General features: G+C 41.1%; 3 protein-coding genes across 12 annotated transcripts; 1 reads left to right on the top strand and 2 right to left on the bottom strand.

Annotated features, from left to right (window-relative positions):
• Positions 1-12,983: 12,983 nt before the first annotated feature.
• Positions 12,984-92,663, top strand: SEMA4D (semaphorin 4D). 6 transcript variants are annotated; one of them, XM_027670965.1, is made up of 21 exons: positions 12,984-13,096; positions 18,704-18,790; positions 52,089-52,153; positions 58,169-58,550; positions 60,801-60,946; positions 62,147-62,209; positions 64,639-64,737; positions 65,938-66,031; positions 66,964-67,077; positions 68,005-68,156; positions 69,903-70,078; positions 70,207-70,363; positions 71,145-71,367; positions 71,806-71,921; positions 75,380-75,552; positions 75,782-75,825; positions 76,739-77,065; positions 79,562-79,768; positions 90,012-90,221; positions 91,601-91,698; positions 92,265-92,663. In XM_027670965.1, exons 4-21 carry the CDS (start codon positions 58,457-58,459, stop codon positions 92,292-92,294), a joined length of 2,523 nt encoding a protein of 840 aa, XP_027526766.1. In that variant the 5' UTR covers positions 12,984-13,096; positions 18,704-18,790; positions 52,089-52,153; positions 58,169-58,456; the 3' UTR covers positions 92,295-92,663. The 6 variants fall into 6 exon arrangements, with proteins under 6 accessions (XP_027526766.1, XP_027526769.1, XP_027526768.1 ...); XM_027670968.1 differs by lacking the exon at positions 76,739-77,065 and having other exon boundaries at positions 12,985-13,096; XM_027670967.1 differs by lacking the exons at positions 90,012-90,221; positions 91,601-91,698; positions 92,265-92,663 and adding an exon at positions 80,739-81,038 and having other exon boundaries at positions 12,986-13,096.
• Positions 92,664-94,797: 2,134 nt separating this feature from the next.
• SECISBP2 (SECIS binding protein 2) lies at positions 94,798-119,491 on the bottom strand. Of its 5 annotated transcripts, none has more exons than XM_027670970.1 (18): positions 119,438-119,491; positions 118,231-118,376; positions 116,104-116,296; positions 113,984-114,113; positions 113,451-113,605; positions 112,253-112,340; positions 110,350-110,474; positions 109,645-109,803; positions 106,836-106,937; positions 105,868-105,987; positions 104,572-104,704; positions 101,881-102,050; positions 100,965-101,103; positions 100,377-100,506; positions 98,443-98,663; positions 97,579-97,733; positions 96,946-97,147; positions 94,798-96,286 (listed from the first exon to the last, which is right to left on the bottom strand). In XM_027670970.1, the coding sequence occupies exons 1-18, from the start codon at positions 119,477-119,479 to the stop codon at positions 96,177-96,179; spliced, it is 2,520 nt and encodes an 839-aa protein (XP_027526771.1). In that variant the 5' UTR covers positions 119,480-119,491; the 3' UTR covers positions 94,798-96,176. The 5 variants fall into 5 exon arrangements, with proteins under 5 accessions (XP_027526771.1, XP_027526773.1, XP_027526772.1 ...); XM_027670972.1 differs by having other exon boundaries at positions 109,645-109,800; XM_027670971.1 differs by having other exon boundaries at positions 113,984-114,110.
• A 908-nt stretch (positions 119,492-120,399) lies between these two features.
• Positions 120,400-122,854, bottom strand: CKS2 (CDC28 protein kinase regulatory subunit 2). The gene is made up of 3 exons (XM_027670986.1): positions 122,685-122,854; positions 121,791-121,918; positions 120,400-120,841 (listed from the first exon to the last, which is right to left on the bottom strand). Exons 1-3 carry the CDS (start codon positions 122,741-122,743, stop codon positions 120,789-120,791), a joined length of 240 nt encoding a protein of 79 aa, XP_027526787.1. The 5' UTR covers positions 122,744-122,854; the 3' UTR covers positions 120,400-120,788.
• Positions 122,855-134,488: the final 11,634 nt, after the last annotated feature.

Raw genomic sequence — 134,488 nt, 5'->3', positions numbered from 1 at the left:
CCCCCCCCCCCCCCCCGAAGCAATTACTTTATGTACCCTTTGTGATGCTCAGGGATTGCTGCAGAGTCTGCTGACAAAAGCTGCTTGCATTCATACCTATTGAAATAGGTCTACAGCTAGTTTTTTAATTCTTTTTTTTTTGAAACGAAAGCCATTATAGGGTGGTCACTAGTTCCACAGCAAATGAAGCGTTTGATGTGAATGGATCTATTTCAAAACTGTAACACTGATTCATGGGTTTTTCTGGACACTGTAAGTAGAGGTGTGCCCACAGACTTCATTTAATATGCTGTGTTGCCATCTCTTTGCTGGTATAATATGATTCAGTCCCTTCTCCTCCTCCTGTCCCTGTATAAACCTGATAACCTTTTGTTAACCTGCTCTCATGGGTACAGCAGTACCGTGCCAAAGTGTGTGTCTTTATACCACTTAGAGGTCCTGCAAGGAGGGGAGTTGTTCTGTATGCCCTGATGCTTCCCTTGTTGGCCTCTCTCCTGGGCAGCTGAGCTTGAGAGTTATCTGCTTCTGCAGCCTCTTACTGGGAGGAGCTGGACAGGATCTGTCATCTGCCCAGGGCCACTTGGCTGGAGTTGGAGACTGCACTGTGCTCTCTCTTGGGTGACTCTCACCCCCTCTGCCAGCTGGCTTGGGGGATGTGTGTCGAATGAACATTCTGTTGTTAAAACACATTGTCTTAGATGTTTTCTTACAGTGAAGTAAGTGGCAGGTCTCTTTCAGTCATGTCAAAATTAACTCCTGGGTCTGGGCTGCTAGCATTAGATGTAATGCTTGCACATGCCACCTGGTTTGCAGAGGGTGTTGGATAAGTCAGTAGGTAGTTGTGCCATACTCTGATTTTAAGGATGACTTTCCCAAGTGGGACCCTGAATCAACGGAAATAAAATCTTGGAGCATTTCTGTCATAGTTATGCAGTTTTGGAACTCTGCCAGTTTTTTTGCTTTAGTTATGGTTTTCTCCAGGAAAATGGAATCTCAAGCTGCAGTTGTTGCAATAGGGATTTTGTAGATAATAAGAAAATCAAGTATTTATGCTGAATGTTCAGAGGTGAAGTTTTTTATCCCAGTTTTTGCTGTGCAATGGTAACTTGAAATAATTGGCAAGGTTGATTAACATTTCTTACAAACCTTCAGTGCTTCGAAATGTTGGGTCTTGTTGGATTCATATTCTGTGATTTAAATGAGTTGAAAAGTAGTTTCTGAAGGTACATTACCATGAAAGTGTTTTTCACGAGTGGTTGCTGATCTACTGTGCTACTTAGTAAACTGAGGTGTAATTGACTGTAGACATGACTGAGAGAATTTTTCACAATGTTTTAGTTTCAGAAAAAATCATTAAATTTTTTCTGGGTGGCACGTGACAATGAGGTTGGGGATTTTAAGATGGCAACACAAAGAAGCAAAGCAGGTCTTTAGCTTCCCTGAGTTATCCATTAGAAGTTCCTCTTTTTTGTTTTTCCCCCACACATGTATATAAATTACTGTGTTGGGAATTTAAAGTGGGAATTCAGATTTTCATTATTACGTTAACATTAAACACTTCGGGGAGGTTGTTTTTTGTTGTGCCTTGTACTTAGCTGCTGTGTGCCATGTTTAGTCAGCTGAAGAAAGGTATGGGAAGTTGCATAATAAACAAGGAGGTGGGAAGTGCTTTTGGCTTTTTATTTGATTCTTCTTTCTCTGAAGCTTTTGCCCTCCTTCTGTCTGACTAGTCATTTCTCTGATGATGTAGCAGCCTTTTATAAGGCCTTCTTCATCTGGCTTTGCATAGTCCTGTGCTTGAGTGTCTAGGTAGATAGGTTGAAGAAATGCATTGAAAAGAATGAGGAAAGTCCCACTTATGTTACTTGTGTCTCAAGTTTTGGGAAATTGAAATGGCTGTAGAGTTGCTGTAGCAGGAGGAGCTTTTGAATGCCAAACGGCTGCTCCTGCAGCTTCCATTTGGAGAGTTGACTCACCTGTGAGGTGTGGAAAGTGTTTTAATTGTTTTCCTTGTGATATGAGGGCTTTGTGTCTTGGATGAATTAGTGAAAGGAACAGAAATGACTTTTTCTTCTACCACAACTCTTCAGCTACAAAGAGTAGCACCTCATATTTCAGACTGATGTGTGCCATCATCTTGGATGATGGGGAAGTTACAGATCTTGCTATCCAGAACTGGATTAATGAGGTCTTGCATTAATTGTGTTCTGGCCAAAAAGCTTTTATGCTCTGTCTTTTATCTGCCTCTAAAATACCAGGAGTGCAAAGGGCTGTTTAGCTTTCTAGGGGTGCTGCTGCAGCCTGCCCTTCACTATGAGGAAGCTTAGTGCCTGCAGTAGGAAGTGTGTTGTGCTCCATGTCTCTGAAAACGGCATGAATAAATAAGGAAAAACTTATTTTTGGTACAGTTAGTGGTTTTTTGTTTGTTTTTTTTGTTTGTTTGTTTTAAATAATGGGGTGGAGGAGAATAAAAGACTTTTTTTTGAATGAGAGGCGTGCATGTTGTTTGTAGTACTGTAACTCTGAGATTTTTGACAAGTGTCTTAAAGCACTGAACTGCAGCCTTTACTTCAAGAGAATGTTCTTACATGCCAGTTTTTGTGGCCTGAGAGGGAAACAAAATAGACGGCAAAATAATAAAAACCTGGACTATAGATGTAAGCAGATAAGGAACTTTTCTAAAGACAATAAATAAAGTTAATTGAAGCCCATGTATCAAGTTTAGAATAAGTTTGTTGCTCATCTAGAAGCAGTGTACCCACTTTCTTGTCTTTGCCTGCTCTTCCACCTATTTCTTTTTCTCTCTGTTCATGTACAGCAGTGAACACATAATCCACCAGGCATTTTCTGCACTGATCCTCTTAAAAAATTAGTATTAGCCTATATATGAGGCAGGCCAAAGAGGATTGAACACTGCTGCAAAATTAGTACCTGTTGGCCTCATTGCAAGGGCAGGCAAGTTCCCTTTCTCTTATGAGGAGCTTGGTTGTGTTTTCTGTGCAGGATTGTGCTTGCCAAGCAGATGTGTAGGGGATGGAGCACGGATGTGGAAGAGACTGGGAAGTCGTGACTTTGTCAGTGCATCTGGTTACTCATCTGGGAGACATGCAAAGCAGGGGAATTTTTAGGGAGATGGGCAATTCTTCTGGGAAAGCAGGCAGAAGAGCAGCAACTTCTGCAGACTTGGTTAGCTCTGTGCTGGCGTGCAGCAGAGACACCGAAGCTAAAGCAGATCTGACAGAACTTCAGTGAGGCAGAGTGGGAAGTCTGGTGTTCCTCTGTGCTTGAATAAAAAGTCCAGGTCTGCACAGATTTGCATGCATTGCAAATGGCAGAGTAGGGGAAAAAAATGCATGAAATGTGATTATGGTTCTTGCTTTGTTCAAGAGTGGTTTTCAAGGGCAGGCTTTAACTGTGTGTCTGCTCAGTTCTCCTCCTTCTCCCAATATAAAGCAGGCATTCTTCTTGCCCCAAATAATTGTTTGTATATGCTCATTTGTGCTTTATTTTTTTTTTAATAAGTAATAGTGTATGAACATTGTCATTGTACATACAGAGAGATGTATGGAAACATGGAGGCTTTTTGTTTTTATAGAATGTCTTTGTTCTCATTTCCACTGAACGAGATAATGAGTTCAGTTTGTTTGTTACTGGAAAAACAATGCAGGATGTAGGGAAGAGACCCAGAGATGTGCAAGCCTTTGGATTTGTATTTGATTTCTCCCTCCATGCAATTTTGATGTGTTCTGGAGAGAATGGAGCAATGTGTACTTTTTAAAACACAAAGTGCACACTGAATCTGTGTCTTAATTCAGATAACAAAAGTTGTGCTTGGCTTTTGTTAGGTTTGTTGTGGTTAAACTTGTAAATTTGAAATACTTCAAAAGGAGCTGTCTCTTGTATTGCTTAGAGTGATATAGACTGGTCAAAGCTTGTGTGGGGACACACTGAATTTAGTAATTTATCTCTGTAAGATGCATTACTTCACATGTTTGGTTTGCAGGTCATCTCTTGTTACAGCAGGAGGGATTAAACTGGCTGTGCCCTGTGTTGTTTGGGACTGTCATATGCACATGGGTAACACTGGTTTGTTTGCTGGAGTAACAGTGACTTGTGAGAATGTATGTCAATATTTTACAGATACCCTTCTCTGTGCTTTTACTTCATCTCATAATGCTTGAAATTCGTTCAGAAGACATTTATTAAATCACATGTAAGGAATAAAATCCCAGTTAATGCAGGCAGAACACGTGGCTGTTCAGTGAAACCAGATGAGATTCCTCTCGCTCGCCTGAGGATGTAAGGAAGACAGAGTTTGTGGAAAGAGGCTACACTGATCATTTGACCAAATATAATGACAGGCTTTGGAACAATCAATATTCTCTCGACCTGATCTTATAAAATATTTATCACCTTTCTTTCTAAGCCCCATCTTAGACATTCTTGGTAGACTGTAATTCTTGCCAGACATTGCAGTGTGGGCTGTGAGATACTGCTGTGTGTAAGTCTGTAATTAATTTGAGTATGGAAAGAATTGTGTGCAAAACATTTAAAAACAGAGGAGTGGTCTGCACTCAGAAGTTCATAATCAGGGCCCTGACCTTGCCACCAGGTTTGTGTGGGTGGAGTGTAGCTGAGGTTGGGGATATGCCTGTAGGACAGGGGCCCTACACAAGCATACTGTCTTGACCTCTCTCAAAAACAAATGAAAAAAAAAGCCCCAAACAACCAAACAAAAACAAAAAAACCCACCCTCAACAACAACAAAAAACCCAAACCACCCCCCCTCTCAAAAGAACAAAAAAATCCCAGACAAACAAACCAATAAAAAGATCCCCAACCCTAAAGAGAACTCAAAAAAAAAAAAATTGCAGTAGTAATAACAGGGCAGTGATGCTCTAGTTGGCCATTTCGAGTACAGAAGTCTGCTGGAGTAATGCTTTGCTCAAAGCTTTTTTTCTCTCCCATGTATTTGTTGTTGCTTTTTGCAAAAAGTGCGTAAAATGGCCAGAGGCAAGAAATTAGGCATTCCTGTTTCCACTCAGCAACTGCATAAAATTGCTAAGGATTTGCTGGGGGTGCATATGTATGCCCACACAGATCTGTATTTGGCTGTAGATGTACCCTACCTGAAGGGTTCTCTTTGTCAGAAATCAGAACCATTTGTCATCCAGCAGAACTGCAGGTGTAAAGAAAATAAGTACCTTTGATAGAAGTAATACTCCCCCACCAAGAAACTGAAACAACAACGAAAAGCCCCTGCAAAGCCACTAAAAAGTATCTGTATTTTGCTAAGAAGTAAGAATTAAATTTTTCTTTGCTGTTAAAATATAGTCTTACTTAAATGAGAGAACGACTGCCTTCTTGAGATTATTGGGATTGTTAAAAATCTGCAGTTAAATGTTTAGATTCTTGGCCCTATTGGAAATAAATTTAGTATTCAGTTGAATCAGACTAGGTTTTGCTCAGCAAATAAACTGCCTTGAAAGGTCATCCTGATTATCTGCTAGGTAAGTGAGACATAGGATGGCCTTTTCATTTCACTTCTTTTGCACTGGGATTAGTTGTGAGGGATTGTACGATAAATATATGACAGACCTTTCCGTAGGCTTAAGAGCTTTCCTCTCTATGCAATTTTCTCTCTCCAGAGATTTAAAAGAACCAACCCATATGTATACATTCACAATATATTAGTAATTTAAAATATTTGCCTATCCATTTCCAACGAGGGTGGACACTATTGGAATAGTTTCCGTCCTCAAATATGCGAATAAATTCACTCTAAATATATCTGGAATCTTATCTTTTTTGTGTTTAAGGGATTTATTATTGCAATGTCAGAGGGGGTGAGACGCAAATCTCTATTTCATAGAAGCACACAACTGCATAAATTAAATGTGTGTATTTGCTCACAGTATTAAGATGCTGATAAGAAGACATTCCCAAATGGTTGAATTTGCCTATTTGGAATTGATTTAAGATAAAAAAAGCATCTTCTTCCATCTGTCTTGCGACGGGCCTCCTATGTGCATGAATTGATTGTGCATCAAATGGTACATGCTGATATTCAGGGATTCTGCTGAGGGTTTTTAGGAACTTTTTTTTCCTGCTTTAGTACTGAGAACCAGCACGCAAAAAAGTAACCATTATTCAGAGCCTACCTTCTGTTCTCTAATGGTTGGCTTTTATGAGAGTTCAGTTCCTGTTGCTGCATGTCTGCCTCTGTTCTTCCTCATAGCTATGCCTTCATCTTCCTGGAATAGGATGCAGATTTGCTGTACACAAATTTCTTTGCAAAAAAGAAATTTCTCAAGAGATTATGAAATGATGCTCTTGATCAGGTGAAGCATCTGATGGCCTCTGCACTCTCAGGTTTCTGCTTAGTGTTTGCTGAGCAGGCTGTGCACATTGAAGATCAATTTGCTGCAGTGTGAAGGGTGGTGCTGAAACAGGTCTGGGAGCACGTCCTGGGGAGTGGGCAAGAGCAGAAAAAAATTTTGTTGAGCAGGAGTAGTTGCTGTTTGTCTGTGGAAGGTGAGTGGAGTCAGCTGTGCTAATTTCTATGCACATAAATGGGCTTTGGGAGTCAAAGGTACTGATGTGACCCTGTCATTACATGGCACCCCAGCGGTGAAGGGAGCTTTGAGGTTCCCACAGAGAGATGTTGGCCTGCATATTTCCATGGCAACGGCCATCCCTTACACATTTATAACCTTTGATTAAGGATACAGAAAGGAGGGGAAAACCTTTTGGAAGTTACAAATGTAAAGCTTTAACTAGATCTTTTACTTTAACCATATCCGTTGCTTACGTTCCTTGGAGCGTGGAGATTTTATAAGGAATGCAGCTGTCCTTTCCCCATCTGCTAGTTTTCCAGGTGGTGTTTGGGGACAAATGTGATGTTCTGGAGATGGCCATCTGACTTTGATCATAGCTGCACTAGCATCACTCCACCACTTTAGTTGCTATCTATTTATATTAGCATATTTTGTACCAAAATTATACCTGAAGTCTGTTATGCGAGGAGATTTGCATCTCTGATAAAAGGGTTTGAAGGGGAAAAAACCCCCCACTTTAATTTTCTGTTGAATAAGACTTATTTTCAAAGACGAGGAACATGAGATGTACCCTAAATTGTAGTTTCTCAGGCAATATAATGGCTGATGCACAGAAGCCTTATGCTCGTGGCGAGATCAAGCTGTTCCTGCAGAAACTTGCTGTTGGCTTGCAAGCTGTGTGGAAGGGCATGTTTATGCTTGGTGTACCTTCACGTCTCTCCCTCCTCTACCCACCTGTGTGTTCTTTGCTTCGTGCAGTGGCGGCCAGGTAGCAGTATTGTGAAAGGAGTGCTCTCTGTTCAGGTCCAGTGTTCTCCTGGGTAAGGCTCAGATGCACCATGTGGCATTTCCTGGGAATTTGTCGCTACTGAAGAGCAGCAGAATTTTTTTCTGCCACTTCTCTTGAATCTCTCCCTTGGGGAGAAATACTGGATGGCTTGTGGATTTCGTGTTTGTGCTACCAAGAGCTGAGCTATGATATCAGGACTAGTGCAGTGAGGGGGCTCTGAAGAGGGATGAAATAAAACTGTGTTTCTTCTGTGCATTTGCTTTGGATAGCTAAAGTTGGGTTTTGCTTTGGACTAATCAGTGCAGACTGCAGGGGAAGGCAGAAGTGGCTGGCCATGACTGGAACTACATGTGGAGTTTCTTCAGTATTTTGTCGTCATTTCTCTTCTTTAAGAAGGAAGAGGTGTATAGATACTGCTGAGCCTCATGGTTGGTGATAGTTGAAATGGACAGGGTTGGCTACAGCTGCCAAAACAGGGAGTTCTACAGACCTATTGTTCCATCTGAATTGCTAAGGCTGAGTGCACTGTGTGGTCAGTAATAGCCTCATGTGCTGCTTCTGCCTTGACCATGAAGTGCCCTTCATGCTGCTCGTGTACAAACCCTTAACATTTCTTGAGGAGGTTTTTGGTACTGAAAGACTGAGTTGGTCACTGGGCCAAGTTCGTAGTGACTGTGCAAACAGGACTGGAAAGTTCCTGATGCTGGCACATTTAGAAAAATGTTCTCCTTTATAAGAGAGAAAGAAAAGAGAGAGAAAACTTGGAGGGAAGGCTAGGCATGGATATTGATATTGTTAAGATATAACTGTTGTCTGCTTGGGATCTAAATAAAAGCAGCAGAAAATAGGTCATCCTGGTCACACAGGATTGTATGGACTTGAGGGCATAGTTACAGCATTTCCCTCAGCTTTCATGAATCAGAAAGGTGAGGTTTAGCACTAATCAGTGTGGGTTGTTTCTTTTTTCTTTTTTTTTTTTTAATAGTCAGAGGATGAAGCATTGTTTTGGCAACTTTGAGCTTCAACCAGAGTTAAACAGTTGGATTTTAAGGCTGAAGTAACTGTTGGGCCAAGTTGCCTTAACCACCTGAACACAAAAACATCATGCAAGTGTGTACAGTTACACCCATGAAGAGTGTGGTCATTTTTCTTCTGAGGGAAGACTGCTGTCAGTAAAACACCAAAGGGACAAACGCCTCCTCTCTAGGGTGGTCTTGTTCTAGTGGTTATCACCAGAGAAGGAAAGTTGTGCTGGTTTTGTCAGCTGCTGCTATGGGGCAGGAGAGCATTCCCATAGCTGTTGTATGGTGCTAAGAGCGGAGTGGGGTAATGCTTGAGAGTAGGAAACATGATTTATTAGCTTCTGTATCAATTATGACCAAGATTCTAACCCCTGTTTTAGGGCACTGAAGAGTTGTTTGCAAGCTTTGTAAGGGTTTGTGTTCCATCAAAAGAGAATAAAACCAAGCAAGGTCCAAGTAAATAACATGAATTGAAACGGCCTAAAAGGCAGACAGAGATGTGTAGAGGTGGGGAACCAAGTGGTCAAAAATTAGGAATATTGAAAGCATATGCTGGAGTTTGAAGATGGGTACATAGAATGCAAGACAGACCCTGATGATCCAAACATGTGCCTCTGGCTGGAAAGATGCTGTGAGCTCGTGTGTTCAGACCATGGCGTTTGAGCAGCCTTGGTGAACAGTTCATCCAGATCCTGAAGTGTCTGTCTGGATAATGCTCATCTGGAATAGATACATGTGTACAAGATAATACAGTAGCCTCTGTTCAGAATTTGCAGGCTTTTACGTTGGCTTCTGAAAAATGGTTTGATGGTCTCACTAAGAAGAGCAGTGTGGATTTTCAGTGTAGTACTTCCATTACAGGCAGTAGCACCATGAAAACGTTTGGTTAGATGTCCATGCAGGATTGCTGCCATGACTTCAGAACTTGTTCAGATGTGATCAAGTGACTTCAGCAGGCTCTTTTGAGACCCTTCCTGTGGTGTTGAAAATCCTTTGTGGTCGCAGAGTTCAAGATGTTCAAGCCTTGAGATTTGAGACTTGAAAATTGTAAATGTAGTTGAGATTCTATATTTGGTTACTCAGGCAATATGCTGTTACTTTTTTTTGCCACCTCTTGAGTGTGCTTTCCATTCACAGGCAGAAGAACCTTTGTTTAGGCTTAAAATGAATCAAATATTGACAGTAAAACCATAAGCATTTTATAGGCCATACAATCTAAAGCTGGCATATATTAAGATTCCTGTGGGAAACAAGAAAAAAAAAGTTTTATTGCTGAGATATGAACAGTAATGATGCCTATCAATTTCAGCATTCAGAGAGAAAAAACACAGTTTTGAAGCATTGTGTTCATTTCAGCTAGTCATTTTTTGAAAATGTATTGATGGAACTGTTTGTACTGTTTGGAGCCAGAACAATGTCAGGTGGGTACTGCCTGTACTGGAAAAAACAGCTTCATCATTTCCTGAATCATCCTGAGTATAGGAATGTGAAGGCCAAAACTGTAATAAAAATGGGTGATTATTGCTTTTTACTCAAAGAGAAAAGCTGTAGCTAAAAGTCAATTTAGTTTTTAATTCTTGATGTTTCATTTCCTTTACTTCAAAACGGTTCATAAAAACATAGTTGATACCTTGCTTTTAAAGACAAGTGTATTCCATGGGACTTAGAATTCATGCTTCATTAAAATGAAAATCACTTTAGTCTAGGTTTCAATATCAAGCTGCTTAGAAATTGTTTTAATCTAAATTTTGATCTCAAACTGCATAGACAGTTACATAGGTAGAGGAAAGTTGGTATTTTTGTTATTTTTTTAGTTAGTAGCTTACGTAAATCAGGTTATATATATAGCATTTCTAACATGTAGGACAAAGAAGTATTGTATATAAAGCTTGCTTTGTAGTTGCCTGAAATTCCTAATGCTGTTGTGTACAACAAATGTACACATAGCTGTCTGTTGTCTCTGCAAATGATGTGTAACATTGGCACAGATTTTCCAGACTCATCACGCTGAACCAATAGTGGGATGTGTGCCAAAGGGTTAAGTGTATAGAATGAGAGGCGAGGCATGTGATGTCCAGGACAGCACCAGCAGCGTGGTGATCTCCTTTGCTTGGGCTTTGTTGTGACTTACCAAGTTTGTGTAAGGATCCTTCAAAACCTTGTATTTATGTTGGTGCTCTCAGTGCTTGGGTTTGTGGCAGAGGCAGGGGGTGGGAGGGTGAGAGCTGCTGGCATTTCATAAAATGCGCAGCAAAACGTGTCTCATTTAGTTGAGAGGCTGTGTCTCAGCCCAGCTGTCAGCCAGAGGACTGCTCACAGGAATGAAGTGCCTGTTTTGGCACCAGGCTTTGTGGCAGGTGGAATTGGGTTTGCCGTGGCAATGGTGGCATGTGCCTGGACTTTGGCTGTGACCCCCTGCTCAGCTCTTTGGCAGGAGGACAGAGTGATCTGGTCCAGAGCCTGAGGTCAGCTACTCAGGCTTTTACGTCTCTGAGAGGTGTGTGGAACAGCCTAGCTCTGAAACTGCTGTAAGGGGAGAGGTTGTGTTAGTGAGGGTCAGAAATGAAGCTTTTTGCTGCTTGTTGTGGCCATCTGCAGAGCTGAGAATGTGCTGGTGAGGTTTAGTGCCTGTCGTGTAAGGGCTGTCTTTGTACCCGGGAGTTATGTGGATGTGCATCATACAGGAATACATTAATTAATCAAGGAAGTATTCTAGTATGAACAGGAAACTATTGGAAACCTGAGCTTTTCAGTAGCACTTCCCCTTCCCTGTCTAGGCTCTGTGTGATGAAATAACTTCTGGGCTTGAATGCTTTAAATACTTGGCAAAACTTTTTTGTACTCAAGGTTTCTGTGTCTGCTTACATTGCTGCCACTTTTTTTCAAGTTTCTCAACGTGCCTTGATCATTTTAAGGATATAAAGTGCTGCTTTTTTTTTTTTTCGGATCTCCCAAAGCAAGAATTGCTTTCTCCATTTTCAAAACTTATTGCTTTAATTTTAATTCTTGATTGTATTTGTTCTTCTGAGTTTGTGTGAAAAGGGTTAAATGTTTCTGTAATGTGGCACGAAGCAAGAGCAGTTTAATCTTCTACAGTTGATGAAAATGTGAACTTTAAAAAATGTCCAGGAAGGAGAGAAAAAAGCAAGCTGAGATTTAACTGACTCTTTGAGAGGCTGTGGAAGTGATTATGAAGGCTCCTGAAACTTTCATCCCAACCATCAAACCGTGTCTGATATAACCAAATTAGGTAGTTCCCTTTGTGTGGAGAAGAGGGGCTTGGGGGTTGTGAAAGGACAGCATGTCTCACTTTCACAGTTAATGATTTCCATTTCCTGCAAAAATCTGGAGGCTCTGGACTCAGGTGTAATTGATGGGTTTATGGTACTACCAGGGTTATTGTGTTCTGGTGGCATTTGAGGGCCCCAGTCAGGCAGGGCTTTGGTGTGTTAAGAGTTTACAGTATATAAACACCAGTGAGAGAAGTGGTCACTTCCTTGAAGTTTACAGCATAATTTGAAACTAGAAGAAAGTGAGCCTTGAGGAAGGAGGATGAGCAGGATTTGGGAGATAACTTGAGTGACCCTGCTGCATCCAGTCACTGAACTTTGCCTTTCGCCTGTTCTGTGTGAAAATTATTTCCTGTAAGTTTTTCTAAATCTTTCTGCAGATGTGGATCCCAGATGCTGGGGCGGGGGTGGGGGAGGAGGGAAAGCTGTTTTTTTATTGAATAACCTGCAAAATTAAATGAGTATGGGACAGGGAATAAGAGTACCAGCCATAGGTATGAGCTGTGTGCTGTGGACTTCAAGATCAGATAGTTGGGAAAGGGGGCAGAGTTGGGAAGGATAGAAAATTGGATAAAAAGAATTAAAGGATTTAAGTGTTCTCACAGAAAAGGTGATTTTGGTGTCTCTGAGAAAGAGGACAGCAAGGATCGTGTCTAGATTTTCTTTTTCAAGTGAATGTGGGGAAGAAAAGGTGACTTACTCTGAAGAAACACATCCATGCAGTTTCTAGATGCTGATGTTTCATTCTGGAACTGAAACTGCAGCATGTTAGTGATCTGATGAAACCCAAAATTTGTATTATTCTGATTTGCACATTGCCTTCTTGGTATACCCACTGCAAGTGTATTAACAAAGCCCATGAGCATGTTTTTTCCTCTCAATCTCTCCAATTTATTGAGAAACAGATACCTAGTTTTATTTTCTAAGATATTTGTGCAGAGAATTCACCCCATTTTGTAAATCTGGCATAATTCTACTGGTATCCTTCCTGTGCCATGGCATTAGAACTTGCAAACCTACTGCTGCTTGTTACCATGTTCACACCGTGATAAAAAATTTAAAGGTAATGCAACTGATTATTGCTTGTGTTTATGTATCTAGATATACCAAACCTTCCAAGTTCATTTCTACAAATGTATTTTCCCTGAGGTTTGTGTGCAGGCTACACTAATTGATCCTTGGCAGTACTTGTATCGATAAGGTAAGCCCTAATAGGCAGCTGGTGTAGTAGAAGTGGGGTTTTGGAGGGCAGCCTTATTGGAATATGGCTCTCATTATGGGAGAGCACCACATTTAAAGTCATTTTAGTTCTTGATGTTGCAGTAGTGCCTGCTGGAGATGGTGTGATTACTCCAGGGAGAAGGTGGAAAAGCCTCGCATCACTCAGCTGTCCTCCTGCTGATTAAGGAGTGTTACTGTCCAGGATGCCTTTAGGAGGTAGGCAATTATTTTCAGACAGAGAGATGTTAACCAAGAACTGAAGCCCTATGGGAGGAAAGGGTAAGCAGGGTTGGAGAGGGAGGGGGCCCACTCCCAGAGCATGCAGCATTTCTTTTGCTGCTTCTCAGTATTAATCTCTCTTTAGAAAGCTTTCCCCATTCACACGGTGAAGCATTTAGCACTTGTGGGCTGACTGTGTGCAGAGCTAAGTGTTCTCTGTTTCATATTCTTGTTTTTGCACTTGCTTAAATGTAAAACAACCTAGTGCTAATTTGCATCCTGTTCGTGGGAGCAACACAGATGCTTTTTACTCCTGCTACTCTTCCCGGATAGTATTAGGGGGTTTGTTTTGGTTGTGTTTTAATATTGATCCAAAATCTAGTTTTAAGCAGCAAAGGGATTTATATGCAGCAGGCTGCTGCCATGTGGTCATTGTTTTTGTGGCAGACTCATTACTTGATGACAAAATTCAGGCCATTGCCAAGTGCTCAAGGCAACCTTTTGCTATGGTTCTTGTAATAGAGCTCTGAGAACAGCCATGCAGCTTGAGTTGCAGGTAATACATTAATTTTTTAGATATTTTGTTAGGGGGAGTAAATTGAAAGCTCATTTAAAGATTCTTCATCTAGAAAAAGAGTTGTCACAATAGGGAATAATTTGGTGGCAATGGAAAAGAATTGTCTTAAATTGTAAAATTCTGTAATCTAGACTCCAAATGAGAGAGGTTTACCTAGTGTTGTCACTGCTGACTGACAACTAACACTGAAGCTGTTTGAATTACTCAGCAGATTGAGATGTCTTAAACTGACGGTGAGTCATACTACCTAAGTGGAGATTAATTTGTAAATGATCTTGTGTTTATATATACATTGGAGAGGGATCTCTTTCTCTGGCTGGTTTTCATCATCTCTCTGAAAGCCTTGGTCAACACAGAGACTACACAGACATGCACACGTAGGTGCAGTTTCCCACAGACAGCAATGCCTGAGTAAGTGCCTCGGTGCTGTTTTCATGTGACTCACTGGGGAGCTGTCTTTTTCTATTTTGTTGGTACACTGCATATTTTCTATTGCTATACAGCTTAAATGTAAAGAATTCACAAAAACATGTCGTGTGTATTGTGTAAATTGTAGCTGAATGGTTGGCTGCTTTGTTTACACTGTGAGTGTGCAAACCTGGAGTTTGAATCTCGAGATCTGTTTTGAAGCCATCAGGCTTTGAAGTGATTTGTAATAATGTATAGAGAATAATATGTGTTTATAAAAGTAACTGGCAGTTGAATATCAATATTTTTTACCCAAAGGCATGCTGACATTGGATGAATAAATGGGGGCTGGGATGACAGGGCCAGGTTTCAGTTGTCTTCCAGAATGTATTATTGCATTTTCTGGTTATTGCTTTTAAATCTTGCCAGTGCTTTTGCTTTTTATTAAAACTTGTGGTATGTATTGCATAACTAGTCCTGGGTTTGTGCTTTTAAAATTTAACTGTGCCTTGGTTATCAGCATCACAGAAGCTCACTTGAATAAATGAACAGAACTCACTCTACTCAAATTCAAAATCAGTGGGGCGTTGTTTTGCAAATATGTGCAACACAAAAGGCAAACAAAGAATAAAATCTGCCTTTTAGAAGACATCAGAATAATGTTCTGTGCTATCTTAATAACAAGTACCTATTAAATACTGAAAGGATGCTGTTAAATTTTGATGACATTGATGATTTGTCTATTAAGAAACAGAGAAAACAAAAGGGGAGGGGAATCCACGAGCATTTTGAGAAGCTAAGAATTTAAGAAGAAATTTACCTTGTGCTCATTTAACAGATTTTTTTATTTTACTGCGTTGGAAAGTTTTATTAGTTCAATCAAGGTCTGAGTGAACCTATTAATTCTTAATTAGGTTTTTTTGTTGAATTTGGTCAGAGAAGGAAAACCAAAGCTGTCACACTGACAAAAAAAGTGGATTCTGAGAAGCAACCTTTTGTTACTGAGTTGTTTAGTTGTGGTTGGGCAGCCAGTGGTGTCTAAGGCTTGATGTCTTGAAATTGCATTTTCCCTCCTACTACAGAAAGGAGTGTGTGTATATATATATTTCTTTCTAGGGAGATCAGCAGGTAGACTAAATAAAAGCTGATGTAGTGTACAAAATGGGGAAGGTTTTTACAGTAAGTGAGACCATGGCACACACAAAGAATTGGGTACCTTGAGGTATCTTCTCTTGAGGAAGTCCGTCTTTGTTGGGAAGGGAGCCTTCCCTGACAAGTGCTGTGGCTGATGAGATGGTTTCCATGGATTGGTGTGCAGTGAGCACAGGGTGGGTGCAGGCAGGAGAGCAGGGTTTGGCCTGGTGGTGGTAGGTCCTTCAGAAACAGTTTGCCACAGCAGGCTTTTCTTGGTTTTGGTTTGGCTTTCGGGGCTGCTGGGAGATGAGGTTTGTTTTCATGGGTGCGCACGTGGCCTTTCTCTGCACTCAAGTTGGAGTGATTTGAGAGGATGGTCACATCTGTCGTGGGAGATGTGTGTGATACAGACCTGCTTTTCTCCGGAATGGCTGAAACCTGGCACGGTGTAACTTTGCTTGGGGAGTGGAGAGATGATACTTCTGGTCTGGAGTGGCTGTCATTGGTATTTTGCTCTCCCCATTTTCTGTCTGGGTACGTAGCTTTTTCCTTTTCCTTTCCCTGTTTTAATTTTTTTTTTAATTAAGCTAATTAGATGCCATATGACTGGTGTCTTGAGTAACCTTGAATTTTCCGAGTAATTTTTTTCATAATGCAGCTTTTATTTTGTGTACTGAGAAAAATACTGCTTTTTAGTGGCAAAAGTCATGCTGTAAATGTCAGTTAGAGAAGTGTAGGTGCAGGTTTGAAGTGGGCAGTGTTCACGTTTCCTTCCTCGTTCTGACAAGAACTACATGGTTAAAACAGTGAGAGGTTTCCAGTTACCATATTTGCATCAGCTGACTGCATGTTTTTCTTTTTAATGAAATGTGGCTAACTGAGTTGTTGGCATCTGCTGTGAGGAAGGGTGAATGGAAGAGGGAAATACCAACGATCAGTTTTGTGACTTTGCTTTGTAGCCCAGCTGTTTAACACAGTGCAGTAAAACTTGGCAATTTCAGCAGCTCAGAACGATGCTGGCAGTTTCACATTGTTTTATTGCACGGACAAAGTGGCTGCTGTTGTTCTGGTTGTTGCTGCTTGCAGTTTGCCTTCATCAGTGTAAAAAGAAGTCCACAGAAACTGCTGTGAAAGTAACGATCTCTTTTGAAGGAAAATCACAAACGTTTGGGGTTAGTCCGGCTGCTTCCGCAGCCCCACCGAGGACCAGGCTGGGGATGTGTAGAACAGAATTCCAGAGCAGAAGCCATTGGTGGTGCATATGCTGGCTTTTGCAGTTAAAATGGGTTTGTAAAAGTAGTGCTGCCAAAGTCACCCCGTTGCATTAGCAACCAGAGATGCAAACAAGAGGTTTGGGGAGGGCTGCAGTGCCTGAATCGCCGCAGTTTGTTCAGCCTCTGGGAAAGCCACGGTGTTAACTAAAGAAGTTTGTTTTTAAAAAGTTCTGGGGGGCTTTGGGTGATAGCCTCGTGACCAGGAAATTAGGTTGCATGGACAATATGAATCTGCAGTTTGAATTTTGCAACTGGGGGGAAAATTTTCGAAAAGCTCAACAGAGTAAAGTGCTTAAATTTGCGTGAAAGACTAAAGTAAAGTGAGTGCATAACCCAATTTTCATGCCTGTTACATTTTCTCCTTTTATATTAAATGCTGCTTTAAACTTTAAAGTCATCAGTCAATGAAAGAAGTCTGTGCCTTTCTAAAGATTTTAATACATATAAGTAATTATATCACTGTATTAATATATATTATAGTACCTAACATATATATAGTAATATATTATTATAAGTAATTATAGTAATTACATTATTAATCATGTAAATACAAATTTTCTTGTCTGGAAATCTAGTGAAGGTCAGAATCCTGAAGGGCCCTGTTTACTTGAAGTTCAGATGTTATTCTGAGGATGCATGAGGAACTTGGGGAAGAAAAAACAAGTTATACCTGTTTCTTTGGTTTGAGAAGCTACTAGTTACAAGCTCAGGAGTATTCACTGCTCTTATTATAGGACCTGCCTTCTTGATTTGGATTTGTGGGTGACAGAAGCAGATGAAATATTTTAGAAAGTAGTCAAGAATGGAGAAGGGAGGCTGCTTGAGCTCAGTGCTTGCCAACTGATTATATTTTGTCCATCTTTCTAGGTGGTGGAGGTTCATTGCTTCCTGAAGGGACAGCCCATGCCTTCAGAGGCTTGAGACATACAAGGCTCATGGGGAGGGGGGAGGATGTTTAGCTCTGTCAAGAGTAGCATTTCCACACCAGATCAGTGGTCCTGCTCTGCTTGAGAATTGTAGTCTCATGAAGAGAAGGATTGGTGAGGCAGGAAATATCCTTAGTTGAGCTGGCACTTGCTGTTGACTTCAGTTTGGCAGATGATATCCAGTTCTGATAGTGTATTTTCAATAACCCTTCAGCCCGTGTGGCTTCATCAGAGCAGTAACAGTGGGAGCACAAATGCCTTGGTCGAATGATAATTTGGACAAGGGACTTCCTCCGAACACATTGCTACTAACGTAGGCAAAACATCACATACTGCTGCTTTTCTTTAGCTCCAGACCATCCCAGACAGCTTCAGATCCCATGTGAGGTTTTAAGAGAAAGTCTTCTGAGGTCTGGCGTGCTTGCAGATTTCACAATGTCTTGAGGCTGAAACTTACCTTCCCATTTGTTTGATTTTACAGTCATCACTTTCCTGGTCTACAATGAGATTTTTTTCTTCAAATGGGATTTCTCACGAGGGCTCTTGATTACCATGTGCAATTTGGGGAGTCCCATTTGCATTACTTTCAGCTGATGTTCTGTCAGTGTACTTATGTTGTGTTTTATGTGTTGTTGCAATCGCTGTTTATGAACTACACCTGCACTATGCCAGTGTTTATCTAGAAATTGAGAAGTAGATGGTGTAGTGCAGTGTAACCATAACATATGAAATAAATGTGTGCTGAGACATTTCCTTTGCATTAGCATGAAATATCTCTCAGTTAAATATGCAAAAATATGCAGAGAGAACACGTGTAATTACGCTGTGCAGGGTTGAAGGAGTTAATATGGAGAACTGGTGTTGAAAGGATTCATGGCAAATAAGAGCAGACTTCAAGGAGTATGGCTTTGTGAAGGAGACTTTTTTTAAAATCTAGGTGGGACTTTGCCAAGATGGGTATGCAGCCAAAGAGAAATAGGAAAGTTTCTTCAAAATAATTTTCAGATAGTTGACGGAGTAGAGCTTTGCTTTGTAATGATGAGACATTATGTTTCCTCAAATGTACTGATGCTTGGGTTTAGCTTCCAGCTCGGTAACTGGTTGGGCAGATTCATAATGAAAAAAAATCTGTGCTGTAATGATGAATTGTTATTTTTTGCTGTGGCATGGGCATTTTTTTGGGTTTGTATTTTGTTTTGGTTTGTTTTTGGGTGGAATAGTGGAGAAATGTATTCAAAACAGCCATAAGACTGATTGCTGCCTGGATCTTTGTTGTGTCTCTCAGAGGTACACGCGTGAAGTCTTCCTGAGCACTGCATGGGATGGGAAGGTTCCCTCTCTCTGAGGCAGCAGCACGTGTGACAGGAGGCTGGTGAGTGGTTTCTGCCCTGAGAAGGGGTTACACTGCAGAGCCTTGCATGCTGCTCCTGCAGCTGTGCTCTGTCCTTCATTGCTCCTGCAGCTTTGTGGCTAGAGCTGCATTGTAGAACTATAAAAAAATGTAAAACTTAGGAAAAATCCTGATACAGAGTTGGGAAGTCAGTTTTCTTGTAGCGCCCCAGGCTTGCAGCAGCTGATATCCTGCCCAGAGACAGAGGTTGGTGGGATGGTGAGCTTCAGCTTGTCTGAGGTGCAAAGATAACCAGAAGAAAAAATATGCTGCTTCCCTGAAGAACAGCAAATTAAAGGTGTGTTACCTTAACCCCTGAGTAACATGGACCTCTGGAATGACTGAGTGAAATCCTGTGCCAAGCCTTGCCCACTGCTCTCATGTTCCCCATGCAGAAAACGGATCTCTCCTCATTTTGTTTCTAATGATTGCAAATCCCCCATGTCATCTTATTTCCAGTCTTTAATTACTCTCCCCTGTGAGAGTCTGTGCTTTTTGTTGTTGATCATTAGTTTCTGGCTGCAGGATCTTTTCAGTACCTTAATAAATGAACAACCGTGTTATTTCCATACCAACTTCTCCTATAAACATGATAAACTCTTAAGTTGCTTGCATATTGGGTTTTTTTCCCCCTAAGTAAATGGGTTACTGTTGGAATTGGTGATCTCTGTGTGCAAAGAGGTGTATAAATGTCTGTAATTTCTAGTATTAAAATTCCAGGATATAGTTTTGAAAAAGTGAAAGTCTTCAAATACTGTAAAATGAGATTATAGGAAAAATGACTGAGCAAAATCAGTAATAAATCTTGCTAGGGTTTTTTCAGTTGATTTACCAAATGTTTTAATTACAATGCTAAGTAATCCACTACCTAAAAGCACGGTCCTGGAACAATCAACCTGATCATTTGATTTTAAGTAAATAAATAATTTTGCTGCTTTTACTTTTCTGTGAGAAGGTTGAAGAGGAAGATGAGTGGTTATGTTATTGCGTGTACTAGTTAAATATACTAGGCTGTTTACACTGTAACTAATATTAATGTTGATTAACTCTGGCAATGAATTTGTTTTTACTTAGTGTGAAGAGACAGCTGTAATAGTTGCATGCTGTATTAAACATGAAAACAGTTTTTAAGTACAGGTAGAGTAGGAATTTTTTAACCAGCAACTGCAGTAAAACTACTGTCCTTGTTCAAGTAGTTGTGTGTTGGTAAGTGTATGCTAACCTGTTAACTTGAGCTGTGTGGTGTGCTGCCTCTCCTCCTCCTGAAAATAAAAGCAACATTTACCTTCAGCAAACTCAGCCTATGTCTGCCTTAAGTCCTGCTTTTGCTAGCAAAAGGAAGGGGAGTGTTTTAAATTAAAAAAACCCCAATACCCAGGGGCAACAGGAGAGGCTCAGGGCAGCGTGCTCTACTTGACAGTGTCTGTGATAGTTGGAGTCAGGATTTGGGTCCCCAGAGATACGAGGAGGGGCAAAAGCTGCTTGGTGCATTGCCTACAGGTACACTTTGGCAGTGAAACAGACTCAGCAGCCAGAGTCCGAATTCAATTTTTCTGTATTATTTATTTTAGTACAGGGAACGGTTGCTCTGTTTCTGATTGCCTTACTTTTTTTTTTTTAATCTTACCATTAAGTCCTTCTGAACCTGGGACTAACCCTGGTTAGGTTCTTGAAAAGCTTTGTAGAGAAATATGTATAAAATCAGTTTAGGAGGAGGAAACCATAGCAAGCAGTTGCGTGAAACTGCTCATGCAGATGACACTGACTTGCAATGGAAACGTGCACTCCTGTATTTATACGCTGAAATTCACGATGCTGATGTGCTTCAATGGTGATTCTCAAGAGATGTACATATGCATTTCAAGTGTGCCCCCTCACAGTAGCTTTTTGTGACATACAGCCTGTTTTTTCAGTGCAATTTACTCGAGTAGGTTTTTCTGTTGAAAAGGGTATTTCAGATATCCTACAGTAAGGGTTTACAAAGGAGTTGCATTTAATTGCTCGGGCTGAAGTGCTCACCCCTCCCCACTTGCACACACTCTGCCCATGAAACATGTTAATCCCCTCCTGCCCTCCCCCCATTGAAGAAGCCTGATACATTTCCTTTTGCATTAGTTAGGCCTTCTGGGAAATACATGCAGAAATAAAAGGCTTTTCTATAGCCCTTTCTCCCTCAGGAATGCATAGAAACCAGCTCCTTGGATCTGGTCCACAAACTTGAAACTTGATTTTGGTGGGTAGTGGGGGGGAAGGGAAGGAAATCTATAATCCTGTGCACATGTGACTGAGAGAATCCTAATTACAAACTGAGGTAAAGGTATAGGAGCTCCTAAGATCTCATAGTACTTTGTAAATATGGAACATGTTTTTTGTTGTGTTTTTTTTTTTTAAACCTCTGTGTTGTGCTGAAGTTGTCTCCAAAGCAGGTATTTAAAACTCCTTTAGCTTTGTGACCTGTTTGTCTTTCATCTTCCTGAGCAGTGTGTACCCAGACAGTCTACAAAAAGAGGCTTATTTTGTTTACAAGGATTACTCAAGTATGGTGATGGTTTCTCAACTACCAGCAATACCATGGACATTTTACCTTAACTATAGCAAGAAGTGGGCCCTTTCCCTTGGGGTAACTATTTATGCATACTACTTATACATGCATGAAAACCCATGGGAAAAGGTACTGCAGGTTTTTACAGTGGTATTGCTATATTAATAGTTGATTTCTGTAGTTTACCACAGGCAGAAGGGCCAGGCTGAACTTGGTGTAGACTTTACCCCTCAGTGTGTTGGGATGTATAGGAATGCCCTGCAACTTGGAGTGGGCTGGCCCTCATGTTACAAAGGACCCAGAGCTTTCAGCTACCTGTGTATCTCTGGCTTTTGGGGCACACAGGTGCTACAACTTTACAAGAAAGACCTAGGGAGGAGCCAACCTGGGGTTAGCTGTGGTGCTGCCAGGGTAGGGAGAGTGTAAAGTGGTGTGATGGCTTGGGCACATGGTCACTCCATGTCACTGGGCATGTCCATGCTGTCCTCCTCCTGACTAAAAGAGGTGTCAGTGTGACTTGAGGCATGTGAAACGTGAAAACAAGCCCTTCCTGGCAGGACAGTGTGGTCGTTCCCAACATAGGCTTGTCTGTGGGTTCATCGTTGCTATGGGCAAAACCAGAGCTGCCTCTTTCTCCTCCGTGATTATATTTATAGTTTGAATGTAGCTTGAGACTTGCACAATAAAACTCCTATTGTGAATACATATGCAAATATCCGATGTCACCGCCTGCTCATTAAGATTAACTCAAACGCAGCAGCATTAGTGGCGTTCTACGTGTTTCAGGTGGTCATTGCATTCATGGAAGCTTGTGCCTCTCGCTGTGGGTGCATCACTGCCTCTGTGTGTGCCAGAAAAGCCAGCCTGAGATACTTCTGCCAACTCCTACTCCCTCTTCCTTGCTGCCATGCAGCCTCCTCAGAAGTGGCGGCGCTTAGAGGGCTGATGCTGCACCACATCTGTGCTGCTTGTTGGTGGTGTGGCCCCACCAAGGACAAAGCAGCACTGCTGTGGGGCCAAGAGCTGCTTCAGCTGGTTTTGCCAGCAAGAGGAGTGTCGTTGAAACCGTGGTGTGATCCGTGCTGTGGTGAGCTGGAGCGTGAAAACGGGCATCAACAAATCAGGGGTGAATCTGACTTGACCGAAGCGACAGTTTCTTTCAGCTGACAAAAATATTTCATAAATGCTGGCTTTCTTTCACTTATTATCTAGTGTGGAATTGTAGGTCATGTTCCTTGGCAGCCACCAAAGGAGGGAATTATTTTAATTCCACGCCTCTCCCTGAAGCAAGAGATTACGATCTCTGTGATGATGAGTTGTCAGGTTATCTGTTCTCCCCCCAAGTCTTAGAATGGGACTGCAGAGGATGGGGTGTCAGAGACCTGTTGTGCAATGTCCTTTTCCTTTTGATGCCGACGTCTTCGCCTCACATTTCAGTGATCTCTGCTCCCTGAATTCTGCTATGGTTTGGTTTAATAACAGCATCCGTCACCCTGATGTCTCCAGCTGGCAGTTTCTTAGAGCAAGCTGTATATTTTGTTTTCTCTCTGATTTTAGTTTCAGGTTAGCAGTTGATCCTGTTTGTGCAGGCACAGATTTTCACCATCTTGTTTACTCTCAATAGAGGTGGCATTTCATTCTATGGGCTGTCTTGGATTAAGCCCAGACTTTCAGTGTAGAGGGAGGGCTCTCCCTAAAGAACCCAGAGGTGGTGTAATCTGGCCTGTAGGCTTTTGGGTACACTTTGCAACACTGACCAACTCACTGAGATTGATTGCTGATGGATTGGGGGTTGCTTCCTGTATTTTTGTTATTGTCAGTTGTTGGTGCTTTTTCACGGCTTGCATTCTACTGCTTAAGTAGTTTCCCTAAGGTTTAATATGCTGCTTCCAATCTATATTTTTTAATTATGTTCAGCAAGTTGCTGATTTTAATATGGAATAGTCATTCAGTAATGACTTTGCAGGCAGTGGGCGGTGGTTTGCTACAAGACTGTTTTGCTTTAGCTCACCCATATGTGGCAGTTTCATTGGAGTTTGTTGGTCCAGTTGGCTTAATGCCAGGCTGCTTATTAGGTAAGAAGGCTGAAAGCAGAAGTTTTTGTTTAATTTGAAAACTGTCCACTTTCTCTAAGTTGAAACACTTTTCATAGTATCACTTAGTACATAAGCATAGCATGTGGGTAGTCTTTTTTGGGAGTACTGCTTGCTTTTGGACAGTGGAAAAATTCTGAAAAAAAATGTGTTGGAAAACGCAGCTGTTTAATGACAGGGGTCTTAATTTACTCCTTGATTTAGTGTTTTAATTTTTAAGTACGCAGATATCTTTCTGTACCAAAACTTGCATCGTAGGGACAGTATGGTGTGCAGCTTCTTTTTAATCATCTTCCTGGAAGAATGGTTGCTATACGCATGATAAGTCCTCAGTCAATTTATTGAAGAGTTCCTGGAGGATAAAATGTACTTAATCATGCTGAGTATGTTTATCTAACTTTAAACTCCTAATTTGCTGTATTGTTTAGACTGGTTTTATTTCAAATAACACATTTTTCTTTGGAACAGGGTTTGGACATAGGGAGTGTATCTCCTTCTTTTACAAGGGCTACAGTGCTATTTTGTGTTCATGGGTCAGAAAAGTGAGTATCAGCAGGGTTTCTTCAAAGCTAGAAATGAGTAAAAATTGGGGGAGGGTTAGTGTTGTTTGTTTGGGTTTTTTTTTGTTTTATTTTGTGTGTTTGTTTTTTTGTTGGTTTGGTTTTTTTAATTCTAGTTACAATACAAATCATTTGAAAATGATTTGTGAAAAACCTGGGCAAGGGTTCCAAAGTATAAAAAGTGAACTAATAAAAGCCGGTTTTGTGTGCTGTAGGAAAAGAGAGCTGACCTTTAAGGTGAAACACTGATCAGTTAATGTATTCAGCATGGATAAGATGCCTTTTAAGGGTCCGATAAATCAGTTGTGTGGTTTAACATTGAACGGAGCCCTCTTAAAAAATAACTGTCTGATACTGTTCCTTAAATTATTAATGGCAAGTGATAGCTGTAGACCTCCTTCCTTCTTTTGTGAGGTCTCTCAGTGCCTGTTGCTTTAGGGACTCCCTGGCTGTGGCAGCAGTGTTGGCCAGCAGCTGGTGGCTTGGTGTGACCAAGAGTCCTCTGGGGCAGCCAAAGGCTGACTGGGATGTGAGATGGGGTCACATCTAGGAGGGCCTTGACTCAAACTTTTCCCCAAACAGAAACACCACCAGGCATGCATTAAGGAGGGACAGTTACTGCTGTGATGGCTGGCTCTTGAAGTTTGTGCCACCTGAAGGATATTAAGAGCATAGTCTGTTTTCTTTGTAAATTAAAGCATGGATTTATTTACCCTTCTTGTGTTTAACCGTGACTTCTTTTTTTAACATCTTGATGCTAACTTTTTGTCCCCCAGTTTTTGGTAACATGGGGAGCCTGGCATAGCAAGGTCCCAACGCCTGCCAGAGGGAGCAGGCTCTGAGCCTCTGGGAAGCTTGTCCTCCATCCTTTTGCCTTCTGGGTGGTTTTTGGGGGAACAGTGCTGTGTGGCAGGGTTTGGCTTGCGTGGCACACGGCTGAAATGGTGGTTTGTGAGCATATGGGTCCAGGATGGGTTCTGATCCAGCACTGGCAAGGGAGAGCAAACAAAACTCTGGCGCAGGGAAGGTGGGACTGTGTCCTCCACAACAGCTTTAGTGGCCTGTGTCCTGTCCGATGTTGGTGAAGAGCTGTGAGTTGCAGCTTTGTGTCTGTAGAAGTTGGATTCATCAAAAATGGCATTAAAAAGCAGGTTTAATGAGTAAGATGTCTTCCCAGAGGATTTGTATTTGGTACAGGGCCTGTCGTGAGGGCTGGGCTCTCTCACTTTTGGGTAGTGATGCTGTTAATAAGGTTGTCTAGTGTGTAATGTGAGAGTATTCTGTGTCCAAGCTGATGTGTTTTGTCCCAGTGCTAACCCCTGCCACCCAGGCCATCAAGTTTCTGCAATTTTCAGGGCTCCCTTTTAAGTGCAGTATTGGATTGGATTTTTTTTTTTCTTTCACCATTGTGGTGTTCATGAGTTTTTATTGAAGTCCTCTCAATTCTGTAGGTATCATTTTTTTAAGTATTTTTGCCTGTTTTGTTGAGGAGCTTCCTGGAGCAGACATGGTAGTTGCTGTGTTAAATCCCTGTGGCTGCTGCTTTCCTCATGCACTGGAATATTGAACTGACACTGGGTTTCTTCATTGCTTGAAGAACATAAGTGCTGATGGTAATTGATATGAGTGATTTCTGCTGAGTGATGAAGGCAAGAGGATTGGCTTGTAGAGGATGAAAAAGGAATGAGTCAAAACGTTTAATTTGGTTTCTGTAATCCCATTTGTACCCTTTCTTTTGCAGACTTTTATGTACATTTTAGCTGGTGGGAATAAGAGGATAAAGGTGATTTTGTGTGTCTTCTAGCAGTATGAGAATTGGACTCTGAAGAGGAGTGTGTGTATTCATGGTATGGTCAGAGTTGTGTCATAAGAAAAATCTGTTGTAACTGTCTCAGTAGCTTATCTCTTGTCCTTACTTAGTCAGAAGGACTTCTACCTGACATAGCTTCTTTATCCACATGAAGTGGTGTACCTTCACTCAAAAAGGAATGCATAAGTGTTTTAAGGCTTACTTCTTGCTTCTTAACCCTGGGAGTGCCTTTCCTGTGCTGAACTGGCTGAAGTTGCATAACTTAAGGAAATATTTTTGTGTACCAAAATAATAGCTGATTTAAAAAAAAAACAACAAAAAACCCAACCCAAAGCCAAAACAAAACCTCAAGAAACTGTTTTACCTATCCCCCATGTGTATAACAAGAGTGTCTGTGTCTTAGAAGATTCTGGAGACTATAAATGCCTGCTGGAGGCTTCTCCTTTCAGTAACTCCACAGCTACCAAAATTGAGTTGACACCAGAGGACTCCCTGACAGCCCCCAGAGGCTGATGGTCTCAGTCATGACTTTTGGCTCTGAACCTCGTTCCTCTGAAAACATGAGGTTTTGGACAGACACTGTCTGAACGTCTCAAAAACCCAGTTCTAAAAGCCACTCCCAAGGATGTGTTTGAAATTTTGGGAGTTTTATTGTAATGTCTTAGCCATTATGAGCTGATTCCATGTATGTTTTTAATCTGTGGTGCTTGTAATGCATATCAGTTTAGCAAGGCTCACAAAAGCATGGTTTGACCTTCTTCCACTATCTTGTTTGCCTGTGAAGGAGTACAGGATATTACCTGAGTCCTGGAGTTGATAAGTGCTAGAAAGTATTTACAGTGGGATAAATTCAAGAAGCACTTACCTGTGTGACTTAGCAAAGAAAAGGTAATGGGCATAAATGAATAAATACAGATGATGGGGAGGAAAAACAGAGCTGACTCCTTAGAGTAATGTATGTAGCACCTCGATGTTTGGAAGCTGAGGGCAGATATTTCAGGGCAGTAATAAAGCACATTTATGTACCAGAAAACTGGTAATGCACTCTGCCTCTGCAGGAGGCTGTATGTTGGGGACTATCTGCTTTCCTAAGAGCAGATTTTCACTTCATCTGACTTGTGGAGGGGTTTAGCAGCCTCTGTTATGCAGGAGGGCAAACAGATTTTTCCGTGACAGCTTTGGCTTTGTTAGCTGCATGTTTTTTCCCATCCATATCTTCCCTTCTGTAAATGCCTGCCATGTAATAATTGATCTTTGTGAGTCTCCTTTATTGCTTACAGTCTTCTCCCCTTCTAATTCATAGCTCTTGGGTTACCTGCCTCTGTGCTTTGGTTTCATACATCATTTCATCTGTACCCTAATTTAGAAGCGGAGACATTTTCAACTAGGAGATATGCTGTGCTTGGGAGAATTACAGCCTACATCTGCTTTTCTAAGTTCTTTTAGTTGATTTTGAAGATAGCATTAAGGCATACCTTCATAAACTTGCAGTCAAAAAAAAAGTAATGAATTTTAAGCCGTTGTTTAAAGTCTTCCATCTGTCATTTTCACGAGATTATCACTTACAGGCACTTGACATCAGCCAACCCAGATCTATATTGCTAATTGAAAAACATTTTCTCCCTACGTGAATTCCTAAATCATGTGGGCTCATTACATAACCTGACACTAACAGGCTGTGATAGAATAAATCACTACCATTAGAGGCCCTTTACTTGTCTCAACCTGTTATTTCATTTTGTTCTGGGGTTCTTTCATTACTAGTTTCTGAGGCTTTGGATGTTCTTTCATCTATTTTGCTGCTTTTAGGAAAACTGGGATGAAAGTATTTATTTTGCTCTTTGGAGTTGGTCCTCACATTGTGCCAGCTGTGATTGCTGTTTGTAGTATTTGGTGTGGTTGATAAAAATCACAGTTTAGAAATAGTGTTGATATGAATGTGAATCGATTTTTGTTTTTAAATGTGTTGTTATATGTTCATGGAACATCACCAGCAGTTCAAAATCCCTCTTTTCGTTCCTTTATGCAAGGAACTTTCTCCTTACCTTTTCTTTCTGGTAACTGTTTTTCACTTCTTATATCAGATTTTTTTTTTATTGAAGAAGAACTGCCATATCACAAATGTTTTGGAAAAAGTGAAGATCTTATTTTTTTTTTTTTTGGGGGGTGATGCTTTTTTCATACTCAGGTGTCAAAATGTTGTATTTTATTCATATATTTGAAAAGTGGTGAAGGAGCACTAAATATGACGATCTGGGAGGAGGGAAGGAGAGTAAACTGTCCTTCCCAGGGAGCTATTTTGCACTGTCCTCTCTAGCTAATGACAGTGGCTAAGTGGTGTGCTGTCGGACTTGAAATCTGATGGCGCTTATGAAAGGGTGCTGTTCAGTGAACAACTGTAATAGAAAACAAGAAAAAAAAGTTTGGTTTTGTTTTGTTTTTACTGAGAGTTTTCACCTCTTCTTTCAGTGCAAGATCTTTTTTTGCTGTTATGTTTGTTGATGAGAAGCCCTGCTACCTGCAGAAATCCTTGTTGACTGTACAACAGTCACCTTTTGTTCTCCAGTTGAATATGTAGAAGACTGACTAACAATGGTTTCCTTATGTGATGGCTCCTGAATGCGCTGTTGCCTGATGGGCAAGGAAGCTGTCAGCTTTAATTAATGGACAGTCTGTTAGTACAGTTTGTTTGTTTGAACTGTGCTAGGAGGCCCATTGGTCAGTGATACACTAACCTACAGGGATATTTGTTGTCTGCCTTGGGAACCTTTCAGACTGGTCTATGAATTGCAACATCAAAAATTCACTGATGGGGCAGAAAAGTTAAGACTTGCACCAGCAGCTGTGAATTATGATTTATCTGCTTTGAAGCTCCACTTTTGAGCGACAGCCTCAGCATCCAGCTCTTCTGAGGGGGAAGTACGTGGGTGCCATCCACGCTTGGGCAGGGTTTTAATCACAGGCTTGATTCTACTTCTCAATACTGCAGTACCCACCTAAATCGATTTAGGAACTGCAGTGCTTTCTCTTTGGGACCCCATGATGATGTACATTTATAATGAGGTAGACATACCTCTTAAAACAGTTTCTCATACCCATTGCTCAGGGGTGCATAGCGTGAGAGTCAAAGGTTAATGAAGTGCCCGCATGTGAAGGTCTTAGTTGTATTTTAACTTTTTCTGTGGCAGCTCTAAGCTATCCTGATTATAGCTTTTGTAAAAAGCGTTTTTGTCTCTGCTACAGCTGTTGTGACTGTACCATGTGTTGTGGTCAGTCCGTCACTGTTCATTGATCTGGAGGGTGCAGCCATTAATTACTCATTTCACTACCTGTTTCTCTACCAGTTTTGCATTTAGAATCCTGTGATGACCATACCAGCCTAACTTTGATAGAGTGAGATGGAAGAATTTGATTAAACATCAATTTATTTTGAATTTGTTTATTTAAAATTACCTCCTCAAAGAATGGTGTCTTTCCGTTTTATTTATTTTTTTTTAATTTTTTTTTTTTGTTCATGCAACCAACAAAGGCTGCAAGAAGTTGCATCAGGCTGAGGGCTATGAGACTGCATAACTACAATGGAGTTGGATTGTGTGTTTGCTGTACCCATTGCCTCGGTTTTGCAAATCATCCTTTATGGTACATTTTCAGTCTTCAACACCTCATGGCAAGTAAATTTTAAACACATTAACAGTGCTTGTTCGTACTTTTTTTGTGATACTCAAATGGTGAAACCAACTCGTGGCAGAAATTGTACTTCTGAACTTGTGGTCAGGCATTTATCTGCTCTCTCAGCTCTCAAGTGGCTCTTGGCGTTCTGCAGTTAGTGAAATTGGAAGACAAGTAAGAGTAAACAAACAGGCTTCAGCATAGGTGACTTGTCCCTTTCTCTTATTCCTCACTGCTCCTTTTTTGGTCCTGCTGGCCGTTTGTGATTGTTGCACACATCATTATGGTCACACAGTGCTGAAGCACTATGTCTGTGCCACGGTTTTCTGTCTTTCATCAGCCTGGGAATGGAAGAGGACTGTGGGAGAGCTGCCATTCAGTGATTTTTTTATTTTATTTTTTTTAAATCTTCTGGGAGCAGCTCACATTGAGGCTGGGGGTAAGAACAGAGTGATGGAGGCTGAGCATTCCCCATACACTGCTGCAAAGGGAGGCTATGGAGGCAGCTGAAGCCCATGCTGTCTCCCTGCTTAGGGGACTGACACAAGGTCTGGGGTGGGAAGAGAGCAAAGGCGGTGTGATCTGCATTAAGTCCTGCTGTTCCAAACTCCAGATTTTCCACTCTTTAGTATACCTGTGTTACAAGCTCTGACATGTTGAAGATCAAAATCCTTTAGCTGTGTGTGGCAGGTGTGTTTCAGGGACGCTCATGTTGCTGTTTTTCAGGTGTGTGTCACAGGAGCACAGCTCGTGCGTTTGCACTTGTGTGCAACACAGGGCTTCCAGAACCTGCGTGGCCCAGCCTTTGGTTATACTTCTCACCTTCTCTGGGGCTCAAACACAAGTTAGCACAAACTTCAGATAGAATAGGTTGGTATTTTACAGTGTTTTCTCATCCCGGGAGCCTGCTAACCCTGTGTGTGCTGTGAGCTCACGAGACATGCTTCAGAGTTTATGTCAAATCTCTGGTGCAAGTGCCAGAAGGAAAATTACATAAAAGAGATTCAGAAGATAACCAAATGCAATTACAAATTGAGGACACAGGTGCATCAGTGGAAACCCCAGCTTGTGAGGAACACATGAAAGATGCTTTGTTCCATGGCAGCAACTGGTCTAGTAGATTCCAGTGTGTTTTCTCTAGTTGGCAGAATTTCAGTCAAAACCTTAACACTTCCCAAAACTACAGTTCTGCACAGTGAAGGAGACAGAGCATATTTTTCTTGAAAATCTGCAGTTAAATGAGCTTTCACTTTTTCCCCTGCATTAGTATTAAAATTTGTCTGGCTCTGAATGTAGTGAGCTACATTCAGAAACTGATCTGGCTGAAAAGTAATGTCACACCTCCATTTCTCCCTGTAAAAGCAAATGGCCTAGTTTTTCATCTGGGTAAGTTTCTTGAACCAACCTAAACTTCAGTGTTTTCATTTCTCTCCTAAGAACAAAGGAAAAAACCCTGTGAACATGTGTCTTTCTGCATCTCTCATACTAGTATATGTGTTACATATTTACTGCTGTGTAAGTGTCACTCCAGGTACCGTCAATCTAGTGGTTGTATAAAGTCTGTATTTTTCTGCTTGTTTGCCTGGTCGTGTTCTTCTGATCCCCTGGGTGATGACATTTTGTTCCTGGCTGGTGGAGGTGGAGAGAAGCCTGTGTCTGCTGCTGACAAGTCTCTGCATCTCCATTAATGCACTGCTAATATTTGTTCAAATTATCTTCCGTCTCTTCCCTGACACATTTCAAACAAGTGAGTTTGGGGGCTTTTCCAACGAACCAAATTTCAAGCAGTTTGGTGGTTTACAATACAATCTCTTTAATCCTTTATAAATAACACCGATCAGACACCAAGGGAAAGAGAAAAGGCGCGTGCACAGATGTGACTTTAGGCACTAACCTGGAAAATGTGTTTTTGCTTAATTTGTCTTTATATATCCCAGAAGGATATTCTCCTGAACATGTCGGATCTGAGAAGTGCTACAACAGGCAGCAGTCTGGGTCCCTGTTAATTCTTTTAGTAGGATCCTTGGTTTGGGGGATGCCCCCGGTGTTTAGGGGAGCACTGCTTCTCTCTTAGCTGTGTTGGTAGGGAATGCCAGCCTGGTGCCCATGTGGCCTGGGCTGGTTCAGGATGTACCGGGGGATATAATGGTCTGTATTTTCATTTATGCAAGAAGAGGAAAAGAAGTTGGATAATAGTGCTGTTTGAGCAGTAATTTGCTAAGTAGCCACTGACTACCAAGTTGATATGGTTTGGAGCTGGCTCCCTGCCAAGTCTCCAAACCTTACCACAAGGAGTCCCCCCCTTCCCCCCCCAGACCAAGGGAGAAGAGGGGAAAAAAACCCCACAAACCAAAGAACCAAAAACGAGAGAGAGACAAAGCAATATATATAAATATATTTACTTATATTACAGTTATGTACAGTTGAAATATATATACAATTTCACAGGGAGAAGGGAAAGGGGAAGGGAAGAACAAAAACCAAAATAATATATATATATATGTATTATCCCGATCAGTGGCCCAAGGTCTATCAACTAAAAGAATTAGCAAAGAATATCTTACTGCTCTCCTTGGGACAACGGAGAGTCACGCTGGAATGACTGCCGGCAGCCTCCGCCTCCCAAGGTTGACAAGGCCTTACCAGGCCTCACTAGGCCTTACCAGGCCTCACTCCCCAACCCGACAGACTCAACAGCAGGGAAACCTGCACCTCCAAAGCCTCCAGAAGGAAAGAGAGCGAAGGCCTTTCCTCCCTTCTTCTTATACCCCAGTTTATGTAAAAATCGTAGGGAATACCGGATAAATCTGGGCACTTCCTTGGTTACAAGCTGGTCACCAAGGAAGGCCTAGGCCAAACTACCACACAAGTGCAGAGTCCCACACCACATTTTATGGGAAGATCTTTTCCTTCCTTTTTCCACAGTGATACATGTTGTTGGCTGCCTGTTTTCTGGCCTGTGACCAGCAGTGTTTAGGGACTTGTTTCACTGAAATGGAGGGCACAGCATCCTGGCAGCGTTCAGTGCTGGTGTCCAGATGATGTGCAGCAAGGCCCATCCTGCCATCAGTCTGGAGATGTGCCTTCTTACCTGTGCTACCACACAGAAGGTGAACCAACACAGTTCAGTTACTAAAGTTTTTGCCATCAGGGCACAAGTTCTCAGACCAGTGCAGAGCACGAGAGGTGTATTTGTCTCTTTTAAATGAGTGAGTGTAGCAAACACCCTACTTATACCATTTTCCTTTGAATTATGGAGTGGTTTTACCACTTAGAACAGTGTGTCTTCAACACTTGTGGCACTGTCTTAATGCTTTCTGCTTTGATTTTCCTGAACCTTATGTTTCAGTCACTTACCATGTGCAGAATGAGGAAATGGCACCATTTTCAATGGGAGAACTGGCTTCTTGTAGAAGTTTAGTTTTGGCCTTATGGAGTTCCTTTGATAGCTCTGTCCTGGTTTGGGAGCACTCTTAGTTAGCCACATGTTATTTGAGATGAGTTAGCTATGCCTGTGACAGTAGCCACATGATTGCTTTTGGAGAATCCCAGCACTGGAGGAAAAAAAAAGTAATATTTCTTAGTCATTGCAGTACCATTTCTACTTCTTTTTTTTAATCCCTGTATAAAAACCAGAAATTATATCCTTGCTTTTGTTGTGAAAGGGCCAAATTTGGAAGGCACACTTCTTTAATGAATGCAAGTAAAAGACTGGTTTTATTACAGAGAAATCTGGGAGAAAAACTGTAAATTGAGAATTTCTTGTTTCTCTTCATGCTGCAACAGGCTTGGCTCTGTGAAGAAGCAGCTCTTTGGCAATATGTTCTGAACTGTGAGCATGGAATTTTATCACTTAGTGCTGCAAGAGCAGAGCAAATGTTCACACCCAGGTTTTGGTGTATGGAATTTTGCTGATTTTTCTTTTTTATTTTTTTAAACAGCAGCTTTACTCTGATTTTTGCCTGTCCTGTGCTACTGCCATAGCTCTCACCAGGCAATTACTGAAATTTCAAATATGCAATCTCAGTATGTTAAATGTGAGTCCCTCTGATAAACCATGCTTTTTGGAAGCTGCCATAAAAATATATTAGAAAGAGAGATTCTTCTCCCTTCCTTGTCCCCAGCCTTCTGCAAAGTCTTGCTGTGGAAACAGCAAAACCCAAAGCATGCATGTTGTGTGTTCATGCTCTTGCTTTTGGTGTCTGAAGACTCTGTTTCCCTACAAATAAACTTAGGGTTTGTTTTTTTTTTTTATTGTGCCAGTCGTAGTTTCTTGATTTTTGTTGTTGTTGGTGGTGATATTTTGTTTGTAACTGAGCACAACCGTTAATTGTGTTGAAAAGTAATCTAAAGAGACAGGCAAAATGGAAGGCTCCATTGTGCTTGGTACTATGATGAATGTATTTTCTGTTCCCACATGACTTGCAGCACTATTAATTTCAGAGTTGTCTTGGATACACAGGGAAACAGGTTTTTACCTTTCTGATCTCGCATGGTGACTGAAGGGTGTATTTTTCAGTTGGAAACCCACACTTCAGCTTATTTCTGCTGCCAGATGCAGCAGAAGTTAATCCTGTGCCGGAATACATCTCTTTGAAAAAAATCATGTTTTAAGCTGCTGCCAGAGGGGTGATAACAGATGGGAAATTGTAGAAATGGGGCTCTAAGTTTGGAGTGTTAAAGGTCAGTATATGTTGTCTGCGTTCCGTGTAAAAGCAGTAACTTGATGTAGGAGACCTACCTCAGGTTGCTTCTTGCCTGGCTGTGCCCCTTCCAGGACTCTTGCCCTGTACATCCCAGGAGGATGGGCAACATCCTCAAAGCTGAAAAGAGCTGCTGCAGGTGTGTGGCAATTACATTGTGTGACAGCACTTCCCTGTAGCCTGTGCAGCAGTTGTTTTAAATCTGCATTTCCCAGTTGGTATTTTACACATGGGTTGGGTAGAGTTTCCCAAAACTAAGTGAACGTAAGTTTTTAATTTCGTGGCTGTGCTTCTGTGAGGCTGTAGCACTGAGTTATTTTTAAATTGTGGATCAGATAGCTTCCTTGATTGCACATTGTTTACATTACCAAATAATACATTCAAATATTTAAAAACAAGCATTGCAAGATTCGATTTTATATTTGAATTGCAGCTTACTAGTCTGTTGCCTTTCTTCAAAATACAAACATTGCCAAAAATGCTGTCAGTAATACGATATCTGCATACGATTATACGAGCAAAATATTTTCAGTGAATTTTTCTTCTGCTTCTTGCTTTTGCTTTTTGCAAAGGTTGTAGCCTTGGGATGCTAGCCAGGCTTTGAACTGCAAAAGAGAGCATAAAGAATGCAGGATGTTTTTAGAATAATCTGAACTGTGAGCAGATGGCTTCATTAAATTCTCTTTAGGAACGAGGAGAGCAGTTGCTGCTTTTGGAACAAAATTGGCTAGAGCAACTACTTATACATTACCATCCCAAGTGTGGTGGCAGGTAGAATATTTGTACAATTTTATGTATAGCAGTTGGTCCATACACCTTCAAAATATAGATGCAGGGGAGTGCTGCCACTGCACTGTGAAATGATAGGTACAAATGAGAACAAAAGACTGTTTCATCAGTAAACTTTTCTGCACATGTTTGAAATCTTGGGCAGGGGAAACTCTGCTAAGTGCTTTACTTTTTGCTCCTTAACCCCAGAGTTCTGTTCTTTGCCACAAAATCTTTGCTTTTACTTTTTTGCCTTCCTTTCTGGACAGTAGTGTGGAAAACTATGTTTACAACTAAATATATCAAAATGTAGTTATAAATGACTTGTGAAGGACAGTAATATAAAAAGGGTAGTTTTCTTGCTTTAGAACAGAAGACTTCTGGCAGAAGTGTATCAAGAGTGTGGTTGATCAAGGTTTCAATGTTCTTGTGTTGATCAAAGTGTCTACAGTGTGAGCAAATTTTCACTTTGCTTGCACCTAAGCTGTAATTAGGTACTTGATGCTCAATTTTCTCCCAACCCTTCCACCCCCAGAGTTAAAAACCAACTTCTTAAGTTTTGGTCAAGGCCCATACTCTCAAGTTATGACATCTGAATAGCCTGCCACAAGCAGAAGAATGTATGAGCTTTAAAGATGGGAATGGCTTTAAGGAGGAGAATTTTGTTCTTGTAGATGCAAATTCATAGGTGTAGGAGGCTGTTGTACCTTTTATGCCCTTCTAGAGTTGCGTGTTTCCTTTTATCTGCGGTCTTTAAAATTAAATTTGAAGGCAGTAAACATAGCATCTGTGAAGACAGTGTCCTGCTGTAATGATAAATTTTATAAGTATTGATTACTACATATTCGTTCTTTTGCCTGTGAAATGCCTCTTTATTACAAATTAGATATTAACCTGTTATAAGTAGTGGGGGAGGACTGGTGGGTCTGCTGCTGGTGGGTCTGAACTCGTGTTAAGGCTTGTCTGTTGATACAGAGTATATTCTGGGGAAAACAGACTCTAATCAAGCTTCTTTGCTGGTTTCACCTCTGTATTCTGTTAAGCAGGTAATCTGGGGCAGTGGCATTGGAATGGATTATTTGTTTCAGATCACTGAGAGAGATGAATGTCTTTATTTATGAAAGTGGTTGTGCATCACTTTTTCACCATACTGAACTAAATACCTCTGTGTAGTAGTTGTGCAGAAGCTTGCATGTGCATGTTTGCACATATTTGCATAGTAGATCAAGTCCATGTTTTTTTCCCATGTCTGCTTTTTTAAGAGTAAATTTGTAACGTACACATGCATTGCAGAAACTGTCTGAACCAGACATCGTATTGCTGGAGGAAATTTTGTGCTTAATTAGGATCAATACGTTCCACAATGAGAGTAGAAAATGACCTTGTTATTTGGAAGGATGAACTACTGGCGTGTTACTGGCCTCATTTCAAGTTTTTGCCTGTGTTATTCTCACCCTGGGTTCTTCTGTTAAGTTTTTTATGTCTGTGATACTTGCTTTTAAAATGCTATCTTTTTACGTGTGTGTTCTCCAGAACTCTGTGTGGTACTAAGAGAGCTGGACAGTGCCACTGTTTTGATAGAAGTATCTGAGCAGACCCACTGTAAATGCAATTCTGGCCCTAGTTATTTCACAGCTGCCACTGCCTGTAAGACAAACCTTTTGGACTTACCCTGGAACATTTTAGTCAAAACAGTCCTGGCCCTAAGGGGAACACTTCACCCCACTTTGTGGTGTATCAGGTGTTTTCCAAGATTGGCAGCGTTTTTCCTGTCTCCTTCCTTTACTCTGTCTCCTTGTTGCTGAAAGGTGCAGCAGTGCTGCATAGGGCTATGGGGACCCTGATGGGCAGGTCTTTCAGGTTCCAGACTGTATCCTATTTTCCCCTTTCCTTCAAACAAGAACCAAATGTTGTATAACCATAGTTTGGGTACATCAGTGAGTTTTAGCAATACATGCTGCCAAAAATAGCCCTGTTAAAACTCCAGGCCTTACACGTCCTCTGGACAGGAACTCAAGTCATGTATTTGTGTCTGTCATTCTTTATTGATGTTTTGCAAACATCTCACAACAAAGACTGCTAAGCCATTCGTACATCTGGGCTGAATCACTTCTAACCAGCTTATGTGAGCAAATGTTTCTACCCATTCACACAGTGAAATGTTAGCTGCAAAGCCTGGGACGTTGTGCCACGCAGATGAAGGGCTTATTGTGGTTATGATTAACTAAATTCACTCAGCTTTTTCTGACTGTGCCTTTTTTCCCGTGAAGGCGGAAGTGATTGCCACTTCTCAGTCTAGGTTCTTTTGATTCTTAGATCCATGGAAATTCTCTCCTTTTGCACTTGCTCTGTTTAGCTTCTGTCAAGCACAGACCCTTTATAAGCAGAAGAAAAGGAAGGACTGTCTGCAGATGTATCACAGGTCAGTGTGCCTCTGGTCAGCCTTGGTTAGGACAAAATAGTGCACAACATCTGAAAACATCTTTTGTTGGTGATGATAGTGTTCTTCTGTTCTGGTGGAATAAATTATCAGCTGAATTATCGTTTTGGGATCCAGCATCTGGCCTCGTTTGTGCCTTAATCTCACTTATGGGAATGTTTTAGAACCTGGTTCCCCTCTGCATCCGAGCGGGTCGGAACAGCCTTGTTTCCAGAACTTTTCTAATGTGCAGCAAAGGGAAACGATCTGGTGCTTCCACGTTTACTCCTGCAGCTTGTAGGTGGGGACATCTTCACAGCACTCTGAGCCACTGCAGGAAGCAGCACAGGAGCAGGGCAGGACGAAGGCCAGTCCTCCAAGGATGCAGCCACAAGTCACAGCTTCACGTTGTGCTTTATTCAGTAGCTGAAACTGCCTGTTCCTTGTCCTTTTCCTCCCTTCCCTGACCTCCTGTGCTGCTGGTTCCCTCAAATCAGATCTTTATGATGATGAGACTCCATGGTGTCCCGGTTAAAAATTTATTTTGTCTTACTCCCCTGAAATATCTTTCCCCTGATTTTTTTTTAAATTTTATTTTTATTTTTACTTTTTATCTCTGCTGGTCCATGGTGTGTTACTTGCCCAAACAAGCTATACTTACTCTGTTCTTGTATTGTAATGTCCTCTTCAGTGCTGAATGCAAATCTTGCTAATCAGCAATTGTTCTTTACCCTCCATGTAAAAAAAGCTGAGGCAGTATTACTAGTTTCCTCAAGTCCTGGTTGATGGGCAGCATCCACTGTGTAGGTTAAAGGTCTGAATGCTGTCTAAACCCTGTCCTGACTATAGTCTTGTCTGTGGAGTGGACTATTACTTGACTTTCTGGCCTGTACACTTGCCTTATCCTCCCTCTGCTGGTGATCAACCTTCTGCAGTCTCATGGATATAATTGTCACAGACAGGCTTTCCTAAAAGTGACATGTCATCCTTACTAATCCAGTAGAGTTTAATCTTTTGGTCTACAAACAGTTGACATTATTGTAATGGAGTTTGACAATATTGTATGTTCTCTAAGCATTTTTTATTTGCTGTTTTCCTGTATTTAAATTCAGCAAACAGCAGCATAAACTGCCCTGTGTTCTTCTGTGGTATTCTGCAGCTATGAAGCCCTCTTGCTTTATAAAACAGGGTTTGTGTTTTGGTCACGTCTTCCAGTGTGCTGCAGTAACACAATGAGGTGTTTATCTGCTTTAGTAGATCACTTTAAGATCTTCTAATCTTATTTGTCTCAGTTTCACAGCTGTGAGGGCAAGGAGTGGAGAACTGCAGACTTGCTGTTGGATGAGCATTTCACCTGAGAAACATTTTTCAGCTCTAGATTTTTTAGTGCCTTTGTCCCTCCTCAGTCAGGTGATCCAGATGATGGTGCATTTATTCCTTGAAATCGTGTGTCTTTGCCTGTTGGTGACAGCAGATGTCCCAAGAATAGTCCTTGTGCTTTGCTGTCTAAGGGACTGCTTCTTGTTGCCTGTTGGTCTTAAAATTTATCGCTCATCCAGGAGTCAAAACTATGAAACAGGGAGAGAGTTGCCTGCCTGGCCCTTGCCCCTTCTGGCAGTGTGGGAGGGAATGGAAGGGCTGCTGTGGCATCTTTGCTTGCATCTGCATCTCTCACTTAGCAGAAGAACGTGGAGATGGGTTTATTTGGGGCCTGGGGGGAAGCAAGCTGTTAAAAGGCCAGATTGAGTGCTACTGAGAGGAATAGGCACTTTTTCAAACCTGTCTGCATTCATGTGCATCAGATTGTCTCTGCTGATGGCATTTTCTAACCTTCCTTGTAAGTAGTGAAAGTGTGGTCATACTACCCTGTGGCAGGCGTGGGGAATGGGAATGAGGTGGCTCAGTAAATGTGGAGGTGAGTGTGAAGGAGTAAGGTCAGTGGCTAGGAGATCCTCCCAGAAGGGGACAGCAAGTGCTGGGAGGTGCTTGCAGGCTGTGCTGCTGACTTCTCAGACTATTAAAGAGACAGATGAGTAATGTTTATTAAACTTGTTTTCCCCCCGAAACCTTACGAAGTGGCTTAGTAGGAGGGAATTATTTGGTGACCATAAGCATTAAGATGTTTAAACTGAAAGTGGTGTAAACTTTTCACTGAAAGGTGCAAACTGGAATTTTTACAAGCCACGTGAAAATCCATTATTTATTTATTGCAGTCCTCTCACCTTCTTTCTGTTGTAGTTGCTGACGACATTTCAAGTCTCCCTGGTTAGTAAAATTACGCGTTTTAGAACTGCTGTTCACATGTGCTGTACCAAGAAGAGCCTTTCAGTGAGTCCATTGTGACACTTCAGTGGGCTTCCTGAGCCTGGCTTTCACCAACCAGCCTTTGTGCACCACAGGAGCTGGTGGAGTGCTCTGCTGAGTAGATGTTTTTCCAGACGTGGTCACCTGCTTTTGCGGTTTCTGTGTCCTTTGGAGGTGAAGCAGCTGATCCCAGGCTTTTGCGCTCCTTCTCAGGCATGGAACTGGCATGTATCAGGAAAAGTTAAACCTAACACATGTCTCTGAGAGCTGGAAATGTACCAAAGCATTGGAGAGAAGATAAATGCCATTGAGGACTTCTGGGCGTTGGGTGAAAAAAGACCCATCACCCGTGGAGTGGTCTGAGGGATTGCTGGTCAGCAGCTCACCTTGGCCAGGATCTGACCAGACTGATTTTAGGACATGCTTTCTCAGGAAATGTTCTCTCATGTCAGACAGGAAGGACTCTGTAGGAAACCTTACAGAAAATGCTGTAGTATGTAGAATGAAGCAACCTGTTTTCATATTCGTAGAAGCAGCAGGGGATGTGTCTTGGGTTCCCTGTGTGTTGGGAATAGGTTGGAGTACCTAGGTGAAGGGCAGCAAAATGAAACTTTGGTATCACTGCTGAAACATACATGAAATAATCCCAATTTTTTTTAGCTTTTCACCTGCTTGTCATTATCTTGCATAAGATTCGTTTCCATCAGTACTTTCAGATTTGAAATTCTTTGCTTCGTTCTAACAAAAAGGTAAGTAAGCAAGGGCTTTTTTTCCTGCTGAGGAGTGATGTCAGTTCACATCATCTGAGGCTATACAGCATGGCAAGTGTTTTGCTAACAGTCTTGGAGGAGGGGTCAGCTGTAGTGAAATTGCATAACCATTTTCTGTCACTTAAACGTCTGATGTGCCACCAGCCTTTCAAAGCGTGTTAGCATTTAAATACTTTAACCTACTCAGATATTTTTAAAGTGCCATGTCTCAGAAGAGCTGATGGTAAAACGCATAAATGCCCGTTGTGTTAGAAAAGATAGGGAAGCTGTTTGACCGTAGATATTCTGGTACCTGTATTTTTTTTTTTTTCTGCAGAATGACTCTCAGTTTCAGGCTTTCTGAGAAGGGAATAATGGAAGTTTTGGGGTCAATAAGGAGCAGCTTGTGCTGTGCCTTGGGATGTGCAGTTGGCTGACCTTGCCACTGCATGCAAAGTCCAGTGCAGTTTTCTTGTGTGTCACTGAACAGCAAATCTGTTGTTAAAGGCAGTCTGTTTTGCCAGGCAGAAATGTGTCTGTGGCCTTTTAAGAACAAGGAAGCTTAAATGAAGCTTGCTAGCAAACAGTCCTGCAGGAGGCAGGATTCTTAGCAACAGAAATAATGAGATCTGTCATTCTGTCTTTAATTGTCAAAGGGCAGTGGCAAAGCAGCTAATGCACAGTTGTTAATCTGGAGTACTCATTTCTGTTTGTGGTCCATATACTTTGGATACCTTGGATGACTTCTAAGAGATCTGCAAAAGCTACTTAAGAAAAGCAAGCCGATTGTTGGGAGATTTAAATTCTCACTGCATGTCTGCACATCCTATAGAAAACTTGCAGATGAGTGGTTTTCAGTTTCTAAGAAAAAAATTTCTAGACTTGAAGTCTGAATAGTAGTTTGCTGGAAAGAAGACTGTGTAACAGAAATTACTCTATTCATAAATAACATTACCAAGCTAGGCTCACATTTTAACAGTGGGACATTGTTTGGCTTTGCTGTTTTAAACTCTTGCAGTAGCTTAAAGCTAATATTCCAATTAGAGAAAATTGGGAGAAGCATCAGGGGAGAGTGAGAAGGAAACTAATGCTTAGTAAGAGCCATTGTTTTGTTTACTGTATTGAATCTTCACTTATTAAAAAAAAAAAAAAAAAAAAAAGAAAAAAGCAACAACAGACCCAAAACAAAACAGCAAACTTTTACCATATAAGCTGCATAACAACTGAAATTCAAATTTAGGAAATTAATACATCAACAGAGAACTTTGAACTTAAGGTTTGATTGATTTGAAGTAATGTGGAATGATTTTTTTTTTTTTTTTTTTTTTTTTAAGAAATGGCCCATTTATTTTATAGGCTGCATGGGGACTTTGGTTTGTTTCTTGCTCTATTAAAGTGCACTTTGGAACAGGAGATATTTTGTAATGTAGAATGACACTTGGAATATAGACAATGAAGGGATCTTCTTGAGTCCTGTCTCTGCCTGTTTGGGGTCATGCATCAGGAAAGAGGATATAGCAGTCTCAAGGATGTTCTTCCTCTTTGCATATTTTTGGTAATGTCTGGAGCTGACGACCTTAGAAGGTTATAAAAGGATACAGGGAAGCAGCTAACAGCTTGAGCACCTCTGCAGAATCTGGTTCACAAGTAACATTAATTTGCACTGAATTCTCTGACATATCTATCTTGTCTGGGATTAATTTTTGCATTTGGCTGAGCTTAACCTAATTTTTCCACTGTGACGTTTGAAATGTGAAAGCTGTAAGTGGTGTGGAGTGGGGATCTCTGGTTTGAGATAAGACATGAATGGTGGTTGCTGTGGCATTTGGAGCCCAGCTTTGTGTTTTCTCTGAGCCCTAAACCTTGAAGGAAGCACATAAATCTTGTATTGCCTCTAATGCCTTCATGTAATTTTCCAGTTCTGCTTTTTTGTTATACTAAAACCTGTCAAATTTAGCGTTCTGGGGCTGGAAACCTGCAGTAATTATCTGTTTTGTCAAGAAAGTTTGAGGTGGAACCTCTATGGTGTGCAGCTCTCACACTGGTCTTTTCCTTTCAAATGTCTGTAATGATAGTGCAAACAAGGTTCTCAAAAGGTAATCATCGAGTGTAATAATGGCTCTCTCTGCAACATTTCATTTGGCATAAGAAAAAGCTCATTTTAGGCTTGGCAGGAGTTAAAATCCCAGTAATGCTCATGAGAATGTTCTGCAAGCAAAGCTTCTATTAATCCTGTTCCTGACATGCTCACACATAATTTGATGTGAAACCTGAAGCACTTGTACTGAAAGATCTGCACCTGTGTTTTTGGATGTACAGAAAGCAGTAATATGGGTACAAACTGATAACCCAGTTACCAGCTAAAGGTCAAAATGACCTTTGCATTGTTGAAATCGACACAAGGGTTGTATTGAGGTGGGAACAGGTATTATCAACGCTCTATAACCCAATAGAATGGATGTAACAACACGTGATAAATCACTTCATTTGTGGAAGTTATCCCAAAATCAGGGGGTGTTTTTCAAGCTCCAGAATCAGTAATTGCTGACTTGTTGCTAACCAAATTCTGCAGCAAAACACCAATGTTTAACAAGTTCTGTTCTGTGCAAACATTTTTATAGTGGTGGTATCTATAATTTTTTTTCTGTGTATTACAGAAGTGTGCAGACTCCCTGGCTGTACATAGTTTAAAAAATAGCAAAGGTTAGTGAGCAACAGTACAATAATATAATGATGATTTGTAAAATCTGTATCTGTGCCATCTGTGAAAAGTACTAGAAGCTTATTTCGAAAGTATGATTCTGTTACTTTTCAGCATAAAAAATGCTAGGGTTGGTGTAGAGGTTTTAACATGTTAAAGAAGGGTAACTCATTTCTGAGCTAGCATAACCTTAAACACAGCAAAATCCTAAACCTTTTAAAATGCTTGCCTCTGAAGCTGCGTGTATTAGGTGTATCTGTTAGGGTGAAATGATGATTTCTTAAATTTCAAGGCTATTTTACTGCATTTCCATGGTGCTTGGCAAGAAAAAAAGAGCTGCAGTCTGCTGTTGGAGATTAATCTGCTGTCGAGATCTTGGGTATTTAAAATGACCTTTGTAGTGTGCAGTGAATTCTGGATTTTGACCCTAAACCTGGTATGTCCTGTTTTGAGTGTGGTTGGCTGGGACATGCTGTTTGCCAGTCCTTCAGAGACAGTGCAGTTTCTTGAATATGCAGGTGGATGTGAGGCTAACACGACTGTGGCCACGGTTTAGCTGATGAGAAGGAACTGTAGTTTGTTACTCATCACTGGCAGAATAAACTAATAATGATGCTGCAGCAGAAGAGCAGCGTTTAGCACTGGGGACGTAGCCTTACCCTCAGGTAGCTCTGACGTTTGTCTTTTCAACATATTTTTCAGCCAGCAGTCCTGCAGGAAGCTCGGCACCCTGAGTGGATGCTCTGCAGCACCAGGAGGGAGAGCTCCGTTCTGTCTGTCACAGGCCTAATCCTGTACAGTCCTCAGTCCTTCAAGGTTTTCTTTTTTTGGACCAGGATCCTTCATCACTTCCTTAGTTTTTCTTATTTTGGCCCTGAGGTGAGACAGGGAGGACTTGGAGTGAGTCTAGCTAGCACTTACTTAGTTCCCACTCCCATTTTTTCCTCCCCCAAGAAAGGCTCAGATTTCAGTGGCAGAAAATTCTGAGTTGGAAGTGACCCACAAGGATCATCAAGTCCAAGTCTTAAGCAAATACTAGCATAGGACCTGCAACCTTGGCATTATTAGCTTCATGCTCTTACCAGCTGAGCTAATCTCAGGTCATAATATCTCCCAGTAGTGTTCCACGCAGCTTTCAACCTGCCCCAAGCCAGCACGGCTGCTGAAGGAGGTACTATGGGTGGATTTAAACTAACCCTGAGCCTTCCCCCTCCCTAAAACAGGTTTTTTAACCTGTGGAAGTTGATCAGTCGACCTCCCTAACCAGTTACACGGTGGTGTAAGTCTGGGCTGGGAGTTGGGGATGGATGGAGACCAGCAGACACAGCGGCCAGAGGTAACTGTAAGAAAGAGGAGCAGTTGTCTAGCTTGTTTCCCCCAGCCCCATTTGAGGGATCCAGAAGATGATTTTTAAGCCATTTATCCTGGCACACTGCTAAATTTCTGATGAGCGTCTTAAAACAAAGATGTTCACATAGTTTATCAGTGCACAACTGGTGTCTAGGACCTTTGAAGCCTAAATGTGCTGTAATTAAGAGTATGAGCAGGTTACCACATACTACAAGTGGAATACTGCAGGAGAAAGAGGAAAACAAAAATGACCTGGTGACAGGCCAGGTGTGAGAGCTGAGAGTGTTCAACTCTGCATATGTCGGTTCAGTGAAAATCGCGTTGCTCCTTGGTGCTGTTGATTCTGTACCTTAAAATAGAACTTGACGTTTGTTGTCTGAAGGTCAGATATCAAAGAATGGGAACGGAAAGTAGAAATAAATGTTTCTGTGTTACTTTCATTAATATGAAGATAACCCGGCCTGAGGGAAATTACTGGCTTTAGTATGGAGTGTTTTTGTTGTTACCAAGTTCTCAGTGGAAATAAATTTGGAAGCCCAGTAGAGATCTCCCAGCTTGCAAGCCAGCAGCACTTCATGGATATGGTAACTCCTGTCCTGTGCTTTTAACAGTTACCCTCAGCTTTTCCCACTTTTCTATCTTCCTTCTTTCTCTCTGCTCTTTTGTGTTACAAAATAAAGTTGAGTTACCGTTTTGGGATCCAGCATCTGGCCTCGTTTGTGCCTTAATCTCGCTTATGGGAATGTTTTAGAACCTGGTTCCCCCTGCATCTGAGTGGATTGGAACATGGAGGCACTGGTTTCAGCTTGGAACTTTTGAAAGAGACTTGATGTTTACTGTTCAACTAGCTGCCATAGAAAAAGAATTAATGGAGGGAAAAAAAGGGGGCTTTACCACACCATATTCAACATGCATAATGCCACATGGAGGAAAAATTGCAGAGGTTTTACTGCTTAACCTGTGTGATTCATGTCCAGTGCAAGGCTGGCTGTGTGTGGTGGGCAGCAGAAGCAGCTCTGTGGAGTGGCAGGTGAAGCACTGGGAGCTGTGCCCAGTGCTGCCATCCCCTCACTGCATCCGAAACTGAGAACTCCAAATTGTCATCACAGATCCAGCTGCCATTTGGATATTGTAGTTCTTTGTCCCAGATGAAAACTGGGAATGTGACACAGGTGGATTCAGGAATGTGTGAATTTTTTTGAGGTCTGTTCTGGTTCTTTTGCTGTCGAGTGGGCATGTTTTTAATATGATATGAAGTATCATCCTAACCAGTCTAATGACATTCTCATTATATTATGACTTTGTGCAGTTGAACCTGAGAGGAAGATAGTTGCAAAGGGGTGTGTGTGATAAAGGAGTTGTAATGCGTGATAGTAAGATAAAGATATTCAGAAGCATATCAAACTTTAGCTGTGTTTGTAAGTCAGAGGTGTCCTTACATAACTTGTGTAAAGCTTGAGGAAATCCCTTTTTATAGCTTTCTGGGTTTTTCTGGACATGAACAGTTTTGTTTTGTTTTTACAAAAAATTGGTGAATTCCACCTGCGAATTTAAATTGGTTTTTTTTTTTAATAGTAAATATTGCTGCAGGGTTCAACTTGTGACTTTTGTGTAGCCAAACGCAGTGAAGCTTTGGTTTTGTTATTTCTCTGCTGTTTTGAATAACTTGGTTCAAATCCCCTGCTTCAGCAACCTTGTGCAGCTCCCTCGGGGAGGCTGTGCTGTGTCTTACACAACTAGGGAGCTGACTCTGGCTCCTAGAACCGAAGTTGCCTGCTTTTTTTCATCACAGAAGCTTTTTCTCAGGACGGACAGGTAACCTCTGCCAAGGCTTCTCTTTAAGGTGCAGAATGTTTTGCTGTGCAGGTGGAGAAGTGCTGTCTTTTAATCTCGTGTGCTGAGATGAAAATTACTTTTGGTTTTCCTTCTCCTCTGCCTAATTCTAATTAACTTTGTGGGTTGGGAGGGGGGAAGGAAGGCAGAGTTTTAAATGTGTTTTTAAAGCTGTCTTGGCAGTGTCCTAGTGTCAGTGTCCCTGAGCAGTACCTGCTGTTCACAATGTGTAGGCACATGTACAACTTAGGAAGTTGAGTGTTCCAGGTGGGCAAACTGGCCAAGGGGTGTTTTGGCACTGAAAACCTCTGCCATGTGGACAAGGTGGTTGTTGAATTTGCCTCCTCTGAGAGTCAAGATACTTCATGGCCTAGCACCTGTCAGTAACTGGCAGAATTTGTTAAAAACTGGCTTGAAAGCCTGAAAAACTAGAATCTGATGCTGAATAACTTGGTTTTTCTACACTATCATAATGGTAAAGTACTTTCAGTTCTAAAGAACATTAAAGACTCTTTTTCACATCTTCTCCTTTCCTATGTGTTTTTTGTGTGATGGTTTGTTTTGGTGTTTTGTTGTTTTTTGTTTTCTGGAAGGGACTATGCATTTCTCTAGGCAAGAGAGAAAGAAAAATATCAAGACAGCATTGAAAAATACTAAATATAAAACCCTGTGAAGTAACACCTAGGTGTTTTGTAATCTCAGCGTTCAGATAATTCTCTTGAATGTATTCAGACTATCACCTGTAAATAGTGGTAAGTGCAGTTTTTGTAAAGAATCAGAAAGTAAAAACTGAAATACTGTAGTAATAAATGGGTGAAAAGCAACAAAAGATGTTCTCTGAAAGCGACAAAATATGTGATTTAAGCTCTTACTGAAGCAGGTGGTATAATATAGCATCTTGATTTTAGTTTTAGCTTTTCTGGGTTGCTGTGTTAGAGTGAATATGGAAATAGATAACATCCATTCACTTTTTAATACTAGGAGGGGTTTCCACATATTTGGCAGCTGATAGTATTTTGGCTAAAACAGGCCGTTGTTTTGAGTTCTTTAATGCTCGATTTTCTTGTACTGTGCTTCATTTATTCTGTTAAAGAACATTAGCAAAAAATACAGGCAGAATTTAGACTTTGTTTTCTGCTCCTTTTCACTGAATACTTATAGTAAGATTTGGAGGATCATCTGCTGTTTCTTCTTCAGGTTTTTTTAACCAGCAGTTAGTTTTCAGGATTGTTCCTTTTCTGATAGAAGGAAAAGGAGACCTGGATGATATTGGATTTTATGATGAGAGAAGAGGTAATTGTCTCCTTTGTATTGATCTTGTGGAAATAAAATAAATTGTTGAATATGGAAGTGCTCCCAGTGATCTCTGCTCTTCAAAGACTGTGTTGTTTATTGACCAAAATATTCTAATGCTGCTTCTGAAAGAACATTTCCTTCCCTACCAAATGCTGTGCAGGTACATAAAAATTTTACATGTCCATGAAGTGGTTGTTTAAAAAGTTCAATCTGAAGCCAGAGTGTTACTTCCTTTATGCAGATGTTCATCCTCCTTCCTTTTCGCTCATGCTGTGTGGCTCTTGGTCTCAAACAGTTGTGTTGAGTGTTCTCTGTTTTTGCTGGAATTCGATTCAGAACCACTACTGTGTTTTGGATTGAAATAACTCTGTGTTGATATTTGTAACGCAACTGGAAGAAAGTTGGAATTGTGAAACACACTCAGATCCTTTCCTGAAGAATGGTTGGGATGCATAGATAGTACCATGAATGTTCCTGTTCAGTTTTATGGAGGTTAGGTTGCTTGATTACAGAATCTCTTCATATCCTTAAAATTGGAGGAAATCCCATCTCTGCAGTAGGTGGCCCAACCTTGATATTTGTAGTTTGCCATTGGGACACACAAGGAATTCACATTTCTCTGCCTTCATGATAGTCTCCATGTTGTCTTTGGCTTTTTTTCAGGGTGCTTATGAGGTCTGAGGAGTGTCAGGGGAATTGAAAGCTGAAGATGCCAGCACACTTTGGGCTAGATTGAAGTGACTGTGTGAGACATAAGAGGGCTTTTCTGCTTTGTTGTTTCAGAACTGGGTTTGGCGTGGGCCCCTGCTGCAGGTTAAAGCTCATTCACGCATCTTTTCCTGTAATGCTTAGAAAAAGTTGAGGGATGTTGCTAGGCCAGTTCATGGTTCTGTGAAATAAAGATGTTTCCTTGAAAAGTGAAACTTTGCAGGCAGGAAAGGGGGAAAACACTTGAGTCTTTGCTCTGTAAATCCTGTGGTGTGTTTGTTGCTTGACCACCCCACCCCATCTCCCTCCTCCACAGTGTCTTGCACAGGGGTTAAGCAGATAAAATCACCAGCCCCGTCCAGACAGGGTGGGAGCAGTGGAGGTGGTGACAGTGTCAGCAGCAGTTATTTCTGTATATTCTGTATGTCAGACCAATTACTAAAAAATAGTACTGGTACTCTGCACAGTTCTTGTTGTCTGGCCTACCTTTTTGTGCAATTATTTTAACACACTAAAACCACACATAGCATTTACAGGAAAGTTCTTTAAGTGACAGACTATCTGTGGGCAGTGTGTGCAGCCTTAGTTACTCATAGCTGTACATTGGCTTTGTTTGTGGCTTCCATGTAAGTATTTAAAATAGTTTTTCTGAGAAAGCCAGTGCACTTAGATTATGGCTGACTTTAGTTCTGGGTAGCAAATATACCTCTAGTTTTGATTATCAAAATTGTTTCAGTAAGGTCTGTGTGCAGTGCTGGGATAGTAGAAACATTCTCAAACTTAAAACTTGCCTCCATGGTCTCCCAAAGAGTTCTCAGAGTAAAGAAAATTTGCTTATAAGATGGTTTTCATGCATTTCTTCTCCTCTTCATTTAGAATCACTAGGATCTGGTTACAGCAGGCATATGTTTGAATACAGAATGAAAGAAATGCTACTGATCTGGATGGTAATTGATGTGCAGAAGGAAAAGGAGTACATATTATGTGTTGTTCTTTGAATTTCTTCTTTACTTTTAATACAAGTAGGATGTGACAGCCAGAAGTACCTTACAATAGATTAATGTACTTTGGAATTTGACAGATTAGAAGAAGGTCTTCAAATAAATAAAGTATATGCACACATACATATATGAAGGATTGTGGATCTTTTATGAAAAATTTCCTTAAGGTGGCTATCCTTTTATTCTACATTAATGTATTCCAGGTTGTCTTTCATTTATAATCCAGTAGGTGTTTTCTTTAATCTTTGAGGACTTAGTCACAGCTGTCAAAATAACGAGCAGTTCTTGGTGTAATTTCTCCCCCCCCAAGCTTAAGTAATTGTTACCAGAAGAAGTAGTTTGTTGGTTTTTTTTTTTTCCCTTCAAGTTTATATTGAAGTGCTCTTAAAACCTGACAGGGTATAAGGTTTGTTTGGGAGCCCAGCAGTGCCTACAGTGCCTGCTGTACGGGATCACCTGTGAGGCTTAGGTCAAACAAGAGGGACCCGAAGGATGTCTGCCAATCTGCAGGGTTTACATGAATGTTAATTTCCTACTCAAGTCCTGCTTGGATTAAAGGGCTCAATTATGTCAGAGCTTCTGGCAAGCTGTGAGTAGTTACTCATGTGTGTAGCGTGACTACAGGTGGTGTCCGGACAAGCAGGCAGTGGCAGTCTGATCAAAGGAGAGGAATCAGCCCCTGCTTGCAAACCACCCTTCTGCTTAGCCCAGCTGCCCTCACACCCAGCCCCATGTCCGTGGGCTTCTCTGCCAGAAACACCAATGGTTAGTGGCACCATCCCAGGTACCACACCGAGGAGGGATGGATTGCTCTTGGCCACGGAGTTCTTGAGCTGACGTACCACGGCTTGGAAGTGCTGGTAGTTCTTCTGCCTCTCCCCATCTCCATAGAGATCCAGGGACTGGCTGAGAGCTGGTCTGGGCCCCAGCTGTGTGTCCACCTGGCTTTCAGGTCCTCAGTGGCCTCAAACCCTAGCTCAAACGTGGAGCCACTTGTGCAGACTTGAAAATCTCTAATAAAGTATATACAGGTCAGCTAATTTGCTGCGAGGGGTTTCACACCTACTGTAGCTATTCATTTATATGCAAGTGCTTCATTACAATGAAAGTGCTCCTACAAGCCACGGGCTGCTAGAAGTCCTTTCTCAGAGAGGCAAAAGAGAATTTTCCTTTTTTCCCTTAAGGTATCTGCAGCTAAAATAGATGATTATTAGTTCCCTCTGCAAGCAGTAAGCTATAAGGAAACACACAAGGATCTGAAAACTCCAGCAGCAATAGTGACTGCATTGTTTGATGGCCTCTCGTGGCAAGCTGCAATTTTTGGTAAATTTTAACTGTTCACTTAAATACTGAGTAGCTGTAGAGCCATAGAGATATGATCTAGTGCAAGTTGGTTCATGGAGAGCTTCATAACTGGTCAGATGATTTGCAGTTTGCCTGCTCTGGTTTTTTTCCTCCAGCAGAATGAAAGGTGGATGGTTGTTTTGAGATCAAAAATAAGTTATATTCTCCTAGTGCTTGTGAAAAATAGGTGGTGGGTAATAACATAGATGGGCAATGAATTTCCATGGGGTATTTTGTTGAAAAAGGGTTGTGGGGAGAATCAAACTAGATTCCCTTCTCTATAGCACAAAAGACCCAGAAAATAGCTGAAAATACTGTTTTAAAGCAAAACTGGGTTTGATGTAGCTGTTTGATACCTGCTACTGCACTGGTAGCCACAAAACATGCACTGTTGAAGGACTCTGAAAAAGACCCTGCATGGGCTCTCCCTTTCCTCAGAGACCCTGCAGTATTGAGCTGTTTCTTGTAATTTTCCTTGGCCTGTTTCTTACGGAGCCTCTGTCTTGTGAGCCATTATAATTTTTTGGATCAAGAATGAAGCCTTCACATGTGCAATGGAGACCGGTTTGTTTTTTTTTTTTAGGTGCATCATCTTCCCACCTGCATCTCTGAGAACCCCTTATACTGTTGAGTGAAATCTACTTCAAACCCACAGTGACTTGTATTTTAAAAAGCACCATCTCTTTACATAGCTCACACCCTTCTAGAAGCTCTGGGATGAACAGTAGGAAGTATATATGCTAAATAGAGCCTGATGTAATGGTATTACGAGTGTGCATATTCAGAAGTGTGTTACCTACAGTAGTCTTGGGATAAATGCCTCATTGTGCCCAGTTATGATTGTTTTGGAGTGGCCCACTGTTCTCTTATGATAACAACAAAATAAGTACAAGCCTGCAAGGTTTTGTCGTAAATATCCAGATATTCTTTTCTGAGCTTGTTGTTCAATAATGCAGGAGAGTGTTGGAGCTTCTTTATATAGATTTAGTAAAGGGAATTGTTTGTGGGGCTGACTGGTTTGCAACCTTTCTGAACTTTCTCTAGTACATCCCATACCATAGGAAGGGTCCCAGACTCTTAACCAGTATCAGTAGTTGCTACTGCAGTGCAAATGCTGAATAATTTCGTACTGAGTAGTGGTCAGGCAGCTTGGGATAGGAGCAACAAATTAAATTTTAAAAGGGTTGATGTGTATGCTTTTTATCAGGTCTGCTTAATATTTTTTCTTTGTGTTAAGTCCGATGTCAGGATCTTGGATCGTGGGATGCAAATGTAGCGTGTCTGGTTTCTGTCAGGAATGGTCTGCCCTGGTAATCTGGGAAGTAAAAGCCAAACTTTTGGGGGAGGATTTATTATAATTCCCATATCAGAACTTGCCCTTCAGGTTTATGTGGTAATGATGTCAAGGCCTGTTTCTTCTCTCTTCTCAGAAAGGGACGTGTTTCTGACTGCTTCCCAGCTCCCGGCTGTGCTGGAGGCTCCAGAGGGGTGGCAGGTACGTATAGAGAAACTTAAAGGTACAGCCCCACAGCAGAAGGGGGACTGTGGTGGATTCATGGTGACTCTGTTATGGGTGTCTTTGTTAGCAAAACAAATAAGACACTGTGAGAAAACTAGGGACTTAGAACATACTGAAAAATGTAAATAAGGGGTTTATTATAAGCTTGATTTATTGCTTTCTTTTGCTCCACGACCAAAATACTCAAGAAACTTAGCAGGAAAGGGACTTTTTCCACTTGGAAACATACTGTAAATTTACCTGTTCTTCAGTTACCACTGAATGGCCATGTTCAGGATTGCAGCTTCTCTGTGTTATGCAGTTGGTGTTATGAGGGGCTATTGGGCTTGCTTTTGGAGATATGTGGCTCTGGAAGTGTTGCTGGACACTGGGGATAGTTTGTTTTTTTTTAAAGCACACGTGCCTGTTAATTTAAACATGGAGGTACTTTCACAAGTGCCAGTAGTTGCCAGTAGGCATCTTCAAATAACTGGAATGACTCACGCAGTCCTATGAGCCCCAAAAGAAATGAGAAGGAAACTGAGCAATATTTTTGACTGTGGCAGTCAGATGTTTAAGTGGTAGGGGAATATGAACTTGGAATTTTAGGGAGTTTATTTCTTGCTCATTTGAGTAGTTTTCAGTGCAGCAATGACACTGTCACAACCCGGGGTCGATATCTGGGAGTACCCAGCGAGGCAGAAAAGGGTCTTAGAACGTGCCCTGGGGAGCTCTTGAATTCTGTATTTGGGATAGCTCAGCATCCAAGTTAGTTAGCTTTTTCCTGTTGCTTTTTGAAATTGAAGCCTGTTTCTAATGATCTACCCCTAGTAATCTGAAAATTAAGAATTTTAGTCTCCTATTGGTCTTGTAATTTTTTTTTTTGCGTAATACTTTATCTTTGTGTAATCTTCACCCCCAGAAAAGGAGCATGGTGGTAAAAGAAAAGGAATGTGAGTTAAAAAAAAAAAGGTCTCTCTTTAAATATTCCACTGAAGATAAAGATATTATCTACTTTAAGCACAAGCATTAGTTTCCTGAGTACTGCTTGATTAAGCATTTTTATCATGCAGAATCAGAAAGTACTAATTTCTGGACTGAAACTGAGAATCTTATTTTCCTAAGAAATTTTATCCTCTTTTTGCACTAGAGCACATCCTCCAGCAGGTAGAAATAAAGACCACATCAAATTATCTTAAAAATCTTTGTCTAATTTTTAAAGCACCTAGCAACTACAAAGTGTTTCAGTTACAGTTTGAAATGTAAATAATCCCATGCTCTACGTATATGTTAGTCATAAAGGGCTACTGGTCTGCTAGTTTGAGGCTGTGCCTTACTTCAGCAGAAGGTGAGTCCTAATGTATTCTGTAATGAAAAGATTGTAAATAATGATGTTTTTCATGAGACTGTTTAAAAATGTCACGGTGCTTGGGGTTTTGAAAGGGTGAGAACTAAAACAAAGGATATATCCAGCCTGTCCTTACTGGTCTGAAATTTACAAACTTTGTAAATAAAACTCAGCTCTCAGAGGTTATAAAATAGGTATCAATAAACATAGAAGCAGGCCTGTATTCTGTTAAAGCTTCATAAGCTTTCAAAAGAAAGTTATTTAAGGAGAACTTGCAATTTATGCCCTCTGACAGTTGAATCCTTTAACCCCTCCCTTTTTCTGCTGGAGGAAGCAATTTGCTCATAAATTTGCCTGCCTCTGCATATTGAGCTTCATATCCCTCATCATAGTAACATACAAGTTTTGCAAATGCATAATCTTTAAATTTTTATTCTAAAAATAGCAGGGTAGGGCTGCCTGATAAACCTGCCATGGGTTTTTTTTTTACTCCTGGCAGTAGGGGAAGGAAGGGTGTCTTGCAGTTGGGTTGTTGCTTACTGTGAGGTCCTTGTTTGCTGTGCCTGGACAACCAGTGAGTGGTGTGAAAGTGATTTGATGGAGAGGTGGGGAAGTAGTACATATTTTAGAGGGCCTTCCTTAGAGCCCAAAGGAAGGTGGTCTTCTGCCTGGCAGAAGGGCTTGCATCACCCGTGGTCACGTAGTTGCACCTTGCTCGTGTTGGGGAAGAGGATGGGGTGAGATCATGGCTGGGAGCAGAAGCAGAGAGTAGGTGAGGGATTGCAGGGGAAGATAAACCCTGTGGAGGAGAATAAAGTGCAAGAGAATGGGAGGAAAACGATGGGAACACTTAGCATGGCTTGGGGAATCCTGAAAAGAGTGGCAGAATTGGGCCAGGAGGGCCAGTGCTCATTTGGCTTTCTGCAGGGAGAGGTGGGATGCTCTGTGATGGTCATGGTAATTTATTGGGAATCACAGGGATCCCAGCTGCAGAGCTGATTGCTGCTGGTATGTTAGTGAATTCTCCTGTGTTTTTAACCTTCATATAGAAAATAAAGATAGATCCACTTAGCAGTTTGTGTAATATCGAGCCAAACTGAGAAGTTGCACAATGCAACTAAGTGTTTCTTAGAAGGAAGACTATTTCAAAACCAGTGTTGTGAAACTGGTCATTTCTTAACTTTGAAATTCCAGAATTTAGATAACTTGTGCAAGATTTGTGCATACAAATCTTGGATCCAGTTTTACCGTGCTGACTGGGATAGAAGACACTGGCCTCTGGTTTGAATTACCTATTAAAAAAGTCGGGTGTTGGTAAGGGTTGCTGAATTGACATCTCCGAAAGATGAAGTTTTATGTTCACAGGTACTTCTGTGAAGTGAAGATGGCAGTCTCCTTCCCACTGTTGGTTTTTCAGCTTCTCCCACTGCAGGGCTAGTGTTTTACATTTTTTCTAGAAGGTAGAGCAAAGCACTTTGTCTTTGCCCAGTGACACAGGCAATGTGAGAGTCGTGTTTTTGATCTTGGTAACAGTCAATAATATGCCATTTCAACTCTGTGCTTTCATAATTTGTGCTAATGTTACTTATTAGCAGTTTTGCAGCCTGAAATTTTTCCAGCAGCTTTGATTTTCTGTCCTTTGAGAGAGCAGGAAGTTGGCTCTACCTGTTTCTCTGCCTGTGCATTAAAGTTATACATGTGAATGTTCACAGCTCTGAGCTTCCAGCTGTGCTCTGACAAGCTGACAGGAGCTCTGTTGATTGTTTCTCCTTCTATAGTTGCCCTGTTTTTAGCCACCACAGGCACAAGCATTATGGAAAACTCATGCAAGTGATGTACATTATTTTGCTGCCCTTCATCATTACACGCTGATATAAAATCGTCACCAGTGTGTAAACTAAAATTACTGATTTAAATTTACCTCAGAAAGTTGTTAACGGTTTTACAGAAAAGTAGGCCTGTGGTCACTTTCAATTAGAGTTTAAGTGTCTAACCAAGCATTTCGGGTTTCTTTCTGCTTTGCTTTTTCAGTGTTCTTATGTTCAAGCAAATTGTGGCTCTTTTTTCGGAGTAAAACTTAAAACATTAGGAGACCCAAGTTTTCAGAAGTGCAAAGCACTCAGATCTAATCAAAGCCAGTGAACACTAATGGAACTGAGTTAATTTGGAAATCAGGCCATTGTCTGGGCCTTTTTTTTCTGTTTTTCCTTTTTCTACCCCTTGTGTTACATAAAAAGAGGTTCATATTAGATTATGGATGACTTCCCATTAGATGTCAGTGGAGGATAATTTTTAGCACAGGGAAGGGAGGGGTAAGGGAGAGTAATTAAATTGAAGGCTAAATTAAAGGACAAGGTCCTGAGTGCTTTTTCATCTCTATTTAAAGTCATAGAAATGAGAACAAAGTAAATCTTGCACAATTGGGCATGTAACATTCACTGTAGTGTGTCTCACCCCTTTTATAACATGCAAAATTTTACCATAGATCAACAAATAATGTCCCACTTAATAAGTCAAACTTATTAATGTGAAAAAAGGACCTGTCTTGCAAGGCCATAATGTAGGAATGAAATCACAGATTTCTACTTTGTGTGGCCAGAGCAATTCTCAGTCCACACAGCAAAGTAGGTGCTAAGCAGTCCAGCCAGACCTTTTGTCTTCTTCAAAAGATGCTGTCATTTTTTTCAGGTTTCCCTGTGCTTTTGCATTGTCTGAGGAGGGTGAACTAGGCTAGGAATGTAACCGTGGCTGCAGGGAAACTCAGGGTTATCCTTCGGTAGGGCTCGGATTTGCTAGTCCTGTTTTAAAGTCCAGAAAATTTACAGGACTTCAGAATTATTCTGGAGTCATCTCTACCGTGTGGTAGCTGATAGCTGATAGATGTCCTGGCTGTCTCTTTTAGTAATAAAAACAACACACAGATTTAACAGGGAATTATTACCTGGAGCCTTTTCAGTAACTAAAGGTAGCAGGAAATAAAGAATTAGGAGTGCGTAGAAATAATGGCTCAAAGATCTTTCTTCAAACTGCTGTTTTCCCCCATACATCTCTATTAAAGTTGCCAAACTGCCTTGAACTTAATCACTGAACTGCTATTTCCTTTTAAACACTTACCTGTAAAGCTGTGGGTTTAAACAGAATATGTTATGTGATACCTTGTAACTTTGAGTGGGCACTTTTTAATATATTGGAGAGCAAAACGTGGAATTGCTTATGTATCATGATAAACAGGAAGAGTGAATGACAGACAAACAAGCCTAGTCAGCTTAACTGAAAATATAATGCCTTAAAAAACAAAATGATATACATGATCTGCTACAAACAATTGGATCTGATCTGAACTGCTTACCAAGACGACAACAACAAAAAAACCCAAAACAAACCCCACAAAAAAATATTTATGCCACAAGTTCAGCTTGAGCAAGTGGTGGTCTTGTGGGGGTTTTTTTCTTGGTGGACAAAGATTTTTAAATCTTTTAATCTTACCTGTGATCATTTAGTAAATCAGGTGTAAACACTTCAGATGTCGTTGCCCGTTGTCTACTCAGCTGTGTTACTTCTGCATTTGTTGTGGATCTGCTGGCTGCACTTTCCAGAGGTTCCAGCTTGCCTTTGCCTGCTTGAACCTGGGACCTCTCCCTCCCAGAGGCTTGCTTGTGCTTGGAGATGTCCTTGCTGCAGCTTCACCCTAGTCTTTTTAATTCTGTGTTCCTCAAGTACTGGCCCCTTCCTCTTTAATGTTACTAATGATTTTGTAACCTTTGATTGCCCTCTTGCTGGATCACCTCTAGGTGTTGTGACTGTCTTGGATTGTGGCACGTCTCTTAGCGGTGCTGTGCTGGTCTCCCAGGCAATGGCACGGTGAAAATCCGGCATCTTCCGTGCCCTGATGCAAAGGACAGTGTGCTTTTCTCTCCACCACCCTGCCCTGAGTGTACAGCCCTCAAAAGTTATCTGTAATCTAGTAATTGATTAATGCACTCACTTCTCCTGCTAGGTGCTTAATGAGCCTTCACCTAGGAGGGGTTGTAGGAAAACAGGAGCAGTGGAGACTTGTGGAAAGTGATGTAGAAAGCAGTGAACAGTTTTGTTGATTATAGTGGACAGGCCTTTCTGGGCCTGACAGTAATGGGTGACTCAGACAGAGTGACTTTCACAGAACTGTCTAGCACTTTTCCTAGTTCAGTGTTTTCTCCCTTTATTTTTGTATGCAGTGCATTAGCTCTTTGTTTCTGTAGCTGTATTGCTTGAGTGAATTAGTAGCATTAGAAAACCACTAAAAAAGACACTTGTGTAGGATCCCAAGGATGGGAGACACAGCAGGTTTGTGTCACCAGTGCTTAGGATTAATGCTGCACTTTTCATGTCCTTTGCTCTCTGAACTTAAACTACAGTCAGATTTTGTGCATTAAACATAATTGAAAATTCAGAATATTTGTACTTGGCGTTCTGGATTGAAATGACTCCTTTCAATTGCTGCTTATTTGCCGTGTGATGTCTCATTTTCAAAAAATATTATTTTCATCAATTAATGTATTTTTTTTTTTTTAATCCAAATTGAGCTGTGCAGACAGCTGTAGAGATACCGCAAGATCAGTGCTATTTTTGGCAGTATTTGGTTTGCTTTTTCCTCTGCTTCTTACTCCCCTCCTCTCTCTCCACAGCACCGTTCATTTCTCCCTCGAAACAGAAGAATGCGCTCGGTCGCGCTTTTCTCAGCAGCTCTGCAGCCTGTGGAGAGTGTGGGCAGTTCCTGTGCGCAGCATCCTGGAAAATGTGCGTTCTCTTGAAGTGATCTGCTGGAAAGCACGTACTTGCTGCAGTTGTTCCAGCCCCTCAAGGTCTGAAATGCCCGGTCTCTGATAATTCCCTGGGATTTGCATTCCGTCTGCCGAAGGAGCGCTCACCTGCCGCGCCTGTCCAGCGAACCCCGCGGAGCAAGGACGCTGAAAATGGCTCTGTGTGTTTTTTATGCAGTCTGGGGTTTGTTGCTGGAGGTAGCAATAGCGTTTGGCCCGGTCCCGAGGATCACTTGGGAACACAGAGGTAAGAACAGCGATTTAAGCAGTGTAATACGGGACATTTCCACAACGCCAGGGTTTCTGTAGGGTCTGAAACTCCTTGAAGCCCTGTGTTCTTTCGGCCTATTTGCTGTGAGTTTGGTCAGGTACTGCTGGCTTTGCACAGTTTATGAGGTGCTTGGGACCAGAACATTCAAAAATAACTTGGTCACTGGGTTAACTGATTTCAGGTCCTTTGAGCATCTCTGAAAATAGAGCTCTTTAAAGGAGGAATTCCACATTTGGCTTTCTCAGCAGAATGGTCTTGCAGCTGAAGTTTGCTTCAAGAGAAAACTCCAATAGGTGTATTTTGTTTAAAACAAATTATTTTTACTCTGAGTCTGAACATGTTAGCGAAGTGCCCCTCTCCAGCTAATAATCTTTTTTTATGCTTTCTCAATCTGAGATGTATTTTGACACCAAGCCAACCTGTGCACTAAATAAATCACCAAGCAAAGGAAAAACAGGCATTTGGCCTTCTTCTGACAGCATCATATGGTGCTTAGATATGAAAAAATCTTTCACAGAACACCGCTTTTTTCGTATTTGAAGTTGCAGCAAATATTCATGACCTTCCAATACAGTTACAGGAGTCTGCAAATGGGGTGCCAGGAGAAGTAATAGGAATCAGAGGATCATGTAGCCTTTGGCTGAATAATTTAACCTGAGTCTGAAAAGAGCTCTAAAACAAGGACTATGGAGTAGTTATTTGCTGCTGTTTGGGAATATATATTTTTTTTCCCATTTTCTCCCTGCTCCCTGCCATCCCTCCACGTGGCATGGATGCTTTAGATCCTTTTTTACTCCCCAATTAGTAAGCAACAATTGTGCAGTAACTGAACAAAGCCAAACAAATAGATTGGCTATGTGAAGAAGCAACCTTAAAATAAGGGTATTAAATTCTGAGAGTCCTACTATAGGAAGAGATAGATGGAGATTAAGAATGTAGTAGGAATAAGCAGATTATGAGATGACTGTAGGAAGTGTTTTTCCTGATTATTGGCATAGCAATTAGTAGTTGCTGATGAAGCTTTTCAGAAACAGTGGCCTGGACAAGGCTTGTAGTTCCTTTGACTCTTTGATGCTCAGATCTTTTATAGTAGTTAAAATTTGGCAAGTTGCTGTTTAATGGTACAGTAATGTACTGCAGACCCACATCCAAATTAATCAAAATAAATGGAATTTATTTTCATTCCTGCTATTTCTCTCTGTTTGTCTGCTAAAGATTGTTGCATTTAAATATTGGAAACCTGCTCTCAATAGGAGAGGGAATTTTTGGTTTAGGGAAAATCTTCCTGCCAAGTAGAAGATTTCAAAATTACATGCTTGAGAATCTAGTTTAAAATTAATGTTTCTTGAGTACTGTAGCTGAAAATGTGCAATTACTTGTGTTAGAACTGGAAACAATAATGCATTGTTTTCATCTGTATCTTAAAAAGTCATGCCTAATTAATCTTATGGTAGTCTCATTTTTCCATTATGGTTGTAGATGCAGAAAACCCCCATTCTTTTATATTAGTCAGTTTGTGTCATCTTTCTCCAAGCTATTCTGGTCCAGTCTGCAAGCTTCCTCATTCCACTGCCTTTTCTCTCATGTCTCACTCTGTTTCTCATCTTCTTCCTTTTCATCTTGATTTTTCCCTCATGCTGTTTCCTTCTATTGTATGCATTTCATCTCTGGTTTTCATTTCACAGTCAGCTTATTGACCACCTATAAATGTTCTCTTTTTAGCTTCTGTGTCTTCTTTGTGCTGTGACAGGATGCTGAAGCATCATCTTAAGGTGCAGGATATTTTGTAAGATTTGTTCAGGGCGGTTGCAAGGGATGTGGTGACTGACCTGATTTTCCACAGTAGGTTGGTATGTGGAAAGGAAAAGGTGAGGAAGGACCTGATAGTGAATGTGGAAAATTAAAGTGTAGAAAAAGCAGGTAGGAAAAAAAAATAAAGGAAGAAGTGAGTTATAGGGTTCACCACGTGAGGAAATATTTAAGCATTTGACATTGAGTGAGAAAGTGGGGACAAGTCATTTTGATGTTTATGATGGGAGCTGCTGTTTCTGCTGAATCAAGCTTCTGAGGGGTCCCTCATCTTCTACATGGGTTTTCTGAACTAACCTTTATTGTTTTCAAATCATCCAACAGCTGTTAGACAACTTAGAAAAAATGACTCATAAGCTTGAACCCAAGTGATTGTGTTTCTTCATGTGGTGCTATTTTTTTTTTCCATTTCAACAGAGGTCCAGCTAATACATTTTAATGAACCAAAAGTGTCAAACTATTCAACCTTGCTGTTAAGTGAAGACAAAAATGTTCTATATGTAGGAGCCAGGGAAGTGATCTTTGCCTTAAACGCAGTGAATATTGCTGAGAAGCAGCACGAGGTATGCATTTTAATACATTATCCCCCATGTGAAAATCATGCACCAAATTTGACTTAATTGCCTAATATCAGTAGCATTGCACTTGAGGTAGCAGGTACCTAAAAGAGAAACCACTGGGCTACTCCAGTGTTATTTCTGGAAGATGCTGTAGAGCCAAAGAGAGGAAGAAAGGAGAAGTTGGATATAAACAAGTAATTAGAGGTATCCTTGGGTATTTCCTTCTTGTGGGCAGGATGCTGGACTGGAGAGACTTCAGGTGTCATCTGTAATGGTGGTTCTTACCCATATCCTTACTATCAGGAGTGGGCCACATGTTGTTAATCTGAATCAGAGGGTCACCTAATCTGAAACAGAAGCACAGGAGTGGCGGGCTGCAGATGTGCTGCAAATAATGGCCCCGTCCTTTGAGTCTGAGCTTCTGTTTTGTGTCTGGGTATGTCTGCACAGCAAGAGGTGGTGCAGACAGGTCTGATCCAGCTTGCTCAGAGAGGTGGTACTTTGGATGTGCTGACGGTGGCTTCTCAGAGTAGATTAGCCAGGCAGAAGTCTGCTAACGTATTGCTTCCAGTCCTTCCCAGGCTCCTGCTTCTCATCCCATCAGCAGCACAGGCTGACACGTAGAGGTGCAGCGTGGAGTCCCACCCAGCATGCTTTGGAAGATGCTCATATGATCTTTAATCTGAAGAACATATTCATGGATGGTGGTGGGAAATGTCACCAGCATATAAAACTTGTTTAATGGGTACATGTAGCTGTCAAAGTTGTACTCAGTGTAGTGTAAATTGGTCCAATGAGTTTTCTTTGATTCCTCTCCCCTATGTTTTTTAATTCAAGTGTTAAAGAAATTGAGAAGCATTTAAAATTGAAAATACTTAAAACAGTTACGGTTGCATCTCCCTAATGCATATGGTAATGAAAACTTTATTAGCAATTTGAGGGGAGTCATCATTATGAACCCAAAAGATAATAGCAGTAGTTTAGTCCTGCTTAAGGCACATGAATTTGAAACTGTCACCTCCCTGGGAAAGAATGGCTTTGAACCTTTGAAAACTACTGGGAAAATAAATAACTTGCACTTGCTGCAGACAGTTTTAGGATTGCCTTTTTTGGTGTGTGTGTGTGTTATTGCAAGATTTTCGGATCTTGTATTGAATTAAAGTACTTTGAATGTGCCTTTTTGTTGCTTCTTTTTTCACTTAGTTACACTGGAAGGCCGCAGAAGATAAAAGGACAAAATGCGCAGTCAAGGGCAAATCAGAACAGGTACTTCTATTGAACTTTGGCGAAGATATTACACATTGCATTTCAAGAGAAGTGATGTTAAAAAAAGAAAGAATGCAATTGTTTGAAATTTAGTGTTGAAATAATCGCCCAGTTTTTCTAAATTAACTTGAGCATTAGAAATTGCAAAATTGCAGCATACCTAGGTTGGTGGCTTTTTGGTTTTGGGTTGTTTTGGTTTGTTTTTTTTTTTTGTTGGTTGGTTGGTTTTGGGATTTTTTGATTGGTTGGTTGGTTTTTTTGTTTGTTTGTTTTTATTTTTTTTTGTTTTGTTTTTTTTTTAAATCATTATTTTTTGCTGGTGACTGTTACTTGAATGCCTGAAAATCTGAACACACCCTGATGTGTGCTCTGGTTTTAATGGTTTTCCATTTAAAACGCTGAAACAGTATTGCTTTCACTGAAGTAATTGATAGCCACTGTTGTGTTTTGCCGTGGCAGTAATTCCTTCCCAGCATTTGGTTTTACAGAATGACTGATAATTTCGTTTGCTTTGCTTTAGGGCATAGGTGTCTGGGGTTTTTTTTTCACTCATTCTGTGTCCCCTTGTGGTGCTCAGTGGGTGTGCACCTTCCTTGCCCAGAGAGCACCTAAGCAGCCTGACCTCCTGACAGCTTGGCAGTGCAGGCAGGCTCAGCCCCTGGGATCCCTGGGTGTTTCTAGGAACCACTGACTCCTCATGACTGCCAGGGTGTGGTCTGGCTTGCTCGTTTTCCCTCTCCGTGGAGGTGGTTTACTCGAGGTAGTTGAATGTATGTGGATGTACCTTTCCCCTGGTGTGAAACCACTTCATTTAATGGTATGGCAGAGCGAGGGTTTGCTGGGCAAGACTGTCAGTCAGGCTTTTAGCACAGGTTTGAAAGTAGAATCCTGCAAGTCTGTGAATGCAGAAAGCAGTCCTACTCTGCAGCTGCAGGGATGTGACCCTTAAACCTGCAGCCTCCTCATTTCACGCTGTTACAAAACCCCAAGTGCTGCATCCAGGGCTGATAGGCATTCTGCCTTCATGGGCCTGCTCAGGGTGGGAGTGGGCTCTCTGCCCTCCCTTGGACTGGCTTACTGCTTTTCCTTCCACTGGTGACTGTCAGCACGTTGTCCAAACATGAGGTGTGGCAGATATTTCAGGGGCTGTTTCCTCCTTGGCTGCCTCTTCAGGATGGGGTCAGAGAATGTTATTTGTGTTTTCCAGGTTCAGTTGGGGTTGCTAGTGATAATACTCACAGCCACAATGACTGTGAGATGTGAGTTTCTCTTATATATGCATATGTGTATGTTAGACCCCACAAAGAGGTGCTTTCTCAGAGCTCTAAATTTATTTTTTTCGTTTTCCCCTGTCCCCAGTTTAGCAACTCACACTTGTTGCTGGCCATGCTTTTCCCTCACTGTACTCCTGACTGTTTAGTAATCACATTTATTGTAGCTGTGATGTTTTGTGTAGTCCAGTAGTTTAAAAAGGGTCAAGGTTTTAAGCCACTATTGCTATTTCTTATACTCTCCCCCATCCATCACCACTATACTGTGTAATGCCAGCAGAAAGCATTCATACATTCAAGGACCTCATCTGGCAGAAAACTGGTTTTACTCTCTTCCCCTCCCTGCAGTTTTCTGCCATACAGTCACAGAAATACCTAGTTTGTCTTGTAAGAAGGAATAGCAAGGACAGTGCTGAAACTTGCTTAAGAAGTTTATAGAACAACAGTTCAGTGGTGGTGTCTGGCAGTATACTAGCAAGAATTAAGGGATGTTGTTGATACTGGTTTTTCCCCTCTCTAAGTGGGTGTTTAGAGTTGTTTTTCTTCGTGATTAATCTGAGTCTTTATGGTATCATTTATTAACGGTTTTGCTCAAACTCCTTGTTCTGCTTCAAAGCCAGAGAAATTAAGAAGATTCCTTGGATGATATCAGACAGAGACTGGGGGGGGGGGGGGGGGGGGGGGGGGGGGGAGAGGGGTGGCAGGGCATGGAAGGACAGCAATAAGTGACAAAACTTTATAGCTAATTTAGGGGAATTACAGGTTTTGACTGTCAGTGTTCCGTTGAGGTGTACAAGAGATGGTGAAATCCAAAACTCCGTGTTTAACTAGTCATTCCCATGGATTGGATGTGTGTTTGGACCTTGTGCTTTTGTAAAAACATCTCGAGATGGACCCTGCTGAGTATATGTTACTTGGTCATGCTACCCTGACAGGATACTGAGGCAGCTGCACACGACTGTGGGAAACCAAACGCTGCAGGATTGATTAGAGCTCCTGGAGATTGTAGGGAGATGGTGCCCCAGTGTCACCCACGTGTCACCCAGGCTTCTCTGGTGTGTGGCAACAGAAAAGCAGACAGCACACCATCATCTGTTTATGTTGGACTGTGGAAGCCATGGTTTATCAGACTGGTTCTCTCCTCATCCTCTCTTACAGACGGAGTGTCGTAACTACGTGCGTGTCTTGCAGCAGCTGAATGATACTTTTCTCTACGTGTGTGGAACTAATGCATTTCAGCCAACATGTGATTACGTGGTAAGAAATCCATGTATGTTTTGACCCAGCAACAAGTGTAACTTAAAAAGCAGCTCAAGTGAAGGACAAGTTGATCTCCATTCCCAAAACTGTTGTAGCTTCAGTGCTGGTTGTAAGGTTAGGAGCATTTGTTGCACTGTCCCACCGTAGAGTATGGAAATAAACTGTACTGTTCCTTTTTTCAGAGCACTTAATGAATTCTTGATTCATCTTGTCTAACTGCAGATTTACTTTTTTGTAATTCTTTGCGTATTGTATGTTAGCATAAAAGCAGTTTCTGAAACTGAAATTACGTTGTTTGTAACTTCCACCCATTACCAGATCTTCCCGAAATTTCTCAGATTCCTGTCTCTGCTTGTCTTTTGTCTCTGCTTCTGGCTATGCCACAGATTCTTAGTGCTGAATGCTTCAGAGTGAAGTCTTGGCACAAAATTAAAACTCCCTTTTCTCGCTGCTGACTCCTGTATCATTTTCCCTACTTGCGGCTCTTAGCAATTTGAAAGTTGAGAAATCTTGTAGCTGTGCCTTCTTGTCTCCCCTGCTTGCAAGTCTGCCAGCCATCACCTCTGGAATATTGCCAGGAGCCATTGTTCTTAGCTTCCAATGTCTCCATTACACAGTATAACTGATTACTTGCCCAGTACTGTGGCTGCAGTTCGTCTTTCTGATCCTCATCCTCTTGGTTTTTAAGGGATTTATAAAGTAGCAGCCAAAATACTCTGTTGCTTTTTAAAGCTTTAGCTGGATTATGCCCTATCTCACAAATTTAACATAATCTCAAAAAATTGCTAAATCCACTTCAGAAAGCCTTCTTGATTTCTGAGACTCTCTATTTTTTTCAGGCTAATTCAATAATTGCCAGGTCTTTCCATATATCAGTTAACTTCCCTGCTGTTCCTGGTGTCTTTCTTGGGTGCTTTTTCTTGAGGTCTGTCTGGATTTAACTTTTCATCTTCTGCTCTTTTCTGTTCTTGGCCTCACAAATTACAGGATCACATTTCCTGTCTGTCTGTGGGACTTGATAAGATTTTCCAAAAACACATATGCCTTTTATAATTTACACAAAATGCCTCTGATGCTGGAAGTTGATGATATAGCCCAATATTTAGTGTTTAGTTTTCAGTTAATTTTGCATGAGCTGAGTGGCTGAAAAAGTGCTAACAGTTGTTTTGTGGTTTTCAACTTGATTTCTTTTTGCAGAATTTAACTTCATTTGAACTTGGAGGTAAAAATGAAGATGGTAAGGGTAGATGTCCATTTGATCCTGCTCAAAGCTACACATCTGTTATGGTTGGTAAGTTCAGACTTTGCCTACCTCGTTCTTATGTATAAAAAAAGTTGTATCTTTTCCACTGTCATGCTCCAGTTTGTTAATGTCAAAATGGTAGCTTGCATCCATATTTTTTCCTTTTATTGTGTATCTGTAAAGATGTTAAAATACTTATTTGGTCAACCTTAGTGTGTTTTTTAAAGGAGAACTTAAAACTCCAGGTTGTTTTGGAAGCAACTTCTAAAATACTAATTTTCAAACTGTATTTTCAGGTGTTTAATGTATTTAGTCCAGGTGGTCTAAATGTACTTGGCTGCACTTGTAGCATCCATTAATGCAATTTCAGTAAATTTAACAAGTGGTACTTTTCAGCTGTCCTGAAGACTTATCCATGAGACAGAATAGGGAAGTGAGATGTTGATTGCAGGTAGACTAACTGCATAGAGAGACACCCCTGAATCTCAACCTGGGGGAACCAGAGTTGATGGATTTACTGTTGTGTCACAAGATCATGAGAGAAGCTCAACGTAGGATGAAACAGGAAATGAGAAACACAACTCCCTGCACTGTGCCTACGATTTTAAAAGTTGAGTTTGAATGATGGTGGCATAGAAAGAGAGAAGAATAATTCCAAACTTTGGATGAATTTAAGTAAATTCACATGAGTTTACATGAACTGTAGGTTTACGTGTTGCGTGCTAAAGTACCACAAAAACTACTCTGAATTTCATCAGTTCTTGTGTTAGAGCATCAGTAAACCACACTGTGGAAGTGTTAGGCTTCAGCACAGTCAGCAGAAATGTAAACATAAAATACATGTCCAGGGCAATTTAGAGGAAGTCCTTGTTTATCTTTTCTTGTGGGAAGCTTAAGCTTGCACAGACTCAGAAAATATTTGTGTACCCTTTTTGGTATCCAGTCCATAAGATCTAAAATATTTGGTTTTGTGTTTAAAGACGAGGAGCTTTATTCTGGGACTTCTTACAATTTCTTGGGAAGTGAACCCATTATTTCACGGCACTCTCATCAGAGCCCTCTGAGAACAGAGTATGCAATACCTTGGCTTAATGGTAAGTGGGCATGAGAACTGGCCCAGATAAATTACTTTTCTTTCTTCAACCCCACACTGACAGAGTTTTCCTGGGTATAAAGAGCAACTGTCTAATAGAGAGAATGGATTTTGTTATACTGGCATACCCTGGCATGTGAGTGTGTGCCCTCAAGCATGCCATCAAGAGATGTTGTTTTGAAGTTTTAGGATTTTTGTCAGCATTGACAATGAAAACAGCTTCAAGATATGCAGGTTTACTCTGGACAATAATGGCTGCAGTTTGTTTTATATCTACGTGTTCTTCTTTGCAATAATGCAGCTTAGTTATGATACAGTAAGGAAGGGCAATGTTTTTGGTCTGGAATGGGTTTTCAAATTGAGCTGGTTGTGGTTCTTCGTGATTTCAGCTCCTGAATTTCAGAATTCACTGAGCTTTGCGAACATTCAGGGGTTTGAGGCTTTGTGCCAAAAAGGACCAAAATCACGATCATCATAACCAGAAAGTACAGGATAGTGAGTTTTGTAACACATGTTGTAATATGTTGTTTTTAGTCTTTCAGCTAGTAGCTGAAATGGAGGGGAGGCAGGCAAGGGAGGTCATGTCCTCCAGGCCCATTAGAAAACCATGTTTGAGTATGGGCTGAAGAACATTATGGTGCAGTAATAATCTCATTACTTCAGAGATCTCTCAGGTATCTTAGTGCTTTCATTTAGGATTTGTGGGTTTGGGGAATTTTTTTTTTCTGTTCCTGTTTTGTTTTGTTTTGTTTTTGAGAAACACTATTCATATTATGAACAACAAACTGTGTAGGGAGGTCAGTGACTAGAGAGCAGGTAAATTCAGTGTGGATTTTGGGTGAAAGAGAACTCCTAGAGGGTCTTTGAGGGAATCAGGTTAGTAGTCTCATACATAATGGAAAATTCTTGTCTTTGTGTCTGTCTGTAGAGCCCAATTTTGTTTTTGCTGATGTGATAAGAGCAGATCAAAACAGCACAGATGGAGAAGATGACAAGATATACTTCTTTTTCACCGAGGTGTCTGTGGAGTATGAATGTATTGGAAAACTGATGATTCCAAGAATAGCTAGGGTCTGCAAGGTGGGAGATAGTTCAATTTACTATTACTACATCAACTAGAATTTTGTTAAAAAGCATTTATTTTTGTGAACTTACTGCCAGTTAACTGGAAGTGGTTGAATTTAGCGAATCTTAGTGAATCAGCAGTTCCAGCCAGTTCTTCAGAACCGAGAAAGCCTTAATGGTTGCTTTGTGAATAAATGCTTGACTTAATTTTGCACAGTTATGAAATTTCAATACATCTGGGGGTTCTCCTCTCTCTCCTCCGGGGGAAAACAAACCAACCGTGACAAAACCCAGCAACAGAAAAAGTGTTTCCCCAGGCTTTCCTTTCTTTTTTTCTTTTTTTGACAAGTACTGTGAAGAACTGACTTTGGTTTGAGCTGAGCAGACAGGATGTCTGTCGAGTGACTTTCAAGTATCTGTATGCAAACAGAGCTGTAGCTGTGTCCACAGCAAAATAGTTCTTGGCTCTGGTGTAGCAGATGGGACTTCTATGAAGCTCTTAACAGCTGCCAGAGCCTGAAGGAAAATGGTCACCAGCAGCCTGATTGTGTCACACTTGCTGTGCTTAAACCTCACTGGGTTAGGCTGATTCAAGTATTTCCTCAGGAGTGTTGGTTGAAAATCTTGCTGATGGAAGTTGGGTTTTTTTTTTCCCCCCAGTATAAGACGTTGATTTAACAAAAACTTTTTCAGTGGAATGTATCAATTTCCTCAAGGTTTTTTTTTGTTTTCCAACAGGAAATTTATCTGCCTGCCTCGTTTTTATGAGGTTGAAAGTTTTATTTTGACTTCACTGTTTTATATTTAAACATGGAAGTCAAAACATAAATGAAAAGTTAGTGCCCTTGAGATTTCTGTTAAACAAGGAGCTGGAGGCAAGTTTATGTTGGGCTTTTTATGACCCTCTGCCCACTGACAGCTTGTGTATGCTTTAAAAGGGGATTGTTGTGGAATATGAGAGCTTCATTATTATATTATTATATAATTCAGACTGTTGTGTTTGAAATAGGAATCAGTGGCAAGTTGCAAATCCATAAGCATTTATGCTTAATTGTTTTAATAAATTTTGCAGATTTCCTTTAATACTTTGCATAACACCCTTGGATAATGAATGGAAAATATTAATGCAGTTTCAAATATGCCCTTCTTTTTGAAGTGGAGTATCAGAGCTACAGCTTGATTAGCAAATATTTTGGAGCATTTCTTGTCAATGTATCTTAACTTCTTTAAGCCTTGGTACTGCAAATCCTGAATAAAGGTGGTAACTGCCAGGAAGACTAAACCATTGCTGCATTTCTTCTAATGAAATTATCAAAGTCAGGCAAGTTTAAGGGCATATTGCAGCATTAGAATTTAAATCACAGTTTTGATGTCTTAGAAAAAATGCAATATTACTTATTTCTCTAAAGGGACAGTATAGTACTTCCACCCTTATTTTACTTGTTCTAATAAACAGCTTTTTCCTAATGGTGCATTGCCCATCTCAGTTTTTTCAAGTGTTGCTGAAGTCTTCATTAACTCTCATATTCTATCTTGCCTGTATCTGTGATAGAAACAATTCTGCATTATTGTTGTTGAATCAGTTTTCCTGTGGCTTTCTTACTGTTGTTTGTGAATTTGTTAGCATTTATTGGTGGTTGCTATAGATGAAATGTTAGAAAATAACAGAGCTTAGTAATTTCGTGCTATAACAGTGGTTCTTAAATGCCAAAATGCTTGTAGTTCTCCTCACAAACACCTTTTTATCTTTTTTAATACAAGAGGGACCAAGGAGGATTAAGGATCTTGCAGAAAAAATGGACATCCTTTCTCAAGGCCAGACTGATTTGTACCATCCCTGATAAGAATTTAATTTTCAATGTTATCAATGATGTTTTTATCCTCAAGTCTCCGACTTTGAAGGAGCCAGTGATATATGGAGTCTTCACCCCACAGCTGTAAGTACCTTTAATGTCAGTTGGTTACTACAAGAACTAATAATTGCTCCTGTTTTTGTTTTTGTTTTTTTGTTTGTTTGTTTGTTTGGGGGGTGTTTATTTTTTTTAATTTCTTCCTGAACTTCTAGGAATAACGTGGGGTTGTCAGCAGTGTGTGCATACAGTCTGTCTACTGTAGAAGAGGTTTTCTCAAAAGGAAAATACATGCAGAGTGCTATAGTGGAACAGGCTCACACAAAGTGGGTACGATACAATGGGGAGATCCCTAATCCTCGACCTGGTGCGGTGAGTTTGTGTAATCTTGGATCTGATGACTTTTTTTTTTAATGCTCAAAAGTAAAGAGACTAGAAAACATTAGGTAACCTATTAATGAATTATTTGTTTGCCCTACCTGGTTACTTCTTGTTGCAAAAAAGTGTACAAAAACAGTGAAGTGATGTGTTCTGAACTTTGTATCTGGGAACCAGAGTGGTTTTTTTTTCCCTTTTTAATTTAGAATTGAGTTATTTACTGGTTTTGGATTTTTATTATTTTGTTAGTAATTTTCTGCTGGTGAAACAGAATATGTACACACTAGAAACATCAAATACTTTTGAGTTCAAATGAACAGAAGTATAGCAACTGTTGCATTGTCTCTGTAGGTTCAGCATGTTTATCCAACACAGTGCATTACTCTACAAACTAAGATGTTCATAGTGCTCAGCCTCTTTCAGACTTTTCTTACTTCCTTACGTTCCTTACAGTCATCTTGTTGCTGGTGCTGAATGAGGTGACAGCTAAAAGCAGTTAAAATGTGTGAGACTTACAGAAGGAATATTTTCCTAGAATGTATTTTGAGCCCAAAAAAAATGTAGTCCAAGGCTACAGGGATTAGTACATCACAGAATCCGGAGTGCTACGAGCCCTGAGGACTTACCTCAATAGAATAAATGTGTGTTTATTGGCCAAAGTGATACAGAGAAGAAAATGCATACAGCTGTGTCTTTGTTTTGTACAAGTAAATGATATAATTTGATTGTCTCTTTTGTTTTGATTCTTTTTCCCCCCTCCCTGTCCTCCTGCTAGTGTATAAACCATGAAGCTGGAGGATCAAGCTACATGAGCTCGCTGAATTTACCAGACAAGACACTGCAGTTTGTCAGAGACCATCCTCTGATGGATGACTCAGTGACCCCGGTGGGAGACAGACCTCGGCTGGTAAAGCAGGATGTGAAGTACACACAGATTGTGGTGGACAGAGTCAGAGCACTCAATGGCACCATGTATGACGTGATGTTCATCGGTACAGGTGAGTTCTCCAGGAGACCCCTGTTTTAGGGGTGCGCTGGTTCTTTAGTTTTCAAAGAGAAACTCTTGAGATTTCCGTGTTTGCAGTGCTTGTGCAGCTGGTGTTTCCATTAAAGGGCAAGGTGCCACCACAGTAAGTGGACAGTCTTAACATAACGTTTAAAAGGTATTGCAGGAAAAGAACTGCAAAGCTGCATGAGTGCAGCAAAAAACACACAGAAGATAATCCCTAAGTGGTTGTTCTGTGTGCCAAAATGTTATGTCTTGCTCAGAGCTCCTGCTGATGGCAAATTTAATGGTTGCCTTTGACACAGAGTTATATGAAGTCTTCATCTGAACAGCAAGCAGATTACTGAGACAAGTTAAAGCAATTGTGCAGGGTTCTTTTCCTGCCTTTCTGTTTTAAGGATCTTACTTAAACATATTGCTGTTGTTTCAGATCGGGGAGCCGTGCACAAAGCCATCAGCTATGAAAATGGAATGCATATTATTGAAGAAACACAGTTTTTTCCAGATTTCGAACCGGTCCAGACTCTCTTGCTTTCATCCAAAACAGTAAGTGCTGTGAGCATCACAGCATTCATCTCCATTTTTGTTCTTCCCCAAACCTTTTAAGTACCACTTTGTAACCTTGTGACAGGAGGCCATCACTGTGCACCTGCCCAAAAGCTGCATTTGTAACTCATGGCACTGCAGCAGTATCACATATCGCCTGCTGCATTTCAGTCTGTTTGGTAGGTGCCAAACTTCTAAATGTATGTGGACATGGGGAAGGGGTGGGGGGGCACGAGTGTGCAGATCTTCACTTCGATTCCACGTGGAGAAGCTGAAAGCTGTAAAGTGTTTCAGAATACCAGACTGAGGGTTAGGAGTAATGTAAAAATCCCGACCTCTTGTGGCCATTGCAGATCTGCGAGGAAAAATCCTCTCCACCGCCCTAAGCAGTGACTTGTAGCATCAGACCCCTCAGACAGCGAGATTTCAGGGACTTAAATGCCTCTTTTGAAGTGTCTGATAGTAATAGCAGCATTCAGTAGCTACCCAGTGAAAGATAAATTCTCTGCAGCTTAGGGATTTAGGAGTACTGCCAACATATCTTTGAAACAGCTTTTATTTTTCTGTGGTATTTAATAGAACTTTGCATGTCAACATGATCAGCTCAGTGGAACAGAGCTTTATGTCATAATTTTACAAGCTTGGCTTGCACACTTATTTGTCCTTTCATGCTTATAATAGGAACAACTCATGAGGACAGAGCATATTTTTGCTGGACAAATGAAAATCAGGATTAAAATCTTCCGTGCTTATAGTTTTCAGTAAAGATGTTTGTATTATTTTGTATGGTGCATAACACTGGCAGCTCTCTCTATATGTGTGTAGATGTATATTGTGTGTGTGTCTACATATATATACATAAAGTATTTGCTGGTTTCTTCTGCTTTATCTGCAAAGAAAACCCTATGATAGAAGATAAGGATAGATAACTCCTCTAATAAATATGCTAATTCCCCTTCTTCTCATTGTGGGATCATTCATACACTGACTTAGTTATGATTCCTCCATTTCTTGGGTGTGCAAGGGAAGAGATGGGCATTATAGCCTTAAACCAAAGACATGTGATGTAGCAGTTTCATGGTAGCCAAGACTAGTGTAGAAGTAATGGCATTGCATGTGTTCATTCTGAGTCCAGGTGCCACATGCTCAGTTCCTCAAGAGTATCCTGAATCATGGCATAGAGGCTGCATAGGGAATGCACTGCCTTTTCAAAGCTTAGAATTGAAACAAAACACTGCTTCCTGATGTAGTTGTTGACGCACAAAACTAAACCCCAAAGCTGAAACAGTGCTGCCCAGTACATTCTCATAAAAGCAGGGGTCCTTTTCAGTGATGATGAGTGGGAGATTGGGTCAGGTGCCAGTCATGAAAGCTGTATGGTCGTGGTACCACCCAAGCAGGGATTTAATGCTGCTCCCCAGCATGAAAACACAAGTTTCTGCCTCCACAGTCGGTGGCTGCTGAAGTCCTTCCTAGAGCTGGTATTTTGATACATGTCATGGCATCCCATAGTAGTGGATTAACCACAGAAGGGTAATAATTACCCTGATGGTGGGATTTAGACCCCTCTGGAGTCACAGTCCTTTCTGAACACGTTTTTCAGTAGTTTCCAGGTTCTTCCCACATTGTTTAACGTGCTGGGCAGAGTCAGACAATCCTACAGTAGATCTTCTGCTTGACTTGAAGGTGTGTCTGGTTTGGTTTTTTTTAAATGGTCTTCTCAGCTTGCTGCATGTTCCCTGAACTCTTGGATGTGTGAGCTGGGAAACATGTGAGGCACTACAGTGCATGCACAATGTGGCAGCATTATCTAGAGGAGCACAAGAGAGATAACAGTGCTTTGTGCATTGGGGGAGCCTTTGACAGAGTGGTTCCCTTCCTAGGAAAAGGTACCACTACCAAAAGGTAGTACATCTCCAGCACTGTACACTTCCTTCCATGGGCAGTGCAGCATAGTCCAGGTTAGACTTAAGGATGGAAGACTGCATGTGGATGGATGTTCAACTATCTTTCAAACTCCAGTCTTCCAACAGATTCTTTTTTGATCCTGTTCTGCCTTGTGTTTTCCAGTGCAGAGGGTGTCCTTGAAAGCTGTCTGCACACTTCATATATGAGACCAATCCAAACTAATTTGTGCTTGGTCTTGTAGCTTCCTCTGGAGACTTTCTCATGATCTTTGCATTAAAAACACTGACCTCTTCTGAGTTCTCATGGCAGAACCTGCTTACATAGCAAAAGAGCATCAGTGAGCCCCAAAACCTAAATTCACCCCTAAGATAGTCTGATAGTTGTTTTCTTGAGGCTTTTTTCTCATGTCCAGACAAAACTTCTGCACCATGAACATGAGATTTTTTTAAGAATGTTTCTCTACCAGAAGTCTTTCTTGGATGTCTGCCCATCACTTTGTGACCATGCTCGTTCTGCCAGAGTCAAGCAGTCCTCCTGAGGACATTTCTGTGCACTGAGATCTGTGTGGCTGCAGTACAGGAGAAGCCACTCTGTGCTTGGATCTGGCCCATTTGGTGTGACAGCTGCAGTAGGGTGCTGATAAATCCACTTGGTGTTCTGCTCAGGATGAAGCCAACCCACTGCCAAGGTGGGGTGTGCCACTTGGCTTTCTGTGCAGAGCCTCTCAAAAAGGAGGTGGTTGGTCACTGGTGGTTTGGGGTTGCAGCACAGGTCCCTTTCTTCAGTCTTCACCTTGTAATATGTGAAGTCAGTGTAGCTTTAGCCATCAGCTTCCCTGAGCTTTCAAGCAGATGAGTGAAATATGGCAGCTGCCTGCCTTTTATAGGAAGGGTGTTTGGAATGAGTCTTTTCCTGTTGTGTCAGAGTGACACTTGTTTGGGATCCCAGCAGCGATGGTTCAATAGGTGATCTGATTATGTCCCCCTTTTCCTTGGTGTCTTGCCAGTGCTGTTTTCCTTTGAATACTGCCAGTGTTCCTCCTTGAAAAGCATAAAGCTGATGCTGATGTGGCTGCAGAGGCCTGGCTGGTTGATGGAGCTGAAGGCAGTAGGGCTGCTTTGGGTTAGCAGGAGCAGCTCCTACTAAGAGCCTGGTTAGGCTTTCATGTGCCTGCTGCAGCCTAGTCATCCTCACAATTTTGCCTTGCCTCATGGAAGGATTGTTGGAGCATTCATATTTCTGGAAAAACTGTGTGATAAAGCCATGGTTAGACGTGGTTGTTTTCCATTGTCACAAACTGTATCTGTTTCAGGTTTTTGTTGTCTTTTTTTCACTTCCGGCACTGCTGCAATATTTTCAATTTAAGTTTCTAGAAATAAAAGCTAATGAAACACTTATTCCCCTCATGCACCAGTTTTTACAAACATGGCTGAATGTTTGCAACTCTTTAATGATACTTAAAGCATGTAATGAGTTTTTGGCTTTGATGAAGTGATCGACTGTGATTTCTTTCTGATTTTTTTTTTTTTACTTTGTTTGTTTTTCTTTAGGGCAGAAAATACCTCTTTGCTGGCTCAAATTCTGGTGTGGTTCAGTCCCCATTGGCATTCTGTGACAAGTACACCACTTGTGTTGACTGTGTTCTGGCAAGGGATCCTTACTGTGCTTGGAAACCCCTTGAAGCTTCCTGCATTAATATTTTTAAAGAAGCTGAAATTGGAAGGTAATGGTAGCATTTGATGACCTTGCAGTTACAATCAGTATTGAATCAGTCTTGTCCCTTACCGATAAGTGGAATTTAAAAAAAAAATGTTTTCAAATACAGACTTTTTTCTATCCATTTGTGTCTGCTAGTGCTGTTTAGATAAGATGACTGACTTACTACAGTAAGGGAATGGGCAGGCTCTAGGAAACAGGATTTGAAGTTTTAATGTTTGGGCTTCCTTTTACAGGAACTGGATTCAGAACATAGGTGGAGATGCATCTTCTTGTTCTGGTGAGTTAGTCTTTGAAGAGCTCTTTCATGTGCCTAGGTGGAGTAGTGAAAGAGTTGTGCTTAGTTCAGCTTTGCTTTTGTGATTACCTGAACGTGCATTTACATTTTTATAGGTATGAGATTCTGCTTTTGAATATTTGAGCATCTGTACAGCCTGCATGTTGTCTTAAAAATGTCTGTGTTTGTATGCGTTTCAGTGTGCAGTGCACAACCCCCTGAAATGAACGGGGGCACCTCAACAGTGGCTTGTGAATGAAAGCAATACCAGAAGTACTTCTATTGCAGAGGCCTCTGTCTCTTTGATACAGCATTTGACGTTCTACTGTGAGCCTTGACAAGTGCTTGGTTATTGCTGCTAGATCAGATTAAGTGACTTGGAAAAAAAGCTGATTTTATAGTGAGAGGGGAGGGGGAGCTTGGATCAAAGTACAGAGCAGCTGAAGTACCTTCCATAGTGCTTTTAAGACAAGTAATCACAGGTCCTTTCTTTGTAGTGTGTGCTGCTGCCACCAGATCAAGGACATCTTAAAGAGGCAGTAGTGTTACAGGAGGTTTGAGCTGCAGTAAACAAAGCTCTTAAGAGTTTGATTTACCCCCAAGTTCAGTATCTTGCCTCAATGACTCGTCTCAGGTGCACACTCAGTTGTGGATCAGCAAGGTCTCATCTTTGTCTAGAAGTGGAGGCTCTCTTAGAGTTTGAGGTGTCCTGTCTTAGTCTGTCTTGATGTTTTGCGTGCAGCTGTAGCTTGGTATTTCACTCAGATTCTTGCATGCTGTCATCTTGGTCTTGTGAGGTGAATGCCATAGACCTTCACACTTTCTATTAAGGCTGTAACACAGTCCTGTGAAGCTGTACAGGTTAGAGAAACTGGAATCATTGCTGATACTCTGCACATTTATTTTGATGTTCCAGATAAAGTAAGAGAGAATCCCCTACAGCATACATTCAAGCATGGGAGCACAGCAGAACTCAAGTGTTCTCAAAAGTCCAATCTGGCACAGGTAGTTTGGAAGTTCAAAGATGATGTGCTGAGAGTGGAGAGTCCCAAGTACCGTCTGCTGGAAAAGGCACTGCTCATCTTCAATTTATCAGAAGGAGACAGTGGCGTTTACCAGTGTTTGTCAGAAGAAAAAGTGAAGAATAAGAAATTTTCTCAAGTGCTGGCTAAGCACGTTTTGGAACTGAAAAAAATACAGCACACCGTGGCGGGCCCCACCGCAGCAGCTGCACCAACAGAAGGTAATAGTGATGTGCCAAAGGCCTCAGCTGTGTCAACCGAGGGTTCCACTGCTCACACCTCGACCACTCACATGGTGCCAGTCACGACAGCAAGGATAGTGACAAAGCCCATTGGCCCTGTCCTGACGAGTGTAGCCTCCAACACAGAGCTCTTCAACTCAATTCCCGATGCGGTCCCAGAAAAGACGATGTTCCTCAAGTCAAACGACAACTTCTTGTTGATGTTCCTCTTCCTCTTCTTTTTCATTCTGTTTCTGTGCCTGCTCTCCTACAACTGCTACAAGGGGTACCTGCCGGGGCAGTGCCTGAAGTTCCGCTCCGTCATGCTGCTCGGCAAGAAGAAAACCAAGTCGGATTTTTCCGACTGCGAGCAGAGCGTGAAGGAGACGCTGGTGGAGCAGGGCAGCGTGAGCCACCAGAGCGGGGAGCAGCCCAAGCCCGCGCACGACACCGGCTACGAGACGGAGCCCGACTGCGGGAACAGCCAGCTGCAGGCCGGGGACTCGCAGGCGTCCCGCGAGGCCAAGGACAAGCCCTTCGATGTCAAGTGCGAGCTCAAGTTCGCAGACTCGGACGTGGAAGGGGACTGATGGCTGATCCATTCCCTCTCCTTTCCGAGGTGGATGCGAGCCGCGGTCCCGCGGCGGCTGTCGGAGCAGGGGCAGCGCGGCGGGGAACGACGGCCAAGCCATAGCGGGGTTTTCGTGCTTCAGCTGTACAGCGAGCCAGTTTCCATTCAGATCTCAGCAGATTAGAGAAGCGGTGTTCTTGTCTGGAGACCGTGGCATCTTGTGTCGTACTGTCCTTCTTTTTTTTTTAAAAAAAGTTTTTTTGAATGGCCAGTTTCAGATCGCCACTTGTTTATTCCAGGTATTTTTTTCCCCCCCCACTGAGCGCTTTGCTCCAGTGAAGCTACTTGCTTGTTCTTTGGCCATGTTCTTCCATAGAGTAAAAGTAACTTTTTAATTCAGTTGGCTTTAAAAAGTACTTCAGTCTACACACGTTTTTAGTTGCCATTAAAAAAAGACCTAGTTTCATTTTAATTCCAAATTGGAAATTGAGTTTAGTTTATCAGATTGGTAAATTATAGACTTTTGTCCAGATTGGGACATTTTTTTCTTTGCTTCTAGTGATTATTTTTAGTTTCATGCTTTGTGTTTTGGCACACTAGATCTCTTTAGTTGGTTAAAGTTAATTTTTTTAACTACTTTTTGAGTATCTTAGATTTTAAGGTACAATGGGGATAGCATTGCCTTGATTTGTGTAAGACTCAGGGATAATCTTGTTTAAAGGTTTTTTTCTTTGCTGCTTTTTAGAAATGTAGGTACAACAATATCAGTACAAAACATGGAGTAAGTGGGGAATGGGGAAGGAGGAAATAAATGCTTTTTCTTTTTTTTTTTGTTTTTCCTCCCCCCACCAGCTAGAAAGCTGGACATAGTGATGTTTTATTTTCTATACAAAACTGGATTTTTTTTTTTCCTTTAGTTGATGAAACAGTACAGGCAAGCATCTGTCAGTTAGCAGTGACAAGGAAAGAGGTTTCTTGCATTGTGGGAGCAAAACAGGAATCAAGAAGAACTAACTCCAACAATTCAGCTGGTGACTCTCTGAAGTGGACTGTAAGGACTCAGCCTGACGAGGAAACGTTGCCGAGGTTTTTTTTTTGTTGTTCTTCTTTTCAGGTTCAGAAATAACTCAGCTTCTTTTTGTGACAAATCTTTGCAGCATCACCCTTTCCGGATGATACCTTCCACTCTCCTATGCAACTGGAGACTGAAACTGGAGCTGCTTAAACAATCAGTCCTTTGAACTGTTTATGTGAATCATGCCTGCTGACGTGAAAGTGTGCATTTGTTCTCAGCCTGGTTCACAGCAGCACTGTTTGTCTGTAAAAGCATTTTGTGTGCAGTAACAGTCCTGAAGAATTGTTCCTCTCACTGCATCTTTCTGTAAATATTGCTAGAAGTAGAATTTGTTTTAACAGTAAACAGCAGAATGCCTGGGCTGCTTTTCTATGTTGAACTTCCATAATTTAGACCATCTTAGTGTAAACAGTTTATATTTTATAAGATTCAGTTTGGTTTTATTTTTCTATTTTTAATTATGTACATATAACAGAATAAATATTAAAATAAATTGTATTATTTATGAAACGTGACACAATGACACTGCTTTCCATTTGGCAAGCACTAATGTTCCTTGTGGTTTCCTTTAAGGGGGAAAGTGAGAACTTTCGTAATTAATTTGATACAGCCTCTCAACTTCAAATGAGCAGGTTATAACCCAGGGGGAGGGATTGGAAGGATGGGGGAAAAAAAAACGTGGGTGAAGGAGGAAAGTGCTTTTCTCTAGGGGCCAAGGGACATTTCCTCTTACTACCTTTCTAAAATTCATTTGTCTTTTTGCATTATTTCTTCATTGTGTGATGTATTTCTTGCAACTTTTTTCCTTAGTACCCTTTTACTTTCTTTTCTGTCCTCTTCTGTCACACAGCCTCATCTCCTATACCTTTCCCTCCTACTGGTACCTCCTTTTTGTCCTGTGTGGGAAGTGATTCACCTCCTTCACCCACCAGTACCCGGCCTGATGTTTGGTCTAGCACAGACCCCATAAAGGTCATGTTGTTGCCACCTTTCCTAAGTGACCAGACACAGCATGTTAGTGTCCGGGGACCTTTCCACCTCTTCTGCCAAGCCACAGGTAAGCTGGAGGACCCCTGTATAAAGCCATCCTGGTCTGCATTAAAGGCTTAGCTATGTCACCATGTACTGTGTAAGTTTTACTTTTCTGATGCTGGGGGGAAGGGGGGCTGCTGGGGGAGGCAAAGGGGAGAGAAAAGAGAGACAATTTCAGGGTGCCACTTCCTGATTTTTATTAGGCTCAGTGAATCAGGATTGCAGAGTCATGTTTAGCAGGTAGATGTTTTCATTGTCAGCGTGTATGCAATTTAAAAAACACAGTTGTATTGGATTTTAATTTGGCGTATTTTCTGGGCCAGGTCAGTTATTCTTTTTTCATCTTATTTTAAATGGTGAAGGACTTACAGTAACAACAAATTCCGTTTTATGATGGATGTATTATCTGAGGTGTACAGGAGAAGGAGAAAGCTGTTGTCTCCATAGCAATTCACTTACTTTCCAGCTTTTGTTTGGATTGTTACGAATTACAGTTTGTGATTGCTGGTTTAAGCTAAGTGTGATTTAATGGATCTAAACAGGTCTTTGGATGTAACCTTGTTCCTTAAAATAAGAGATTACATAGATTGAGGAATTTTAAATCTAGAATTGTTTCACATTGGTCTCAGTGTGAGTATTATCTGGAGTCAGATCAAAATGCATAAATCCATATTAGTGTAGATCTTAACAAAGGCATTATTTTTATTTCCGTGGCTAAAAAGAACAACTGTGGGATGAAGGTTCTTTCATAGAATGGAATAATTTAGATTGAAAAAAGACCTTTCAGCAATAATTTGTTCACTTTTTCTATAGACAATTCAGAAACTTCATTGTGCAACATGAAAAACACTATAATAGCATAAATAGCACAAAAGATTTAAACATATCTGGAATTTATTTTAAAATTACTTTTTCTTTCATCCAGCTAGTGCCTGTTTTAAAACGATGCTCATGCTGCTTTTGAAAATTGTGATTAATTGTATTTGCCTTGGCAGTGAAGGAAGGAGCAGTGTCCTAAAGTCAGCCTGTGGAATTCACTCCTCAGGAGGTGCAGGGGTTCATATTGGAAGAAACTGTCACAACCCCCTGACATCCAAGAGATGCAGTGATGGCACAGGCAGGGCCAAGATGCCCCAGCTGTGGAAGCGCTTCTGATTCACCTCAGGAAGCAGTGAAAGACCCAACTTTGTGTTACAGATGGGGGATTTACTCCCTTTGGGAAACAAGCAGTTGGCTGATACATCACACACCCTTTTCATACCCAGAATTACAACTGTAGTGTGTTGATTTAAAAACAAACAAACAAACAAAACACCACCCCCTCAACCCAACAAATGCAAACTGATACTGAACTGATGCAGATATTTTGCATCTTTCTGGGTTCTGCATGTGAGGGGTGTATACATTTATCCTGAGTGGGGGGTGACTAAGCAAGTGCTTTTGCTAGGAAAGTCTCTGCTTGGATTTATTCACATTTCTTCAGTGTCTGTTGATATTTCCTTATATAAACATAGCTGTAATGGAACTTTATTTCCCTCGGCTATGAATATAAGGAGAAATGTGTCTACAAGGAGCAGAAAGGTTAAGTGAGACTGGCAGAGAGTTAAATGTTGTGCCTGGTTGTCTGCATAAAGGATATGGTATAAGCCAGTATATGATGCAAATATACATGCAAAAAAAAATAAAGTCACATCATCCAGTCAAAAACCTCGAGCTTATTTTGACTTGAATTTCTAATGTTATTTTATGAGAACTGGCGAACCTCTTCCTTTTTTTAATTGTAAATGTCTTGTTTCAAGCTGTCTGGAAACTCAGCAGGAGTTGGTGAGTTCTTTTGCTCATCTCTTACTCATCCCACATGTTTTAACCTGAAAGCTTGCCTAGGGGTAGCACTCTACAACCTTGTAACTGTCTGATTTCAGCTGAAGGTGAAGCTGAAGTGGATAAAGCACCAACAGCCACTTGTGACATACTGCTATTTTTTTTTCCTGAAAAAAAAACCCCTAGTTTGTCAATAATGGGGTACTCCTGCCCCACCTGAAGAGGAAGGAATAAATCTGCCTGTACAGCTTTTCTCCCAGTTCCTTTCTCCCTGCTTCCCTGAAGAGTCCCACATTTCTCCAGAGACCTGTTTGTGCACGGGCAAACATCAGGCTTCCTTTGTACTTTCTCTATTGGGATTTTCTCTCCCATTACAGGATTTTTAACTCCTTTACAGACATTTTAGGTGAGCTTCAAATAAATTGAATGAAATACTACGCTATCTGGTTCAGGGGGGAGAGACAGCTGATGATGTGTGCACCTGCTTTATAAATTTCTCTGTTGAAATCAGGTACAGTAGAAACAGGCTTTTCCCAGCAGTTTTGGTTCTGCTTGGAGATGCTTTACTGACACCTCCTCCCTCCAGTATTAGAGTAGTATATCCATGTTTGTAACTTCCCAGACAAATGATGGTGCTGAGCAACAATTTAAATGCTTATTTTATAATAAGACACACTGCAAAACACCATTCTTTGTGTGTATTTCTGCCCTGTAGGTTCAGACTCCCTGTGTCCGTGGTGTCACATGTCTCCCTTAGTTCGTCTGCAGCTGGAGGTTTTACATAATGGATTATTGTCAGTCTTGGTAAAATAACCCCAGGAGTGTGAACAATAAAAGTTCTGTGAACTTGGCAATATACTTTAAAGCAGTTGCTACTTCATGGAGCTGCCGAGATGGGTATCTGGTAACACCCACACGCAGTGCCTGTTCCCTGTGGTTATTCTATTTTAAAGGGAGTGCCAGAAAGCTTCCCATCCGTGGAGGAAAAGATCTGTAACTTCCAAGAATCAGAGTGGTTCAATAGATATTTCTCTCTCTCTCTTGCTTTGGTGAAGCCTCAGGTTGCACTGAAAGGCACGCAGAAGGGTGGGGAAAATATAAAAAAGTGTAAACTGCAATGCACTCCACTTCAGCAAGCACTGCTGCCAGACTGGAGGTGCCTGCAGAGTGAGTCTGAAAGAGACCCTGCCCCGGGCTGTGTGCAGGAGCCCCAGGGCTGCCTGTGCTGGTGTCACCATGTCCTGGTGCATCACAGGGCTCAGCAGAAGGACTCAAAAGCCCCTGTACCCCTCGGTGTGCCTGATGTTTTTTCCTGGGAGGAGGAGCTTGTCTGTCGGAAACTGACCCACATAAATAAGTCATAAGTCATGTGTGGGGGCTTTTTGGCATCCTTTACAGGGCTGTGTTATCCGTGGTGCCCTGGGGTGATGTGGTCTGGTTTGGAGCTCAGTCAGGAGAGCCGTGGAGGAGTGCAGCTCCCAGAGCAGGATGAGCCTGTGTAGGAATGTGCTTCCTGCTAGGTAAAATGTTAGTGCAGAGTTACCAACGACAGCACTTAAATCACAGCACAGCATCTTAAAATGGAGTTTACCAGGCTTGTTACTTTTTTACTCTTACAAGAACGAAAAAATACCAAAGAGCAGTTTGCCATGAGCACACACTTGTGGTTCGTAACCAATTGCATTTGGTGTGTCTCAATGCAAATTATGGCTGTGGAGAGATAGAAAGCAAGGTTTTTGAAACCTGAGAATGTTTTAATTAGTAGCCTAGAAAAGGTAAGCTCTGCATCTCTCAAGACAATTCAATCCACGGCACAAATATTGCAAAACTTTATAAAATCTCTAAAATTTTATGCAGTGTATTTTGAGATTTACACCGTGATGCTTTCTTGAAGCAGTGCTCCTGACTTAAATTTGCATACTTGCTTAGCAGTCCACGTTCAGTTTATCCTCATGGGAATGCTGAATTTGCACCTTGTTAAACAATTCCATATCCCACTTCTATGAATTAGCTTCTCGGGTGTTTTATCTCCTGCTGTGTGCCTGTGACTCAATATCAGCGTGTTTGGCTACAGTAATCTTACAGTTGCTGTTACTTTGTGATTTTGTACTTTTGTTCCAATTCTTTCCAACTGACTAAACATCACTTAAAGGCATCTTGGTACTATAAAACCATTCCTTAGTGCAGGTCTCTGATATGACACCTGTTTTTCATTACTTGATATGCGTCTAGAAGGTAAGTTGAAAACTTAAAGTTGTTCCTTTAATAGAAAAGGACATGGAAGTCTTAAGGTTATAAAATTTTGCATAAAACTCAATAGACATTAGAGGTATCCTTGTTACTGTAGATTTCAGTATCTTAGGGCTGTAATTATTTTACTGGAACACTGGCATTTTTCTTTTTATGGGCATAAGGGCTTGCTGAGACCCTCTTACATCTAACTCTGCATGCAAACCCAACAGCATTAAACACCTTTGTAAGTGCTGATGTTGTCTGGGTTCTGTTGCCTTCCTTCACAGTGACTTCTGTAAGAAAATTGAAAATTTATTTTACGAGGACTGTGATATGGGTGATGCATTCTTAAATTCTGACATTAAGGGCAGCTTTTGAAACACTTCTGTAGGAATTCCCTTCACTGTGCAGTTTTATATGGAAATGCTGTGGTCAAGCTAAGCAATAATGTGGAAAGGTGTGTAAAAAGAATACCTTTTCCTTTTTTTTTAAACTATATTAATTTTCTTGTAAAGACTAGAGTAAGTTCAGTGTAAACATAATTAAGCATAAGGTGCATCAAGGTAAAAAAGGGGAGAGCAAAGAAAATAAGTAGAACCAAAAGTGTCTTACTCATTTTTCCTCAGAAGATTTTCTTTCTCCTGCTGAACAGCCTTACCTTACACAGGTAAGATGCAGCTGGCTGCATTCATACAGGTTTTTCCTGTACAATGAATAAAATGGTGCAGTTGGGAAAGCTCTTCTTGTGTGGCTTTTTGGTAATTTACAAATGCTTAAAACACTGAAGAAAGACACCAAAAAAAATCTTTTTCCCCATGGGGGAATCAGTCCAGTAAGAACTGGTAGTTTGTTCTTGGTGGCCTGCAAGTGGTAGGCATAAAAGGAGAAGTTTGCTTCACATTGGGGTCTTTGAGGCACAAATGTCACTTCTAAAAGCATTTTGGGATGTCTTCTCTTGGGAGAGAAAGAGATTCACTCTGGTTCTTACTTCTCTGTACCATTTGCTTATAAGGGTTTGCTTGACCTCCCAGTTTAGCCTTTCTTCTTTTGCAATTCACCATAAGGATTTCTACTGTTTTTCTCCTTGCTAATGTGAAAATCTTGCTTCAGTAATGCCCCATCTTGGAGCAGTACACTGGTATTAACTACACCCTGGCCACGTTTGAGCAGCTGTATTTCCCAGTCCTGCCAGGTGAGATGTAGTTGGGACAGGTGTTGGAATCTCTGGAGCACAACCAAAACTTTGCACTGTTTTCCTCAGAGCACCTTGTTACCCCCAGCAGCCTGGATTGCAAACTGACTACCTGTACACTTATTTTTCTGCCCCACGAGAGCCACAGCCTGTAGACTTGTGATTATTAATCCATTGGTGTGATGGCTGATGAACTGGGTACTAATTTTGAACAAAGTTGTCGTGTCTTTTTAATAATTTCAGCAGAAACTGCTGCCAGAGCTGCTTCAGTTTGTGTTACTTGCACTGTCCCCTCAGTGGAGATGAAAATCTCATTTCCATCTCTTCCAGTCATCTTCCTGCTAGATCCACCTGGCAAACAAAGAAGCAAAAGCAGTGGTTTGTGTTCTCTGGAGAACAAAAGCAATTTTTGGAGAGCATGTTACTCCCCTTAAAACACATTCTCCAGTTTTCTTATTTTTAAATTCAGCATAGCATCCTTGTTAGCTGATGGGAGGGCCAAAGATAATTATGCAAGCTCAAAGTGGAATCTGTTGTTTGTTTTTTTTTTCTGCCAGTCGTTTAATTTTCCTTCACAGGGAAGTTATCTGGGTTCCAATTGCAAAACCCTTTTTCCTGGACCCGCTCAAGAGAACATCTAAATAAGTAAATGCTGTTCCTGCTGGGAAGTGTGGACAGTGACCAGCGAGTCAGACATTTTCCCCAACCTGCTTTTAGATGCCACTGTGGGAAGAGAGATGCCATGTCCCACTTCCCATCTGCATGTGCTGTGCATCACCTCTGGGGGCTGGTCGCTGCTTCCAGGGGTTCCAGTGGTTCCCGTTTCCCAGGAAGCACTTCCTGCTTTTCGTCTGCCTTAGCGAGGCTGCATCAGTTGGTGGTGTTGATGTTACACAGACAGACCGGTGATTTATCGGAGCACCAGCTGTTTGTTGTGCTGCAGGTCGTGCGTTCTTCAGTACGAAACGTTTGGTGTTGGAAAGCAATATTATCCTGGCGTTTCAGGTCTATTTTCCTCGACTTTTTAAAGCGATTCCTTTTTCCTGTCAGGGCTTGCTTGCCTTCTGGAATGCACTGCCCCTACTTCAACAAAGAAAAACAACCACCAAAACCCAAACTATGAAAAAACCCACTCCGGTTACAGAATGTATAGGCTGTGTAACTTGCACACTAATTTCAGAAAACTGCAGAGATGCTTGTCTCAGTTTAGAAATTCTTTCCCCCCTTTTAGAATCAGTTACTCTCTGATGGCTTCATTTACTACTGATTTATCATTCTGGGAGCTTACCAGCAGCCATGACTCAGACTCCTACAGATCAGGACACTCTTAACCAGCCTTAAATCTGTCACTCACATGTGGGGTAGTGCTGGTTTTAGTGCTCCATATTAATGATTGACCAACCTTTTCCTGGGCTAACTTTGATCTCTGATTCAAAATAACCTTCCTGCATCCAGGTGATATTGCCTTTTTACAACTTAATCCGTGCTCCAGATGAGAGCCTCCTATATGACCTTGGTTTTCAGGAATTGGTGATGTTTGCTTCAGCAGCATTCAGCAAAGCCACAACCTAGACAGCAAGCATTAAATCCACATGCCACTTTTTTGTTTGTTTGTTTTTAATCTGCTGCACATGGAAGTGGTTTTGGTGTGTGCTGGGTTATAGTGGGGAGGCTTTTCTCCTAAACTTCCCATCGCTGTGGATAGGCTCTGGTAGCAATTCTGTTAAGATTATAGGGATTTGTATAAAAGACTTCTTGTTACCCTGATGGAATTTCTCTGTGGGATACCTTTTGGGTCATCTTCCCTGGATTTCAATTTGCTGTCAACTTGGGATAAATTAGGTTAGCTGGAGAAAGCTTTAAGAGGTTTAGGCTTGCTGGCAGCTCCTGCTTTGTTTTACCAACTCCACTCTATCTTGGCAGTGTTTTTCTGAATATAGGGAAACCTCGCTCTAGTGCTACCCTTCAAGAACTAGTTTAAAATCCAGGTAAAACGTGCTAAGCCAGCAGCAGTGGGGTGGCACTGCTCAGGGTCTCACTGTACAGCTTGACTGGGCTGCTCTGGAAATGCCTGCACAGCTCTGCAGTGTTTGGCACAAGGGGCAAGCATGGCCTGTGCTCCCTCCCCCGGCCTTATGTTGGTGAGCTCCACTTAATCCATAATCTCCTCCTTTTAAATGAGTATCTCCAAGCTGTCTTGAAAGCCCTGTGTGTGTTGGGATGTGATGTGTATATGGCAAATGTTTAATTGGGTCCAGTTTAGCAGGGCACATCCCCTCGCTGCTCTGGATCTGCAGCTCAGTTCTTTAAATCTGGTTTTATTTACCAATTTTGTTTTACCCTGAGGTCAAATTTACACCAGTAGCTCAGTGAACACAGACTATGGGAGAAGCTAACAAGCAGCTGCAGTGGTTTAAGTTTTTATGGTGTGACTGCCTACGTTTTTTTTTCTCGTGGAAAATACTGAGGAAAAATCATGTGGGCATTAAATACATGGTTTGTTCAACCCAGCCTGACTTGACACATAGACCAGAGAACCCCTTCTGCCAGCAGAAACTTAACCTGGACAATTCCTGGGCTGTTAATGCCTGGGTACTGCCATTTCATTCAAATTCTGAAAGCAGAGCTATAGAAAATGAGATCTGTATGGGAAAGAAGCAAACACTTTCACAGACACTGGAAACTGTGAAGGGCTTATGGAAAGAAAAGGGGTAGTTCAGACAAAGCAGCGAGGTTTTTTGCATTTTTTTATGTTACTTTCCCATCTAAAATCAAGGCGGTGAAGTTGATTTTACTTAATCACATTTTATTATTATAATTTATTGAAGCAATGTTTTCCAGGTTAACTCTTTGAAGTGTCTTTCATGGTTGCTTAGACATAGCTAGTTACATATCTCGACTGTTGTGCTGTTTAATTCTCTGCTTATTATGATCTAATAAGTTTACTTTTTTTAATCTTTCAAGCATTCTCAAAGTGGATGGCAAAGTAAGTAGATCAGATGTGCTAGAAACTCCTATTTTAAAGTTTGCATTAGACATGTAATTAATTTGTATTATAGCAACAGCAGAAAATGCAGATTATATGTTCATATTATTTTCCTTTGCTTTCAAAAAATAATTTTCTAACCATTACATTCGAGTCTGAATTAATTTCACCATAAAGCTGTGGAAAACTTGAATTTAACAAATGGGATGGAAAGCTTTTGCAGATGACACTGTTTCAGTGTATTTTTTTCTGTTTTTTCATCCTGAAAATGAAATCAGAGTGGAGAAGGTAATTGGGCAAAATTGCCCAGTTGCAACTTCCTAAGGGGCCAACCTGAACCATCACAGCTTGAAAAATTTCCTGTATAGGGAAATCATTGGACTTTAGTCTTCTGATGAAATGTGGATCTAAGCTGAACTTCTGGCAGATTTCCAGCACAACTCTGATCTTTAGCACCAGAAAGTAGAGCAGGTTCTCTGATGTGAACAGTACATTTGAAGTAATTTTAGGGACCTGTCCTGCACTTGAACGTGCCACTTCCTTGCATGGCCCTAAAATGGTGCTTAAAGATGTCTGTCTTTCTGCTGTGCTTGTACTGACTGTTCCTCCCATTTGTCCAAATTCCAACTTCAGCATTAGTTTACTGTGATAATTTGTCCCTGTTTTCAGACGTCCCATGATTCTAGCGACATGTAACCTATCTGCTGTTAACTGCAGAATAGGTACAATCATCCACAAAACACCTTTTAAAAAAAAAATGTGCTGGACTATTCTTTTCTGTGATTTTCAGTCCAGCATGTTTGCTCTCTCCACTTCGTTAGAGCTGTTGCCAAGTCCTTGGGACTGTGCCACTTCCCTCGGAGAAACTCTGCAATGCTTTAATTAGATTATGTTCTCTCTCATTCACCCTTACTCCTAATTTGTGTGTGCATCTGTGGCAGATTTGGAAATAAAACTAGTAAGACTTTAATATGACACACAGAGGAAGTGTACAGATGTAAAAACTATCTTTTTTTTTTTTTTTGTCTGCCTGCATGATTATCTAAAACTAATCACAGACTCAGATTTGTCTAGGGAACAAAATACTGCATCGATTTGCAATTTGCAGTGCTAATGAAGCTGAGTTCTGTAGTTGGTTACCCCTTCTGTCAGGACATATTTGCAAAAATAGCTTATCTTCTTTTTACCCCAAATTTCTCTTTATGTCCTCTCTTGCTAAGACTAGTCTGGATCGTAGGCCCAGAGGGAGAAACAGGCATGTTTTAAACGTCAGATTTACTGCAGAGTTCTTAGTTTGGCCCAGATGTCTGTATTTTAAATTAAAAAGCTCTGATGTGCCAGGTACACTTCAGCCAACCTTGCTAATTTTCTGGGAACAGCTGTTCTGTCCTTTAGGCTACTGTCAATCTCTGATTTACTCAAATGTTGTCCTTGCAGGTTAAGACAAATAATAGCAAAAAGGCTAAAAAATTAGATTGTTCTTTGTTGTTAATCCAAGCTTCTTTCAAGCTGTGTCTTGCTTAAGTGACTGCTGGTTCTGTGCTTTTTCCAGTTCTGTCTCTTTCATCACTAGTTCCAGCATCCTTGACACACTGAGCTCTTGAATGCTTTCCTCTCCTGGCCTTGTTTTCAGATTCTGTGAGGCTTGTCTCAGGTGGTTTCAGCTTCCTACCAGAAGCCTGATCAGCAGTAGGTGACGTGTCCTGGCCCTCCAGGAAGTCATACAGGCTGATAGTGCTGATGTTCACAATCTGCTCCATCATCTTTGTGGGCTGACTTCCCCCTTCCGAGAATCCACACAGAATTCCTTAGTACATATGAACTCACACGTTCAGCTGTGAACCTCAGTTACCAGTGCTAGCTCATTTTTATCCCAGGTTTTTGATACCCAGAATTTCAGCTGAAGAAACCTAAGAAACATTACAATCAACCATCTATGCTTATTTAAGCCTAATCTTGAGGTAGCAGGCTTTTGTTATCTCGTCAAAGACTCATCTGCTGTTTCCTTGCAGAATAAGCTGACTGACGTTTTTACAGGTCTGGACGGCTCCTATTTCGTCTGGAAGAAGAATGGGCAAAAGATGAAGGCGTGCATCATGGAGCAGTCTCACGTGCTGCTTGATGGCAGAGCGCATGTCCTGAGCTGGGTGAAAGATTCAGTGTCAGAAAACACGGAGTACACGTGTTCGTTCATCTCAAAAGCCGGGAACGCGACATCGGAAGTGCTGATCACAGTGGAAGATAAAGGTAGGCTTGTTTCCAACATATGCCTGACCCTGGTATGAGTAGACCTCTGTAATACTTACCCATAAAAAGTGCATTTCTGAAGATAACTCTTGCCTGCTGTATTGTTACCCACTTCAGTTGTACAGGAAGAGGTTTTAGAGCCATAAAAACTGCTTCCTCCGCCCCCTCCCACAAAGGACTAACCTGTAAATTAGCAGTTATGATCTAGATATTAAACCAAAACCTGCTAAACTAATGAAATTGAAAGTTAGATGAGTACTAGAGACTTACAAATAGATACTCTGCTGGAACTCTACAGGGTGAAGTACAAAAGTTATTTCAAAAGGACTTAAGGAAGTCAGACGGTAGAGAGAAACCTCTGATATCCAGGATTTTTAAAAATAAGATTTAGAAACCACCTGTAGTTGGGTGAGGTCAGTTCTCACTGCTCCATTTGGACACACACTAAGCAGGAGGGCAATTGGCTAACTTCAGCAACTGTGCAAGACTTTTGGGTATCCAAACTGCTTACTGCACCTAGCTCTTAAGAACTTATCCAGGGCTGGAGAAGGTCTGAATAATCTTTTTAAAAGGACAGCAGGAGCAATGAACATGGTGGATTTTATTGGCAAGGTGAAGGAAGGTTTAGTTAGCTGGCGAATGTGAGTTTGTCAAGAATGGCATAATGCTGCTTTTTTCAGTGACAGAGAAAAGCAACAGGAGTTTTGCAAGTTATGCCACCGCTTTGAAGTCTGTCTCAGAAGCAGAATGAAGAGCATCTCCATGAAAATAATGTAAATACAGAAAAGAGGCAGGGGCTCTCACTGTGCTCTAAAAGCTGTTGCTACTGTCCCAAAGGATAAATAGAAAATATTATATCCCCACCAGCGTTACATTCTGCAAGAAAAGCTGGCAGACAGAATTAGCACTAGAATTTCATCAAGAGGCAGTAACATACCCCTTCTTAAGTTCTCAGTGGGAGGAAGAATAAGTAATTATATAACATTACTGAAAAATTGAGAATTTACTAACTGGACCAAGTCCTACCACATCACTCTTGTCCCCAGGCTCGGTATGATCTAAATGGAGCACTCCTGTGCTTGTTAGATGGGTTTGAACTCTTAATTTGTAGGTCATACTTTCTCGATCTCAAATCACAGATAAAGGCACTAAATCTGTTTACTTTGGAGGCTGTTAATTCTGCTGCAGAGGGAAAGAAACACAGCCATTTCACCAGAACTTAACTGCCAAATAACATGAAAGGAGGCAGAGCAAAATGAAGGACAAGACAGTGGCTTCTTTCCTTCTATCCCAACCTGCCACAGAAGTCCTGCAACTGAACAGGTACTGACATCTCCACCATGACGTGGCTCTGTAATCATCCCTTGTACAATTCTCAGACAGTGCTGGTCAGGATGCATGGACCAAAGGATTTGATACCTGGAGAAGTGCAATCAGTGAACATGCCAAGATGATGCAAAACTGGAGGAAAACATGGGTAAGAATTTTTTGGAAAAGGTATCCCCCTACAGTGCTTCCTCCATGAGGCACAGCAGTCCCAATTTTATAAGCTGCCTCTCACACTTCTGCAGCTGAATGTATTTATGTAACAAAATGATTAGTGTTTCTGTACATGTCATTATTCTTGACCCTCTGTGCAGTAAAACCTGCTCTCTGAAATTCCCTGCAGTTATGTCAGCTTGTTCTTTCAGTCCACTAACCAAGTGCTCATCAGTCAGTAGTTCTCTTCCTGCCCAAAACAGTAAGTCTGTGTATACTGAATATAGTAGATTAATTTCATCACATCTGTGGACTAATTGAATTGCAGAGACTACTGGACTTCATAAATGGTACTGTCCATCCAAGCTGGCCTTTTTTTTTTTTTTAAGGAAAATAGCCTATATCCAGCTATTAATGGTTTTTTTCCCAACAGTTAAAGATTACTTTTGAAAACTTTGGATATGACACTCTTTTTGCATGTGGAACAGTTAGCATAGGCAGCCTTTAAGCTCCATTTTAATTTTTAAAGCAATATTAACACATCATTCTGAAATTTTTCTTCAGGAGACCTGCAACAAGAAAAACATCCTCTAATGGACAAAGGCATGAACAGGCTAGAAGGAGAAACGTATGCAAGTTAAGAGTACCTGGTACTCTTAATATTACAACATTTGGAGATGTCTTTGCAGGTGTTAGTGCTGGCATTAAAACTGATATTCAAGTGAATCAACTCAAGTGTGAAGTGGAAGGGGATATTCTTACTGCACCAAAGTAACAAAGCTAGTCACATGCAATAAGAAAGTTCTAGCATGGGATGGGTGGCCTATCTCTGGTTTTCTGATGCCAGCTATTCCAGCTTAACGAAGGACAAAAGTCGTCTCACTAAGACTTGTGCTGCTCAAACAATATATGATGTACATCTTCTGCTTTGAGTTCATTAAACAAGCCAGTTAATTTCGGCCTCGAGTATCTTGGCATATGACTTAGAAATTTAAGATGTGGATCACATTTATTTAAAGGCATTTCAACTTGTACACCTAACTTATTTCCTTCTGTTTCCCCTCACGCTCTGTTGCCAGGGTTTTGAAGAGCATTCCCTTCTGGGGTCAGCAGCTTCGATTTGTTCACGCGCGTTTCCTTGGGTGGCTGTGCTGGTTTTGGCTGGGGTAGAGTTAATATTCTTTGGTGTCTGGTATGGGCCTGTATTTCAGATTTGTGCTGAACACAGTGTTGATAGTACAGAGATACTTTTGTTATTGCTGAGCAGGGCTTACACAGAGCCAAGGCCTTTTCTATGTTTCACACTGCCACGCTGGGGACAGGAGAGATATGCATGGGAGGTTGGGAGGAGACACAGCCAGGACAGGTGACCCAAACTGTCCCAAGGGATATTCCAGACCATGTGACATCCTGCTCAGTATATAAAGTGGGGGGGAAGAAGGAGGAAGGGGGGACATGTGGAGTGATGGTGTTTGTCTTCCCCAGTAACTGTTAGACGTGATGGGGCCCTGCTCTCCTGGAGGTGCCTGTCCATGGGCAGCAGTGAATTCACTCCTTGTTTTGCTCTGCTTGTGTGCAAAGCTTTTGCTTTCCCCGTTAAACTTTATCTCAACCCATGAGTTTTCTAACTTTTACCCTTCCACTTCTCTCCCAGATCCCCCAGTGAGTGACTGAGAGGCTGTGTGGTGCTTGGCTGGGGTTAAACCATGACAGTAATAAAATTTCTGTACCAAATAAAGAAGTTCTGAGTAATGCTTAAAATAGTCACAGATTACCAAGTATCCCAGTGTAAGCAGACTCTTTAGTTTTTGCAAATTCTTCTTCTATATTTGAGATAACTGTGGTAGCTTAAAGAAATTCTACGCTGAATGAATTCGAAGACTGTTCCTAGTGATCAACTGCAGCTTGAAAATATGAGAACCCACACAATCCACAGCGAAACTGTTTTACTGCATTGCTTTTCATCCTTCTGCATCTAATAAACACAAATCTGAGATATAATTTAAGTTTTCTGTATTATCATCTCAGCAGTTTTCAACGGCTGGAAGCAAATAAGATGCCAGCTGATAACCAGCCCATGGGGACAGCTGCTCCTAGCAATACCAGAAAGCTTCACACTTACCCCTAAGTTATCCCCTAGCTGCTAAGATCTAAATTAGATTGTCTCCCACATTTAGGAAAGCATTCTCCTCACGCTAAGACTTGAATAACCCTTTTTCTTTTTTTTCCAATACCAGACCGCATGCTAGGTGAAGATTCTTGTGTATTCCCTGTTTTTCTTAACCATTTTCCCCATTTTTCACGTTGGCAGTCATAAATTAAAGCTAATGCAGGCAACTGACACTAATGTTCAGAGATAATTTTTTCCCCATTTTGTGTTCCCGGGACAACTATAAATAGACTTCTCCTTGAATTGCCTCTCCTCCATTTGTTCAACAGATTTGGAGCAGGCAAGTTTAGTTCTGTGGTGCTGAGTGGGAAGGTAAAGCTTTGTAAGACTGAGGTCAGAATTAAGAGATGACATAGCTAGCCTTTGCTTTGTTTCAGCAGCAAATTACTGCCAAGTAGTAAGAAAACTGCTGGATTTTTTTGCTTAGCTCAATTTGTGAAAAAAACATCTGTGTAACAGGATTAGTGAACACAGCTGTGACACTTCATAGTGAATTTTTTTGCTACTCTCTGAGAACAGGAAGTAACTCCCTCAGATTTTGAACAAGCTGTAGTATTTCCAAAGTGACTTTTTATGTTCTTCTACAGTAAGACAAAGTAGAAAACACGGTCAAAAAACCAATTTCTTCACCAACTGGTCCCCATTCCATGCAATGACCAGGTTTAGCAGTTTCAGAGTTTTAGGTGTATATCAGAGTGGCACAAGTATAAATGCATGAATCACAGCTTACCTCTGGATCAAGGATGCATGCTGGCCAAAACCATCTTTTGTCACTGGAACCTTTCACCCCTGATTTCCATTTAAGCTTACAAGAAACTAATACAAAAAGATCATCATAACTAATGACCAACTGAGCATTTCAGCAGAAGGCTGTTGATGTTCTTCCTCAAAACCGACAGTTCAAGCATCATCACCAGAAGAGTTTACTTAAGACACAACCATTCTTTATAGAATCAATATATTGTAACAGATTTTACACAATTTACATTCTACAAAATTGTTTGCGTTTCAAAATTATTTAAAGTTTTTGTATCACTTCTATCATCACAAGGCAGCTACTTCCCAGAGTATTGCACTACAAATGTTCAGTGTGGTGAAGCACTTACAGACACACTTCAGGGATGCTGGCAGCAGCACACATGGCATCTGTGTCACCTTCCAGAAGAGCTGACAGAAGTTACATGTCCATCCCTCCAATTACTTCCTTTAGGCTTGTCCTCTTACATCTACAACTTGCACACAACAGTATTTATACAGGCCACTCCCACTAAGATGCTCCATCACTACTGTAAGCGCATTTTGTTTTTAAAATTTTATTTCCTCTAGTATACAAACTTTATTTCTTATAAGATATAAATTTTCCCTATTTAGATACAAACTGAGATTGCTGAAAAACTCTTAACATTATATATATATATATATATATATATATACCAGCACAACCCCAAATTGAAGGAATGAGGAGTCTCAGGAAGGAGAAGGTACAGACAGGATAGCAGGCTGGCACATTTGCTGTCCTTCAGTATGCTCTAACTTAAAAGCAGGATCTATGATAAACTAGTCTCAGCAGCAACAGAAACATCAAATTTATAAAATGTCTGAACAGAGCATATTTACTTCAGGAATTTCAGACCTTTGTAGTCTGTGCTCTCTCCTTTACACCTGATGCGTGAGCCCAAAGGAACAAGATAGCACACAGAAGAGCTAACTGGGAACTTTGTCATCATGCCCTTCCTTAATTAGTTTCACTCAAGCTGCCTGCCCCAAATTAATTTCTTGCTGACTTGAAGGAAGTGACATTGATGCCAGCCTGTCCATCTGAGCAGGCTTATTTATTTAGAAGAAAAACAACTAAGGAGAAACCCACAATCAAGTAACAGCTGAAGTTCTTTAAACAAGAGTTAAAAGTAAAGGATAACTCCCCTCAAGCCCCAACCTTGTGGCTCAAGGAATCGCTTCCCAAAGAAAGTGATTTTTCCATCAGATTCTTTTGGTATACTGTATCACCACAAAAAAAAAAAATAAAAAAAAAAAAATCAATGCTAGTCCATTAAAGTATGCCAAGCCATTTCAAGTGGTTTGGGGCTACAAGAATTTGCTGTTGCATCTGCTATAGTAATCAGCCAAACACATAGAACATAAAAAACATTAACCAGTGCCTCACGTGCTCCAGTGTATATTTTGCTTAATGGGATTCAGAACACTTTACTTGGCTAAATTCAGATAGTTCTTAGAATTCTATTATTTTGCTACCTTTTTCCTAGGGATCTAACAGAAAAAAAAAATAAAAGCCCAACAGAATGGATTTACTGATGCTCTTCCAAATTCACTATCCCCATGTCAGCAGCTGCACTCTTTTCCAACTCCAGTGCATATGGGTTGTATTCTTCTTCAAGTTTTCTCTTCCAGACTTTAACTAGGGGATATTGGAAAACAAAACAAACAGAAAACCAAACAGACAAGAAAACAAACAAAAAAAACCAACAAACATGTTACCATATAATGTTTGAGGAAAAACTTAAAATGAAAAGTCCAAATTGATTCTCTACTCCCTCTTCAAAATAAGTGCTGAGATAAACTGGCACCCAGGCATGCTGGCATTTATACCATGCAACATCAGCAGATGCATGAAAGAATAGTTTAGCAGTGGTGGGATCCACTCTGAAGGTGGTTCCAACCTCAGGAAAGTGTTTCCAGAAGTGAAACACTTGTGGACAGGAAGATGCATCTCAAACAGGGTCACTACAACCACAGTTAGAGAGTATGCACTTCTAGAAGGAATTCCAAGAGGATTTTTTAACAAATAGAAATATAATACAGAGCTCTGTTAAACCTCCTTGAACAAAGCAATGAGTACTGCCTGCCATCAATGGATTTCAGAGAGGAATTTTCTCTTAGCAATTCCTCAGCAAGAGCTGACCTCAGATTTATAAAACCATGGGGAAAATAATAGAAAAGAATCTCCCCCCCTCCCCCAGCTTAATAACGATTAGTGTCAGGTGTCATTTGAAAACTGCAGGATTGAAGAGCACCATGAATGAAAATGGAACAAAAAACAAATCAGTAAATACTCACTGTAATTTGGTACATCCTCATCAGAGTCCTTGGAAGATGGTTTACCAGTTTCTGATAAGCCATTTTTTTCAGGTTCAAGTGTTGAGATGCTGGGTTGGGTTTCTTGTAGTCCTCCTTTAGCTGCTTCTTCTAAAGCTGCTATCATGTCTTTGTAGGCCTTCCTGGCCTCTGTTGTCAGCTGTACCATTCTGTGAAAATGGTCCTACAGCAATATAAAATATTAGCAGAGTTCAAATCATACAGAAAGTGTTAACATCTCCTTGAAAATCTGTAGTGAATATTCCTTATTGAGAACACGTATGTTCACACATAAAAGCTGAGCAGCTAAGTACGTACGAAGACATGAAAAACACATCATTTATAAGCATTTATAAAAACACCAGTTCTCTTGGAAAAAAAAACCAAACAAACAACTTGAGAGAGAGATTAAGAGGATGTTGGAAAGATATGGCAAAAGTATATATTTTTTTTAAACAGTGCTGGCCAGCTGTTTCTTTTTGTATATGAGGAAGAACATGCAAAAGCAAAAGAAAACAAACAAAACCTTAAAAAAAATCAGACTATTTTCATCTCCCAGGTAAAAAAAAAAAAATACAGCTCAACAAAAACATGAACTGACCCATTTCTGCTTACCTGAGCCCCATCATAGCTGAAAATCCCCACCACACTCACAGGCACTGCTTTGTTCACGCAGCGGCCCAGGGCCTTGCGGTTCAGGGCGAAAACAAAGGGGATGTTCTGCTCACAGGCACAGTCGATAATGTTGTGCAGAGTCTCATCCAGCCCACCTGCAGCAGACAATACAGTCAAGCTGACTGGAACTAAAGAACCGTACTGTTGAAACGTGGCACGAAATATCCCGAGGTCACGGGGTCCATTCTGAAATTACACTTCACAGGAAAAAAATGCAGGGATCTCAATAGCAGCGTTGGATCTCCATTTTTAGAGGAGAACTTGGGGTTTTTTTTCTTAGTTCTTAGTTAGCACTATCCTTAGACTGCTACTATTCCATATTTTGCTATATATGTAGTACAGTCTAATCTAGCATCAAAAAAAGACCCACCTGCTAAGTAGTTATTTCAATGATAACATATACAATAACTAAATTAATCCCAATAATTACAACAACTTTTAAGCAAACTATCACTGACAATTTATTGTCACCCTGTGGCCTACAAGAAACTGATACAGTAGGAACCTTTGGATCTTCTCAGCCGTGCCAGTGCAATCTTTTGTGCAGCAGCACTGCCAAACAGGAACTAGAGAGGCCTTAGCCTCAGATAAATTCTCCCATCCCAGCCAGCCTTGACTCAGCTCACACTTCAGCTGCACAGGAGCAAACAATGTGAACAAGGCAGGCAACTTTATACAGCAGGATTTCAAAGGCTACTCAAATAAATCCCTGCAATAACAACTGCCAGTACACCGTCTGCTCTTTTACATTTCTTTTATTTAACATATATATATATATATTTTTTTTTTTAAGAACTTATTTACCCTTTGACTGAATCTTTTCACAGTTAGGAGAGATGATGACACACTTCAGCTTCTTCAGCTTCAGGTGTTTCAGAACTTCTCTAAGACCCATAACAAGCCTGCGTTTTATCTTGGCCTTTACTGGGTCTTTCTGATACAAGCGATCTTGGAAACGAACCAGTTCTTTTAAAAGATCTGTCACACAACTGTCAACTTCTTTACTAAGCACCTGGCTGCAGTAACTGAAAGAAAGGATCAATCAAATGTTAAATCCCCTAAAATTGTAACACATGTAATATATAAATATGTAATATGTTAAATATGTAAAATATAAATTGTAACTTCTATTCTATGTCTTTGCTTTTTTTTTCCTATTTCCACTCCAAACACACTTACTATATACATGAAAACAAAAATTTACTTAAGATTCTTTTCAGTTTCTGAGAACTTAAGAGGAGGAAGTTTTGTTACTTGTGTTATCTGGCTCCCCCATCAAACTACACTAAAAATACACACATGTACAATAAAACTACATATATTTTTATACCAGTAGATAGAGGTGTGCAAATCTTTTTCTACTGAAGCATTTTTCTGAGGGCATTTATTTTGACACAACCAGGGTATAAAATTCTAACTTATTTCTGCAAATTCAAGGCTACATGTAACAAACATGGAAAACTGGATCAAATTCCTCTTCCCTACGTTTGTGTCTGTCACCCAACTTCACTTATCACTCTACAGCTTTGTGTTGTTCATAACAAAAGCATAGAAACTGATGTACTCCATCCTTCTAGTACTCTCTAGGAAAGATCAGAGTTATAAATTATTTCCCCACACCCCATGTTTTACACAAAGAATTTTTCAGTGAAGAAGAGTATCGAAGAGAAAAACTAAAGATATATCAACTGCACAGCCAACTGAAAGATGGCAAGTGGCAAATTCACATAAGATTATGAGAAGAGATCATGACATCTATCCTGGATCTTAGAGACACAATTATTTCAGAATTTTTTTTAAGTTACGAGAGTTTTTATTTAATATTTCCTGTTGATTTCAGTAAGTCTTGAAGACAGATCTACTAAAACCACTAAAAATCTAATCTAGAGACAGAAAATAATCTAAACTGAATGCTCTACATCCTGTAATAGCTAAGACTGAGTTGTGCTGTACATATTCAATCCAAACAGTGCTCTTAGTAAAACATTGTTTCATAGACACAAATTAAGTAACTGTTATGGCAATTATAAGTTAAATTAGAGCCAACCCAGGCTGCATCACTATTAACCCCTACTATTAGATGCAGTGGTGCCTTTGTGAGAGGAGAACTAGAAGTTAAAAAGCTGATTTCCTCAAGTAACTGTTTTAAGCTGTCATGACTGGATCTCTGACCTCTTCACAAACAGTAATGACTGTTTCTTCTTTTACAAAGAAACGTATACGTGGCATGTCACACAAAACTAGAAGTGTTTATACATAATAAGTCATAAATATTCCTTTTATTTCTCTGCCTAGCCACAACATGAAAACGTTGTCTGGTTAGTCACATTCTTTACATTTTTGCCATTTGATCTGGCAGTATGAAACAACACTACTTTCTAAAAATAGTATTTAAGAAATAAAGTAGTGCACCTTACTACTTAAGCTGTTACTCCATTATTTAAAATAAAGTACTTACACCTTAACAGAAGCTTCTTTTTCTCCCTTAGCCTTTAACGATTTTCTAGTATTTTTGTTCTTTCAAGGAACATACATTTTCAAGTGAGAATTACAATGCTTTTCTCTGCATATCATTTCTTTGTGTGTCAGCTTAGAGAAAAACTGAAAGAAAATAATTTTAGAGCCTTCAGTCTGAACTCCAGTTAGTGTTGCAGAGAACCCAACTGAACTACCTTGTTTCAGAAATGCCATATTGGTGGTACTGTGCAAAATCAGACATCAACACAACCCATACTTACTCTCTAAAATTCCTGCTGTGGATTTTTGGAAGATTGGTGGTTAGCTGCTTTGAAGTCATAGAACCTTCTTTACATTCCTTGGTCCCTGTGTTCTCCAGAAATCCTTCAGCAACTTGCATTACAGGAAGAGCTGTCAAGTAAATGAAGATATTTCAATGAAAAAACAGATCAACAGCATTATGAAGAGATTAATCTGTCAAATATATATGGAGGAATCACAGTTTCAGCATTACAACAGTCTGTGATAGTGGGGAAAAGGGTCAAGCATTTTTTTTATTTCAGTAGGTTTTTTTTCTCATTTCAAACTCCATTAATTGCCAGAGGCACGTGGGAACTCTCATTACAACATATCATAAGGCCAACAGGTGGAGAAGTGTGAAACTGTAATCAGAGTCCCTGTTACCCAACTACACTGACTATGAGCTTTGACCCACTTTGAAGTCAAGATAAGTCTGAGATGAATCTTAGAAAATTCTGAGGTTACAGCTTTCATTTGGTAGTATTTGGTACAAATTTTCAAAAGTACTAGATGTGCTCACTCTCAAATTTTCAGCTATGTACTGTATTACAGCTTCTCTTGAAAGATACCTGCTTGACTATCCTGTAGCAGTGTCTCGTTTTCAGTAATATTTTCTGCAGACTGACAAACATTGTCTTCATCTTTTGGTGCTGCTTTCTGTTCTAAGAGGTGCTGTTGCTTTCTTTGTTCTCTTTCTTTCAGAATGATCTAAAAGGATGTATCAAAACCAAATCAATTCAAAGTCACACAGATAACAAAGCATTACTCTTACCACATATTTACATACAGGCTGTTAGTAAAGAGGTTCATCACTGGCATTTATGGTTTACAACTTTATTTTCTCTATTTGCACACAAAAAGAAGGGAAGATAGTTCCTAAATTTACACAGAAAAGGACTTTTACCTTGATTATCAGTGTAAGGGTGGAGAAAATATTTACTAGGGATAAACTATAAGGGCAGAACTAAAGTTAAAAAAATATCCACTGTATAGACAGGAAACAACATGAATGGGCAAAGAGAGAAGATACAAGAGAAATCACCAGATAGACCTAAACCTAGTTGCTGCAGAATCAGCTGAAGTTCTGGCTTGGAAGAGCACAGAAACATCAAACACTGCCTCTGTTTGATCCATTCTCCCCAGTCCTGAAAATAAGTATATATTTGCCAAAACAAGTTAATATTTCTTTGCATGTCCCCCTGTACCAATGATGTGTGGACACTTTCGTAGTGGCACTCTTCAGCTACCAGTTGATTTAAGTGAGAAAGTGTGTTTTTGGGGAGTTTGTATATGCCGTTAGCAAGGCCACCCTCTTCTCCCTCAAGCCCCACCCCTTTCTGAAACCAAGAAAAGCTAAAACTGAACTCAGATAAGTGGACACTGAGATGCAGATCTCCATGGGAGAGGGCTTAACAGACTCTCAAAGTAACACTGAACTTACATTACCCCATATTTTTTACTAATTAAGGTAAAAAATATGCAGACCTTTTTAAGAGGTGTTGGTCTCTTTGCTTTAGGTACTTCTCTCTGTTTCCCTTTCTTTACCAAGGGAGCACTGGAATCCAGAGGGTTATGAGGCATCTTTCCTTGGTTCAACCGGTTACTTTTGGTGGCTGTAGAAGGTTCCTTTGAAAGCAGTGGTATGGCACCACCAACTGAGATTAAAGAAAAAAAAAAAATCTGCATCAGGCAACTGTAACAAATACCTAAACTAGAATCCAACTTCAAGTTTAGGACTGGCATACGCATTTCAAATTTGTGTTGTGTCACTATTAAGAATATTTACAGGCAATCCAGTGTCATGAAACTTTAAAAAGATACTCCTCCCAGAAGACTGATGTGTCCTTTACTTTTATTATATCCCTGGAATCACAGGCTCAGTCCCTGAACTCTCAAAAGCAGAACTTGACAAAACACTGCAGTCCAGGCTACCTTCAACATCATGCCATGCTGGTTTGGTAAACCTTCAGGAATCTCCATGTTTCATAGTAATGGCATTTCCTCCTCCACAGATTCTGTACTGTGTTAAGATAAATACTGGGTAGCAGTATTATAGATTTTAGACTTACTTGCTGTAAATAATCTTGAGCACTTACACATACCCTTTGTTACACCTTATGCTGAAGTTGGATGAAGTTCATTTGCATGTGGGTAAAGAGTAATGCAAAGCTACAGCTGTGTCTCTTTTGCTTAACCCACACAGCTCCCAGAATATGTCTACTTCACTTTTATTTTTTCAGAGGGTTTAGAGCACAGAAGCTTTAAATGACTGCACAAATGACTAAACCTGGATCTTCCAAACCACAGCCTCACACCCTAAAAACTACTCTCCCTCACTATCAGCAGGAATTCCTGTATCCTGTGACAGTGCTTTGTCAAACTTCAGTTTCCTGCAATATAAACCAGTTTACATTAGCAAGTCAATTAAGAGGATGAGGTAAGTGTCAGTGGAACGAGCCTGACACCTTTGTGACTCAGGCAACCTCTCTGCCCTAAAAAACACCCAAATATTCTGGCAGCTTGTCTTAAGTCATCTTCATTCCACAGTATTTATATGCTGATCCTCCAACACCACAGGCAGTACTACCATGAGCAGATTACTTCACAGAACTGCTACACTGCAACTTCTCTTTTTTGGCTCTGTATCAAAGGCAAATGACAAGAATGTGCAGCATAGGTGACCACAATAATTGAAGCTGGATTTGAGGAAATACATAAGCATACATCCAGCAGATATGTGATATTTCCTTCACTGAGTACATTATCATTTCAAGTTCACAGTTCTCAGGCTCCTGAATTTGATGGCTTTCACAGATATTATTTATGACATGAGGTAGTAGGTGGAATTAAGAAAAAAAACCTGTCTGTGGTCACACTCCTTGCCCTTCTTGTTCACTGTCCTCTTCTGATTACAGAGTTCAGCACAATGCCACTCCACAAAATAAAGTTGTATTTTGGTACCCACCAATTTAATGGGTGCACTGAACATATAAAAAAGTATAAAGCTAAAGTAACATCTGCCTTATACTTCCAGGATACAAACATGACACATCAATTTCTCTTCTGCAACAGATTCAGATACAGGAAATTTATTATTAGAAAACAGGTATTTCGACCCATACCTTTGTGCTCCACCATCTATCTACTCATCAATCCAAACAGTGTATAACTTTATTGAAAAAAACCTGGTTATTAGCAGCTCTGTGGCACTGAGTCTGAGTTACTCAAATGGACAAAAAAAAAAAAAAACAAACCAAGATCAACTGCAAACAAAAAAAAAAGTATTCAAGAAGCATATTACAAGTTCTTTCACTTAGTGAAGGAAAATCTCATCAATGCTTGATATTTTGAGCTTCTTAATGTGATAGCTTTTAAATGAGCTTTTAAATAAGTATTGCAAGATGAAGTCTCCTGTGATTAGGTTTTTTCTGAAATAATTTCTAAAAGAATGCTTTGCTGCAAAAAGGAGAGAAATTTCATCATCATCAAATTCTAGCAAAAATCATGGTTCCTTTTGAGAAATATACTATACCAGCATCACCAAGATTAGATTTGGACCTATAACAAAAAAAGACTGGGCTATTTTTTTCTGCTTCCTGGTTTTGCTTCCAGAAGGACTGAAAGATTCTCTCCATTACCAAAACCTGGCATTTTGTTAACATAAATTATTTCACAGTTATCAGGTATGTCAGAACATACGTGGGCTGCCTGACCCCCAAATAACACTGCCTGTGCTTGCAAAGGAGCTTTTTCACTCAAGTTACAGCTCTAGGATTTCTCGGATCAGAGATTAAGAAAGCCTTTGTTACTGTATAGCCCCTTCCTGCAGGTTCAGATCAGAACAGTAACACACAAGGCAGAGCAAAACCCTCCAGGAACATTGGTATTTCTGTCAAAGCAACATTTCAAACATGTCTCATATTTATACAAGGTATTCTTTTATAAAACACTGTCCTGAAAATTTTTCTTTTCACAAGTCTTCCTCCAAACAATTCAGATTGCCATGCTTTTTTTATTTTTTTTCTTTTTAAGAACCTTCATTTTCTCTTGTATCTGGTGAACTCTGCTCCTGCCTGGATACTGAGAGATTACTACAGATCAGAAATCTGACTACATTTAATGTCTGAATACTTAAAAACCAACCAGAGTTGAAAGAAATTTCACAGTAACAAATACCTGAAAACACCACAGGTTTAGAAGACTGTTTCAACTTCTCTGTTTGCTGCTTCTGCTCCAAGACTGCCAGCATGCCACCCAAATCCAACTGCACAGGAACTTGACTCTTCTTACCACTGCTCCTGGATGTTTCCTAAACGAGTTCAGTATCAATTAGTAATGCTCTCCATTTCAGAATGCAAAGACTGTTATTTTGTACAGTGTATATACACGCTGATATCTTTATCCACAATGCTTTTGAATTTTAACTTGATTCAATGATCTTTAAATACACATCAATTTCAGTGTCAAAAATATAAAAAAAATCAAGAACAATTCTGAATAGGTACTGCAACAAAGCATAAAAGTATAAAGCCTTCAATAAAAAGGTGTTTTATGTCAGGCTCCCACTTTGGTCAGACTGCCATCTACCTCTCAAAAAGATAAAAGGCTTATCAGAATTTAAGGTTTCGTTAACAGTACAGAAAAACTACTCTGAGTCTTCCAGGGTATGTGATTGCAACATAAATAAATCATTATCTTCAATGTCTTATTAAAGAGAGAGGTCATTATCTTTGCACCACCTCCTAATAAGCACTGATCTGCCTGCTTTGAAGAGAAGGCAAAAGCTGTGTTTCATATTTAATGATTCAGAATATACAAAGGTTACATACAAATGAACAGTCTATAGCAAAGACTATGAAAGAGTAAATTACCACAGCAAAATATGCTAAGGAAGCAACTATCAGATATTGTACTTTCAGAAGCCTTATCCTGGAGGATCAATTCATTATAGTTCCTGTTACAACAAGGTTACAGAATGTGACCTTCTAAGTCTTAATCTGGGATCTCACCTTGCACCAGAGCTGTGCCAGAACCTACTCACCAATATGGAACTACTTAGTGGCCTCACTGATACTCCCCATTTCTCCTCCTTGCCCCAAGATAATGGGATCTCTTTGCCTCCTTGTCTTACTCTGTCAGAACCTCTTTTAATAGGTTCCCAGCTCCTTAAGACAATCAGTTTGGACTGGAATTTATGGCACAATCAAGTAAGACAGGTGAAAGAAAAATTCCTGATATCCAGAAAAATCACAGACATCAATGAAAAGTTTGTATTTTTCCCTGAACTCTGGATCACAAACTGGGCATTAGCAATTACTACCACTAACTGCTTCTGATCAAGAAAACCTTGTCACTCATCTCAAAGTACAAATACAATCCCAGATGAGCTTGGTCTTAGCCTTATATTTAAGGAGGTTAATTTCCTTCGTCATTTTGAGCTGTAAACTTCTCTTCAAACATGAATTCATTTACCTGCACTTTCTTTCTTTCTAACACAGAAGATGAAGCTTGCTTCCCTGACAGTCCATCCACCTTGGGAGTTTCATCCAGTGAGGGAGACTGAGCATCACAAGACTCTTCAGGGATATGGATCTTTGAAATTTAGAGAACAAAAGTGTGACAGGTGGGTAAAGAAAACATTTAAAAACACACTTAAAGACACATGGAAAAGATGATATTAAATTCAAATGGAACACAGGCAGTGGGACTGAGTGCACCCTCAGCGAGTCTGTGAAGGACACCAAGCTGAGCAGTACAACTTTCAGCCTGGAAAAGAGAAGGCCCTATGTGGCCTTCTAGAAATGTGATTTATCAGCCACCACGCTACTTAATCACACTTGAATTTACATGCCCCCCACCCCTCCCAGATTTGGAAGAAAAAACTTGCAAGGCAGCTACATCTTCAAGTCTTTGTTACAGAAGTATGAATGGCCTAATGATCACGTCTCCACAGTGAGCTTTGAGAGGTTATATCCCACTTATGTCTACAAAGCTAAGGGGTTGCTTTCATCTGAGGTACACATCTGTATAGCACTTTTTTTTTATAACAAATCTTTTTGGAGCAATTACTGTGCCTTTTGTTACTCACTCATCCCTGTCAATGCAATTTACTGCCTCACACAAAGCAAACAATGTGGTTTGGGGTTTTTTTAAAACCACTAATAATCACAGGGAAGCAAAGCCAAGGACAAAAATTTTTAGCAGCAAAACTAATTTCAAAGAAACAAAAACCTGGAATTTCACCTTTGTTATTTATGTTATTTGTTTGGCAAGAAAAGTCATATTTTCAATCCTTGTGGTTTATGTTTAGGATTCATTCCCCTATTGAATGAATTTCCAAATTCTTGGGATTTATTTCACTCATGTGAAGAAAACCCCCCAAAAAACATCTTGGATTCATAATTGACGTTTGATTTGCATAATGGTGCAAGATTACTTACTTCAGACTGCTTTCTGAGTGCAGGAGTAAAGGATGACTTCTGAGATCCTACCCTGTTTCTCCTATCAGAAGCAGCTGTCAGATCAGGAAACTCCTCAACATCCTAAACAAATCAATCAAAAGATGATTTTGTAAGATGATAACTATCAAGTCCATATTTTCAAAACTGATTTTCCTACATTCAGATGATTTTCTCCCTGCTTATCAAACGTTCATCATAATTTGTTTCATGCTACAAAAAATTCAGAAGCCAAGTTGTAGTGCCACCAACTATGATGAGTTCTACAGTGGTTATGTCTTCTATGCAGCAGCTAATTCAGGGCTGAAAGAGCTTTTAAGAGAAATGCTCCCAACAGCAGCTTGTTATTGCTATCAGCTGATACAAATAATTAGAGGTAAATGACTCCTAAATGAGTGTTCTTCGAATTATTTAACAGCTTTGCAAACAACTTCCCTCTTCTTCCAGTACAGTCTCCAGCTGTGCAAGTCTGCCTTAAACACGTGAGTGGTGAAGAACAAAAAGGGCAGTATGTAACAGAGTACTAGAGCATGGAAATAAACATATAAATCACTCAAATGATTATGGTGGCTTACACAGAAGAGTAAATTTTATTAGTAGAGGATACATTATGCAGAACCTGGATTAACCAAGTGCAGACAGGCTGGAGCTTGCTCTACACTGGGCACTTTACATCCACTATCTCAGTCACAATGATCCTGATCCACCAGTTTGGTTTTCATTCAACTGTTCCTCCTCCCACTTTCTGAAAGGCCTTTTTAGCTGTGATACAATACTACTGAACACACCAACACCTTTTCTGCCTGAAAGGCTTCATTTAAACACCCCAAGCCAGGAAGCTTTAGCACAAGGATTGACACACCTCAACCAATGAAATGGTTTTAAAGAAGCTTGGAAGGAAGCCAAAACTGTAAGAAAAATATTTCAAAAACACACTCTTCCACATCTGCAACCACACATAGTACCTTCAGATTTAAACAGCCCCCACTAGAATAAAATTTTATTTCACTCTGTCCAATTGCTTCTTAAATGCAAATCAATTTCTGGCATTTGCAACACCCTGTAGCAAAATGAATAATTCAAATCTAGCACTTGGTGAGATGTTACACCTCCCTATATTTGCTCTTAACTCATCACCTGTAAGAACCAGAGGACATCAAACAAAATTTCCTTTTTATTTTCTTGTCAGTGTCAGATTCCCAGTTAGCCATACTGAAAAGTCCTAGTTTATTCAGTCTTGCCTCCCACAGAAACTGCTTCATACCTTTGATTCTTTTTGGAGCCCTCTGTCTGTCTTTTTTAGTTCAAATGTGTATTTTTTTTTAAGGAGTAAGAGGAACATAAGAAAACAAAATCCACACTGTATTCAGGTCAGACATGCCCTGAAATTCTGTGCTGTCATAATCCATTTTCCTTTTTATTTCCTAATGATTCCCAGCACTGTTTGCTTGTTTGACCACTACTACTGGCACTACCCTAACAGCAGCTTCAACATTTTATTCTTCAAGGAAAGTATCTAGCTCAGGGCTTATCACTATGTGTGGAAAAACAGGATTACCTTCCCCAAGTGTATCCATTTATGCTCATTACCAGTGTCTATAAATGACTGACTTGCATAAACTAGTAAGCAATCCAACATACTGCTCTGGTGAGTTGCTGCACATAGCAGAACCTTCTCAGACCTCCTGGGTGCCCACAAGCTCCATGTGTATGATCCTTTCCTGTTTTATTAGTTCAAGAGCACCATTCAAGCATCTCACCCATTTTTCAAACTGATGAGGAGACAAGCATTCCCAGCAAACCAGGAGGGCCTGAAAACTTTCCCCCACTGCCAAAACACGGATTTCAGTGCAATGTGTGTGTCCTGTTTCATGATTCTATGCCATTTTTTTCCAGTTTTGTCTTCATTAGCCCCAATACCCTTTTACTCTTTTCCAGGACTTCTGCCATTCACAGGTCAGGCACTGTGTGGCAGCATAGAGCAAAAATAAGAAAGAACCTGCTGGTCTTTGCCTCTAATCCTAATTCTGTAACAAAGAGGTCTTTTAACAGTCATTTCTTGTGCCATTTCAGGACAAGGAATCACACAATGGAACTGGGTAGACAGAGTTCTGTTTCACGTGCCAAGTTAAAACATACGGAACAGAAGATAGCCAGGAAGGTTTCTTTATGCTGTTATTTCATGCTGTACAATATTAGGCCTTCAATGAAGCACTGTTAAACCACAGACCATATAACAATTCCCTAATGTGGGAGAGTCCAATGCTTTTGCAGTACTCATACACAAAAGTATCAAAATACTAATATGCATATTACAGATAGATGAATTCGGAAAGAAACTGGAATTAGCAGCCAGAAATGTAAGCAGTGTCAGCTGTGTTACACAGAAATTGCTTCCAGATGTGAGAGAGTCACAACTGTAATACTGGAACCACATCTTTTAAAACTGTGGCACACTGTAGTACTCACTATGTTCCCCATCCCCTGTGCAACAGTTGCTTCAGAATATTTTTAATTTAAGAAATTTGACTTTTGTTATCTGTTATGCATCACTCCAAACTTGCTAAGTCTCCTCTGCACTCCTCTGTGCTCACTGAATATGTGGCAACTGAAAAAGTACAACTGTTTCCTACCAGTAACCTCTGACAAACACCGCTGCTGAAATAAACCTGTACCAATATCCCCGACAAAAGGGTTTTGAACTTAAATTTGTGCAAAGCTGTGTTATCATCTTGTCTTCTAATACTCTCACACACTTAAAAGAACAGTAATAAAAACCTCTTCACTGTACCTCAATCTTCGGTGGTTCCTGTATTGTAGTAGATTCACTCTGGGGTCTCTCCACATCAGTGGATGACTTTGTTTTTTTCTTCTTTTTCTTCTTTTTTTTCTTCTTTTCTGAACCTTCTTCAGGCTCAGTTTCACTAGCATCATTTTTTGTTTCTGACTGCTGAAAAAACAGTCATGAGGCACAACCTTTAGAAATTAATTTTTTTTTCAGTATCACCTACCAAAATAAATGCAACTGACTATACTTACACAACAAAAGGGTATTTTAATCAATCCAGGCTAGGGCATTAAGTGGACAAAGAAAAATTCAAGATCTCTTAGAAAGTCGGAGCTACTGTAAGAATTCCTCATTTAAAGCACATTGCATTGTTATCAGAACACATGAGGACTACTGAGATTTCATTAGGAAATATCAAGCCAAATAAGGCAAGAGTTCCATGTTTCGTGTCTCAATCTGAGGGTCAGGAAATTGAAAAAAATGCAGTCTAAAAGGTGAAAGTTTTTGTTCAGTAGAACTGTGGTTTTGACATTTTGTGATTCTTTTCCACTACAAGAAAAATTCTAATAAGAACCAAGTGCCTTTGTACTATCTCTTAAAAGCTACATTGGAAATGGACAATGCACAGAACCTAGGAAAAAAAAAAGCCAGTAAAGAGACCCAATCACAGTTACAGAAATTAGCCGAGAGCAGAGAATTCTCAAGTACCTTTGGTTCACTATCCTCCTTCCCTTTGCCTCTGGAAAGACCTTCAGATGCTGGTGATGAAATAATTTTCTTTGGGGGCTGTGAAAGTACCCCGGCCCAAGACACACGTGGCTGAGCAGAGCCATCTGCAGGTGCTTCAGGGAATGCCATTGGAAAAAAAAAAAGATACACAAAGATGTCTCAAAAATATTTCTCAAATATTCAAAACAAAAAGGACCATTAATGAATTAATCAAGGCCTGGAAAATACAGCAGAGCCATATTCCTCCTGAGGAAAGACTGAAACAAGACGCTCACACGTCATTTCTCCAGAAAGCTTTCCTGAATTGCAACTAATCCATATACTTTCCAACACTATATACAGAATCACAATTAAATAATATTTGGAAATCTATCGTACTAACTACACTGTACTTCATGTGTTTCAGTGTACAAGAATGTAACCCACCACCAACTCAGAGATATCAATGTTCTGAAAGGACTCAGACACAATCAATTCTGTAAATATTCCTAACACACAAGGAATACAGAACACAATCTGAACTTTTCTGAAGAATAAGAAAAACTGAGCAATTAAACAGCACAATGAGTTTAGAAGGTGGCAAGGTTTTGGTAGCAGGGGGAGGCTGCAGGGAGCCTCTGTGAGGGGACGGACACTGCCAGCCACAGACAGCTCCAAAACAGGCCCACTGCCAGCCCCAGTAGAGCCCATCAGCCATGCTGGTGGTGCCTGTGTGAGAACATGTTAATGGAAGAGTAAAAAACACTGTGCAGGTGTTGGGAGGAGGAATAAGATAAGAAAAACTGCGAGAGCAGCAACCCCGCCGACAGCAAGGTCAGTGCAGGAGGAGGGGGAGGAGGTGCCTCAGGTGCTGAAGCAGAAATTCCCCTGTCCCGTGGTGCAGACCATAGGGAGGCAGCTGTGGCCCCACAGAGGAAGAAATGGCAAGAGAGTGGGCCCTGTGTCCCCATGTCACTCGGTGTTAGGAAGAAGAAAGGGTGGGGGAAAAGTGTTTTAAGCTTTGTTTTTGCTTCTCACCGTCTGACCCCATTTTTAATTGGTAATAAATTAATCTTTACCAAGTTGAGTCTGTTTTGCTTGTGGTCAGCGTCTGGCAAGCAACCTCCCTGCCCTAATCTTGGTCCACAAGCTTTTTTATCTTACCTTCTCCTCCCATCCTGTCGAGGAGAGAGAGTCAGAGAGCAGCTGGGTGGGAGTCTGCCTGCCTGCCAAGGTCAACCCACCAGACACTGCTACTTTATTCTCAGGGACAGGACAATTTCTCAGGAATTGAGAATAGTGTGTGACAAAAAAAAAAAATAACATTACCACACAACTTTAAAGTTTCTGAAATACCTTTATCTTTAGAGGGCCCTTCAAGACATGCCAGTAGATTAACCTGTCCTTTCTGAATCCTTACCGAAGCCAATAGGAAGATAAGGACTAAACTGTCCAGACCAGTGCACATCTTTGTATACACAGAAATCCAGTGAGAGGCACTTAAGACAACCCAATACTTAATGCAACTGATGCCTCCAAGACAGAGTCTTGATGAACAGAACCTTCTTCACACAATTCTGCTGGGGGCAGATTGCCTGGAAAGCTGCCTGGGGAAAAAGGGCCTGGGGGTGCTGGCTAAATGATTCCACAATTCTATAATCCCAGCTGATGAAATCTATGAGAAGCAATGAGCAGTAAGTGGTCATCTCATTTGAAAGAAAGTGATACAACTTAATTTGTTTGGGCTTTTTTTTTCTGTTGTAATAAACTCGCTCTTTAATTCTTTTTTTTTTTTTTTTTGCTATACACATCCACAGCTCCTCAGAACACTTTAGTTTTCCAAACTGATGAGATGCAAGCAGTAAAAAATACAGGCAAATAATTTTGCATTTGGAGCACTTACCTCTACCATCAAATGAAGAGGGAATGAAATTGGTTTCTGTTCCATCTAAAGTTTTTGACAAAGCTTTGCTTTCTGCAGAAGTATCTTCCTGTAAAACAAGTAGTCAGGTATCATTCAAGTAGGATTAAAATCACTAACCTAAACAAAGCTAAACACAAAAAAACCCCACCATAAATTAAAAAATCCTCAACCCATCCACAGACAAAGGTGTAGGAAATTTTGTAGCCTTTTGTTGATCATTTCAACCCTACAGCATTACAAAATATAAGCAGATGTCTCTTCACTGGTGTGAAGAGATGCCTTCTTACGTTTTACAAAAGCACTCAAACATGATCTAACAACAAACAATAAAATATTTTAATGTTTTTAGCATACTTGAAAAAAAGTCCATCATCAAACTCAAATAAGTAATGAAAAAGGAAACTCAAGTGATATCAGAAAGGTCTTTTTTCCATCACAGGCAGTTTTCTACTCAGAAGCACTGGAAATATTATTCCTTTTGGATCCTTCAAAATTATTAATTGTTTATCACTGCTGAAAACTCTGATTCAATATGTATGACATACTGTTGAATACAGCAGTATTTTATTTACTAAATAAAGGAAGCAAGGAAATCAAGAAGAACAAAGTTAAATCCTTACATCTCAACAATGTTTTTTCACCTTCTGGAATTCAGTTTCTTATTTTTATCCTTTAGCACAAAGCAATTAAGTACAACACCGCAGATTTGTTTTGTTTTCTTAAATCTGTTACTTACTGGGTAAGTAAGTGATCCAGGTGAAAGAGAAAACAATAAGATCCTAAGAAATATATATTTAGGAATATATGTGGTCTGTACAGGCAATCTAGAAGTCTAGACTACAGCAGTACCAATCTACATTCTAAGGGTACCTGGCTTTCCTCTACCTACTGGCAGCACAGACAAAGAAAAGGTGAGAGACAGCAAGCACTGACATCACCACCTACAAAAAGAACCTTACAGCCTCTAGCTCTGAAACTCCTTGCTTGCAAGGTACTTAACTAGCTCTTAAACTACCATACTGAACACAAAATACCTGCATTCAGAAACACTTGCACTTCGGACAAGTTTTATTTTTACAAGTTCTGCAACATGAAAGCATTGGCTATCCTTTGTATTCAGCAAAAGAGACACCTGAGGTTGACTAAGGCATGTAGTGTTACTTCCCACTGAACTTACTGGTGCACTTTTGTGCTGTACATTCAGTGTTTCACTGCTTCCCAAACTCTGTGACATGTGGAAATCCAGAATGCTAGCTTCAAATGTGGGTACAGGAAGAGACTCTGGTTTTGGAGTTTGAGTTGACTTCTTGTTTGTAGTTTTATTGAACCTGTCTGAATAAAGCAAGTAAAGTCTGAGTAATTAAACTTGCTTGTGATTATTTCTAGGTACGTTTTGTAGTACACTATTGCTACACACACTCATATTAAATTAAAAAACCTAGCAATTATAACCAATATATACACAATACTGACTCAACAAGCAACTGTAAATTCAGAGGCTTGTTTTGGAAATTTTTTGAATCAGTTTATGGTAATTTGTTCAATCAGCAAAAGATCTAAGTCACCCTTCTCCAAAACAGTCACACAGGAAAGGTACCTTTTTCTGTAACTATTCTAGGTTTAGAGACATGATCTCAAACTGCAGGCTAGAGCACAGACAATCATTTTACATCTATCTCACGAACTTATAACCAAAAGACACGTTTGTACCTGGCTTCATGGAATCTCTGCTGCATGCAGGAGTTGGGAATGAAGTCCTGTTCATAATTCTGACTGAAGAGTCACTTCCATCATGCCTTTTCTTGTCCGATTTTTTCTCACTTTCTTTTGATCTCCTCTGCTGCAAGTATTTGTGACATGTTTAGATGATTTTACTTGAACTTCGTAAAGTTAGCAAGTCTGCCTCGAGTTACAGTTAACCACTTCTCCATCTGGAGCCTGACCACCAAATTAATACAGCATAGTTAGTATACCATTACCACAAATAACCAATAAAAATAGGAACAGCCAGTTAGAGATGTGTTATTTAATTTCATCTATCTTGTTAACTGTGCCATTTTTAGCACTTATTTATAGCTCATGCAAGATGGGTAACTCCATATGCTTCTACCCAACTACACTTTTAAGACCCCAATAATCAGAGCATTTTCAATAATTTAAAATTGTTTGGTATTAAATCAGCCAATCTGATTTTCTAAAACTTAGTTTCTTCTAGAACAGGGTTAAAATCTTAAAAGCATACTGATCTTTTGACTAAATCACATATTACAGGCAAAACTTATGAGACTGATGTCCCAACATCCAAAAATCTCAGAGCAGACAAAGTAGTTAGAAAAGACACATCTATATGATCCCTGCAAAGGACACACATTCACCTATACTGTACAGTCATGAAAGCCTTGTGATTCCTCCAGGAATCACAGTTTGGCAGAGCTGGGTGTAGGAATTAGTACGGCAAGCAAGGAATACACACATCTATGCAAACTATACTATACCAATCCAGACAAGTGGTTTAACCTTCTGATTACAGGATGCTGGACTAAATTCAAAGTAGGTCTGGCAGCAAAATTATATTTTCGAGTGGGAGGACAAGGCACTTCTTGATCTCCAAAGCTAAATTGTTAAAGCTCTGGGAGACGTGACCAAATTAATGCAAAGCTGCAAAGATCAATCATTTCTCTTAAGTTCACAAAAAAATAAATGACAGGGAACAATGACAAAGACTGTCAAACAGCACACAGCTTAGCCCAAGCCACTACAAGATCACAGAACTCCTCACAGAAACTTAATGAAGTTTCTTCATGTTACATCCCCTAATGCTGAGCTCATCATCTCCCCACACAGCTTCAGTGCCTAATTTTTCTCTCAACAAGAACACTAACAATTTTAGGTGTCCAGATTTTGTATCTTATGTCTAGTAATGCATGCTTAGGACCTAATCTTACAACTTTTCTACACAGGTTTGACCACAGTGAAGTTACCAGGTCTCTGCCTGGGGAGTAAGGCAAACCAGAAGGATGTGACTGGAGAACAGCTTACATGAAACAACATATTACTGGTGGAAACAACAGCAGCCCTAAAAATCTAAGAGACACAATGTCTAACCACAGAGGGAAATGGGTAGATAATACATTATAACCCTTTATATTTTGAGGAGTTTGTCTATTTTTTGTTGGAAAATATTATCCAAGTTTCAGGAAATTTATCCCCAAACAGGCATACACAAAAAATGGTGGAAGATGTCTACTGAACAGCTGTTTTACTTTTCATTGACAGAGTACTGTTCTAACATTAATCTTTCTTCCACTTCCACAGTACCACAAGTTCCTACTCTCTTTTAGATTGTCTTGTACCTGTAGTAATTCCTAAAAATCATTCAACAACAGGTGGTCTTATCACTTAGCAGTCACACAGCTGATTACAGACAGCAGGTCTCTCTTAACTCAGGTTCATGGAAGCTGCCACTAGACTCAAAAATAGCCCTTCCCCTCTTCTCCCAAGCCCAAACAGTGAACAATGGAAAGCACAGTTCCCATATGAATGGCCTTCTTTTTTCCCCTAGATGCTGCTTGCTGAGGAAAAAAAAAAACAAAAGAATTAAACTTCTCTCATGTTCCAGAAACGCTGCATGAAAAACTGTATTAATCTGAAGTGTAGAATTCCAGGAACTTTTGATAATCTGAATGTGGGCACATTACACTACTATCCACTTTAAATGCCATTCATGATCACTACAAGAGCGATGATTCACTTTAAAAAGAGGAACCACACATTTATAAAGTCAATTTAAGACAAGAATACTCACTTTTAAAAAACACGTATTTGCTCACCTTTGAAAGACTCTTATTTTCTTGTCTGATTGGATATGTTTGCTCAGAAGATTCACTGACTATTCCTGAACCATTATAGTGGGTTGAGTTCTTAGAATGATATTGTGAGCCAGCTACTGGATAGGCATTTGCCACAACATCAGGTGGGTAAGAGGAGCTGGAGTATTCACGGAATGCAGAATCTCCCAGACCACTGTGTGATGGACATTGAGAAAGAAATTAAAGTCATCCTGGTGCAGGTCTTCAGCATCTACTTGTTGCCTAGACAAACACATCATTCCTTGGCTAAAGAATTTGTTTAACCTTGGCTAAAGAATATAATTTAAAGTCTAAAGAGTTTGTTTAACAAGAAAGCTCTATTTCAAAAGAAAACTATTCCATGTTATTTCACTTAAGCATTTACTCACTGCTACACATCTCTTTAAAAATAATAAATTTTGTCTTGTGAAAACATGCAGTTGAGCAAATGTATTAAAGTACAGAAGTTATCAATTTCCACGTTTCAAAGCAAGTCTGCTTTGAGGTTATAGTTCTCATGTGCCTGTTTCAGGGTACCAAGATTCTTCATATTTATTTTCAGTAGGCTTTTTCTTGTGAAACAAACCAAAAGCACAGTGTAATGACAGGACATGAGTCACACAGTTGACTGCAAAAATATAAACGTTAAAACCTATCTTAGAATGCCATAATAACAAAGTAGGAGTATATCACTTTATGGAGTACAAAACATGTTTGAAATATGACGTAGACTTGTAAGATAATAATTAACCGACCTGCATTTAACCACAACAATTTATGAAAACACAACATCTGGGGCATGCCTCTTCCCTTCAAACATATGCTCAAAAGTTCCCTTTCACTTTCCATCCACACTTAGTCCAGAAAATATATACTGAGTCCAGATTTGATTAGGGAAAATGGAAATTTCTGAGGTTAAGAAAGCTGCATTTAGTTTTTAAAGCTGTTCACTATGAAGTGGCCAGCCTTGGAATTCTGGGTAGATAATGACAGAGAAACTTTCCCATCAGAACAGAAGACTTCAGATAACACATTTCATACTGAGTGTTGCAATTCTGATATACTGTAGTCAAAACAATGCTTATAATCAATTTATACAGAGAATAAACGTTAAATAAGACTCAAAAATATAGCTATGTCCCAGCTCCAACAAGGCAAAACATTCATCAGAATACTGCTGCTGGTTTTTTGTTGTTTTTTTTAATATGACTTGATTTAATGCTAATGCTGTGGTTTTCCCCTAATGCATACATCAGGCCATACTCACCTCAACATTATATCTATATCACAAATGAAAATAGGTTGAAAATACTGACATTTCCTGTAGGATAAAATGAAGGCCTACAATGACCATGTTTACTAAGGCTGTACTTGTAAGGACACACCAATAACTTTGTAGTAATTGGATAACTAATCCAATGCTTGGGGTCCTGAGAAGCAATGAGGGAACTCTGTAACACCATCAGATTCTTACAAGACTCAATTATTTCCCACCTTACTATGTAGCCTTTTTTCCAGTTTGCTCTGGATTTAAAAATACTTTTGTAAGTCTGTGTCTTTTCTTAGGCCCTAATTGAAAAAAAAAAAACCACAACAAAACCAAAAGGCAAACCAAACAAAAAACCCCAAGACTTTTAGAAACCCATAGCACTCTTACTAAAACTGCCTTTCTGGGGATGCATAGGTTGTGGAGAGGAGATCCAGGCAAGGCCCCATATATTAAATGCATTACAGCATGAGAAGCCTTCTTGAAGACCCCTTCTCTTCCTTTTATACAACTATATCTAGCCCAGCTCGGTGATAATGCAACCTTTCTTTCACCCAAGTACTGGATTCAGCTCCTTCCAAAGCACAAACGAGCCACATCAATCACTGGAGACCACCACATCCTCCTTAATGCTCTGTAACCACACAGGCCTTTGGGAGCAAGATACCAGACACACGCCCAAAGAACACTGATGTAAAAGCCTAAATCATGAAGACAATGCAGAAGCACTTCCACAGTTAGACTATTAACGTTATTGGAGCCTTGACTTCCGAGGAGTATTCAAAGTCCAAAACCAGAAGGTTAAAATCCCCCAAGAAATAAGATTCAGAAAATATACATACTTATCCAAAGATGGTTCCTGAACAAATGGGTAGCATGTAGTTAAGTACCTAGGAAAGACACATGCTTCTGAGGGTTCTGACCATGCCACAGTTACCGCCGCATGTTTTGGAACAAATGGTTTGACCTCTGCTGACAACTTGATGCCCTGAGAAACAAAACGGGTTTTGGCTACATGCATTTGGAGATTAATGTTATAAGTGAAAAATACTCAGTCTTGTGACCTTAAGTGTCATTGGAAAGTGTTAGTTTGCTCTCTTCTAACAAAACATGCAAAACAATAAACTCAACAAAAAGAAATGGAAGAAGAGGGTGAAAAAACCCCCAAGGAATTCTAAAGAAAAATGTGACCACTCTGAAAAGTTATTTAATACCTTCACTTATCGTGAAACACTCACACAGGTCAGTTACATAAAGGACAGAAGCTTGCTTAAGATAAGATGCAGTAAATGCAAATATGCAAATTCTTACTTCATATTTGAACAGTACAAGCTAAAATTCATAAATATACTCGCATTACTGCTAATCAAACTCCGGAAGTATGTAACAATCATGTCTTAGTGCACAACTGTACTTTAAGGCAGCCTGCCTAAAACGAACACTGCATTACACAGCCTTCTTGTTTCTGGCACAACACAGATTTATTAAGGCAAGTCTTCCATTTGTTCTGAATTACCATCGGGCTAAACTGGGTATGTATATGTGGAAGGACAACGACATGAGACTCGAGGTATTGACTGCCGTGTCATCAAAACAAGCAGGGCGCAGCTGTGCCCGCAGGCTGCTGTCTAAGACCTCCGAGCCTGACCGGGGTGCACAACGCCGCTGTCACCGCTTAGAGCCTGGGCACCCATCTTTAGAGCGACTGGGATGGCGACCTGCCCTTGCAGCACTCCCCAGCCCGAACAAGAAGAGCTTCCCACACTTAAACTCACTGGAAGTTACGCCTGGGGGTTCCCCATCCCAAGCGGTGGGAAGCGACTCGCTGTGCTCCAACCTAAGCGACCCCTCCCCCCGGTTCTGCCCTTCCAGAAGGACTCTTCTCCCTGTTCTGAACCAAAGGCTGATCCGAGGAGCCGCGGGAGGCACCCTGCCCGGGGAGGCGCACGGGCGGCCGGCGGGACAGACCCCGGGGCAGGGAGCGGCAGGCGAGCGCCGGGAAGAGCCGGGGGGGGAGCAGGAGACTGCGGGCGCCGCCGCCGCCCTTACCTCGCCGCCGCGGCCCGAGCGCGGCCGCCTCTCGGCCGACATGGCGGGGCCCGGCCCCGCCGCCGCCCCGGCCCCGCGCACGGCGCGCAGTGATGACGCCACGGCGCGGGCGGGGCGCGCGCGTGACGCCCGAGCAATGGGGGGGAGGGACGGCGCGGGAAGGGTCCGTGCTGAGGGAATCCCGTGGCACGGGGATGGACGGCAGGGAATGCGGGATCCCGTGGCACGGGGATGGACGGCAGGGAATGCGGGATCCCGTGCCACGGGGATGGACGGCAGGGAATGCGAGGCACACACCCGGGACCCTCCAAAGACACCAGCACGGCTTAGGCGGAGCTCAGTGGGATTCTTAGTGAAGGTATGACCCGGCCTGGTTCAGACCACCGTGACAGACAGCTCAGGCAGCTTTTAGAGGAAGGCCTACAAGGGTCCTTACCTCACCAGACTTTTCATGTTACTTACCTATGTCTGTCTCCACAACAAGCACACATGACACAGGGACAGCACATGCTTCGTCACTTAAGCCACATGCAGATGGATCCTGCTGTCACTGACCTTCCAACTCCTACACAGCTGTAATGCTAACTCGTGTTGGAAATGAACCCCTGGTACTGAGAGTTACTGAAACACAATAAACTGAAGCACCTTTTACAAAAACCAATCTAAGTGTATGGCTGCTAGTACAAGGTTCCAAGATGCCACAGTGACAATTTCAATGCAAGACAGGAAGTGCAGGCTAAAACCCCAGGGTAAAAGCTTGTGATAGAAAGTTAACTGGTACTAGCAGTTAACCAAACAGGCATAAAGACATCTCTGTGCGATATTAAGAAGTACACTACACAGAGTTTATACCAAGTAATCAGGGATAGGATCACCAAGTTCCAAACTAGGTACTCATAAAATGTTAGACAACAAATACTTGTTTTGACAGTAAGTTAGAACTCCAGGCATTGAGGCTTTATAGAATACAAAAAGCAGTTTATTTCTGAAGCCTACTTTCTCCTAAACAGAAGAACTAGTGGATTTGAATATACTAAGATACAGCAGAAAAGATGAGTGCAAAAGTCACTGAACACAGATAACAAGATCATCTAACCAGAATGTGCAACACAAACATGAATGCAGTTTAATTCAGAGAGGCACTTACATTGACAGTAAAGATAAAGTCATCCGCTCTTTTAACATTATAGCAGCCTACTTGAAATTTCACTTGACTGAGCTTTGTTGCTGTGAATAATACAGCTCATGCACAGGTTTGGATGTATGTTTTGTAAATTTAAAGTATTCACTGAATACTGCCAACATATATACACTCATATACATAGTTCCAGAAGATTGAAGAGACGATGGCTTATTTCTGCTCCGCCTTTTGGAGAGGTCTCCTGAAGAGCAGAATATGCGGTTCTGCGGAAAGAAAATTGAAAGCATCAGTCTGCCCCTCAAGTCTTGTTCGAAGGGATTTCTTTCATTTTGAAAGTTTGGGATGATAGTTGAAGCTTGCTATCAGATAAGTACATCAAGAAGCCCAAATATGGCTCCACATATAATATTAACAGACCAACTTTGCAGTAACCGTGTAACAGTTAAACAGGTGTTTTTTAGTTTTATACCAAATGGTAGCTGTATCATAAACTTAAGATACTTACAGGAAGGAAGTATTGGAAAAAATAGTATTTTTAGTTAGTACCAACTGTCTCTTTACATTAGGCTATTTGATGAACTCTTACTGAAAACTTAGACTACCAAATTAGGTAAACTGCCTGTTAGGTACATCATGTCAAGCATCAAAAAAATCCACTTTAGTTAATACAGCCAGCTTACATTATTATTGATATGACTTACACCTAAACACCTCCAGAAAAGTCAAAATTATCAAAGATAACAAGGTAAGGGAAACACTGGAAGGTTACATTAATTTCTTCACCTGATTCTTCAGAAACTTGGAACTCCAATTGCTGCTGCAGTTCACGTGTCACCTGTTACTTTTTAGTCAATGGTAAGTTACCTAAAAAGGCTCTTCTCACAGTACATCCTCATTCGTAGACTCTGGGGCTTCACACTCAAATAAAATACTGATTTTTAAGTAGGCACTACAGCTAGAGTTCAAACGGTACTGTAGATTTTTCAGAGCACTAATACAGGACCTTACCTACATAAGCATTAAGGTTATGTTGCCTTTGTTGACAAACAGCTAAAAGAGCAAGTAGATAAGCAGGAGCCTAAACATTCGGTATTTAATTTCAGCTGGATTCCACAGCAGAACGAGTTATGCATTACACACTTCAGCTAAGCACCAGGCTGCTAATGTTTTAGACACTTTTTTTTTCCACCTAATTCTTTTGGATGTGCTTACCTGGCTCATGGATCATATAGTGAACCCAGCCAAGACTCTGCTGAACACCAAGACGTCTCCACTCTTCTTCAGACATCAGATGAGATTTTGGCACTTGTTTTGAAAGTTCTCGTGGTAGCATCACATGTCTGTACAGATTCAATTATTAAACACACAATACTACAAAACTTGAACAGCTCTGCAGCAAAAGACAGCAAGCAAGTAATGAATAATTACTTTTCCTGTAAAAAAGCCTAGGGTATATGACTGTTACCACGAATTTGATTATGAAATCTGTCTCACAATCGAGTTTAAAATCACTTATGCCTATTAAACATTACATCCGTAATGCAATTACATATTGGAAGCCAACCTGCATTCTAGAGGAGATTAATTCTTCTTCACGCTCCAGTCACGCTGCATTTACATAAATATGCGTTCCTGGCAAGTGGCTGCCGTATCTGCTGCTTGAAAAAATAAGGACTTTGGACTTGTAAAATATTTGTAAATACCGCTTTAAAGTAAGCCTAAAACAGTTACAACTCCATCAGCAGCCCCGTCAGCAGAGGCCGGCACAGCCCCATCCCAGGCTCTGCCACAGCCCCCTCCCTGTGGTGGCGCCGCTCCGCGCCCTCCATCGCCCTGCGGCCGGGGCTCGCCGTAGCCGCTCGCCAGGCGATCGGGGCCAGCCGACAGCAGCAGTCGCTCACCCGTCCCCCCATTCCCCAGCCGGCCCAAAGCCACGCGAAAGCCCAGCACGGAGAGGCTCGGCTCGACACGGCCCTGCTCGCCGGCCCTGCTCCCCCCGTTCCCTGAAGGCGGCGGGCACGCCTCGGGAGAGGCGCCTGCCCGAGCCACCCTCCTCCGGAACGGCTCTCCCGAATCCCTCCAACGGGCCATCCCGCGGTCTCTTACCGGTACTCGTATTCCTCGTCACAGTATTTGTCAGAATAGTAGATCTGCTTGTTGGCCATGGTGGCAGAAGCGGCGGCGGCGGCAGCGGCAGCAGGAGCCCCTCTCTTTCTCCTTACGCCTCAGGGACGTCTCGCGCACTAACCGCCCGCTTCCGCGCCCCGTGCCATTTGAATCCGGCGGCTCGGCTCCCATTGGCTCTCGCCGGGGCCGGCCAATCGCGCGCCGCGCCCGCCGCGCCGCGTGACCCGCGCGCTCGCCTCCCGCGGCCAGTCCGCGGAGGCCGCGGCGGTTGCGTCACGGGGCGGAGGGGGGGGGGAAGGGGGGGGGTTGGGAGGGCGGCGGGGGGGCGGGGCGGGAGGGCGCGGGCGCGCCACGATTGGCCGGCGGCGGCCGGGGGCGGGGCGCGCGCGCCCTTCCAGCGCTTTCCAGCACGCGGGAGGGGGGGAATCTTTAGGGTCCTGCGCATGCGCGGCTCCTGTGGAGTTTGGGGGTCCCTCCGGCCCCGTCCCGGGTGCCCCCGGGGCCGAGACCCCTCCGTGCGGCCTCATGCCGCCGTGGGGAGCGCGGTGCCCCGCTTGCCGCCTGGCTGTCGTGAGCCCGCTCCGTCTTGGGCTGTCGCGCTTCGCGCGCGGCGCTCGCTCGCGGCGCGCACGGACCGGCCGCGGGGCCGCTCGGGGCAGCGTGGGCGCTGCGGGCGGGCGGGCGGCTTTCCCGGCGTGCAGGCCGCCTTCCCCAGCGGAACGGCGCGGCGAGCGTTTCCCTGGGGAAAACGTGCCTGGCATCTCGCCAGGGTTTGAGAAGGATCTCAGTAGCTCCCGGGATGTGTTTTTGGGTGATGTTTATGCCAGCTGGGGTTAGATAAGTTAGATAAGTGGGGATATGGCCAGGAAGGGCGATTTCACGGTTGCTTTCAGAGAACCATAAGGAGTGGGAGGCGACCTTGAAGATCATCTCCCTCACTAGGTCAGGTTGCTCAGAGCCCCATCCAGCCCTGGCCTTGAGCGCTGCCAGGGATGGAGCATCCACAACCTCCCTGTTCCTGTGCCCCACCACCCACACAGCAAAGAATTTTTCCCTGATATCTAACCTAAATTTGCTCTCACGCTCCATGTACCCTGACTGCAGTGTGCTGCTCTCTCGTTGGGCCTCTGCAAGAAAAGGAAACTAGTTTTTTTAAGTTTCTTCTTTCACGGTGCTGCCAGAAACACAAGTACTGCCTGTGATAATGTAATGCATCTGTCTGATAGCTGTTTTAATGGAGAAAAAACCAACCAAGGCTGTGTGAGGCATGACATGTGTAGGTAATAGGGATGATTTTCTTAGCATCATTGTTTCAATTGGCACTGCAGCCTGTCTTAATAAAGTTTAGGCCAGTCTCACACCTTACAGCCACTAAAAGGAGTGCTTATCATAATGTAGTAGTAATATTTTTCTCTTATATTAGGGCTTGTTGGCAGAGGTCATCTACAGGTAAAATGAAGTCAGTGTTTTCAAACTGCTGTAGTTAAACGTGTGAAATTCATTTAGCAAAGGTCCTCAGCAGGAGTGTCAATTCCAGTATAATTGTAAAAGTACAAACCACCTGCAAGTTTTCAAAAGTATTGATTGGATTGTTCAAAACAGAGGGATTTGGGGTTTTTTTAGCTTAATTTCAGGCATCACAACTGATTTTTTTAAAATACTTGAGCCAGAGGATACACAATAATTTCTGTTAGGAATGTCATTGTGTAATAATGGGGGGAAAAAAGAGTAACTCATCATGACAAAGGGGTTTCCTGGATTGGAAGACGTTTCATTTCTGTGCCTTCTTTCTGAGCTTTCTGCTTATCTCATACATATTCCACATGAGGAAAAATTGACCTTCATATAGGGCTATGTGTAAGCCTTCCTCCTATGAATTCATTCAGAAGTGAGGGTCTGGCATCTCTTTAAAGCAACTTTTCCTTCTATTACTAATACTCATAATGATACCTGATCATAATTTTGAAGAGGATTAAAAGGATTCTTGGGTAGATATGTGTTCAATCTTATTTGAGATCCCTCTGATTAATTTGACAGTCCTTGTTCCTCAGGACTGACCCAAGTGTGTTTGTAAGGCAACTGGCAGAGCTGACAAAACTAACATATTGGTTTTAATAATCCAGGATTAGGAGATCTTATTTAGTATCCGAGTGTCATTTCAGCCTCTTCTTTCATCAGTTCTTTTCCCAGACAGGACTTAAAAGCACTGGTGAATGATAAATAATGCAACAGTACCAGGAACTTGTTAAGTTCCGCTATTAATTTGCTATCTTTTTTCTTAAAATGAAAACATTAGTGTTAGGGATATAATTTGTGAAGTTACTGGAAAAAAGTAATAAACTTGCTAACTGGCTAAACTTGTTAAACAGTTAAGCTTGATAATCATTTCCAGGCACATGAACAACAAGAAAAGCATCAGGAGTAGTCAGTATGGATTCACCATGACATCTTGACCAACCTGATAAACTCGTGTGATGAAATGGTCCGGCAAAGCCAGGGGGAGAGCAGTCATTATTGTTTGCCTAGGCCTCAGTGAGGCTTCTGACTCCAGTAATACCTTCCTAGAGAAGCAGTTGATGCATGGGGTGGATGTGCAGGCAGTGCAGTGAATGGCTTGTCCCAGAGCGTGGTGATACGTGGCACAAAGTCTAGTGAAGGGCCAGTAATTAGAGGCGTGTCCCAGGGGTCAATACTGGGCCTTTTCAGCATCTTGGTTAGTGACCTGTGCAATGGGGCACAGTGTCCCACCAGCAAGGTGACGCCTTGGAACCGGGTAACCAGTAACCAAGTAACACCAAGTAACTGAGGAACCAGAGGGTTGTGCTGCCAGGCGGATGAACTGCAGAAATGTACTGAGAAAAACCTCGTGAAGTTGAAGAAGGGGAAGTGCAAAATCCTGCACTGGGGAGGAACAATCACAGGCACTGGTACATGGTGGGAAACACCCAGCTGGAGACAAATTTTCAGAAAAGGCCCTGGGAGTTTCCTGATGAACACTGAATTGGATGTAAGCCAGCACTGTGTCCTTGAAGCAAGGGAAGCTGAGTGCCCTGGGCTGCATTAGGACGAGTGCTGCCAGCAGATTGAGGAAGGTGATCCTGCCCCTCCATTCAGCACAAGTGAGGCTGCTGCTGGAGTACCATGCCCAGCTCTGGGCTCCCCAGTGCAGGAGCAAGTTGGTGCTGCTGGAAAGAGTCCAATGAAGGCTAAAAACATGAAAACAGTGTGAAAAGAAGACCAGAACCAGGCTCAGTCCAGTGGTGCCCAGTGACAGGTCTACAGGCAGTGGGCACAAACTGAAACATGGGATGTTCTTTGTGAACATCAGGAAGCCTTTTTTACTGTGAGAGTGATGGGACACTGGCAGAGGTTACCCAAAGAGCTACTGCACTCTCCATCCTTGGACATCTTCCAAAGCTGTCTGGACACAATCCTGGGCAATGGGCCCTAGGTGGCCCTGCTTGATCAGAGATGTTAAACCAGATGGCCTCCATAGGTCCACCCTCAGCCACACTGTGTGGTACTGTGTGAAACAGGGCTCTTCAGCATTTCCATCAGAATACTGTTACACACAAAGGCTGTGTCAGTCACACTGCAAAGAAGGGAACAAACTGTTTTGTAACCAGTGTGGAGAGAACAAAAATGCTTGAACTTTAGCAAGGCAGCTTTGTGCTGGACCTTAGGAAACATTTCCTACGAGTACCTAATTTATTGTCTAGAACATTTTAGAAAAAAATACATGCTGCAGGAATATTTTAGGTACAACTGATCCTGTCTTTGATCAGTTGTTCCTTTGCGGCCTGCTTTCTGTTGTTGTGTCAGTTATGCTTTCCCATTGTAACATTTGCCAGTATTGACTGTAGAACAAAAGTAATTTTTTTTCTCTCCAATGCTCTAGAATGATGTTTTAATTTTAATTGTAATATGTTTTTTTAAAGAGGTTAGTTACTGAAATTAGGATTGTTAGGTGGTGAATCGACATCCTGACTGAGGATTCTGAACCAGGTCAGAAGTGAATGAAACCACAAATACCTATATTTATTAAAGAGAAAAGCTGCTGACAAGCTCCTACCATACACTCATCCCTCAGCATGTCAAAGGCATGTATGAAATCATATTTCAAAGTTTGCCACAGTGCAGACTGAAAAGGATTCTGCATAGCCTTAGAGGCATAGGTCTGTTAGAAGAAACATGAGACAGCTGCTCAACTGGAATGTAAACTCCTTCTTGGAGCCCTGATTAGGGCAGTTTTAGTCTGATTAGGGCAGTTGCTGTGATTCAGTTGCTGCTGAAACACAAGATAAAATAGCAAAACACAGGGAGAATATTGTTGAGCTTCTGTCCCTGTCTCCTGTTGCTGTTAACGGGCATGTATAATTTTGAACATCAGTATTCTGCACTCCGTTGGAGAACAACATGACTGTAGTCAGCATAGAGGCTCTTTAGGACTAAAGATGGACTATGGACATTACTGGGGGGGATGATCTCATGTACCTAGACAGAAACAGACTTAAATCCTCTGTATAACCTGTTACTTGTGACCAAGGCCATCCACAGAGGTATGTGGGCCATGATAAATAAAGATCTGTTACAATGAAGGGCCCATGTGCACCTTACTGTTGCATATACAGAGTTCAGGATGTAAGTTGTGGTAGATGAAAATATTTTCTGTGCTTTTTGTCAGAAGGGGAAGATGCAAGTTTTCCCATCTGTGTTGTACATAGCAGTCTCTGACTGACATTTTCTGCAGATTTTTCTGGTTAGTTCTATTAGAAATTTGGGGAAAAAAATAAGTTATATGTACTTTTACTGTGCTTCAGTTTTCAAACATGTCCTTGTAAAACACTAACGTCAGATGCTTGAATGTATTTTTCTGAATAGAACAGCAAGATCAGAGTCGAGGAACCTTTTGTACTGTCTTCATGAGTCATAGTCATATATACAGTTAATAACTTGTGAATAATCTGAGCATGAATCACATTCGTAGCATATATTGATGAACCGTTATCTATGTTTTTATATTTTCAATGTTTCTTAAACAAGGCTTAAAGAAGCAAGGCTTAAGCAATCATACTCTTCATCAGTTTTGATGCTTAATTTTGAACCTATTGGCTGGTTTGGTCAAACTTAACAGAAATGTTGATAAATTATTGTAGATTTCATGATAACGGGTGGATGGATAGAGCAGAAGGACTCTGATGGAGGATGATGTTACAATTAAACTTGTGCCTTACTAGGCAGAGAATCTACATGGGAGAAAAAGCTTTACATAAATGCTTCAGTGGTAAATATCCTTCAGCCTTTGGTGCATGTGCCTTCTGAGGCAGTAAAGCCACAAACCATTGAGTCAGTAGAAAATCGGTCTCACTTTTTTCTTATTTCAGTGAGATTACTTTCTATTTGCTGATTTGATTTGCTGGTTTTGTGTGGTCTTTACCTGGTATTCCACAACACTAGTAGCCCTCAAAGCATCCTCAGGCTACTTGCATGTGTAATATTAACAGTATTCGTCTCTGCAGGCTTGATCTTCAGAATTAGTTTGCCTCAATCTAGATACTTAAATTTGAATTTACTGCTTTACTTCATTTGAAAGACTTTATAATAAGCATTGAGTTATTTGTGTGCTAATTAACATCCCCTCAGTAAATGCAGAAGATGGATTATTTTTGTCTTGTTTTTCAGTTCACACAAAAATGTGAACCAGGTCCTGGAGAGACTAAAGAATGATGCTATGTTTTGATGGTTTAGCTGTCTGTGAATAATCCAATGTAAGTGTTGAAAATAATCTAGCTGAATTGCTGAGGATTTGCCTCTGAGAGAAGATAAACTTGAAAAATAGACCCAATTATGATGCGTGCTCCTACCAGTACCCGTGCTGGTTCAAGAACAGCATTTTAAAAGGTGTTCTTGAATAAATTATTGAATAAATTATTCCCAAGTCATAGCTTGCAGGATGAGTTTAGAAGTGCAGGCTGTGTGCAATTCATTCAGATCCTTGCAGAGCTTGGAGGCTAGTGTTGATCTGTGTAATTTCATTGAGATTTAATTGTCTTACTCTGTTTCTGTGGATCTTCTTGTGGAAGTAATCATCAGAACCTAGTCAAAAGACTACAGCTCAGATCTGAAAAGTGACACTGATGAGCCTGGGGGTCACATGCCAGTGTTGGGGGTGAAATAATAGTTGAACTGAAGTGCATCTGCAGCAGTGCACACAGCATGAGTAACAGACAGGAGCTGGAAGCCATTGTCAGCAGGAAAGCTGTGACATAGTTGTCATCATGGAAACGTGGTGAGATGACTCTCATGGCTGGAGAGCTGCAGTGGATGGGTACAAACCCTTCAGAAGGGCCAGGTGAGGAAGGAGAGGGGGTGGGATGGCTCTGTACACTGGGGAGTGTTCCGACTGTGCAGAGCTCCAGGGCAGTGGTGATGAGGCTGAGTGCCCGTGGGTGAGGACTGGGGGAAGCTAACGAGGCAGACATCCTGGTGGGAGACCATCCATCTGCTGTAGAGCTCCCAACCAGGATGAAGAGGCAGATGAAGCATTTTGTAAGTGTCTGGCTGACGTTTCACGATTACTAGCCCTTGTTCTTGTGGGAGACTTTAACCTGCCAGACGTCTGCTGGAAACTCAGCACAGTGGACCAGAGGCAGTCGGGTGAGTTCACGGAGCGTGTGGAAGATAACAGCTGGTAAGTGAGCCTGGAAGAGGGGCTGCCCTGCTAGACTTGCTGTTTAAGAACAGAGAAGGGCTGGTGGGAGATGTGGTGGTCTTGGGCACAGTGACCACAAAATGATATTTTCAATTCTTGGTGAAATAAGGAAGGGAGTCAATAAAACCTGTACCTTGGGCTTCCAGAGGGTGGACTTTGGCCTGTTCAGGACACTGGTTCAGAGAGTACCTTGGAAGACAGTCCTTAAAAACAAAGGGGTCCAGGAAGGCTGGACACACTTTAAGAAGGAAATCTTGAAGGTACAGGATCAGGCCACCCCTATTTACCTAAAGACAAGCTGGCAGGGAAGACTACTGGCCTGACTGAAGAGGGAGCTTTCAGTGGAACTCATGGAATAAAAGAGATTTTGTGACCTTTGGAAGAAGGGGGAGGCAACTCAGCAAAAGTACAAGGATGTTGTTAGGTCTGCCAGCCTGACCTTGGTGCCTGGGAAGGTCGTGGAACAGATCATCTTGAGTGCAGTCACACGGCACATACAGGACAACTGGGGATCAGGCCCAGCCAGCATGGGTTTAGGAAAGGAAGGTCCTGTTTGACCACCCTGATGTTTTTTTATGACCAGGTGACCTGCTAAGTGGATGAGGGAAAGAAGATGTTGTCTACTAGGACTTTGATCAAAGAGGATGTTTTCTACCTTTACTTTTATCAAAGTAAAGCCTTTGATACTGTTTCCCACATAATTTTCCTGGAGGAGCTGGCAGTCCATGAGTTGGACATGTGCAGTCTTTGCTGTGTTAAGAACTGGCTGAATGGCCAGACCCACAGAGTGGTGGTGAATGGAGTTAAATCCAGTGGGAGTCTGGTCACTGCATGTGTTCCCCAGGGCTCAGTATTGGAGCCCATCCTGTTTAACATCTCTATCAATGATCTGGACAAGGGGATCAAGTGCCCCCTCAGTAAATTAGTGGACAGCACCAAGTTGGGTTGGAGTGTTGATCTGCTGGGGGGTAGGAAGGCTCTGCAGAGGGATCTGGACAGGCTAGATCAGTCATCCAGGGAAAATTGTGTGAGGTTCAGTGCAGCCAAGTGCTGGGTCCTGCACTTGTGTCACAACCCCAGACTGCGCTGCATCTTGGGGAAGAGTGGTAGGAAAGCAGCTGGAAGAGGACCTGGGGCTGCTGGTGAACAGCCAGCTGAACATGAGCCAGCAGTGTGCCCAGGTGGCCAAGAAGGTCGATGGATCCTGGCTTGTGTCAGCACTAGTGTGGCCAGCAGGACCAGGGCAGTGATTGTCCCCTGCACTTGGCACTGGTGAGGCCACACCTGGAGTGCTGTGTCCAGCTCTGGGCCCCTCAGTTCAGGAAGGACATTGAGGGGCTGGTCCAGAGAAGTGTAATGGAGCTGGTGAAGGGTCTGGAGAATAAGTCCTGTGAGGAGCAGCTGAGGGAGCTGAGGTTGTTTAGCTTGAAGAAAAGGAGGCTCGGGGGAGACCTTATTGCTCTTTACAACCATCTGAAAGGAGGTTGTAGCCAGGTGGGGGGTTGGCCTTTTCTCCCGGGCAGCTTGCGACAGGACGAGAGGAAATAACCTCAAGCTGAGCCAGGGGTTATTCAGATTGGACATCAGGAAGAATTTCCTTACTGAAAGGATTTTCAGGCATTGGAATGGGCTGCTGAGGGTGGTGGTGGAGTCACCAATCCTGGAGGTGTTCGAGAAATGATTGGACATGGCACTTAGTGCTGTGGTTTAGTTAACAAGGTCAACTTCAGTGGAAAGTTTGACTTGATGGTCTTGGAGGTCTTTTCCAGCCTTGATGAATGGAAAATGACTCTATTCCCATGTTAAACAAAATCAATAATGCTGCATTTAGCAGATGATTTCCATAGCAACCAATGCTCCTATAACAAATTCAGGATGATACTGTATAATGACTGGAGAATCAAGCAGAAGAAGATGCTGTCAAATGAGGCACAGCCCTCCTCAGATTTTTCCTGTAGGCTGTGCAATATGACGCTGTCTTAAAGTGGATCAAGGACAAAAAAATCTGTAGCTCAATCTCAGAGTTCTTCATTTACTGGATATTTTTGACACAATGTTTAAATAGTTTTAGTAAAGGCTTTATTTAAACTTTAAAATGTCAGTGCTAGACCTGAGAAAAGATCCTTTTAGCCAAACTTATCTCTGTGGCTTTCTCTAATGGATAACTTCCAGAATTAAATTGTGTAAGAATCAGAAAAGCATGTGATGACATGTCCCCATCTTAGTCTCGATTCTGGGCCTACTGATGAGGGATTTCTTTACAAAATTGAATTTCTGTTTCATGAATGTTCAGGTCATCTTTGGGCCAAACATTTTTTCTCCACTGTGTGAGGGTTAGCAGCGGGTCTGTCAGCTCTCTGGGAGAAGATATTGACTGGGGAAACTTATCCTCGAGATAAGAAAACTATGTACGCAGCCCTAATGAAAGAAAGGACAGACTGTGGAGTGCTTAGATTCAGTCCTGTGGGAACCCCAATATAGCCTTGAGCCTTGCCAAATACATCAGCAATAAATAATAGCAAATTAAAACACTGTTGCTTGCTTACCTAAGAGTAAGTTGCTGCTTGCTACTAATAAGGGATATAAAAAGGCACATGGGAAAAATAAAGAGGGACTTGTATTTTGCTCTGAACTTGACTGTTAGTGTATTTTTTATTGACCACCACAACAGCACCACTGTATCTTGTTACAAGGAGTTCCGTGGCTAAACAAGTTCCCTTATGAGAAGCAACATCTTTTGTTTATGTTAAATCTGCCATGTGCTGGGTTTTGCGTTGAAAGAGCCTTTGTATGTTTATCCATTGTCCCAGATGTTTGTAGTTTCCAGAGGTAGGATTTATATGCTACAGGTTTATAGGCTAAGATTTTGATTTTGGGTCCAATGAATTGAAATTTTCCCCTCCTCTTACGTGAACATTCCTCGTTAACTTCTGTGAAGTAACTCAAATGTTTAAAATGTATCACAGATTTTGAACATACACAGTAGTGAAAGGAAATATATGTGAGCTGAAAATACATCTGTTTGCGAGTATTAAAAAGGTTGCTCAAAGTGTCGTTAAATTAAAGTAGTAGAAGATGACTGAATTCAAATGAAATCAAACAAATCCAAATAAGCCACATACACAGAAATATTTTTTTTCTTAAGGTTATTGTGACAGTTTAAGGTTTAAAATAGCCACTGGAGGGCTCACTGATCTCATGTTAAATGACAAGCTTGTCTTTGAAAGTCAGTACTTCTGGGTTTTGGTTAAGGCAGTATTAATTGCTCTGCTCCCCATTTGAAGAAGACTGGATGATAACAGAATTTTTGAAGGTAATGGGCAGAGAACAATTACATTTTTGTGTCAAAGAATAACAGTTTTGTGACTATTAGCCATGTCACAGTGTGGGAACATTTACAAATGTTTGGAAGGTAGGCAGATCTAAATGTTGTAAAATAAGCATAAAGGACCAGAGTTCCCACCCCCTTACCATAAAAAATGTAAAAAACTCTTCCTGTTAGACAGCAGGGTTTCCCCATTTTGAGGAGCCACCTACACAGGGCAGATTTTCCCTTCCCTCCTCTGTTTTGTGTGTGACACCAAAGCTTCAGTGATGAGTCAGGCCCAGGGCTGTGGTCTTTTTGGACCACTGGTAGAACTGGAATGAAATGCAACACGTGATTGATGTGGGGTTCTCCTGGCATTTTGAATCAAGTCTTTATTTCGTTGGAGTTGAACAGAACTTAGTTTTCAGAAACTTTGGGAACAATGAATTCTGCTTACATATTCTAGTATTTTTGTATTCTCCCCAGGCTGAATTTTTCCTTTGCCCTTTTGTTTTTTAGGGATCTTTCTTGGATATGTCGATTATTGTCCTACTCCTGATTCAGTGAATGCAGCTAGATGGTTTATATTTAGTATGAGCATGTTCCTTAAGTTCACAGGAGTATTTACCACTCTTCTGTGGGATAAACGTGTGCTGAACAAAATACACAGCTCCTGAAGTGATTTTACCAGTCAAATATATCCAGATATTTTGCCAAAATATCATTCTTTGTGTTCCTGTAAGAATGTGTTATCCCATAACTTCACTAGTCTGTTGCTTTACTTTATGGAAACTCCCTCGATTTGTTGTTGTCCAGTGCTCATTTTCAGCTCTACCTGTTTTAAAATATTTCCCTTGCACTGAATTCTTTCCCATGATTTTGAATCCTGCATTTTTCAAGCTAATTTTTTTAATTCCCTGTTTGTATGTCTCAACTTTGAGTGTTTGTGGTGACTCCCTTAGTCTTTATTTTAGATACTAGAAAATCATCTCTTGCAGGAGATACACAGAACTTTGAATTTGTCTTGACAGACAAATTCGTTCACAATTAAGTGTAAATATTTTTATTTTCTTAGTGTTCAACCCATCTTTCTAATTATCAGCTTTTTCATCATTCATGTAAAGACAAATATCTACCACTTAAACTGTTCCATTATACCTTATCATGCAGTATCAATACAGAAAATAATTTAATAGGTATAACATAGATGGGAAGAGGATTCTACCTGGAAATACATTTTATTGGAGTCTGTCTTTCTTACTGCTCAGACTGAAAACACTCATCAAATCCATTTCATTCAGGACATTTGTTCATGGGGCCATCTTGCTAATCTGATACAAAAAGAGCCTTCTTCAGGTAACTTCGCTTCTAAATATTGGAAATATGCTCACATTGAGATGTTGTCCTGTTTTTCCAGCAGTATCCCTTTATCTAAAAAAAAGGGATTGCCTCTGCCCTAAACTTTTCCAGTTAGAAGATCATAGAGAACATGCCTTTTAGTAGTTTTCCTGAGAATATCCTTGACTGAAGACTTCTTTGCTCATACTTGAATCTTACATCATTATATGCATGTATTTACAGGCTTACCTTAAAAAAAAAAAAAGTAGTTCAGCAAATTCACAGAAGAGAAACACAGGCAAACTGATTCATCTTGCTTTACAGGTATTAAAACTTAATGCCTTTTCTTTTTTTTTAGCAGAATATCAGCAGTGTTGTCATGGATACTGAATCGGGTCCTGTTTTGCCATCTTGCAGATGTGCTAA

The sequence above is a fragment of the Neopelma chrysocephalum genome, unplaced genomic scaffold, assembly GCF_003984885.1.
Source record: "Neopelma chrysocephalum unplaced genomic scaffold, ASM398488v2 Primary Assembly neopelma1_97017, whole genome shotgun sequence".
In the NCBI taxonomy this organism is placed as follows: Eukaryota; Metazoa; Chordata; class Aves; order Passeriformes; family Pipridae; genus Neopelma; species Neopelma chrysocephalum.
The sequence above is the reverse complement of the archived record's forward strand: the minus strand, read 5'-3'. Positions and strand labels throughout refer to the sequence as shown.

What these genes read in the sequence shown, in the direction of transcription:
- SEMA4D (XM_027670964.1), top strand. Translation starts at nt 58,457, where the DNA reads ATGGCTCTGTGTGTTTTTTATGCAGTCTGGGGTTTGTTGCTGGAGGTA. An exon ending in TCAAGGGCAAATCAGAACAG is followed by an intron (nt 62,210 to 64,638) that starts GTACTTCTATTG and finishes CCTCTCTTACAG; the next exon opens with ACGGAGTGTCGTAACTACGT. An exon ending in GGAGTCTTCACCCCACAGCT is followed by an intron (nt 70,079 to 70,206) that starts GTAAGTACCTTT and finishes CTGAACTTCTAG; the next exon opens with GAATAACGTGGGGTTGTCAG.
- SECISBP2 (XM_027670970.1), bottom strand. Translation starts at nt 119,479, where the DNA reads ATGTCGGCCGAGAGGCGGCCGCGCTCGGGCCGCGGCGGCGAG. An exon ending in CAGGAACCATCTTTGGATAA is followed by an intron (nt 116,297 to 118,230) that starts GTATGTATATTT and finishes TCCATCACACAG; the next exon opens with TGGTCTGGGAGATTCTGCAT. An exon ending in CAGAGATTCCATGAAGCCAG is followed by an intron (nt 113,606 to 113,983) that starts GTACAAACGTGT and finishes TGCTTTATTCAG; the next exon opens with ACAGGTTCAATAAAACTACA.
- CKS2 (XM_027670986.1), bottom strand. Translation starts at nt 122,743, where the DNA reads ATGGCCAACAAGCAGATCTACTATTCTGACAAATACTGTGACGAGGAA. An exon ending in GACGAGGAATACGAGTACCG is followed by an intron (nt 121,919 to 122,684) that starts GTAAGAGACCGC and finishes GAATCTGTACAG; the next exon opens with ACATGTGATGCTACCACGAG. An exon ending in CTATATGATCCATGAGCCAG is followed by an intron (nt 120,842 to 121,790) that starts GTAAGCACATCC and finishes TTCTTTCCGCAG; the next exon opens with AACCGCATATTCTGCTCTTC.